Raw genomic sequence first — 144,179 nt, 5'->3', positions numbered from 1 at the left:
CGCATGCGGCGCACGTGTATGTCGCTTTACTTCCGCCCCTTCCTTCCCCCGTCGTAAAGTTTCACTTAACTCCATCATTAACGCTTTTATTTATGTCGCCCATTTAAATAATACCACTAGACTCCGACGCTTGGGTGACTTTAACGTGAACTTTACATTGCGAAGGAAGCGGATAATAAAAATAATTTAAATTCTTATTCATATGCGTTTCGGGAAGCTATTTGATAAAACTCTACAGGTTAACTATGTATCTTTAATAAAAATATATAACCATGTTGAATGTGATTATTAATTAAAAAGTTTATGTAGGTAACTGGATTTCTCATAAAATCACAAGAAGAATTAACAAACACCAGGAATCATCTGTGAAGCACAAACAAAAGAACTTAAAAAAATGTTGGTAACTATAACTACCTATAAGTATGAGTACATACTTACGGGTTTATAGTAATAAACCCGCTTATACCAACATACCTATCAACTTGCATTCGCCTGTGTTCGGAAGCCGATTGCAATTTGATTCCAAAAGGAGGAAAAAATCTTTACTTGCAAAGTTTATAAGCACTTATAACACTTTGTTAGGAGTTGTGTTATTGATACCGATAGTTCGTGTCATTCACGATGACGCGCAAATTTATCAAATCTAACCTTTAATAATATGACAATATAAGTCAAGGCACGCGTCTTCGTGAATGACACGATCTATAACACTCCTAACGAAGTGCTGTTATAGGTATAAAGTACATCCCTGCTGCTGACTAAGCTTAGGTATATTTAAATTATTTTTTATGAATGTGAAAATACATAACAATTGGCTTATATCTCTAAATACCTAAACGTTAGATAAGTATCCGATCTTAAGTTAACTCAAGAAATATTTTATTAGGAAAAATGGTGATTCAGGATACTTCTCTAGTACGTAAAATTATAGCGCAGGTTTTTCTTTATTCTCCGAAAAAGATTATCTATATAACTACTTTTACCATTTTATTTTGCGGGCCTAAACGACTTCACATTTTTACAATAAAATAAATTAACGAACCAGTACTGGAACATTTAAGTCGGTACAGTACCCCTAGTGTAAATTTTGTCGATAGCGAAACGTGACGTACGCGTTTGCGTTAAGTCTCATTTTGTATGGGTTTTTGAACAGCGCGCCAAGCGGGACGTTTTGGAAAGTCAAAAATCTCATACAAAATGACACTTAACGCAAACGCGTACGTCACGTTTCGCTGTCGAAAATATTTACACTAGGGGTACAGAAATGTATACTTAAGGAAGTAAAATACAGTTCACAAACTAACTTCAATAAAAGCAATCACTTACTATAAATAATAATATACTAGTTTAGCATATACGTATTTAAGGTGTTGGTAAACATTTGTATTTTATAGATAGGTATTTCTGCGACACGTAGGTACCTATAGCCATCGTAGGGCCGCATTGGGCGGGATCCTCCGTGCGCTCTGCGCCCACCGCCGCATGTCTATGAAAAAGCTATTTTATAAATAATTTTAACATTTTTTTTAATATTATCATGTTTTTGAAACACTAAATTAGTTTAATATGTCTGAAATGTTACCCACACTAGAGCAGAATTAACGGAAAATCGCCACCATAAGTTTTACTAATTGCGCGCTCTGTCAATGTATTTTAAATACACCTTGATATGTTTTCCCACGACAATTGGCAACTCGTGATAAATATTTGTGTATATGTTTGATGATTTGAATTATTCTAAAGATTATAGAATATTTTGGTGAACCTCAATTGGAAACTGCACCGCGATGACGTCGCTCAAGTTACAGTGAGGTCGGAAAAGTTTCAACAATTTTCCCTAGAACATGATGCGATTTAAATCTGTTTTTACTGGATAATATTGATTGTAGGGTCTGCGCCTGTGTCTTGGCAGAAAAAGATGTGGGGTGAGAATAGATATTTTTCTCACTAATATGTCCGCGTAGGGGCGCAGAGCGCCGGGCCGCCCGCGCCCGCGCGGCGCTGGGCGGGCCCCTGCGATTCTCGCTTACGAACAAAACTATAGAAACTATTCATAAGTTCAATGCATATTATTTATCCACATGTTATCCTCTAACTAAATAATAAATAAAAACTCATTGTTTTTATCTCTTCCCCGAATACAAGCCCTTAATAACAACATAGTTTTCATGCGTATCTGTAGCGCATACAGAAAGCCGCACATTCTTATGCTTTCATTAATAAGATAGCGCCATTCAATAGCTTTTTAAAGATGTATAAAATTCCAGCAAAACATTTAAAGAAAAAAAGAAAAAAATATTTGAAGTGACGAAGGCGTAGCAAAGAGTGTGTATTTTTGTGAAATTTTTTCATACATTTTCAAGTAGGTGGTGTGGATGTAGATCTTCGTAATGGGAAAAGGTGTCATGCGCGGGGTCACTCACACCCTAAACATGCAGAAAATGTGCATGTTTTTGGTGGGAAAAGTTGGTTTTTGGCTGTGGCTGGTGCGCGGTAGTGTGCGTGCGCGCCGCGCGGGGATTGGGTCGCGCGCGCGTGTGCGCGCCCCCGCTCGGCCTCTCGCCGTCGTACCTACTGCGCGAACACGAGCGCGCACCCACACATTGAGAATCGAGCCTGCGACATTTTTGTACAATTCTTTATCATTTGTATAATTTTAATTTATTTATAATACATTTATTTTCTTTATTCGTTGTAGAGGTGAGATATAAAAAAAGAAATATTTTTATTTTTATTAGGTATTATGAATATTATGATATCAATTTAAATCCCAATTATCCAACATATATTATTTTAATAATTTAATTAAAAAAAAAAATGGTTCTGATTAGGTAGCGCTTAAACAAAATTTTGCTTCCAGTTTTATTAAATTCAGTAAAATTTTATAAAACATGAAAATAAAAATAAAAATCTTAGGTATATAAAAACACATTTAGACATTAAATAACCAGGACATACACACTCACACACTCACTCTTACACTCACTTAAAAAAAAAAACAAGTGTTTTGCAGAAATAAATTGCTTTGTCGCATATTACCATTTTACTCGTATCTTGATTAGGTATCTATTATGAGTATTATGATATCAATTTAAATCCCAATTATCCAACATACATTATTTTAATAATTAAATTAAGAAAAATAAGTTCTGATTAGGTAGCGCTTAAACATAATTTTGCTTCCGGTTTTATAAAATCCAGGTGGATTTTATAAAACACAAAAATTATAAAATATACTCTTAGGTACATAACACACTTACTTACATTTAGGCGTTAAATAATCAAGACATGATTAGATTCACTTAAAAAAAACATTATTAAGTGTTTAACAGAAATAAATTGCTCTATCGCATATTACCAAGGTATCCATAGATAGGTTAGGTTAGAAACCAATTCGTAACTACCAAGATGACTTTAATTCATTGGATTTAACATTTTTGCAATAAGATACATAGTCCTAAATCTAAATTTATTGTTTGTAATAACGACTTTATGGTCTTTTTATTAAGGTTGGAAATCAAATAGTATAAATCATTTGATTCCCAGTTTAAAATAAATGCACCATAGTCAAGTTCATAAATATGTAAACAAATTGATCACCTTATCCAATTGGAATAAGAAAAATAAACAGGAACGCCACATGACAAAGCTAAGCTTTCCTCAAATGGTTGTAAAATCCGTCCAAGCACGAGATTGTTGATTTTAAACTCTATTTCAATAGTACTATGGTTCAAAAGTAATGATCATTATGGTACTTACCGCTGCCGTCCGTTGCATTAGGCGCCAGGCGCCTGATACCACTGCTGCTGTATAGAGGCGTATTCAGGGTTTTAAAATATCACATTGATTCGTTATTAATCTCTGTGCATCTCTCTTGCACCGTACACATGTACATGAGTGGGATTGATATAAACACTACAATATATTTTAAAAATTGAAAACGGCTTTTAAATAAAACAAAGCTACGAGTATGATTGATGTTTACCGGCTACTTTGTTTTTCTTAATATTTTGAAGCCGATTATTTTATTCTATGGATTACCTACCCGTGTAAGAACCTACACAAAATGAACCCGAAAGGAAATCCAATCAAAAATATATACTTACCTATTAGCCACAAATACTAACACACGTCTCTCAGTACTCGAGGTATTGATCTTACTAAGGAGATTTTACATTTGATCAAATGATCATAATCGAAGTTTAGACCCAAGATCGTCCATTGACCACATGCCGAAATTGTTTTTAATCGTATAAGAAATTGTACTTGTTCTAAATAGAGTTAGAGCCAGACCAAGCTAACTCTGCAAGGCATTTAAAAATGTCAGTGTGTATTGTCACCATTTATTTTAATTTAAAATCAAGTCTTATTACTATTGTTACTGCAACATAAAAAGAGACATAACTAAAAACGAAACACTGACTACATGCAGTCTCTGCCAATGATTGAGCATGGGGCCATTTTGGCGCTCCATAAACACGCTAAATAAATATAAATTGTTAAATTTTTATAAAAATATGACGTTGATAACGACTCTCCCTGACTTTGTACTGTTTAAGTCGGTGCAACTGCTAAGTTAGCTGAAAAGGACTCCGTCTGTGTTTTAATACTCTTGATTATTAATACAATACTAAGCTGTATTTTTAAGCCTATATAATTCTATAGGAAACAAAGGTTAAGAGCTATTGTCTAAACAATATTATACGAATTCTCTTTATTGCGCACCTCAATATAAGAAAATAATACAAACAGAAAACAGTAACACAAGTAGACGTAAACAACAGGCGGTCTAAGCAACGTGGACCTATGTTCTAATGTGTTGTTGACTTCTGACTCCAAAAACTTGAAATAGGAAACCACATTAGATCACCGTTGCAAAAATATAAATCTTTAGGAACATTTATTTTAGCAACATAAGGGGTGATTCGGAAAAAGTAGCAGCACATTATGGAGATTTTTATTTTGTTTTATGCTAATGTTTAAGCAGTGCATTATTTATAGTAATCTGTAGATACTCGTACTACTTATTCTATAAAATTAAATACATAAGTTTGATGAGATATTATTACCTTATTAAACTGTCCTTTGTTCAATAGTTTACTTTTTTGATTTTGTCCACCTTGAGGTAGTTACATGGAATATCCACTTTTGTGTATTTGCCATTTTTTTCAGAAATTTGTCTTCCATAGAAAAACTTCTGGCAGAGTTTAGATTGGAGAGAGTTCCTAACTTCCCAAGGTAAACTTTCAGATGACGTAAAATATAATATTAGTGCAGGTATTATTTACTTACTAAATTACTTAGTACTTTAAAGTTTATTACGAATAACACGCGCAGTTGGAAGATGTTGATGTCAACTTTAGCCATATTTTAATACTTAATTATATTATACGGGATTACGACTTACGTCCCGTTTTCCTGAACATTACTCCCATGTTTCATTTACCATAATCGGGGGGTGATACGTTGAATTATATAATCCAAAATGCTTGGAAAATGTATTTCAGTGAAAACTATTCTTGACTAAATAAACCATACACATAAATTATTATTTTTCCTTAAATAACATTATTAGTTGCAAAAAATTGGATCTGGCGCGCTGTGTAGTTACGGTCGACATAACACGCTCCTCCTCGCTTCACTCGACGCCGCACCTATCATTTGACACTGGAAGAATAAACAACATAAAAATAAATATTATAGGACATTAGACATTAAGGCTTGTGTTGTGGACCTATTTAGACAACAATTCACATAATATATAAATATGTATAAATACTGAAATACATAGAAGACTCACGTGATTCGGGAACAAATATCCAAAAATACAGAATATCAGTAAAAAAGTGTTTGTGTGTCTCAGCTCTGACGCACGTCTGTAGTTTACTGCGTCCGAACGATTATAAAATATTTAAGATCAAGTCCTTGAATAAATAAAGTGTTTCCATGCAGCCGTTGCTAGGAGATGCGCAAGATAAGTTGCGCACCAAACAACGTAAGTTTTTTACTCCCCATAAATTTTTATAATGATAAGTAATCCCCGGGCATATGAAAATCGATGCTTAAGGAGTTGTGCAATAAAGAGTATTTTATATTGTTATTGTATTGTTTTATCCGTGCTCATCATGCGAATAAATCCCCTTACCTGGGTTTGAACCCGGGACCATCGGCTTCATAGGCGAGGTCAGGACCCACTGGACCCGACAGTTCGTCAAGAATACCGAATACCGTGAGAATACGCATTTTCCTTAGTCAAAACTGGTACATAATAACTAAAATTAATTTTAAAGAATTAATAAATAACTAGTTTTCACCATGGGACTTTGCGAAAACTAGTTTGACTGAAACATCCCAGTTAAAACTAGTTTTCACGAAGGCATTTCGGAAAACCAGTTTTAACTAGGGAAAACGCGTTTTCACTTAAAATGTGTTAAAACGTACACTATACATCCATCTCTTTGGACCTCCATTAGGCTGTGTTTTTCGCAAAAGATTTGATGCATAGCAAGGGATGTGATTGTAAAGAATCAATAGAAAATTGCCGACTAGAGCTGCGCTGAGCGAGATTTTTTTATTTATTGGAAAAAAGTAAGTATTTGACCACAATCTCATCTGATGGTAAGTGCATGCATTCATGCATGCATTCTAGGATGGAACATGCTTACCTAAAAGATGTCTATTCAGTCTTGATTTTAAAAGATCCAAGTTATAGTGGACTGGGAATAGATCTGCAGGAAGTGAATTTCAGCACTCCATAGCCGTCCGCCTGATAAAGCTGGATGCATAGCGTTTAGTGCAAATCAATGGAAATACAAGTCCGCGACTAGTCCAACGGTGGCAGTACGGAGATGGGGGGGATTAGATTATGTGATCCCATCGCACACTCCCCGAAATGTATCCTGTAGAATACCGATAAACAGGTTACCTTTCTACGGTGTTCTAGGCTCTGCAGTGTAACCTCTAACAATCCCGCATCTCCAATAAACTTCCTAGCGCGTTTGTCTATATATTCTAAGCCGGCTAGCTGACACTTGGCGGATCCATACCAAAGGTGGATGCAGTACTCCATACACGAGCGGACTTGAGCTATATAAAGCGTGAGACGTGTTTAAATAAAATAAATTATTAACTCTGACATATATTTATATATTAGAAATTTGCTTATTAGTCAACGGTCATCGGCCATTTGGAACTCCAGAGTACGCCCTCCAGACTGCACGATCCTCACCCATCCAGACTACATGCTTGAGCCATCGAAGTCTAGAATTTTAGTTTTAGTTTATTATAATATTCTACGCCCGAAATGGGCAAACTGTTGGACTTTTTTGTATATTTTGACATGCGATCTCATTCTACACAGTTATGATAATAAATTAATCTTATCTCGACCTTAGAAAGGACGCCTAATCGTCTAACTGCAGATTTGGCCAAAGATTCAATATACGCCCCAAAGCTCAGACTAGACGAGATACTCGTGCCAAGTAGCTGAAGATGGTTTGATATCGGTACGAATACATCCCAGAAAGTCGAAGTCAGGTCGAAAGGACTCCATTTCGCAGAGACCAGGATCGCGTCGCCCCAATCAGAAACTGTCTTAAATGTCAAATTCAGACAGTCTACCATAGCTCGTCGACAAAATTGGACCTCCTCTTTTTTGGTCCGAGCGTTAGAGAGATATTTGTCCCTGTCAGCAGAAATAAGGTCGCGGACAGAACAGAGCCCTGAGGAACGCCGGTATTAATAGTCCATTGGTCAGATGTGTAGCCATCTAACACCACTCGGATGGAACGTTCACTTAGGAAATTTTCAATCCAGGTGCACAGGCCAACTGGTATCCCATATGCTAGAAGCTTGCTCACTAAACTTGCGTGTAGACGGTCGAATGGTTTAGAGACTTACCTCGCTCCAAAGTTTTTTTTTTTATTCCATTTATTTAGAAAGATGAGTATAACGCTTCAATTGTTGTTTACTCTGAGAGTACGTCTGAATGTCTGTCAAGATAGACCAGTTTGACAGCACTGGCTTCCCTCGAATGCGGCTGACCCACCAGAAGATATCCAGTCTAACGACCTCCGTAGAAGCCATACTGAGAGTCGCTAAGTAAATCGTTATCCTCTCAGTGTGATAATAGCCACTTGTTCAGTACACACTTCATAATCTTGCAGAGTATAGAGGTGACTGAAATTGATCGGTAATTGGCTGGGTCTGAACGACGTCCTTTTTTGGGCACGGGTTATACGTTTATAAGCTTCCAACACGAGAGTACTACGCCAGTTTTGAGCGATAGGCGCTACAGACGTGCTAAGACTGGGGACAAATTGGTTGCACAGTTTCACAAGACAATATCAGGGATTCCGTCGGCTTTATTCCCGTCTAACGGTCGCAATATTTTAAAGACTTTCTTTGAATGTATATGAACATCACTCATGGAGATACCTATTCATTTGAGGAAGCACGGGTGGAATTTTACTATCTAAGTCAAGACGTGAATTCTCAGCAAAAAGAGAAGCGAACAGCCAGCCTTCTCTTTGGCTGTATGAGCCAGAGTTCCGTCGGGTTTGACCAGGGGGGGCAGTGACTGACGGCAGAAATTTCCTTCGACCGCTTTCGCTAGGGACCAAAACGCTTACCTTCCCGGAGGATACGGGCTAGGCTAGTTTCGTCGCAGTACGACGGACATGGTCGACTTATAGTATTACTATATGTTTTTAGTTACATAACTCCAAGCTCCAAGTAAATTTTCATTCAAGCGGATGTTACGTAAGTATTTGCTAAAACAAGGGTTCGAATAATATTCATCGATATTATACTTATATATGTGTGTATGTATGTGTCTCTTATACATATTTATAGTGTGTATGTATGTTTGTATTTATGTGATATATGTGGCGGGCATTAAGTCCGCCATTTGTACATTGTTTTATATAGTTTGTGCAATAAAGTTTAAATAAATAAATAACAAGAGACTGACGACCCCTCAGACAAACTCATTGTTGAGTTTTGTAAATAAATAAATAAATATTATAGGACATTATTACACAAATTGACTAAGTCCCACAGTAAGCTCAATAAGGCTTGTGTTGAGGGTACTTAGACAACGATATACATAATATATATTTTTTTATTTATAGAAAACACCCATGACTCAGGAACAAATATCCATGCTCATCACACGAATAAATCCCTTACCAGGATTTGAACCCGGGACCATCGGCTTCATAGGCAGGGTCACCACCCACTAGGCCAGACCGGTCGTCAAAGCCTATTTTTAAGAGGGGCTAAGACTATTTTTAAGAGTACTTTAAATAAATAAATGATAAAAATAATAAATATATGGTAATCTTGGACATGGCGCGGATAGTCTGGCGGATCCTGTCTGCGGCCCTGACCATCGGCAGCTTGGTTCCTGCCCCGCTGCCGGCGGCACCCTAATTTAGGTTTTTTATAATATGTTTATATGTTTTGTATTCTTTTTGTACGTGTTTTTATATTTTACATTTATATACATATTGTAAAAAGCCTAACTTAAGAGGAATGATAAACAAATAAATAAATAAATAAATAAATAATATTTATAGGACATTTTTACACAAATTGACTAAGTCCCACAGTAAGCTCAATAAGGCTTGTGTTGAGGGTACTTAGACAACGATATATATAATATATAAATATTTATAAATACTTAAATACCCAGAAAACACCCATGACTCAGGAACAAATATCCATGCTCATCACACGAACAAATGCCCTTACCAGGATTTGAACCCGGGACCATCAGCTTCGTAGGCAGGCTCACTGCCCACTAGGCCAAACCGGTCGTAAAAAAAAAATATAAAAAAAATAAATAAAAAAAATCAGTAATAAATAGAACCTGGCCCTGCGAAACTGCTTCTTACAGGACTTGGCTGCTTTATTAAACGTGTCACTTCATGTCACGCGTGTTCGTAGCCCTGCGTGAACCTTCTCTGTAAGCCAACTGCTTAAGAAAGCGACTTTGACCTCTAATCTATATGGGCCATACGGCCCAATACGAAGAATGATTAAGACACGTTTAAGATCTTGGAAAGATCGATAACTAAACGACATGTCAAAATTGACGTTTATTTAGATTCCACTGTGATCCCAATAAGATTTATCTACGATATTTCTAACGTCAAAGTGATATTGGTTGCCCGAATCGAGCTGCTTCTGTCAATTATACGCCATACAAATGATATCTAAATGAGAACTTATCTAAACCAGAACTTATCGTTATCGTATCTCATTCTTTGAATCGGGCCGATAATCATATAGCTTTTTCGGAGAAAATACTTTTGGCTCATGCATGTAGGATGGTCGGGCAGGTTTGTAGTTAGTTCTATGTGGCAAAGACAGTCTATCAGGTTAAGACCGTCTACAACCCCTTTCGCAGCTTATAACTCTTGCGTTTGCAGTTGTACATATAGAAAGTCGGTAGAGCAGTAAGAGCGAAGCTCTTCCTTTCTCGTTGTGTCTGAGCGAAGTACGTATATAAATACGAGGGTTCTTGTTTTACAACAAAAAATTCTATATGCCAGTCTTTTCCACATTGACTTGTACCCGTATAGTTGAAGGTATTTTTTATCTCAATAAATGAAAATAAGCGTCATTAATACTTTAAGGCGCGTGGCTGCAGTTTGAGGGGCACGCGCCATCGGTATTCTCATGCGTTCGCGACAATGGATAAGTGAAACCAATATCATGCATATAGAATCTACTTTTGTTCAAGCACGCGTTGTCCGCAATGACAGAGTTATTGCGTTGTTCAAATTTATATATCCTGGGTTCATATTAGCCGAGTGCTTCTCCGGTCTACGTTGTATGAATTTTGATAACCTATTGAATAATGTGTTGTTCAACCGTTATTTACCTAACGGATATACTTAATCTTAAAAATCATATAAACTTGAAAAAAGTTTTATATGATCTTATGGTCAAAATATTAAATTAAATATAATATTAAATTTTACATTATACCTTTAAATATTTGTAAAAAACATACTATAATTGAGTACATGTTACTCATACATAGTCAAGAAAAAGATTAACAGATTGTCGTAAGTTAAAGGTGTTTAATTTCAAAGTATTAACAGATATAAGATATCAAGCAGTGAAGGCAGTGATCTTAAGGAAATTCTTACTCCATGGCACCAATTCGAGGCAGACTACCCTTTATAGGACAGACGGTTCAACAGCCACCGTGGCCCACTAACGAAAACAGTGCTCGTTATGTATGACCGGCTTACAGGTGTTAGTACTTGTATTTTGCAAATGAAAGCGGCGCGGGCAGCGGTGGCGCGAGAGTGCGGGACGCGCTCGCGTGGGTTTTCCTTTGATTTTCTCAAACAGTACGTCACGCCAGCTGCGCACACAGGCGCGCTGCGGCGCCTCTCGCCGCTTGCGCAGCTGTCACTACGTCATCACGTAATTCAATTATTGTAATCGATTAATGGCAAACTGTCTGCCTGGCGCCCCGCTTGTGGTTTCTGGAGCACCGAAAAACTGCCAGCAGACGGCGGATCTAGCACGAGACGATCCTTGACCACGTTTGCGTGAACCAGTTTGAACCACCTCATTTATTTATGCATGTCTGCATATCCAAGGTTTTGGTTACTTAGATGGCAAACTTTTGCGTCGTACCCAGTCTTGACGTAATAATTTCTGTAAATATGTCAAAGTAAAATAAATATAATTATTTTGTTTTTGTTTCAGTTGTGACTGTCGTCAAATTGAAGGACGGGTTTTTGTTCAGGGTGAGTTTATTTGACAACTAAACTAGCGCATGGTTGCAGCTCTACGTAGATGTTTCTTAGCTCACACCTTTAGCCCATTCCGTAGTCCTTTAACCCCTAGACCTATAACCTCTTTTATTTAGGGAATGGTTCCAAATATACAAAAAAAAACACTTAAAATATTTGTAGGATGTAAATGATCAGAAAGGATAATGCGATATCAATAATTATATTATTAAGCATGACACTCCTGTTTTTGGACAGTCGTCTAATAAATATAGTCAATAGTGTTTACAGTACATATGGTGCTTCTTTACCGCACTAGTGCGAAAATTAACATATTACGTTACTGTGTCGAACATTTAAAAGGCCATATGTACTGTAAAACGTTGTACGATACATGTGCGAATAGGTAATTCGCAACTCGTGTCGATTTAAAACACTCCCTTCGGTCGTGTTTTAATTTATCGCCACTCGATTCGAATTTCCTATTTTTCGCACTTGTATCGTAATGTACTATTATCGTGTGTGTTGGGCACATGTCCGGGCGGCGCGCGGACACAGCGCGGCGCGGGCGCCGGCGGGCGCGAGTGTTCGTTTCACTAATTATGCGCACCCGAAATAGGTCGCGATAAGAACGATGCGTATATGCGGCGGGATCCATTGTTGTCGGATCACCACCACGCCTCTGCCGATCCACCTAACCCACTGAATGGATACTGTCTGTTGATCACAGGTTGATATGTCTTAAGCTTCTCAAACAACGAGTACAGCCGCTAAATAGTATATAAAGTATTTTGGTTTTCGGCTTTCGCAGGGCTTAGAAAGCTTACCAATTTTGGCATTTTAATAGAGTTTTCACTATGAGTATTAGGTTGTGTTGAATTTTCGTTTTAGTGCTTGTCGGCCTTTGGCCTTGCACCATACCTTACAGCCAGCCCTACGTACTACGGGTCCCACCTCCCACCGAGGCCCAAGCGAGTCGTCACGGGACGAAATCCCTGTCCTGCCACCCGAGCTTTGGTACGCCAGTTTTGTATTATCTTAGATACGTAAAGCACAAATGGCACAAGGTGACGCTATGTTAAAGCAAACATAATCTGCAACATGCCACATATTTTGAAACTACGATTTATAGTGGAAGTTTATGTGTGACACTTATTTTGATATCGAGTGTTCTGTAAGATGTTATAGGCCTGAATCCATAGTAATATTCACAAAGCATTATATCTGGATTTGCATCTAGAGACCTTTGACCTCAAGAATAGTAAGAACTATTCCTAAGTTGAGGCCATAATAAACTGGTTTTCCTCCGGCCGAGTAGTATGCAAACGTTGTAAATGCGAGCCGTAGACCTCTACTTATGAAAATGAACCGTTAAGCAACAATATAATGACATTAAGTGACTACGTTTTTCCGAACCTTTAAGACATAGTTGTACGTTTATTATTATTAGGGTACTATAGCTAAAATGGCAACAAGGAACCTTTATCATTTCATCACGTCCGTGCGTATGTTACTCGGAAGCTATAACTAGGTATATATTAATGCAATTTGGGTAGATGTCGTTAAACTACTATTTACTTAGCTGCAGCGCATGGACAGTGATCGTTTGCCCAGACAGATCATGCTGAGCCAAATTGCACTAGGCAAGCGCAACGTGGGACGCCCATTACTCCGCTTTAAGGACTGCATAAAGCGCGACATGGTTGGGTTTAATATCAACTGCGACTCATGGGAAGACCTCGCAACAAACCGCGTTGAGTAGAGGAACAACCTTTTAAGAGGTCGCAAAACCCATGATAGGTCCAGGTTTTAAGACTTGGCCCGAAAACTTGGCGCGATGAGGGTCGCCTTGGTGCGGACCCTCAGTTTATTTATTTGCCATAAATGTGAGCGATTATGCCGTTCAATAATCGGTTTATATAGCCATGAGCGGCGCTGTCGCTAGATCATAGATGCTGGTTAAATGATCTGGTAAAATGTTCAAGGCCTGATGATGTTGACTTAGCCGCTACTTAATTTCGTAAACTCAACATTTTAGTTCATTTTTCACTAAAATACTTATACCACCGAAAACGGCGATGACACAGCAGACTCAGTAGTACATACGACATTTACCTTACAAGTTTTATTGGTTGTTTATTTATTTAATCTTTATTGCACTAAAATAATACAAACGTACAAAAGGCGGACTTAATGCTATAAGGCATTACCAGTCAACCTTCAGGCAAAGCAGATAACTTGCAAGCGGTGCAACATCATTACAAAACTAAGTAGGTACTTTTACACAACTCGTACAACTAACCAAATACAAAAAATATAAAGAATACATAATAAGTAAATAACATATATATAAATACATACAAATACATAAGAAATCAGCTGAAAGTAACAAAATAGAAACGGTAAGAATTTATCATTCTGCAAGAAAAGTATTTTTTACTTTCACTTAAGGATTTTTTTAAAGCAAATCTATTCGGAGAAATATATCAAAGCATGTCTAATTTTAAGAGCGAGAATGTTCCAGAGGCGACCTGAATGGAGAATGAATTTCACATGTAACCTGTTCGAGTAGAGCGAAGTTCACGGACAAGAGAAACACCTTAGTAGTTGATGAAAGCTTTCAAATATTCGGGGTTTATCGGAATTGAGGATCATTAATGTCAGAAAAAGGGTGCAAAGCGTGTTGCAACGAACTCGTTTAGGAAACCATCCAAGCTTAGAGCGGAAAGAGGAAACGGTCATATTTACGGAGACAGAAATAAACCGAATGCAATTATTTAGTAGACGAACTAACTTGTTCAAGAGCTCTTTATTTAAGCACACTTCACCGTCACCGTCGTAGTCAATTATCAGTAAAATTAATTGGTTTTAACGGGTAAAAAGTGTTTGAGTCTGTTTAGGGCATGAAGAGAACCAGTAACTTTACGCTTACTTCAGCCACCTGACCTGAGTCTTCCAACTCAGGGTTCTATGCAGATGCCCAAATCTTTTACACTCTGACTGTAGGAAGTCGGACTACCATTGATTACGGAGGGTGTAAAATCGATTTTCACAAGTTGACATTCGCCGCCTATGATAATGGCCTGAGACTTTGAAGGATTAACAAACACGCCGAACTTCTCAGACCAACGCTGGATATGCAAGAGATCCAGATTTAATTTGTCAACAGTTGATGGTACGAGCAGCGAAGGTCTGGAGTAATAAAATTGATAAAGATAGAAAATAACAATGATGAAGGATACCGCCTTGGGGCACGCCAGTGGGTAGGTCACACTATTCCGAAAAAGCACGATCAACCCGTACTTGCTGACGTCGGCAAAGATAGGCCGAGAACCAATTTAAAGCACCAGGCGACGTTTAAAAGCTCAAGAAGGGCAATGATAGGGTTTTTAACTAATTTCATTATTTTTTTTAAATGACGGTGAGTCAACTTCCAATAGACATAAAGTTAGATTGGGTAAGTGAAACACTGTAGGGAATTTTCAGTGTTCGTTTTGTCCGAAAAACTGAACTAGGTACTAAACTACTTATGTTTCTTTTACCCAATGACCTGACAAGTAAAACTAAAGTCACTAAATAGTATGTCTCGGTATGTATGGTCAAGGAATTTAATTTCAGTACCATTTCGTACCTTGTCGCAGTGAAAATAGTATGAGGGTACCTATTAGTGATAGTACTGAAATTAAATTATTTGACTGTACTTACCTATGAGCAGGTACCATGTTAATATAAATAATAATAAAATATTGACTTGTTTTCGTGTTCGATGAATGAGTTCACAAAGTTGGTATTGTACATTATATGTTATAGGCGTAACGATATACACGGTGCTACATGAGGAAACCGAAAGATTTCGACAGTGTATTACTGATCACATTTAGACACTAAAATGTCATATAAACTTTTCTGGATTTTGCCTAGTTTCAGAGTTAATACCAATGTAAAAAAAACATCTTCTTATCGTAACTTAGTGCAAAACGCCTTTTTGAATATACCATAATGGTATGGGGCGTAGTCTAAATATCCTTATTGATAGATGTCAAAAAGTGACAAGTAACCTTTGCAAGAACTAGTTTTTACAAAAAAAATCGCAAAAAAATATTTTCAGTGCCAGTTTTACCATAACATTAACTTTTTATGTACAAATACGTTCAAAATTTGAAAAAAAAAAAGCAAAACAAAAATTTTTTTTGGCGAAAGTTTACTGAAACTCATATAACATTTTTTCCTTCTTTTGGCCTCAGAAGTACGTGGTTAAAATCTTTCGGGTTCCTCGTGAGCACCGTGTTTATAATTAAGGAGTAAACAAGATTGTGAGAATAGTTACACTGTTGTATTAGGCTTAGTATCCTGTAAAAATAGTTGTTGTAATTGTGGTAAATAAAACAAATAAAAAATAAATAAATAAATAAGAATGGGAGTTATTTATTTAATATTTAGGTATACGGTTCTATTTTTAAGATATTAGCTACGGTGCGTTTTTTGCTTGATGTCTATCCTAGTGTAGTTGTGCACATATATACCTAAATATTAAATAAATAACTCCCATTGACATAAATTGATTTATTATCATCAATAATGTGACGAAATGACGCAAGTTTTGTCTTACTGTTTCTCAACATCGCACTGCCTTATCTGTCACATTAACATCAACTCGATGGAGATGTCCCAAACTAATTTACCGTCACCAAACACTAAGCGTTTGATAACTAACCAGCGCCACGCCAACTTGAACTGTAAGCAAGTGTAATAAGATCTGAAAACACATTTTCAGCATTCTTACATCAGCATATACAAGTTAGTTTCATGTGCTGTTTCTTTGATATGAAGTTATGAACTACGCAAGCCTCAATTACATTTTGGTTATCTCAATATTATTTCCGGTCATTAGAGCTCTAATAAAACTTACTGATAACATCGGTCACAAGGACTGGGCTTCTATTCCTGACCAACGACCTTACACGAACTTCGATCTACCAGTGCGATCATATATAGTTCGACACAATATTTCTAGGAGTCTAGCAAGCTTCTCTTATGTTTTTGAATTCAGTCAAAACCAACGGAGGGTTGAATCTGTAAGAAACTGCTCTATTTTTTTCTGATTTGCGTTTTATGTGACTGACCGAGTTAAGAATTCGAACAAATAAATATGCTAAACGAATGTGTCATGCAAGTATCATTCTAAAAAGAGACAAATATAATGACACAGATTCCTTTGTTTTTTGGGTTCCGTACCTCAATAGGAAAAAACGGAACCCTTATAGGATCACTCGTGCGTCCGTCTGTCTGTCCGTCTACATATATGTAAATCTGTGACCCAAAGACGGACATGTAATTTAAATAAATGAATCTTAATCATAGGGGCCACTTTAGGGGGGTAAACGAGAAAATTAAAAATAAAAGTTTTGCAAAATATATCGTGTTATATGTCAAATGAAAGGGCTTATTGTGAGGATTACAAGAATATTTTTTTTACAATTTTATAGTTATTCAAAAAAATAGGCAAAAAATTTCCCCCCCCCCCCCCCCCCTTTATTTCCAAAACTACAGTTCTTTATCTACAGATCACAGGAAATCTATCAGTCAATGATAAGTCGGACTTAAGAAAGAAAAGTTAAGTTATGAGTTACACTAATTGCCGCTGCGAAGGTGTTACCGACTCTCGTGAAATTTTGTGAGCAGGTTTGATAGTTACATAGAACTTCTCTGTTGTTTCGTTTTTTTTGAAATGGTTAAATATAGCGATGATTGGCTCAAAGGACTTAAGCGCCTTTAACCTTTTCCTTCCTTTTCCTAAGCTTGGATTAATAATACTACGGACGTAGTTTTGGTAATACACAACTAGGATTCCATCATCCACCAATTTCCTTATACTTACGCGCGACACACACACATGGACAGCTATCATCCACCAGTCTGCCATCAGTCGGATCGAGACGTCATTGGAGTGAATTGTTGGAAGAAAAAAATAAAATATACAGGCATGCGTGGTTAAATGTTGTAAAAATATTCGAACCGGAAGAAAAAAAGAGACGAAATAACTGTTCATAGGTAAGTTAATAGTTTATTACGTTACCGTGCGTAAAATCACGATATTTCATGTAAAACAGGAGTGTGACCAGTAAGTTCAATAGGGTAATTTCCCGAAAATTAGGGTAACTGATGCCCGTCTTATTAAATCATTATGTTTATAGAGACTTATTAGGTAAATGGCTAAATTATTGTTTGTGCATTTCAAAAAACGTGGATATGGTAATTTCCCGCGAATAAGGAGAAGAAAGACGCTTTGCTGACTAATGTTTCCTATATTGACTATGTTTGCATTTATACTTATAAACTTAATCTTTTGTGAATTGATGTACAACCTACTTAATAAGCATAAAAATGCTTATACGTTACTACGGTGATACTCCACAAAAATATTTTGCTATTGTATAAGTAACGGTTTATGAACGGTTGACCAGGCATTAAACTATTATTAGTTCAATGTAGTCCAGCGGTTGTCATTTCTATAAATCCTTAAGAAGTTACGACATTTCCCCTTTCTCTACTTTTAGAGGGAGAAGGATTACCAAAAGAAACTAACCTATTTCCACCCAAGAAGAAGGTTGTATGTGCTGATGTGGTTTTTATGTATGTTTACTGTACGGATGGTTTGTGTATTGTCAGCATTCCGCGCGCCTACGGAAACTCCAACATATGGCTCGCTCTTCAGTTGTCCCGTACGTGGGACCTATACTTTCTTATTTATTTATTTATTTTATTTATTTAAACTTATATCATAGTTATCGCATTTTTTCGAACATTGTTTATCACTTTTCTATTCTTTCTTTTGACTGATTCTGTGACACTATTTTTTGTTAAAAACCAGATATGTTTCAAGTTAAATGTATAAATTTAAAAATAAACCCGACCAAATATGATGTCATTGCTATGGTAAATATTATTATATTACAGTATATATGGTGCTACTTTCCCGCACTAATACGGGAATAAGCATTTTACGTGCCTATGTCAAAAATCTAAAGTACTATATGTACTGTAAAACGCTGTATAATACACGTGCGAATAGGTGATTCGCAACTCGTGACGATTTAAAACACTCCCTATGGTCATGTTTTAATTTATCACCCTCGTTGCTAATTTCCTATTTTCCGCATTTAACTATTAAATAATGTTTGCACAAAGTAATTATGCGACATCACGCATTATAAAATTAGGTGCATAATTATTGTCGGACACAAAACAGTGCTGTTTTACAAGCTTTTATTTACTTTCACCTGACCGTTGTCTGTTTGTAATCAAATCTTGCAAGTTAAATTTGACCCACTTCCCGGTTTCCGATGAAGCTGAAAATTTACATACATATATATGTAAGTCGGGTGACAATGCAATATTATGGTACCATCGAGATGATCTGATGATGGAGACAGGAGGTGGCCATAGGAACTCTGTGATAAAACAACGTAACCTAATTGTGTTTGGTGTTTTTAGAATTGTCTCGATGACTATTAGTTACTTGTGGAAAGAAAAGTACAGTTAGCGATAAAAGCTTGTACCAAAAATGAAATTTTTGCCAAAAACTTTTTTATTTAGAAATAATTATTTCACCATCGGGGAGATTTTGTGTTACATGTATCACTCGCCTACACGCACCCTTTCAACCGTCCGCCATTGCAGTGTCACAGTTTATCATAAGTCAAATTATCTCTGTCAATCTTGACTCTTTAATCCTAAGTATATAAGAAAATAAAGTCGGACCAAGATTACTCCGCATGGCAAATTTTTAAGAAAATATGATGTTTAGGTACAATGACACTCCCACTGTTTGTGCTATTAAAGGCGGTGTAAAACTATTATTTAAAATTATTAATTATTAGAAAAGGGTATAAGTAGCACATTTCAAATAACGTACAATGGTATTGTTAGCTCTTGTTTTGAGATTGCTTGCATGCACCTGATTGATCGACTAAAACAAGGATTTCGCAGGGAAAGTAGATTTTGAATCCGCAATCGTCGTAGTCGGGTTCCTGTATCATATCTACGCGCGTAATCCGATTATGGTAAAGCAAAATAAGTATTATGATTTTTGTTTACATTATACGTATAGATAACTATATAACTGTAAACACGTAGCATGTTTTAATATAAGCCTGATGTATGAGACGCGCTGTGCGCAGACCAGTGTCAGGCGCCTACGGCGTCCTCATACCTACTCAAAGAGGCGGGTGAAGGGTGACGTACATAAAGTCCTGGGCACCAAAGGCACCCTCATATTAACGGGGCAACTTACAGGACGCTCTTCTCGTGATCCGATGCTTTCGTCTCGTAGTAGGTACTTGATATAATCTGGCGACCCCTGATATAGGTACATACGTGGCGCGGTTTTTTTTTTTTGTAGTCGGTTTTTAGTTATATTAAGTCCAAGTTTGCAGAGATGCAGAGAGAGAAAAATCGTGTGATGTACGGAACCCTTGCAACACGAGTCCACCTCGCACTTGTCCGGTTTCTTTTGCTTATACATAAAGAAATCTCAGTGAAATATTCTGCCAATCACAGATTAAACGAAGTCAGTAATATGATTACAAAGGTAATTGCTTATGGATTATGTAGTCATTAGACAGGAGACGAATATAACGTCGTCGAACATGAATAAGCGAGAGCTCAAGGGGCCAGAATTTTTTTCTCGTTTATAGTGGTTTCTCTCTAATCAGACTTTCTCACTCGTAGAGGTAAGAGGTCGGAGATATCTCGCTTAAGAAGCAGTGATAAGTATGTTCTATTACTAAAATTATTTATTCTAGCAAATACTTATGGAAACCTAATTCATTGTGTATTTTGTTTTCGTTGTTGTTGTTTCGTTCTCGATTCGTTTCGTTTCGAGTATCTCGAAAATGTTTGCAATTTTTAAAGTTAACACTTACTTCTCGTTTAGACATTCCTAGAATGTTCAACCTTTCTTCTCATTAAATGCGTAGGAACTCAGCTAGTTTGATCGAAATGTTTGATTCATAACGCACATTTGATTTTCTGAAAAGGATCAAATACAATAACCTAAAAAGAGACTAACCCTTTTTTATAAACAAAAAAATGTTTGATGCACCACGTGCGCATTAGTCACACAAAAATTTGAAAGTATTAAAGATAACTAGTGCTGTTGGACTTTAGTAGTGCCTTCAATAATGTAGATTTAGATATTCTCCTAGGTATACTTAATACGCTCAACCTTTCTCAATCTGCTCTTTCTTGGTTTCGGAGCTACCTCTTTGGTAGACGCCAGCAAGTGAGGGTCGACGACAAGATCTCCGGGTGGTGTGACCTTACCGCTGGTGTCCCCCAGGGTGGTGTGCTCTCTTCCCTTCTTTTTTCCATCTTCATTGACGGTATTACTAAATCTTTAAGGTCTAATTATGCAGACGACATCTATATGCAGACGATTTACAGATTTACGCGGCGGCTAGCATGGACGAACTTCCTTCTCTTTTCAGTAAGATTAATTGTGACTTAAGAGCTATTTGCAACTGGGCTTTTAATTTCGGGTTACAAGTGAACGCTGAAAAATCGCAAGCCACTGTCATTGGCAGTCTTCATTTTGTCTCCAAACTAGCGGATATGGTGTTACCCAAAGTCATTCATGACGGGACTTTGATCCCTCTTTCCTCTACTGTAAAGAACTTGGGTATCGTCCTTGACCAGGCACTCTCATGGACGCCGCATATATCGGAGATCAGTAGGAAGCTGTTTGCTTCGCTACACTCTCTGAGGCGACTGCAAAACTTTCTTCCTCTTTATACTAAAACCTGTCTTGCTCACTCTCTCCTACTGCCACTCCTCGATTATGGGGACATTGCTTTTGTGGACCTCAGGGAGGAGCTGCTTGACAAGTTAGAGCGCTTGCAAAATGTCTGCATTAGATATATATTTGGGTTACGTAAGTATGATCACTTGTCTGCCTTCCGCTCACAGCTTGGCTGGCTTCCGATACGTCGTCGTAGGGATGTGCATGTGCTGTCATTACTCTTCAACGTGTTATTTAATCCTGCATCCCCTACGTATCTATCCGAAAGATTTACTTTTCTGGCTACTGTTAGCAGTCACCGTCTACGATCTAGTACAAATCTGACTGTAGCCATTCCGCCGAAAAAGTCGCGTGTGTACTCTAGATCTTTCAATGCCTACTCAGTTAAGCTGTGGATCGATCTACCAGTGGATGTAAGGAAATCGCAATTTGTTGCCTCACTCAAGGAGAAGTTGAAAAAGTTGTGGTTATTAGACTCCTGATATTAAAACTGAGTACTTTTTATTTACGTGTATATATATATATAATAATAATAATAATAATAAAATACTTTATTGTGCACTACAAAGAAACATACATGTTACAAACAAAAAAAAAGGACATAAGTAAGTAGGTAACAACAGGCGGACTTATCGCTAAAAAGCGATCTCTTCCAGACAACCTTCAGATAGCGATATATATATATATATATATGTTTATATATTATTTGTTTATGTACACATATATTTATTTATAATATGTATTTTATATATAGATATATGTATAGGTTTATGTATATGTTATAGCTTACTTTTTATTTTATTTTATTATTATATCGTCCTACTTTTATGTGTATCCAAAATTCTCATATTGCTACTCTTAATATTGATTTGTCTTTCACCTGTTAGTGTTTGATCCTTTCACATTTTCTCAAAGGTTAGCTGGAAGAGATCCCCTTTAAGGATAAGTTCGCCTTTGTACATAACATTTGTTTTCTTGTTTAATTTTGTTTATGTTAACCTGTTTATGTGCAATAAAGTGACATACACACATACATACCTAACTGTTAATAATTACATACAGGACTCTCGCTTAAAGAGGCCAAGGTAGAGTCACTCTCTGATACAGAGCTCGAACGGGAGAAACGACTCTCTCTCAAAGAGGTTTGGTTCTTTAGCTAATAGAGGTAATCTAGGGCAAAAATGACGGGACGTTATAATTATTCTCGCTAATAGAGGTTTCTCGTTTATCCTGTTCTACCTTATCCAGGTTTGACTGTTCGTCACTTCACCTGGCTCTAAGATTCATGTTTTAAGTTTGGTTAATACAAAGATTATTGGTCAAGATCCTAAACCCTTTTTATACCAATTTTTAAGTATGGGTGTAGAAGTCAAAGTAAACCTCGTTTCGCAATAAGATAAACGTAATTTCGCGCACCTACTTTTCTAGTTCCGTCTCGGACCATAAATTCCATTATACATTTCGCATCCGCAAATGATTACATAATCAATATTTTCTTAGCGCACTTTTAACACCAAATCCGGAAGCGTACCTTTATACATACCCAATGTAAGCGGTAGGCATGCGAAATGTGTCTTCAACGTTTCAGATAAGTGAATTGACTACAGTTATAATGTTAAGCAGTAACCTACATACATATATCGCGGTATTATGGGGGCGCCATCGCATCAAAGCCGTATCGACATCCGGTGGCGTGGGTTATCGGGGCGACCTCCGAAATTTCCCGAAAACTCCCGGCAATTAGCCTGCGTCCGCGCACCCTTTCCTCCCGCGGCTTCCGCCAGGCGCTATAGCGCTCCGCAAACAACCGCGATAAGCAGCCAAGGCTTCCTAGAATCACAGAACAGATACCACTTACGAACAGAACTACACAGATGCGTCGCTTTCTAACAGGCCTGATGTTTGGTAGAAATGGGTCTGGACTTCTGGAGCATGTCCTTTCATTAATGTAGCACAACCTGTGCTTCAAGCGCATTAGCAGCTGCTCCGACCATAGAGCGGAAGTACTATGAAAACAGTACTATAACAATATCCAGATATATGAAGTATTTCTCATCAGAACCGAATTAGTACCTATTATATATGGGCCATACGGCTTTATTCGAATACGCTCTCTGTGACCAAATATATTTATATTGCAGACCATGATGGGTTCTATTAAAAAAATAAAAGATATGGTTCTTTCAAGCAACCGTTTTGTTTCACTCGTAAATGTTATTTACTTTGATAGTGTGTCAACAGAGTGTTATCCTAAATTAGTCTCCTTGACACACATTTAATTTCGTAACTTGTCCCAGTTAGTAGAGTCATAAATCATATTTAAGTCAATTAGTTTATACTATTTAATTATGCAAAATCCATGCATTATTTCCTTATTTTTTAACAATGGAATTCCCAAACAACACAATACGGGACATGACTGATAATAGTTTACCTTATTTGTATATCGTCTTGCATTTATAAATTGTTAAACATACATCATTTGTTTTGTTGATCTCATTTGTAATTGAACCAAGCACACCGAACCTTAATGCAGCGTATACGCAGTGATTATATGTACGTTAAGTTTGCCATACATATCAGGTACTACGTAAGTTACGTAAACTTCACTTGGATAACTTATTTCGTGTCAACATTACATTTTTTACTTTCTTGACTGATTCCTCATCAATGCTAATGCCACTTAAACTAAAATCCTAATAAAAACCAAAATAGCACTAAATCTATCTATGAAAAACTTCTCCAGATAATCATTCAGTGACTTCTTTACCCTGTAAGACACACAGAAAAGTTAACTTCACCTGTTCCAAACCAAATACATTTAGACAATATTGGTAATACATCTCTTATTTCAGTAGCTATACTGTAAATAACCTAGTAAATTTCTAAAGGAAAATAATGATCGTAGTTGAAAGCCCACACAGTAGGTAGTGCAAGAGGCAGGAGCCGCACGACCGGGGCTATCTATAAAGCCCATTTAGGGCTCGGCATTATCTCCGCCAGAGCGCGGTAGGTACGATCGGCCACTAAATAAACACATACAACATGAATGAACGTTTGCTCGAAGTCGAGCGCGCACTTCCGTCGACTCATATTAAGGACACCGCGCGATACCGACGGTACAATTTCGAAACGGGAGAGTGTAAGGAGGTCACCGGATAAGATTACGGTTAACTGTGTAAACAAACCGTTTACATTGATAAATTGTTAGTTTCTGCGACGGCGCCTATGACGTCCAACAATGTGAAACCGATTGATAAACTCTACTTCGATATGTAACAATCGGTGTTCATTAATAATTTAATCCGACCGAGCCCTGCCAACTATCTATTCATTTAGATAAGCTCACTTCAATACGCTTAGAAACAACTTGATTAGCAAAGACGAGCGAAAAATACAATGCCTATAATTTTATCTTTCTAAACAAAATGTATCAGATAAATCTCCACTAAATTTAGCCAGAGAACTCCCATGTACCTTACCTAGCTGAAGACGAAGGCTAACAGCGTAGGCGTTTGTGCCATTGTTTCATGCATTATCAAACGGGAAAAGTAATGACATAGATATGTTCTGTTAGTATCTTGCTAAATTTACAGTACATTTGAACAGACATAACCATTAAACAACACGAAATTTTCAGCAAGACAAGCTCTGGCACCTCTTGAAATAGAATTGGCCTGTTGTGTGAGATAATTTTGATTGTATCTTAATTTGCTGGAGACAGTATCTGTATGTATTACCTAGTCCAAAGGACTCCTTCACCAGTTTAACACAATCTCTTTCGATAAGGTACCCCGCAATGCGTAGCAAATCAGTTCAAGCAATTACTGCGACGCACTTGTCGATCAAGGCACAGGCTAAAGTGCGAGGCAATAGGTCAGTCGTGAATATCGCAACCCTCTCATGCGTATGCTTCTATCACACAATGGAATAAATATCTACTTATTTGCCTTAATTGAAAACGTTTAAGTACTTAGACTACTTAGGTACCTAATGAACAGAGTTAATAAAATAAGATAGGGTCTAAGTAAATAAAAGTCACCTACAGCGATCGCCGTCTTGCGGAATGATCACTGAAGTAGGTATATACCTCGTGCACCAAGTATAACAACATTGACAACCCTATTAGGTGAGTTTCCCAATGTAACATGGGTGTTGTGCCTAGTAGGGAAGCTATCTACCGACTAAGTTTCTTCTTGTGTCGACGTAGTAGTAGGTAACCTATAAGTAGTTATCAGTAACCACGATTTTTTATTTATTTTATACGATTTACAAATTTTCCATGAAAAAAAAAGCATTCATAGCTACGAACCTGCAGCCATATAGGTAAGAGTCCACATGGGGGATATAAAATAGATTAGGTTAGTGCACGGACTTTTAAATCAGTATATGAATAGTTATTTCAAAACATCGCGTAACTGACGAATAATGACACATCGATTGAATAACGTCTTCCCAGAATAACGGATATTTTTAAAGCATTCGGATGATATACGTATTTGCAAAATGAGTCACTTCACTGTGATGTCAAAAGTCAACAGGGCTGAATCCTGAAGTATTAATTAACTTATTCACACATAACTAAACTTTATTCCGGAAATAATTTCCATTCATGTGTCATGATTTCGCGTAACTAGCAGAGCTGATGAATCAATGAGGCAATATCAATGGTCAAGATATGCAAGAATACTGGCGCCATACATAAATTGTCTCTGTATGACTCAGAAACAATCTCATGAAGCTGTGGAAAAATCAAAGAGGTACCTAAGGTATCTGTTATACGTGAAATACATAACTGTCCAAAGTAATGCCGATTCAGCATTACTGTGGTAATTCTTTTTAACTCAAGGTACTCAATAGCTTTCATATCTGTAGAATTAATAGACCAAAGGATTGTAGGCGAATAAGTTAAAATCAACGTCGTTTAACTCAATGAAACCTAAATGAGGGTTGATATCCGCGGCCGTATTAAGCAAATACTTGAAACACTTTCGACATACTAGTAACCGTACCATTTCTTATCACGTTTAAAGCTAACACGCAATAGCTAAATAGGTCTGATGACATCCAACGCTACTGACGACCATTGGTTGGAGATACACGTGTTCAAGTAAGTGAATGAAGTTCCAAGCCTTTGTGCACTTCATTCGATAGCTGTTTGGCACTGCGTCGTTTATCGAACGCCTGCAATCCGCGCTGACCCCGCGATATCCTCGATCTATATTACCCCTCGCCCCGACGCCCTCGTCAATCTAACAAGCAATTGTAAATTTTCTACAAGCAACTTAAAGACTAAATTGGGTTGAAGTAATGAGTGGGAGCGGGCGCATGAATGGGCTAGCTTGTGAATGAGCGGACTATGTCCCGGAGCGATAAGCGCTATCGTCGGGGCCAGCTGACGGTCCATGTTGACAAACCCTGTTCTACTTTCGCTCTGCGTCCTCTTTAGTTATTAAATTATTCTGACGTCCCTTAGATCCGTTTCAAATTTATGAAGGTACCTTTTTTCAGATTTTTGCTCGTATCTTGAATATTTTTACAAATAGCATTATAATTACTTCGGACAAAAGATTTAGCATGATATTCCCTACAAATTTGGTTATGTTTATTTTTACTCTACGATCAATACTTTAGGAGCTACAGGGTGTTTGAGTTAATAAAAAGACAAAAAATATATTTTTTTTGTCTCTTTGTTAACTCAAACAAACAAACCCCTTACACCCTCAGCACAACACTCACCCTCGAGGACTTTTGACCTATGCCAATTTTCAAAACTACACGAATTATTTCCCCAGATTGTCTATATTGGGGTTAATTTTCTTAAGTTATTTTTATTGCATAAAGTTATAGGTAATTAAATACTTACTATTCCAACTATTTTTTTTTTATAATCCTTATAAAAGGTTATGGATTCTCCCTATCTATTACTTTGGTTTTTTGTAACGATTTTTGGACGTTCAATTCCTAGAGACCTCGCTACAAACTAGTACAAACCTCCTGCCTAATGGAATTCACCCAAGTGGCACATGTTGGACGAAAAATGAGGTTTGTAGCCAGGTGCAGCTCAGGTGTGTCTTCCAATCGCTATAAAAAGACTTCTCCATTTCAATGGAATATAACCTTTTCACTTTAAAACGGCGCATTTATTTTGAACTGCTTAGGTTAGTCCATCATTTTCTGTCAATAGTTGTGGAAAGTTTTAATATGTAATGGCTGTTAAGAGGGCTATACATAGTGATAGGCAGTGAATACTTAAAGCAATTTGAAAAGCATATAATCGTGGTCCAAGCTACATCATCAACTACAGTTTGATCTTTGATACAATAGGACCCTAATGCTTTCGACTTAGCCCGCATGTTTTGAACCCAACGTCTGAATTAAAAGTTAACCGTAACACTTAACAAGTTGGCATCCAGCTTTTTGTCCACTCAAAGGTCGTCGTCTTTCAATTCGTGCTTTTCGTTGTATTAGTTGCCCTACTTAGCGGATTCAGCTCGATCTCACGTGATATAATCGTGCGCTCACAATTATCGCAACCATACAGGTGCTAGTGGTCTGAGAGTTTATAGATTTGCAAAAGCTTCCTCAAAAACGTTACCTGCTTTGAATCTAAGAACTCTACGACAAAATATTAGAACACTAACAGCGTCCCAAGACTCCTTGGAGCTTTAGTCCAAGCCATAATCATACTTACAACTGTCACAAACGTACAAAATTTCAAAGGAAACTTACTTAAATCTATCTATATACAGCTTGCCTCCTACGATGGGGCTTTAAACAAGTAGAGGATTAAATTCCATTCGCTAAACTAAGCTACATTTATAAGGGGACCAACTCCGAAATCGCGAAAAAAATATTGGCTTTTTTCATACATTATGGCTAATTAGATGTCAATGTTTTCTATGGAAAAGCCAAAAAAAATTCTATAGTAATAGTACGGCACGCTGTATACTTATAAATGCGTAATGCGACTACTGACTGACGCATCAACCCGTAGCCGTAACTACAAAAGCTCGAAAGATTAAATTTGAACATCAGGTTATATTTATAATGTGTACTAGAAATAAGAAGCTATTTTGAAAAATTCAACTCCTAAGGTGGTTAACAAGGGGATGAAAGTTTGTATGCGATACCATTTTTATTTTGAGCTAGGAACTTGAAGCTTCGTAAAAATAATGCATGTTATTAAAATACAGGAATAAATGTTTAATGCGGTTAAAATGTTTGGTTAACTTCTGATATGCTAAAGAGCAGATCTGCTCCATATATATTCAACCAAATTCAACATAAACATGAAGATGTCATGGTTGCAAAATTAATGGCAAATTTTTGACAGGCGCATACGAAAGGTTGAGGTTAATAGGGGTAAAAATGGCGTTGAGTTTTTTTTTAAGTTCATAAATAGACTATACTCATTGAAATACAATATGAAATATTTTTGGAAAATTCTTCTTATAAGGGGGTTGAGAGTGTTTATGTATTATTTATAATTGAGAACAATTTTTTTGAGGGAGTGATTTGAAATGTAAAACACAATGTGACAGAAAACTTTCACGTGTTTCTATCTTTTGCTGCACGATGTTCAATGTTCATGCAGAATACCACTAACCAATATAATTATAAATCCACGTGTACGAAGTCTAGGGCAACAGCTAGTGTAATAATAGGTAGATGTGACTATGGGCAGATACATTTTTACCGCGGTTTTGCCCGGTCAGCGCATTATTCCGATTTTAAAATTTGTAAAAGTTTACAACATACAAGAATACACACACACACACACACACACATACACAAACGTGCATAATTGCAAAAGCAAGGGTGAAAGTTTCGTTAACAAACCGGAGGTTAAAGACCCCATACGTAATCAGGTGAAAAAATAAATAACTTCGTTTATTCTGAGCTACTTTGAGACGTTTTATCAGTCCCTACATCATGATGATGACAGAATGGATGCTAAACACACAGAATAGCAACGTTTTTCTTCCCACTTAGTAACTGAGCTTACATGAAATAATCAATACAGAATTGCAAAGGCAGAGGTGAAAGCTAAACAAACCGGACGTTAGAGAGCCGAAGAAGCCCTAAGACATAATTGACCGGGTGGAGAATTCTCGCGCAACAGGCCGGCTGCGCGCGCACCTGCGCCGCACGCGCGCAAGCTGCACCACCCGAATGCATTTAACATCTTTTTTTTTTAATTGAATGCTAAACCGTATTAAACTGTTTGTTGGCCTGCAGGGACCTATTCCTGATTTGCGGTGGGTATTGCGTACCTAGTTTAAGTACCTAACTGTTTTGGAGACATTATAATAAGCACAGATATCAGGATATAGACTTATGCACTGCTTGCAGTGATTTTTGGGAAGTATTGATATTTATACTATTTAAGACGGTTGCTGAACAAGTTGCTCGGTGATTTTCTAGTAGAAAGTAGCTGACTTTTGGGATTAAAACTAGTTTATATACTTACTAGTTACATTTTTTTTTGTTACTGACCGACTGTTAATTCCCTGGTTTTTGACCCTAGAGCAATGATTAATATTATCAAAATCTGTGTCAGACTGTTTTACGTTTTTAGGGTTCCGTAGTCAACTAGGAACCCTTATAGTTTCGCCATGTCCGTCTGTCTGTCTGTCTGTCTGTCTGTCTGTCCGAGGCTTTGCTCCGTAGTCGTTAGTGCTAGAAAGCTGAAATTTGGCATGGATATATAAATCAATAAAGCCGACAAAGTCGTACAATAAAATCTAAAAAATTTTTTTTTTTTAGGGTAACTCCCCTACACGTAAAGTGGGGGTGAATTTTTTTTTCGCTTCAACCCTAGAGTGTGGGGTATCGTTGGAAAGGTCTTTCAAAACTAATAGGGGTTTTCAAGAAACATTTTTTGATAAAGTAAAAATATTCGGAGATAATCGCTCTGAAAGAAAAAAAAAATGTGTCCCCCCCTCTAACTTTTGAACCATAGGTCCAAAAAATATGAAAAAAATCGTGGAAGTAGAGCTTAACAAAGACATTAAATGAAAACTATACCGGACATGATCAGTTTAGCTGTTTTTGAGTTATCGCAAAAAGTTTTCCCTTCATAGTAAAAAGACTTACTTTAATTAGGTACTGATTATGCATGCCTATTTGTTTAACTCGGGTGATCCCTTGGTTAACAATTTACTATACTTTAAGCTCCAATTTAGCTTATTGTGACGGAAGAGTAACTACGGAACCCTACACTGAGCGTGGCCCGACATGCTCTTGGCCGGTTTTATTTGATATTTTTATATCGCTAAGCGCTATATTTTTATTTAAGCGTTAGAGCTATTGAAAGATCGCCTGAAACAGCACAATTGACTGGGCCGCAAAGAGAATCGTGATATTAAAAACTGACATGAATTAGCCAAAAAAGCAACACAGTCTAACATCGATAATTACATCATCATTTACATTTCAAAATTTCGTTACGATTAGTTAAGTTTTGGAAGAGGAAGCAGTCGCATACGAAACCTAATTTTTGAGATTTTTACGCAGGATTTTTCGCCTAAGCTGCAGTTGTCCTTATCCCACTAATTTAAGTAGCCACTCTCGTTAGCGCGACGGATACAAATACCTAAAATTCCCTAACCGGAAGAGAGGCTCAGCTCCCCTTTCCTCTTACTGATACTAATGCATGATACGAATCAGCCTCATGCAGCCAAGCCATAAACCAGTCCGTAGCTGATCGTAATAGATTCTTACCAATCGCCTCAGTTAAACAGCAGACCATTTTTTTTTAAATAAACAGCGGAAATATTTTGCACGCAGTCCACTAGCTGAAATAGAGGCTTATATTCTTCAGCATCATACATGCTCAAATATTTTATGTATATACAATACTATTCAGCTTCCATCAGATATTCGATGAAAAGCCAGTATTTCACGTTGAACTACCCATTACTCCTTGTCCAATTAGGATTATTGCTAATTCTCTAAGTTATTAAATATCACACCGGCCAGCTGCGATAATCTGCCTCACGTTTGACATTAGGTTAATGACAGTGATCGTTTTCAATGAAAGGTGCCACAGCCGCTATGAATCATTCAAATCAGAGGAACGATTATGCTACTTAATAGAGTATTTTACCAGTTACACATAAGTGGCAAAGATATTGATTGCGAGTCTCTCAGAAGCATCCGCATTCCACGGGCAAGGTGCTCTTAATATCTAGCACGGGAGGCTGTTCGAAGCATCGTTATGAGTCATTTGCGACAGTGCACCGGTGATTAACATTCCAGTAAACACCTCGTCAATCGATGCCGCGAGCTGTCCATACAAAAAATGTACTAGCCACTTCGCTACACTATGACCAGTGCAAGTCTGACCTTAGACCGCACACACTTGTTACTAATCTCAGTGTCAAGTTATTGTACCGAGTTCGCCGTCGTCGATACAAAATATCGATTGGAACGGCTGCGCCCGCGCTTCGTCGTTCGGGCTTCCACAAACTGGTTGATGTTTTCAAAATATTCCTACACTACCTGTTAATGTTGAATGATTTACATTTCATGATACGATGAATGGGCAATACATTCTTTTAATACATATTCGATGTCACTCCTTCCCTAAAATTAACTACCGACCATGAACCTATTATCTAACAATATGGTTTCAATATGAAGTTTCCTGTTGATATTAAATTACTAAAAGTAATCTCGAAAATTGTTGACATTAAAACATGATGTGTCCATAATACACGACACAATGATATTGATACTGTATAATACATGGAAATCATGCCAAAAAAGAGGTGTTGCCTTACATCAAATGAGGTAGTTTTGTTTTAAATATATATTGGTAGTGATGAAATAGTAATGACAAATCCATGTTTTCCACCTGGAAAGCCCTTCGGATCGTTGTGTGTATAATATACAGTATAGCGAGGGAAATTGTTATAACTCGTGTCTCTTGTATATCTTTGATGGACCAGGCTTGTGCTTTGGATCCACAGCATTCCTTTTGGGGCCAGCGTGTGAGGTAGCATTTCTTTGTCAACCTGATCGGGCCGGTGATCCGGTGATGGTGGATTATCAATGAATGGTTTTTCAATGTCGGCACACATCTCCGGTCCTGTATATTCTCACAGGATTGACCATTGCTGTAGTTGCAAACAGCTGAGCATTTGAGTCCTGCTTTCCTGCAACCACAAGTGCTGGTACAACCATTTTTGCAGTTACAGTTAGTTCAAAATTTTGCAAACCTTTGAAAAGCCGTATCTCAGAAACTAATTGGCTTAGTAAGACTAAATTATAGTCAATTAATTGCAAATATTATCTTCTTAAAAGTGTGCATAGTGACTTTTGGCTTAACTCCGGTTCTTAGTGGATTTTTTTTACAAAAACTAAAAAGAAGTCCAAAATTTTAATGGATTTTCATGTACTTTATAATGATCCTAAGGGCTTTCGAGGTCGAAAACTTGGATTTGTTATTACCATTTCATCACTACCAACATATTAAAAAAAACAGAACTACCTCATTTGATGTTAGGTAAAATGTACCAATTCCATTATTGCTGCTATTAGGAGTTATTATATTGTATTACATTTTCGTCTCTGAATAAGACCTCTAAGCATTGCGGAATGCAGTAGGTACAGTAAACACAATGAAATTGAACACGAAAGTATTCCGTGTCAATGAACTTATGTAAGTTAATAAACAAGGTTTCCACTGCATTTGGATATTAGTTGGTAAACATTTATAGCACGTAGTATATGCGTAGGTATGTATGTATTAAAGTTTACTTATAAACGCGACGTACATGTTTCGTTAATTACTTATATTAGTATTTAGTTATTTAAATGTAAATAAACACTTTATACATATAGTCATTTCGACTTTTAGAGCGGTTGCACACAGCTAATTTTTGCAGCGATATAACAAGGCCACTTGTTCACAAACGGTCTACTGCTTCGCGAGTTTCGCGACGTTTGTGTCATCTCACGGCTAGATAGAAATGCAGTCGCTCTAACGGATTAACACACGGTTGTAACGATTCAACATGCAGTTGGATTAAAACGATACATACCCATATCGCTGCAAAATCCCTATTACAAAAAAATATCATGTGTAACAAACTACCGCTGCACTGTATTCATCTATACATGTCCCTTTATTTTATAAACTAAGTTAACCTAGTTTAAAAATGATGTAGTAAATACACTAGTAGCTCTGTGGGCTGTAGACCTTGCGAGCATAGCTTAAAACTGGATAAATGTATGGCTCCGCTGTTTAGAAGAATTTAGAAAACTAAATTGACAAAAAAACTTAATTATCGAACCTATCCAAAAAAATTCACGGGAATCGGTTTAGAAATGCGACCTGTAGAGTATAACAGACGGACCTACGAAACAATGTTTTGCTAATAGGCCAATTCGAATGTACACTGATGTCATTACTCAACTTCTAAAACATGTCATTAAGTTATCGTGCATTTTGCTCGTACTCCGTACATGTATTGGCGCAAGCGAGACGCATGATTTGCTCGTACTCCGTACATGTATTGGCGCAAGTGAGACGCATGATAACTAAATAAAATGGTTCATATATCATCCGTGCATTCTGATGTCAGTGTACGTTCGGAATTGGCCTGTAAGCTGTAACCGAGATGCTTCGTGCGCGTCGGTTTGTTTGATTTGCCTGTCTCTTCAGTATTTTTTCCTCCTCGAGTCACAATGGAGTTTCATAGTCTTAATTTTAGCGAGTCGATCTAAATTAAAAGGCTCTAGGATAGTTTCATCCCCAGTTTCATCGAAATCGAAAAAACCGGGTTTACAGACAATTGCAAAAACTGGGTTTTAACTTTCATAAAACATTAATTTTTCGAGTTTTTTGATTTTACAGTTTTATATATATATATATATATATAGTTGAATTATTTTGTTAAGCAACAATCACTTCAGAGTTTACTATTATAATTAGAATTGTATAAATAAACAGCTTACTATTTTAACTAAATTTTCCTTAATTTCCCGCACTGCGTGGTAAACTACGAGTATACCATTGTAAATATGTAGTAACGCTCATTGATCGGTAGATAAAAATGTTTATTGGAGTAATTATAACAAAAGTCATTCTAGCGATATTTACCATGTCCTGTTGGCGACATTTATTCTTCTTTTTCGTATCATCATGACTGAGGGACGTGAAGACTGTGGACACATTCACCAGTGCTCTTGCTTGGGCCCGGGCCCGGTGTATACACTGGCCTGCAATCTGGTCTTAGTCTCAAACATATATTTACATTTCCTTCCGGGTCTTTAATTTTGCAGATAGGCTGCTAAAGTGCTCTTTGAAGTTGATCCAGGGTGATTCCAAAATATTTAGGAAGGAAGTGGTGGCAGAGAATATTGCCCCTGAATTTTACTCTCAACTCCTTGTTGCCCAGTTTGATATACAGGTGAAAGCAGGTCACCTCGGTCTTGAAAGTGCTGGGGCACAAACGCCGGCAGACAAAATCATCTAATAGATCCAGGTCCTTTTCCAGGTAGAGAAAACTGGGCGTATGTCGTAGTTTTATATTGTTTATAGTATAACATATGGCAGGAACGGGTAGAACATGATTAGGAAGATATATCAAATAGTGCCAACGGACCTATTTTCAGTAAACGACTTCAAAATTGCATCGTTGGGCCGTCTCAACATGCAACAAAAACTAATGAAAACTCTGGGCATTTTAAACCAGTCAGGACCTATATTGGTGCTCTAAATACCACACAGCAAAGTAGCAAGCTGTTCAACTGATGTGGGTTTATACAAATATGGAGCCCCTGACAGGTATTCTACCAGCTGGTGATTAACAGCTACAGAATGGGAGTGAAAGAGAAAATATTCCCCTTCCCGTTTCCAAAGTTTCACTCTGTAGTGTTCTATCTCTATAGGATTTGGATATTTGATCACATTTTTTACATCGAATACCTTTCCTTAAATGTCAACAGGAGATTTATAATAAATCGTCGGAACACTGCTTCTGTAATTTCGTGGCCTGCATTTTTGTAGACAAGATCTATAGCAGGCATCGCTGGATGTTAGTAATCTATCTACTTACACCAAAATTTTCGAAAATAATACCACGAGCCGTACCGTAACCTTCTGCCACGACTAGCATCCTGGAAATAACCAAAACCTAAACCAGCGTTCTAAACTATCTGAATTTTTCGCAAATCACTCTGTAAACATGTCTCACAAGGAAGAAACTCTTATGATATCGATACGGTTATTTGTTTACGCGCTACGTGCCATGGTTCCGCCATTTTGAAAAATTTCCAAAAAATGTAAACTAAGTAACCTATAAAAACTAATCAAACAACCCACCCCACATCGCACCCAACGCAAAGGTGCCCATCACGCTTGCTGCGTTTCCGCGTTGAACCGCGATGGACAACCTAATTAATCATAGAATATGGTCACAAAATTTCACGCGAATCGATTGAGAATAGCGACCTGTAGAGGAGAACATCCGGACATACGAAAGCAGATTGCCCGAGTCAAAACGTAGACCTGCGCTGCGCTTCGGTCAATTATGCCTTAGTATAGCTTAGATGACGCGTAGGTGACAGGAACAATAGCTAACTACGAATCTAAAGGTGACGTTCGGATGGAAACTGCAGCTGCATTACTATTGCGGCGTCGTTGTTGCTGTATCTGTCAGATTCCTTGATGCTATTATTGACGTTCTTCGTCGCATTACAGCCGAGATTATGACACTTCTTCCGTCACTAATTTTATCAAGGAAAATGACAGATACAGCGGCGGCAACATCAACGCCGCAACATTAATGCAGGTGCAGTTAATAACATCCACACGTCAGCTTTAAATAACTTACCTTAAACTAATATTTATGAGACGAACTTATTGCTTAATATCCTTAAAAAATCTTTCATGTAATGAAATCAGTTTGATCTAGTGCAGATGTATTCGTTTACCGAGGTGTGACTCGTTCTCCAGTCTTCGTTGGACAAACGAGATGTTAATTGTCCATTGCAATCTTCCAGTCTATCGGCCTTTGGTCTATTTGCCCGATGGATATATTGTAAAAGGAATTTGTAATGAGTATTTAATTTCATTTATTAATTAATTTCTCGATATAAGAATGTTTAAACAAAGTTTGCTAATTTGGTGTATTAGTTTCTCTTGTGAAAAATTACATTTTAAGTTTGCTATAAAACCGTTACTACATACTTATAAAACATTTTGATAAGCCTCATTTTAAAACCGTCATTTTTTGTAAATAAGCTACCAGATCCATTACAATATTTTCAAGTCTTCCTACTAATCTTAATAACCTATTCGCCGCATCTTAATCGTGAGATCACAGATTGTTAAAGGATACTAATCTCATTGTTAATCGCTTAACGTTTAGTTCCAAAGCGTGTTAGAATAAAACATTCTTGTACAAGTATAAGTAGGCCAGAATTTTCATAGTCAAAATGTTAACTTAACCCAAAATGCTGAACTAGCCACCTGTTAGAGTACTAGCGGTTGTTAGTAAAGCAGCGCGGCGCACGCGCTGGCATGTGCGCGCCCTGCCGCCCCCGCGGACCCCGCTGCCATTCATTGGAATGCAGCGCCGTACTTCGCCCGTACACCTCATTATCAATACCCGCTATTGACTTAGATACTTTAAACTTATGCCCATGTAGGGGTTTCTTGGATTCCAAGTCGTGGAATTTAAAGGTTTTACCGTGAAGTATAGAAGAAATTGGTATCTATAACTCTAATTCTCTAATCAACAGCTAATGATTACTATGAGCAGTTGTGCCTATTGCTCATTACTATGCAAGTTCTGAAACACTTTATGATTATAAGGTACGGTTCAATGAAAAATAAATGAATCAGAATAAATTTCAGTTAAATTGTATCTAATATTTTCGCTGCCTACTTCTAACATCAGCAGAAGGAATTGTGAGCAGCCAAAGAGTGACAATAATATAATTGTAACGAAGCTGAGTCTTGAACCTGCATCAGCTACTTACATTACAACTCTGCTACAAGTAGCGTAGCAACGCAGCTATACTAGACGTTGACAAATTTTCCGATAAGTATATAGGTACGATATGTACTGATATTACATGAAATTGAATGAAGATTACTCTACTTATTCCGTAACAGTAAACTTGCCGTAAAACTGACACGAAAACACAGTGGCACTAAGATAAGGACACTAAGCACGAAAAATGTTGTACATTGACACACTTCTATCCTATCGCAGGTGCATAATTATATTGCTATATTGCTCGCACACTACCATTGACCGCTGGCATCATCGGCGGGACAGCAATATGCCGCGTCCGATAGAGATAGGAACAGGCGGGTCAATGTACAAAATTCTTCGTGCTTAGCGTCCTCAATTTACCAAACATCTATTACTAATCTCAATATTAAGCGACCAATGTGAAGTATATAGGGTCTACGGCAAACAGTATTATTCAAACTACCCACTAAACAGTTTTGATGAATATGGATACCTAGCGACCAACAATATTATAAGGTAGACAATAATTTTATGAATAATATACCACATTAAAGCACTTACTTGTACTTTTTGGTAAAACATTTTTCTGCTGAGAGTGACAAGGAACAAGGTAGATTTAATAACCCTTTTTGATTAGACCGAGCACCCAGATCTTTGCATCCATTGCGTATTGGAACTAACGATGATAACACAAACGTAAAACTTAAATTGCCGTTGATGTCTTCGTTCGGTGTAGCAAAGCACCTCATTTACCTCAGTGGAAATTGAACGGAACATGTGTTGTTTTTGAAGAACATACCGATTGCCTTCACCTCGGAAGATCTTATAGACGCAAGAGTTTAGTGACACATGTTCCTTTTTAGAGTGGCACGGCAGTGATGGTGGGGTGGTGCAGTGAGCACGAAGGCGCGCTCGGAATGCACGGCCCTCGGCGCCGGTTTACAAATAGAAGGGCCGCAATCGTGGACTGCACGTGTCACGCATTGCCGCGATCAATCTGTTTGCGCTGGTGCCTCAGCTCGAACAACACAACCACGTGCCCATCTGTCCATATCCCTGCACGATTCATTATAAGTATTAAACAATTGATGGAAAACACCGTATGATGAGGACACACTTCCGTGATTATTTACCGATTTGCTCGCTTGCACACCTCGCTCCTAATTTGGGATAATTTGATGCCGATAAGCTTCCGGCGCGCGACGAAACGACAATGAGTTAGGTTGTTTAGAAGTCGAGATCCGGGTAGGGACGGGAGAGCACATGAATGACATCTCGGAGGGTCGGTGGCGGCACAAGGAAGCCGGCCCTGCGTTCGCTGACCCCGCCGGACGTCACGGCTGAGAGAAGATGAGTGCAGAGCTGTTGTTCACGACGGTTACTAGCCCGTCGCGCGCAAGCGGACCAGCGTAAGTGTAATCGTCGATTACGCATAGTTGTTACGGATTTGAAAATGGAGTTACATTAGAGACGAGCTCACAGCTGGGACGATGTTTGGTGAATTAAGCGGCTGCTCGCCCGCGCTCTTCGCCTCCTCGGCCCCTGTCACGCCACAGATCCCGCTCTGCAGCTGAGAAACCCAAATCACATTCAAATAAATCTTAATATAAATCGGGCAATAAGCAGATGGGACAATGACCGCCGTTCCACAATCGTGCTTTCTGTTTACATGAGGTAAAACATTCTCAGATAAGGACTTGCATCTTCAAGTTTCGTGTCATGTAACGTGAGCTTTTAGTAAAAGTTGACTGTTTATTTGCTTCACATAAGTAGCTTTGTAAACTTATGATTACTAATTTATTAATTTACGTGCGTTTTTCAGATGTTCTGACCTGCATTCATTCATGTAATAAGTATTAGATACCTATGTACTTAATTCAGTTATTTTTGGAAACATTCCCATATCTTTGACAAACAATTAATTAAGTACACAACGTAAAATGAAAAAAACGTCATAGTATTAGCATACTTAATTATTTTATTTTCACTTCTGCCCGGCCTATCTGTTATTAAGATACTTAAAGCGGATTATATTTAAGACATAAACTGAAAACTTTACTTCAACGTTCTTATTTTCAAAACAGTCATCAAACAAAACCAAGAAAAAAAACTCAATATTTTTGGAACGGGACGACTTGAACGCTTCTATCCAAAATGTCGAGTGGAGAAAACTAGGGGAGACATTTGCCTAGCAATGGGACATTAAAGTTGTCTAATTAACAAAAATCTTTCAGTCACATCTAAATACCTATAGAAATCCTGCCGGCCTTAGCACACACGATTACATGCATACGGTACCGTACTTATCACTTCAAAATTGAATGACCAGTAGCCGAGGCAGTAATGGCGCGCTAGCATAGGGTTGTCAATTGTCATCCTTTAAACACAAACTCGGCACAGAAAACTCATGAAATTTGACACTAGCAACTGAACCAAAATTAAACTCTAATTACATAAATTGAATTTGTGTTTTAAGCAAGAGCTTTCATATTCGCTTATTTTGTATCACATCTATTGCTCGTAAGTATCAATCAATATTCATTAGCGATCATAATAACAAGTGTCAAGCCGAAAAGGTCGTTTTCCTCTGCTGGAATACTTTGTAAATTGCAACTCCTCAGGAGTTTTTTTTTACATTTAATAGGCATATATGTCAATATGTGTATGCGTATCTGAGTCCTGGGTTCGAATCCCGGTAATGGCTTTTATTATATTTTTCTAAGAGTTATATGTTATATCGTCTGAGTACCCACAACACAAGCCTTCTTGAGCTTACTGTGGGGCTTAGTTAATGTATGTAAGGATGTCCTAAAATATATATATATATATATATTTATATCATTTTAATTGGCATAGTAAAGGAATCCTACAAGGTAGCGAGGAATGTACACTGTTGATTATATAATGACTAAAATGTCGACGACTAATACACTAGGTTTGGCTGGTGTGCCAAAACACGACTAATTGGTTGGTGATTTTGATTTTTAAGTAACTTCACACTACATTCCTTAATTCAGAAAAATATCGATTATAAGATTGAAAAAACCATTCAAACAAAACGAAAAAAAAATGTTGTCTCAAGTTATTGCTTTTTTTTGTATCTTCAGGCCTGAGGAATACGTAATTTAAAATCTTTAGGGCTCCTCCTCCCTTGTAGTCCTATATTATTCATATTATGACTAGTGACCTGCTGCGGTTTCGCACGGGTTATACAAGACCTTAGCAAATTATACATTAAAGCCTTCCTCAAGAATCACTCTATTGATAGATGAGAACCGCATGAAAATCCGTTTGGTCGTTTTTGAGTTTATTGAACATACACATACATACAAACAGACGCGGGGGACTTAGTTTTATAAGGTGTAGTGATAGCGATAGCTACCTGTGTATTTTCAGCAAAACTTAATAAACAATATACGATATAAATAATGTTTCATGCCGGGATTTGGACACTGTAGAATTTTCTGAAAACTTGTTTCAAGAAGAGTATGTTTTATCAAGGAGTTTGGTGGAAGAGTAAGATTAGATAGGCACAGCCCTACGAGTTGATAAGCGCCGGATTCCACACACAAGCGGTGACACACGCCCCACTGTCTTTTACTAATAACTTACTTAAGTTATTCCGTCGACTACCGAAACCAGAAATAGAGATTCTGAAAAGACTCGTAGAAAAAGTCAAACGGGTAACATAGGTACTTTGGTTTCTTTTAACAACATTTATTTAGATACCACTGCAAAAATAGTGAAAACCAGTGGCAGCAATCTATTATACTAGATATAAGGGCCTGATATTATTGATCAAGTCCATGGTTTCTTGTTTTTTGTCTCAGCAGTTTAAATGAGGGGATCTGTCGAAGAATGGATAAGATGAGACCTATCAAATCGAAGTATATCCAATACTCTGCCACAGAGAAGACTGGCGGTGAAAATGCCAGCTCTGATTGCAGACGAAGAACAAACAAAAAGGTACATTTAAGACTCAAGATCCTCCAAGGGAATTGTAGCAAATGAAATCGTGTAATAAGTATTTTGTATATTTTTCAAAAGGCATGTAAAACATGGGTATAGAAACATTTTTGCGATCACAAATATCAGAATAGGCTAATCTCGATTGATCAAGTCATGTCGAGGAATCCAAAGACTATCAAAATTCTAATATTCTTGTGGACAGATCTTAAAGTTATAGTTTTGGGCTTCTTTTATTTTCATTTCATTATTTGCTGAATCAAAAATATTGCTGTTTTAAACCATGCCAATATTATGTAAGAAATTTGTAATTTTGTAAATTAAGGTCTCATGTTTTTTTTTATCTTAAACAGAAGTTTTACAAATAGCAAATAGAGCTAAATAAATCAATTTCGGTTCAATTTCAATTAAAAATACATATTAACGCACAGTCTAATTAAATTTATGGATCATTTTTCCATTGCGGTTTTTGATAAAAATATTAAGAATGGTATTTATGGTATTAGGTGTTTTTTTATGCGGGATAAATAGGTTCATTTTCAATTGAAATTTTATACCTTAACAAAATGTACTTACTTAACCATACTTTAACAATAATCAACTATTGCATAGTTACAAAAGGATAATTTTATTCGGGATAAATAGGTTCATTTTCAATTGAAATTTTATACCTTAACAAAATGTACTTACTTAACCATACTTTAACAATAATCAACTATTGCATAGTTACAAAAGGATAATTAGATTGCTTAAAGAAAATAGATATACCTAATGCGGCATTTTTTTATCTATATAAAATACGTCCAAATTTATTTATTATTTCACGATATTTATGATTAAAAATTGAATGAAAAATTATATGTTTAAGCTTAGGTAAATATATGTATAGGTACCTATATTCATTTTATTTATATGGTAACATTTCAGTAGTACATATAGGAATAAAATACATTTATTTAAACTTTTTATAATTTTATTGGTTTCGCTGCAATATTTGTTTCATTGGGGATATCGTTGGTTTATTTTTTATGAGAAAAAATAATTTAAAAAATATTTAAAAATTATGTATCTCTTAATGATTAATTAATTACTTAATCTTAAATGTTAATATTCAGTGATGTTTATAAAATCAGATAGATATATTTTTTGCATAAGGTGTTGTACGAGCGGCCGCGCCGGGCGCTCCGCGCGGGCTCGCGGGCGCACACCCCCCGGCGCTCCCGGGCCCCGCAGTACGCAACTCCGCCACACTTTTTACGCACCTACCGCCCCTACAACTCTGCGCCTACCCGTAATCACCAAAAAAAATTACAATTTTAAATATTTCAATGTTTTGTCAACCTTTTCTGAGAGCACTAAGAAAGTGCACGAATATGGTGTATTTTTTTCTGTTTTAAGTGTATTTTTAATGATATTTATGACTTTTTTAATTGAATTATTTATCAGGAAGTACGGTTATTTTATTACCAGTATATAACATAGAAAAAAAATAAAGACGAGTTTTTTTTTAATGTTAACATGCATCCTTCCTGCATTTGGGAAAGGCTAGCCTAGCTTATTGTGTAAGTTTTTTCCCAAATTTAAAAGGTAATACGTCTTTTTACATTTCTTTTAAAGAAAAAGAAAAAATACTTCAAAATATTTACATACTTATCAAAAAAATTGGTTATTGATGTTTCCGTAACTTAGGTAGGTACTATAAAGGTTACAAACATGCGCAATTTTGAAAATATGAAGATTATTTTCTATTTGAATATTTTAAAATAGTTATTCATATAATAGACATATAATAAAAACACCAAAAAAAACAATTTGTTGCATTTGTACCTAACATAAAACTATAATTATCCATTTTCAGGATACCTACACTATTGAACCATATGAAGGTCTGTACTAAATTAATGGAATCAGAATCAGAATGCTTTATTTGTAAAACATAGGTATAAATAGGTCTTAGGTATATTACATTTGAATTATTTGATTTATTTCGCCGGTCGGCATACAAATCAAAGAGAACGAAAATCTAATTAAATATTGCACAATGTTGTAAAATAAATTGTAAGACAAAATAAATCAATTAAAAGTAGTATTACAATACAATAAATATTAAAATACAGTTTAAAATTCAAATACTATTAATATTACAATTAAAATATATCATTAATTATGGTTTTGAACCATGAATTAGAAAAGTTATTTTTTGAATATATGTATGTCCTGTAGTTTCCGTATGCTTTCGGGTAAATTATTATAAATTCGGGGTCCATTCCGAAATAAAGCTTTAGGTATTGCATCTTTCATATTTATATTATTTATTGTGATATTTAAAGGCCTCAAATATTTACCATAGCATTCAGTAAGTACCCATGTATAAATACCTACCTGTTATATTTTTTTAGCTTTTCTTACAATGCTGTTAGAGTGCACGGAATTATAAGTCTGGCAATCCCAATTGGTCAGTAAATAAGAAGAAAAATACTCATCCCTTTTTTTTGGGTGCTAGTACTAGCGTAAGACAAAGACAGCATGATACTGTCTATGAATCAATTAATCAATTTGTGTAATACTGTTCTATAATATTTATTTATTTATCTGTTTGAAATGAGACAGTTCCTGGCCAAACTATATAATCATTTTGCATATAGCATGCAAACAAAAACAAAGTACATTTTCTTTGGATGAACATGAATATTTTTCATGTTTAGGAAGGCTACCTATACCTAAATTAGTTCATTAACTAATTAGACATATGAAAATTACAATTTTCATGACATTTATTATATACCTAATGTGCATGCATTACCTATAAAGATTTTTTTTAAACACAATTTAATCAAATGTTTTGAAAACTGCTTTACCCTAGGAAAAAAATACCAACGTGTACCGACCATAAATAAAATTAACAAACTTACTTGATACAAGCAAAAACATGCTTGAAAATTAGTATTTTGTACTAAACAGTAAACACATACCTACCTAAACATTATGTTAATCAGATAAAACAATAGATCATTTCATTACTATTAATTTTATTTTATTTTTGAAAGTAACACATTTATTGGTAGCGAAAATAACTACTAGAAGTTTCTAATACTTCAAGATTGTTTAAAAACAAAATAATTGTAAAACATATCATTTCTATCATGAAATTCATGAACTTGTCTCACGTGGCAGAAAAAATAACATGCAGAGTTCAGTAAAGTTAAATTTAATAAGTATTTAAGGATCGTAGATAATATACGTAAAAGAAAAAAATTGTTGGAATTTAAATAATATGAGCCTGCTTTGTCACAAATCCACGATAGACTACCAGGTCAATAACATGAACATTTAGAATACTTAAGAAATATTTTATATAGGTATTAAGAAAATATTAATTATGCTGCTTAAATGAACTGCACACATTATAGGTATTTTTATTGTTTAGATTGTTCGTTTTTAGTTTAAAAAATAATAATGATGGACAATGACCATTATATATCTGCAAACTCTTTTTGCATCTAATAAATCTACTTTAGTTGATACTTGGAAATAATTACCATAGCCTTTTCACGGTGTTTTTGTTTTGTAAAATTTAATTAACGCTTATTACGTACTCCGAGAAAAAAATATTTCTAATAAATTAATTGAAATGAGTTTAAAGTTAGTACAAAACCTTTTATAACTTTGCTAAAACATTGCACACACACAAACATGCAAACACAACACAAACAGTTCAGCTACATTCAATGCAAAACTTGATAAAATGTTAACTTCACAACCGTAATACAACGGCTTAGTAATATTATATTGTGAAAACAGTCTATAAACGAAGGGTTTTTTCAACTTAACGGTAAAAAAAAGCAAGGTGACAAGTTCTGAGTGTTGCCAACATATAAACTAATTACCAATAGATAAATGAACGCCCTTACAAAATATAAAACTAAAGGCAGTTAAAATAATAATATTTATGTACTTATATTGGTAGCTAGATTTTTTTTTTGTACTAGGTAATCCTTTTATTTTAACGACCTACAGAAATTATCTTATTTTTAAGCCTGAATTTACAAAATTAAATAAGTATAGAAAAAAATTTGGTTAAAATGTGAGCAAATATTAAAATACTATTGAAAGTGTGTTAATTTTACTTATTTCTTCTTAAATGTAATTAAATTCGATAAATGTAACCACCTTCTATTTGAGCGTCATTATACTTTTGATTTTTCAATATATGTGGGTAGGTAGATTTTAAATTTTCTACAACGTTTCACTTCAAATAAAAGTATCGTGAATAGACGTGCTTCGAGTTTAGATTGAGTTAAGTGAAGTTCAAGTATAAAGAGGGTGTTCTTTGGAGCATGTTAATTTATTGAGGTATCAATTTTATTTTTTTATCTACTTATAAGCCAACAATTAAAATTTAAAACTTGCTCGTATTGAACTTTATCAAGTAGATCATTATTAAAGCAATTATATGTGTAAACCAGTTTAACCTACAAATGGAAATATCTACGGAATAAATCTGGGTAGGTAATTAAGTCACAAATAGTTCATTGGAATCTTTTGTCATTCTTTTTGTCGGGTGTTGGTGGTTTAATATTTATCAATCGTTTAATTCGTGAAGTGTGTTATTATCGGATGGTCTGTTACTGTGTAGATAGTGTTATAGCATGCTCGCATTGTGGTTTGGTCGTGAGTTGACGGCAAGGGAGCTGCCACGTGGCCCGCGGGCGCGCCGCGCTCACGGCGACGCTGCATGTCAGTTTTCTGGAAAAATTGTCAAAAGTAGCACATCGGGGCGGCGTGGCGGCGGCGGCGGCGGCCGAGCAATTTGCGCAGCTCCTTGCGCATGTGTGGGTTCTTGTCGCGACCGTTTCTTGCCACGGTGTGCGCGTACACGTACACGTAAAGTGAAGGTCGAATATTTTGTCCCTACTCCGCGGTTTATTGGCGTTCACGAGTCGGCGCTGTGATAATGAGGCGTCGTCGTCCCGTTCGCTCCGCTGGCGATTAGAGCCCGCGGAAAGGGACGGGTGGCGGTGTGCGCGTGCGTCGGAGCCTCCGCGGGCGCCGGCGCGGCCTGCCCTCATCAGTCTCCCCGCAGCGGGGAAGTGGTTCGCGTGTGTGACTCCGCATCGCTCGAGCTGCGCGCGCCCTGCGCCGCAAACGAATATTTTTAGATAACAGCCCGAATAATTTATTCGCGAGTCAGTGATCGCGCGCATTTTTGCGGATATTGGTATCTGCGATTGCGGGCGCGCATGAGCTGCGCGGCGACGGTGGTCGGGCGCGCGCCGCCGTCGCCGGCGACGAAGACATCCCGATAGTAGGTAAGCTGCGCACTTCCTGCGCGCTCGCCGCCATGATCGGTCGGAACGTCACTTCCGCCGAGTACCGGAACCTGCGCTGGCGGCGACGACGACGGCTGCGCCCGCGCTGCTGCCCGCGGCACCGCGCTGCGTCGGTGCCTCGCTCAGGTCAATGAGCGACGGCTCTCGATTCATAAAATGTCGATTCCATTCACGCCGCGGCGCGATGCTACGCCGGCCGTTCACTCGCGACCCTCGCGTCTTCGAATATTCATGTCTTCATCGATAACATCGTAACCCCTGACTTCTTTTTGTATTATCGCGTTTTTAGTGAGCGCCGCCAGTCGGGGCCGGATTTCGTGCGATGTGCTGGAAACAAAGTGTCGTTCAATCATTCATGACTCTCGTTAACTGTGAAAACCTAGTGCATAGTGAATTTAATGGTGATTCTCCGTCCCTTACAATGGAATGTTGCGCCCGGTATCGTAAGATTAGATAGAATTATTTTATAACCATTTTTTATTTCCACCCTTTATTTTTTACACTGTTTACTTTTGAAATGTTTAAATATTTTATACAATATAAAAATTATATTTATGTTTTTAAAAACAGTAATTTAAATTTTTACCTGTAACGTTTCCGCCATTGTGGTTGCAACTGTCAAAAATACCGACATTATCGAGTATTCAAACATTTCTTCAAATACCTATTTCTGATCAGTTTTAAATCGTAGTTGTGTAGTTGAAGGTATCCGCTGCCGGCGGTTGGCTGGCAACCCGAGCAGCCGAGCGTAGCGCGACGTCCCGCTCCCGCGATCTAACCCCTGTTCATTGCCCCCTCGACATACCCTCATTATGCTTATCTGGATCATTTACCCCATTTTTCTTTTTTAACCGTAATTAATTTGATGTCAGTTTGTCTCAGATATTTTTATAATTAGGAAACTAGATCGTATCTTCAAAATTAATCGTAAAGCATTATTAGAACATATAATTTAATTTGTTAATTCTAAAATTGATTGAAGTTTTCAAATTTTTCAATTTTCTTTATTGTTCGTGGTCTATTAAAAATATTGGTTGGTAATAAAGTTTCAATGAGGGTAGGTTTTAAATGTAAACCTTTTATTTTATAAACGACAGCGGAAGTCTTTTCTAAAAAAAAGGAGATAAAGGGAGACTTCCGCGTACAGTCTACCGGCGTTTATAGAATGGTACCCACGTTGCCATTAACTATTTGACGAGCTCAGAAATCCCAATGAAATATTAGGCAAATTGTTTATCTTGTGACGTAGACGGAAGCAGAGCGCGATTATTTTAGTTTTGATTACGTATTGCCCTAGATGTGTAAGATCGAGCGTGTGATGACGGGATGAGTCAGGTGCGCTACGTCACGCCATGTGCCCTGACGTGGTCGCCCTTTGGCCTGTCACTCTGCCACTCATGCTCCCCGCCTACTGCGAGCAGCGGTAAGTAGGCACGGAGTGCGTGGTCCGTTTCCGCTGAACCGGCGTGGGCGCACGTTTCATAACCACTTCCTCTCGCTTCTTCCGAACGTGGGGTCATTCCCTATTTAATTGTAGTACTACTTTATCTTCTGCGTCATAATAACTCTATTACACCTTTTTTATATATGACCGTGGCGGTTTAAATGTGTCGTCGTTAGCACCCCATTTCCGGCTCAAAAGTCGTGCTGGGTAACCGAACGGCAGATAGCGGACGGGTCCGCGTCGCTTCACACATTGTGTGCCATTCTGACATTCCCAGCCCCACGATAAGCCATTAAGAGTCTCTTCAAAAAAAGCGATCATTACAAAAGGATGTAAAGACTACACCGGCGCCGAACCTTCCCAGAAACGGGGCCATTCTTATTCGCGCTCCCGCCTTATTCAAGGGTTTTTTGGTTGTTTTTTTTTTTCACGGGAGCGGTCCGCTTGAGAAATTCAAGGAAATGGCTTATTGGGTTTCGCTTAGGAGCGAGCTTATCTCGGGGCGTCGATCGGCAGAGCCTGGGAACGCTTGCAGCCATATCTAGCCCTGAGTAGGCCCCACACTTTGTCCCTAAGTTTCGTAGTTATTACCACCACCGTTTTACTACTTCCCACACACATGTAACCCAAATTATTCGCTTCACCACTTTCACTCAGTTGCAGACTCGTTTATTAACACTATTGCTCAAGTTTGGCACTTTTTGACAATTATTTTCCTTTTTGTTAGTTCTAGTTACTACTTCAAAATTAAAGTTGTGAAATTATGAAGTAGGAGAATGTAATTTTAATAATTCTTGTAAGATATAAGGTACTTTTTGTAAAATATGTTAATAAGAAAAGCGGAAAAATAATTTTAAATATGTTTTATAACTCAAGTACTTTAAAATAATTGTCAGATTATTTAATGAAAATGAAACTTACGTTGTTTTCCTGATATTGAACTTCACTTCCCTAGTTCTAAACTTTCCCTGAAAATAATTTCTAAAATACATTTTTTATAAATTAACAAAAGCTTAAATCTAATCCTAAAAAAAATATATGTGACTGGTCTATATCTTCGTTTCGTTGGGTTTTTTCAGGGCGCTGAGGTCGCGGTAATCCAGCCAACTGCAGAGAAGAAACAGAACAGAAGAGAACAGGGGCATAATGCGCAAATGCAGCAGAGGTTGCAAGTTAAATGGGTACGTTTAATGAATGAAACCTTTTAATTAATATTGTGACACATTAATGTTGTTGTGGAACGATTTACTCCGAGACAGATAACCTATTGAACGTGAGGTCCGGGTTCGATTCCCGATTGTAACCTCGCTAAAGTATCCACTCTGGTAGTTTTTGTTGCAAACAACAGCGAGTTCAGTAAGTTCGATGTGAAAATTCGTTATTGAACTTTGGGATGTACCTATAAATAAATTTTGGCGAATTGTTAATTTGATTTCGGATTGATTGTGGCTCTATAAAATCTGGTGGACCATATACCGTGAACCTCAAAACCAGCTTTTGAGGTCTAGAATTCGACAACGAAAATTCAGTTTTAGGTTTAGTTATTATCAGTAGATTCAAAAATCTATACCACGTTCAGGAAGATTCTGAAACAACAAAAGCATAAAATAGACGTTAAACCTGTGATTACGTGATGCCCGGTCTGAGGTCCTGAGTGCCCTGGTCGCAATTATGCAACAATCAGTTGCACGTTGCACTTGCAGGTCAGAGGCCCTTATTCAGGGCAAAGGGAAGTAATAAATCTGTCGGCGCGAACAATGGTGCGATAAGGTGCACCTTGCGCTCGCGCCGAAAGCGATAGCGCCCCCCTCCGCAACCCGTCGACCCCTCAACGAGCCTTGCCATCAAAAGTGCCATTGCTGAAACACTAAGCCCTAGAATTTAACAGTACCCCGCCTTACAGACGTATATGAAGCCGGCTCACTGCTGTGTTTGGCCACATAACAATTTCAATAACGACAGACATGATCCGCTTTAGCCCGTCACAGACGAAACTACAAAATACCAAAAGATATATATCTTAGGCATCTTACAATATATTTTACGTACCATTTGACAGAGTCGACACACGGAGCTATAATATATATTTTGGTATCTTACGATATCTTATGGCAAGGTATCTTAACTCGGTATATTACGATGTATTTTGGTATACCTATTTCGTCTCTCACTCAATGGAGGTGCTAGACAGACAGCGATATATGTTTTGGGCGTGTGTGGTGCTTAGCTATACTGTCTGTGGTGCTTAGATATCTGTCGGTATCTTACGGTATATTATCGCGCCGTCTGTGACGGGCTTTATTTTCTTTAAAGCTCGCATTCGTTTCGTGCATATGGTGCGCCAGTGAATTGACGAAAAATTAGGCAAACCGACCATATATTTATGACGTTATGTCATAGTTGCTAGACAGACAGACACAGTAATAGATAGATTTTCCATTGATTTGATTGGCTAATGCTATAGCCGTCCATGTTGCAGATCCTTTCACTACTACAAATCGTTAAAAAATGGTAGCACCCTGCTACGAACTTGCTACGCCGTAGCTCTTGATATATAATTACGGGGACCCACATATCACAGGGCCTCCTACCGCGAAAATCGAAATTTCGTTATCTCCTCTTTATCACACTTGCATTTTCGAGCGGTAGAGAGGGCAGATAACGAAATTACTATTTTGGATTTTGCGGTAGGTAGGTAGACATTTGATTTATCTTATTTTGACATACTGCCCGATTCGAACTTTAAGATCGTCAAACATTTGCTAAAGTTACGATATCGATTATATATGTCAGTGTTATATATGTTAGTGTAGTTGACGTTTCTTCACAAAAAAGGTCACTTTTGAGACTGACATGTCCAATCCATATCATATCTTTAGGGAACTTTGAACGTATCTAAAAGTTCGAATCGGGCCGTCAATTATTAGTTGATACTCATTTGCACCCTTTTCTCCTTTTTTGCCTTTGCAACTCTCAATTATATTTAAGTTTCCATTGGGTCTTTCCTCCCCCAACTCTTTTTTCGTCTGTCGCCCCAAAATATCGCAGTACTATGTGCTAGTTCATTGAGCTAACATAATTTGTTATGTCCATAAAGACAAAACTAAAACACGGGCTATAATGGGTTAGCATGATCATATAATTAAAAAATTAGACCCTACGAGTAGTACAAAGTACATCAAATACGACAGACGTGTTAAATGTGATAATTAAATATGTTTTGAAATACCTATTTGCCTGGCTAAGTTTATTGGTGCGCAAATAATATGTATACAAGTACCTTAAAAAATATATATTTAAATATATTTAAAAAACTCAAATCGCAGCTCATAAGACATATTTCCACCAGCCGACCAAAGCTAAGATGTAATTATGATAGAGTGTAATTAACTAATTATTCGTTAATTAATGAGGAATGTGAGCGCTTAGCGACAACTGATAGGTATTTTGGCAATACGTTGGTGATAGGCACGATGCCTACCGCGAGGTGGGAAGGAGCTTGGCGTGGCGTAAACCTTATCGGTCAATGACCTTCACACCTAAATGGAGCCTCACATCTCGCCCGGCTGCGTTTGCTCACTCGCACAACTTTGCACGCCGTCAATCTATATTTCCAAACTTTAAATTATCTACTTTAACCCAACATTTATTAAATTAAACGGGCGTGCTTTTTTTATATAACTTTTATTTCTTAGATTTCCGTTCCGTAAAAAACTTCACAAAATTTTTGGTGATTTTAAAATAGTCAACGCAAAGACAATACTTAGTTACTTAGGCTTGCTTTAAGTAGGTATGACAATTCCCAAAAGTTAACAATTTCTGAGAAAAAAAACTACATACTTAATGAAAATTCTGCGAAGCGAGTACGTTGTACGAATCGTTTGTCCATGCAATAAGGGTCCAGGTTTTCGTTGTCCTTGTATTTTTTGTAAAACTATTAAAATGTTTCTGTACAAATTTTCGAAACCTCAATATATACTTACGTACAAAAGCTTGGTCAAATACATACACACCTAAATAAATAATTCATCGGATCTCCGCAACGCGCAAGTAGGTTATTGGTAGTTCGACGTATTATTTTGTAACTAAGGTTAAAGCAGGCAAATAGGCCAATGTTAGTTTGACGATAGAAGGCCTTCGTAACACGAGAGGACGTTGTGATTGTTCGATTATGCTTGTGCGTTGACAAATTAAATCATATTTACTGTATTTATTTATTTAATAAATGTGAGCTTAAGTAGATAAAAACATACGAAACAAATTAAGAAGTCAGTTAAATTTGGCCGAACTGAACTAGGGCGAATTATACCCAGCCTAGACATTGAAATATTTTCTAGGTCCCTGGCGTGTCTAGGTAAACACTGTAGATATGAACATCCCTATTAGTGGTGGTCTAATTCGATACCTATATAAAGTGCGTAAGCCGGCATAAAGGTGAGGTAGGCGCCAGAGGCCTTGACCCCTTTACCGGCGCGCTGTCGCGACAATGGACTATTCCGCGACACCCGACCCGACACACGAGAACCGCCCCCCATTTCGCGATCGCCTCACACTCACAGTCTTACATATACTTACTATATGCTTTATGAACCTAGTAGAAATAGTTCCAGACAAAATCCTATTAGAATGGATATCTTTGAGACCGTTTCGTATGTCATTCAGTGGACATTAAAGTGTGACAGCCGTTTACCTCCCCAGATACATAAATTGGTCCTCCCATTGTGAACGGACGAGCAGTGTTGACTTAAACGATAATCGAAATAATCGTGACACAGTAATGTCGGTCATGTTAGTATGTAATTAGAGGCGAGGAGGGGGAGACGAGGCTAACAGAATTCGGCGCGGGTCGTGGCCCGCGCAGCGCCCGCGCGTTGAATAATACATGCCGCGCCGCGCCCTGGCGCCGCCGCCGCAGAAACAATACACGGAATCTAGGTTCTAGACACACGGTGACCTCTCGCAAGATGTCGCCCTGAAAATGAAATGTAGGTACACAGTATCGCCTTGAAACAACAACGCGCCAGCGCAAAGCGGCGCGCCGCGCTCCGTGCCCGCTTCATAGATTAAACAATAATTACTGGTTTTATGTCACATTCAAAATAAATAAAAATCGTACAACTGAATACGAGTCGTGTGATGCATTAGAACCGGCGTCTTTGAAAACGATAGCGGTCGCCTCGCGCAGTCATATGATCTGCCGCTGGAATTTGTCTTCTTAGTAAATAATTCAATAAGCAGGTACGCAATCGATAGGAATGCGAAGCGTCGGCAACATTTGTCTTGTGAAAGCATTAGACGTGTTTACCAATTGTTACACGAATGCTATTGTGTAGAGAAAATGAAAACTAGTCACAGTTTGCACTTACGTTATTTTATAGCTGTTTGAATAGACAGCAATCATAGGTAGGTTGTTGACTAGTTCCATTGATAGTCCAACTTCATGACTCTATGTCAAGTACATAGAGCTTATCTTAATTGGTCAGCAATTATGCCAAGTATTTACAGACAATACTTCAGAACGTCTAGACTACTAAGTTCATTTCTGTACTTATCTAAGGAGACGTAAAGAAATTTCACAAGTTTTGGTAACTTGCCTTGCGATTGAAACAAGGAGCACTGAGTATTTGTAATGATACATACCGGCCTGCATCGCACCTTACCTGTTAAAGTATTGTATTGTTGTGTAAGTAATTATAATAGCATCTAGCATACCGCTATGCACCTAAGTCTAGGAGGCATTCGCGATCTTCTGTAACTCGTAGACAAGCGTAGCCCGGCGTAGCGGCGCGCCGTAGCAATCTAGCGGTGAAAGTCGGCCCCCTCACTTAGTCCATATTTATTCTAGTCCCAACCTGTAATTGTATACATTTTATTCTTCTGTTATTTTCTTAGACTATCATTTTAAAATTCTACATACCTTTCAATGTCCGCCTGTGCATAACAATATCGTAAAATTAGCTGATTAAATGATAACCTAGGATGCCTTAATGATCAGTTTAACCGGACGACCGTGACAAGGGGGCGCGTCTATAGAAGACCGTATGCTTGAAAAGCGTGCCCTATTAGAAGTCATGTCATATTTACGTAGTCGTGATTAGCTGTGTGAAGTGGTTAAATGTCGGTTAATTACGTGGAGTTAATATGCGGGAGGCGCGCCGCACGTAGCGGCCATTAGGGACCGTCGCCGGACATTGGGACAAGTGCAAGCGCCGTAGAACACCTTTTTTAGGGTTCCGTAGTCAACTAGGAACCCTTATAGTTTCGCCATGTCCGTCTGTCTGTCTGTCTGTGGTCGTTAGTGCTAGAAAGCTGACAAAGTCGTACAATAAAATCTAAAAATTTAATTTTTTTTAGGGTAGCTCCCCTACACGTAAAGTGGGGGCGAAATTTTTTTTTCGCTTCAACCCTAGAGTGTGGGGTATCGTTGGAAAGGTCTTTCAAAACTAATAGGGGTTTTCAAGAAACATTTTTTGATAAAGTGAATATATTCGGAGATAATCGCTCCGAAAGAAAAAAAAATGTGTCCCCCCCCCCTCTAACTTTTGAACCATAGGTCCAAAATATATGAAAAAAATCGTGGAAGTAGAGCTTAAGAAAGACATTAAATGAAAACTATAGCGGACATGATCAGTTTAGCTGTTTTTGAGTTATCGCAAAAAGTTTTTCCTTCATAGTAAAAAGACTTAATTTAATTAGGTACTGATTATGCAAATTTGCCTATTTGTTTAACTCGGGTGAAAGGTACCGTTTCATCCCTTGGTTAACAATTTACTATACTTTAAGCTCCAGTTTAGCTTATTGTGACGGAAGAGTAACTACGGAACCCTACACTGAGCGTGGCCCGACATGCTCTTGGCCGGTTATTTTGAGTATGGTTGCACCATCGAATACTTAGTGCCACGAATTCTCTCCTAACTGCTACAATATATTAATTCCGTTATTTCGGGTGATTACCTAATTACCGATTACCTAATTTAAAACTTTATGAACCACCTGGCACTACCCAATCATTGTTGAAGTAATGTATCAACACTCCTCAGGTATTTGGTCGTAAATTCCATAGCAGTTTGGTACGACTTGGGGTAAAACCCTCATTAATTGACATCTGAAATACCAGTAGTATAATGGGAATACCAGTCATTGGTGGATCTTGGAGATTTTTTAAATTTCCTTTAGATAGGATTGATACTGACTTAACCAAATAGTATACAAACGTCGACTTAGTAATAATTCTATATACTATAGGGAACAGCTTTCATCTACATAGTTTTGAGCAACCTGACGTAGGTATGTAATTACATGTACCTATGTTATGTAGATAGATACATTCCTCTAATAACCCCAGAAATCCGTTACACTAGCCCAGCGTACGCTGAGGTAATTGCTGTAAGATGTTATCTGCACTTATTAATAAGATTTGGGAGTGTTGGCGAGCATTTATTGACCTTATCTCCGGTTTGCGCTTGCGCTTTCTTTGGCGGCCGTTAATGAGGCGCGGGTGCGCACCGGAACGGCCCTAGGGCTGTCTGTGTGTATAGTCGTGTGTATGGCCCTTACGGCTAACTCTATGTCTGTTGTAAGTAAAACCGCACGTGCTACTACCTGCAAAAAAAGGTTCGGTCATTGGCGTATAATTCTAGTTGGCACCTGAGCGCAGGCTAGTTCAACGCTCATAAAACCAGTGTTAGTGCGCTCTCCGATAACGCGCCATTGTTACGCATCTCGATGACACATTTTAGACTGGTTCCAGCGTTCGACTCGCCTGCACTCTGTAACCCTAGAGGGACCATACAGCCTCGCGAGATATTTTTCCAAAAGCTTATTTTTAATCTTATTGCAATTTCCATAGGAGGTGTAATTCAGTAACCGGTTAAAGCGACCGAACCTTTTTTTATACAGGTAAGTAGCATGTACTTTAGTTACAATAGACAATGACTTAGCCGTTAGGGCCGGCTTGAAAACTCTGATTGCCTAGTCTAGTCGATCCTAGGAATGACCAACGTAGAGAGTAAACCCCCATTAAATCTGAAGCTCTGGCATTCCTATTGCTTTGCCTAGTCATAGTCAATCCTAGAAGTTACCACTGTAGGCAGTAAAACCTTATCAGGAATATACAAGATAACTAACGAACCTAACTCCTAGCTTCATAAGATTTCCTAGTTTATATAATGAAGAAGCCATATATTCGTTTCTTGTGTCCCTGGGCGAGAATAGAGAAGGACCCCGCGAACCTTATCATTTTGATTTTGTTGTTTAGAAATTTTCTCAAATGTAGTCATACCACAAACTTACTGGTCAAATCAAAATTTGAACGTTATGCATTTCATAATGTGTCTATAACTAAATCAATTAATGTCACCAAGCTTAATTATCTTATTGCCTATTGGCACAGTAGCTATGATGAATAGTGATCGAAGGCTTTTTGAAAATCATCATGGATATTATTTTGCTTCTCCAGTTTCCTTACTGTCTTTGGTTTCCGTTAATGAGGTGCGTGTGCGCACCGGAACGGACGCGGAAGCGGCCCAGCGGCTATTGGGCTGTCGCTATCGCTACCTTAATTAACTTCGCTGACTGTTAGTAAGTACTTTTTCTCTTTCATCTTAGCGTCTACCCTGGCATTCGTAATAGCTCCTTGCGAGCTTTGCTTCTACCCTTTCACACCACGACTTTCCACGTTCATCGTCTTTTTGTTAGACCATTGACACGCAACTTCTCAAATGCTGAGTATTAGCTCAGATTCTTATAGCAAAGAATTCTTTGTAGCGAAGCGAAGAGGATTAAGTTTTCACAAATATTGTTTAAGTAATGTTAGTTTTCTCCTACTTGGTCTAATACCCTTGACAGTGTAAGTTGTGGTCGCTCCTCTCTTGGTGGAAGCTCTTCGTACTCATTGTCTCACGTCACCTCTCATTGCCAACACATTTCACACGCAGATGTTTCTTACGGACGATTGAGGGCTAGATTTGGTCATTTGGTCGATACAATGTTAAGATTTATTGACCTCTTGCAAGTAGAGATTCAATCATACTTAAAATAAAACATATGATGGCTGGAATGTTGGCTTTAGCTTTTGGTTCAATCTAAGACTAGACTTGCGAAGGAAAACTGCCCTGTTGTGATATGGACTTACAAATTAAAAAAGAGCTTCTTGAACGTTTATTAAGGGATGGAGAAAAGTAATTGATACGAGTACAGATAATAAAGCCCATCACAAATGGAGCAATAATATACCTACCAAAAGATATATTATATCAAGGCACATTACTATATATTTTTGACATGGGTAAGTACCTATTGATTGCATTCATGAGAATTTAAACGTTTTTATGATAGGTTCAACATCTCAGTTAACAAATACTATTACCAAAACAATCAATGGTAATCCTAGCGAGTGGCGGGGTGATTGAGTCATTACCTGCCTACGTAACTACTCGAAATATCGGATTCGGCACGTTAATCATAAATCCAACTTTTCTATTTATTTAAGAAACTTCGATTAAGCTGGATGACTTTTCTTTTAAAATCTATTACCAAGGGGCGACTACATTTTACAGGAAGACAGAAATTAATATCCTCATAACTTCTTCGAATGCCTTTACCGACAGACATCCTTCTAGTGACTGAATAATATAGTTCTAATAAGGCTAACTGTTGCATCTTGTTTCTTAAAAGTTAAAAAAAGACAGGAACGGAAGAGGAGTGCTGTAGACAATCTTGATTAAGTATATTAATATGCGGGACGAGACAAAACCGATCACGAGTCCGTGATCCGACTGTCAGTAACATTACTTTCAGCGCTACGAATAGAAAGAAGAGTCACAGTTTAAAAATAAAACTTCTCAATAATGTAAGTACATTGTTCTGATCTCGAAATAGGACCGGCTGAACGCCAGTGCCAAAATTTGAAACACCTCGACTCGAACAGCGCTTTTCGGTTACAAATACGTACTGTTCGAATGCAGCGACGGTAAAACCGACACGATTCGGTCAAGGGACTAAAGCTCGTCTCGGTGTCTAGATTCGGAAATAAATGTATTACATCAGGGGCGGGTGGCGCGCGGCCGGTGCATCGCGCCCTGTCCGCTATAAATAGCTCGGCGGTCCCTTAAGGCGCGGGCGCATGTTTCCGGGCTGGAAGTGTGTCGTTTCCGCTGCGAGCGGTCGTTGACGCTGTCAGCCGCCGCGAATAGCCGCGTGCATTGTCGCCGCGCATTCCCCGCCGCTGGCGGCGACAACGACGTTTTTAAATAGAGGAACGATTACGAGCGTCTGGCTTCGGCGGCGGCGCCGGGCTCGTGACCGCGCGAAAGTGCAGCGCCCGACGCGTCACGGGCTATTTGCGTTGCGACGTCGCAACTGCCCACCGCCGCCGACAGTCGCAGCTGGCACGAGCGCACTAGCCGCCCGCACACGCGCCCGACCCGAATCCGATAGCCGCATTTACAATATTCACTAATCTGTTCGAAAGTGGATCAAGGCTAAGCACGAGACTTCCTGTCTGCCAAAGTTACCGCTTCATTAAAGCGTTGAAATCTTTTACTAGGGAATTTAACAAAGTTCTTCCCAGAAGTTGACATTAAGTTTTATAAGAGGAATCGTAGATATATTATGGACATGTCAATATGACTTAAAGCACCTTAGTCATGAGGTACTTGTTCAGATTATGCATCTACGTCGAGTAATGTAAACATTGCAAGTTTATCGAGCAGAGGTGTCATTCGAGCGAGAGCCTCGCTACGAGGCTGAGTGTGCCGCAATTGCATTCGCAGCTCTAGCGCCTCCACAGTCGCGGTGAATAAATTCGGAGGGAGGCGCGTTGGAATGCGGGAGGCAAGCGGCGCGGGCGGGGGGCGCCGTGCGACTGGCGCGCGCGGCGCTGTCCCACGGTCGCGGGCCCCCACTCCGCACCCCCCTCGCCCCCTGCCCCGACCACTTTCTTTCGCGCCATAAAGGTCGTTTCAAATATTTCGGAATGCTGTTTGGTGACATTTCACCGGCGCGGGCGGCGAGGGAATGCAGCCTGCAGTCGACACGAGGCACTAGAGTGCGCTGCGCGAACGGTCGCAGACTGATTCTGTCAACGGTGCCGCGGCTGCACTTCACTCGACCCATCATAATCAGATGCAACACGTCCTGCTAAACACTTCGCGCGATCACATCGCACACGATAACTTTTATTTCCAGAATAGAGCCGTTTGCGCTTGCATCGTACTAGAATGCATGCCTATGGACACTGCAGTAGTTGAGAATAGTAATGACGTCAGCTCATCAACGTATCGGAGCCATTGAGCGTGTAAATATAACACTCGCGGACAGACTGACGTCGCAACCCCTTTTGATGAAATTTCGCACAATAAAGCAATAATATCCTATGTAAAATATCCCATCGAAGCAATATTAAATTTGCTTACTTACGTGTTATTCCAATTTTGTCGTAAACAAGATGTTATGACACGGCTGAGTCTGAAAGCAGATAGGGATAGATATATCGGAGCCTAGCCTGGTATAGCAAGTAAATCTCATCAGTCTACTTTCCACACCGATGTGTGAACTAAGTTACTTCAATTAATAGATTCGTTCCATTAGCAAACATCGAGTCGGAGAAAGCAGTGACGGCGTGGGTCAACGTCCGACGGAATTCACACCGACCGACCGCCGTGACGATTACGAAGAAATGTGGCGTAACGCTCTAAAATGTCAAAAACCGCGCTCGTTTTCCCATTCCGGGAAGGCGAGCAGCGCGCGGCCGCGGCGAGACGTCGCGGTGCTCGCGCGAGGTACAAAGCCCTCCTTTTATTGATTCGCGCTTCGGCCGCTCCGCTATGAATGGAATGCGGCGGCGGAGGTTGCGCAAGCGCCTAGCACTGCGGCGCTCGACGGAATGCGCGCAGGGGCACTGGCGGGGCCCGGGGGGCTCCTGCAGGCTCCGCGGTGCACGCGGCCATTCACGCGCCCGCGCCGCCGCTGCCGCTGTGTGGTCGGCGAAATAACTCACCGTTAGAGCTGCGGAATGCTCGCTCTATCTCTATACTTACCTGCGCCCGCGTCCCGCTCCCACTCCACCCCCCTTATCCCGCACCGGTGATACCGGAAAGCGAGATACCTTGATAACGAACGAGATCTCAATCCGAGACTACTTAACTATCTCTTACCTATGTGTTTATTGGTGATGATAACAATTTAAGGAATGCGGGTCTTTAAATAAGATACCATAGGTCTTCATTATTGCATTAAAAGTTTAACATTTGAGAGGAATTCTTAAGTTAAACAAAAAGTGTTGAAATTGCCTTTCTCATAAATACGACATAGAAAGTTGACAATAGCGCTTTGTAGGTCCATGCAAAATACTCGAAGCGTTCCCAATAAGCAACAACCATTTTGCTAACAAAGTTGCAGCCAATGAGTTGCTTAACTGTTTAACATACGTAACGCGAATATGTTGTGTGTGCCACATTAATTATACTTGTAAGTTAAGACTTAAGAGCCTTAGCTCGCTACAATGGCAGTGTTTAAGCCGGTTAACAATAACACATTAACGGTGCAGCGGACGATGTGCATAATAAATGATACTTATACGAATTCGCATTTGAAGGCACCTTGCATTCTGGAGCACTCGATTGTTAGGCGAATAATGACTGTGCTAGCGGTTGCCGGTCACTGCCCGCTATAGCCGCTGTATAGGGCTCTCGGTACCGAACATTTATCCTTATGAGTCTTATGACATTTTCTTTAAGCTGTTTATTGGTACCGAATCCAGCCGAATATGTCGTCATTCTATGCACTATTCTAAATCCGAATTGATTCCAAATCTCACATTTACCTAGCCAATTGAGTTCAGACAACCCTAGATAAGAAAATGTCCATTATTGCTAATGGACAGCCACAGCAAGACGATTTGCGTCTCCCCATGATTTAACATTTTCTTCGTATGTAGGTGCATCTAAAACATTGTTCTTAAGCACCCTCTCGCATTCAAATCCGATTTGGTATGATATCAAAGTCGATTAGTAATCGTCTTACACCCATATAAGACCTGTTCTATTTACATCATTATATCGGATAGGCCGAACAAATATGGACAAATGACTCATTTCGAATAGTACATATGCTGCGTTGTCAATTCACCGGCCTTATAACGGCAACATTGCAGGCGTTGAATTATGCAAGCGTGGGATAGTGGGATAATGCATAAGGTCTTGACAGTGAGCCCTAGCGGTCGGTCGCACACTATCAATAGTCGCAGCGTCACCTGTCCTACATTCTGCTCGGCGTCGCTGCAACCGGGACTTTCGTCACTTCTTGTCCTAAATTCTCGCTCCCGGCTATTGTTCTCGGCGCTCCTCGCACCTGCCGGGAGGGTCGCGTCGGCGTCGCCACTCTTTGCCGAGACAATCTCACGATCATCCAATACTTGTGCGTGGTTATCAGCGCTCTGTCTGGTTCGCACGCCTCTGCATCAGTTCCTCGACACATATTTGTTATTCACACGATCCAATTCTGTCAAGAAGTTAGGAAGTATCACCGAGTTCATGCTTAATGCGGTAACATTAAATCTAAATTTTTATACGAAGCATCGATTGGCGTATTATGATAAAGAAATAAGCGGGTAGTTTAAAACTGAACCTTTAGTTATTATCAAAAGTGTAAACAGACTGAGCGATAAACAGGAACATTCGTGCTGTTTCCCATAGTTGTCAGTAATTAGAGCAATGTTGGTGGGTGCGGGTACGTGGGGGCCGAGGGGGGAGGGTGACACGTGTGGCCCACATAGTGCGCCCATTGAGCCAGCGCCGGCGCCGGATGTGACGTCAGCACTTCGCACCTGCACCCCGCCAGCGACTACTTCCCTAGAGCAAAGCTAAATAATTTACGTAGATAAGGTGCGTGTTTTCGTCAATTGGGCAATCGTTCAATGCCACTTCCGAGTGGTAAAGCGGATAGTGCTGGCGCCGGTACTCCCGCGCGCCGCCCAACATGGCTCGCGCCATTTGCGGCCACTCTTCGTCGCGCCTAATTAATGCCGACACACGGTGTGGGTGAGCCCGCATTGCTTTACCAATCATACCACCACCGCACCACCGCCTTCGTTTATTACTATTTTAGTCGCTCAATACAGTTAAGTAAATGCAATACCTATGTCTAAATGAGTTGTAATATATGGGTAAGCGTTCGACCTTAGTCTAACTTCCAACGTCCACTCCCACTCTAAGACAATCAATGGAGTATAACAAATAAACACTGATCAGACACTAATTTCTGTTGGCCCCTTACTGTCAGTAAGCATAAGTACCGAATTCCTGATAGGTATTCCTAAAACCGAAGCAGAGCACATGCGTATCCCTATATAACATTAAAATACGATTCTAACGGAAATTTAACTTAGTTTATGACACTCGTCAGATTTCCAGTTTCCTAGGCATTGAAATTGGCAATCTGACATGTTTTCAAGTACTTGGTGCCTACCGCGAACATCGATAATTGTAAATTTATTTATTCTATCTTCTTCTCTATCGCTCAAATATACAAAACGCAAGACAAGCATATAGGCGAATTTCAAATTTTGATTCTCACGATGACTTGAGCGTATCAACCCGTTGGCCGAACATGGTCAAAAATTTAAACAAACCGTTATTTGTGTTACAGATAACAACGGACAATTAGCAGAAGGAAAGAAGCATTGTTGGTGGTGAGTCAGCATGATGTCATTCTCGAGCACGCTGCGCTAATGGGAGCGTCCCGCGTCACTTCCCATTCCCGACGCATACTTCACCCAATCGAGCGATGACAAGCCCATTCATGGAGCGAACTGTTGTTTAACATCACATTCCTGGAATGCCAACCTAATTGAACTAGTGGATCTACTTTAGTCCACTCATAGCATAGAAGAAATTTGCTAAGGGAAAGGTTTCTAAGGGAAACCCAGTATTCTCCATCAAATCCTGCATTGAGACATCTATTCATGTAGCTAACTGGTATTTATCGTCACTTTTCTAAAATGCTTATCGTCTATTGATTTATTTCGGTCTCCTAGCAGAAGAAGGAACCTAAGAAAGGGTAAAAGAGACGACACTTAGTTTGCGAGATTTGGCTAAGTTACGCAAATATTCTAATTTGATATACGTAACTAGATTGCTATTCCATTATTACATAATAGGATTTCCTTTTTTAATACCCAATTCATCAAACTGTTCTTTTATGCTCTATTTTGTTGTACTAGCAGAAGAAGTTACGAAGAAAATGAAAAGGACGACGAAAAAAACATAAAGGGGCGGAAGAGCGAAGCTAAGAAGAAAAGGAAAGACGAAACTGGTTTTCATAATGATTTGACAGATTGTTCTATATTCTGAGATCATTGTGAAAGCTAATTTTGTTCCTATGACAACGGATATGTTATCCGCTCCAGCTCCAGTCGAATTCTGCGTCCGAAAAATGAAGACCAACGAAGATTGAAACTCTCCATGCATCTATTATTTGATGAATTTACTGTTTTATCTCTGTGCATTGTGTCTTTGCCTTAATCTACCTTTACAGTACATATGGTACTACTATACCGCACTAGTGCGAAAATTAGCATATTAAGTTACTGTGTCGAACATTTAAAAGGCCATATGTACTGTAAAACGTTGTACGATACATGTGCGAATAGGTAATTCGGAACTCGTGTCGATTTAAAACACTCCCTTCGGTCGTGTTTTAATTTATCATCACTGGTTTCAAATTTCCTATTTTTCGCACTTGTATCGTAATGTACTATTTTTTTCAGAAAACTTGGAGATTGTTATGTTCCTCCTAGTCCTCCTTAACATTGTCTTGTCTTTAGTATAAGGTCCCTTGGGTAATTCCACCGTAACTGACGTTACATTTGAAGAGTTGTAAATTTCGATTTAGGATTTGATGTGCTTAATAAACTTTCAAGAATGGAATAAGAACATTATATTAAATGAACTAATACTTTGTGGCCTTAATGTAAGACACCCAAAATATTTCATTTCATTCATTTATATTAGAGAAGCCTTTTGCGTGTGAAGGATTCAGGATAATATTATTTTCTCTGAATCTAAGTATGTTTAAAAAAATCTTATATTGTGAGCGTTTTGGGGTCACCGGCAAGCCCGCAAGAGTTCTGCACAGATGAAATAACATAAAAAGAAAATCTTTTTTTTTGTATGATAGCATATAACAAAACACACAGTATAAGCCGGCAACGCACTTACAACCCCTCTGGTGTTGCAGCCGCAGGAGCGTATTTGCCATAGGGCTAAGGGAGCCATGGCCCGGGGCGAAGGGTTGGCGAAGACGCCGAAAATAAATGCATTTGTGCTTATAATATGGGGCGGCCCAGGCCCAACCGGCCCCGGGCGCCAAATATTTAAATACACCTCTGGTTGCAGGTGTCCACTGTCCATGGGCTGCAGTAATCGCTTAGCATCAGGTGATCCGTCTGCTCGTTTGCCTCCTATATCAAAACAATAGAAATTCGACAAAATATACCGTAACTGACGGTAGTAGAAATTCGTAACCATCAAAATTACCAGTAACACTACATACATAGGTATATATTTTATTTATTTCATCAGTGAGTTGTTTATGTTCCTTAACAGTGAAATATTATCTTCATCTTCACTGATGTCGTTGGTATCTGTGGTTATTTTTTCTGGTGCTAAGACCTTTGTCCAGATTATATCTCATCGATAAAATCGTATATCAATGATTGCTTTCAAGTTGCCAGTGTTGCCATTTAGCCCGAACAGTATATGACATTTCGATATAGCTAGCGAGTAAAAATAGAGCATTCAAGAAAAGCGATTCTAAGTTCAGTTCCGTCGCAAATGTTCCAAGTGGGTTTGAAATATAGATACTCCTCTATCTCCAAAGGAAATTACGAAAACCAAAAATGTTGTTTTCTCGAAAGTTGATATTTTCCATTATGTCTCTATTTCGGTGGAATTACCCCCTTATATCTAATTCCTCATCTATACTTATTCCAAAACATGGAGCAGGTTTCTTCTGATCCGACTTGTTTGCTTGTTTTATAAGCACTGTTCTAAGTTAGTAATTTCCTTATACCCAATACCTATATAACCACATGACAACAAATGAATGGATCGTATTCTTCGATTTAACGGAAATGCGTCAATGAAACCGCAATTTATCTTTGAATCATTGACGTAAGTTGACTCTTGTTTACGGTGAACAACATGCGTAAGTATTTATAATAATAATTCATTTTAAGCAGAATACCCATTGCATATGCAGTACTTATACCTAGTTCTTAAGTTTTATACATTGTTTTACCTACATGCCTACATATATGTATTTAAGCCGCTGAGGTTACTGACCCCTCCCCCTGCAAACAAATTTCCATGCGGGGGTGGGGTCACGTAACTCTGCAGCTTACTGTAACTATGCCGAACAAACTTATATTAAGAACGAAGTAGGTACTAATATTTGTGTATGCCACGATACAAAATGCAATATAGGTATAGAAAAAGCGACCCGAGCGTGCACCTTCTACTTCATGTTTCCTTTCTCAGATGTAGATACTATTATAGGTGTTATGTACCTATACTATCTATAGGCAAGGTAGTTGTAGTGCAATAGTGGACTGTCGGCTGTTATGATTATACCGAGATACCTACAATTACGCTGTTATTAGGATTAGGAAACATCTAAATTTTGTAACTACTTAAAAATATCAGCCACAGCCCCGCTTAGATATTATATTATTCAACTTGCTCATCATAATTATGATTACACACTTATAACATGCATACATTAGTTACATTACTAAGTAGGTATGTAGATATCTTCTTACCATCGTTCCATTTTCCCAATTTAACTGATCCTTTTTTTATTATTGGTCTACAATGGGTGTTCTAAAGTACTTACTTCCGATGGTATGGTAACCTTCCTCCAGTTGGTATACTTCCTCATCTTCCTAAGATCTTCTTTCACACAGTCTAGCCACGTTTTCTTAGGCTTACCACTAGACCTTTTCTGTTGTGGCGTCCACCTAGTCATAATTTTTGGAGTTCTCATATCGGGCATCCTTTCCAGGTGACCTGCACATCTCAGCCGCTGGGATTTGCAAAACTTAACAATGGTCTCCTGTTTGATCAGACCTTCAAGTTCATGGTTCATACGCGGGGTATCTGAAGTAGAAGGATCAAAAAGTAACCGGATGTCAGAAAACACATAGCTAAACTGGCTATTCGGGAAAGTAACAAATAACAATCATCAATTCATCATTCGGACATCACAGGTATCTTATACCATTAAACGAGCAATTCTTGTATAAAATGGCGCCAGCAACATCAAGACCAAATTCAATTGGACCGGATGGCTTCTTATTATGGTAAAAATGATTTTCGCAATGCTTGAAAGAGTACAAACATTAAACTTCAAGCCGGGGCTCTCTGTGAGTATTGAGAATAAGACCAATCCGGTAAAGGTGGCTATTTGGCTAACTTGTTTAATAATCGTTTTTCTGTCATGTCTGCCCTTAGTATGAACCCCAGCAGGGAGGTGGTATGGTCATCTGGGTCTGATTGTACTACTAAAATTACAGCAATTAAAATAATTAAAGTAATTCAGAATATGAAGGGGGGCAAGTCCCCTGGGCACGATGGGCTGAGCATTGACCATCTGCAACATCCCAGGCCGCACCTGCCCAGGTTTCTTGCCATGTTTTTCTCACTTTGTATCTGCCAAACTTACCTACCACCTGATATGATTCGCACTGTAGTTGTTCCTATACTGTAATAAAAAATAACTAAAATAAGACAGGTGATATAGAGGCTGGCCAATTATAGGCCTATTTCTCTAGCTGCTGCTGTCGCTAACGTGTTTGAACTACGAAATAGATTTCCGCTAATAAACGAATTCAAACGTATGTGAGCTGTAATGAGTGCACGTAATGCATGGTGCACAACCCCGCATAGCCAACATGCCAGTCGTTAACACTCAGTAGCGAACGAGACGCAACTGTCGCACTAATATGGATGGGTGATAGAGAGAGATGACTACGCTACACTACGGAGCGTTAACGATTGGCATGTTGGCTACGCAGGCTGAGCACTTTGCCACTTAGCGCCCTGCCGAACGCTGCGCTGCGCCACTTTAGCCGTATATCTACGCTTAGGCCCTTCGCCGACTTGGTGCACGACCGCGGATACCATCGTGGGATTCGTGGGTAAAATCCAACGCACGCGTCTGAGCCTGTTAGCGTTATAGCGTTGTTCGCTCATACCTACTATTTTTCGTTACCTTTAACTCACGCTAGACCGGGCCGGAGCGTCCGATACGGCATTTTCTACGGTGGCTGATAGGTGATCACGTGGTGTCACCAATTCACCATAAAAAACGAAGCGCCAGAAGCTCCGGCCCGGCCCCGGCCCAGTCTAGCATGATTCATCCGTAACCCGGTCACCCGATCAAGTTGACGAAGGGCCTTACACTTCACCTGCAGCCGGGTGTGTGGTAGGTACGGAAGGAATACGGCGACATACAAAAAATATTAAAATTAATCGCGGGTGAGCTGTCTGATTTATCCAGTCTTGAGTTGTACCGAATGTGTGTTTAAATAACGAATGTATTTTAATGTGTGTGGTAAAATGAAAAAGAAGCTGAGTATTTATTTACTTACGCCTCTATCTACAGATTGTTTCTAAAGGTTCAAAGTGTAATTAAAATTACAGAAGTCTCACGGGGAGCTCATTCATGAGGGCGCTGGAGAGACCTGAAGTGGAATTATATAGGTATGTCATGTGCAATAAAATAGTGCATGTATATTGTGATAAATTAATAATATAAATATATAGATGTTTTAATGTACTTTGTTCTGCTTGTTACTATTTTTTATTTTTTTCTGTGCCATAGCAAAGTGTGTACTTACATAGGTACACACTTTGCTATGGCACAGAAAAAATAAAAAATATACCTACGTATAAATCTTTTGCCACGCATTTGCATGGTTTGCAACGAATAAATGATTATGATTATGGAATGACGTTGAAGAAACAGATGCTATAGGGAAGACCTGGAGCGAACTTAAACGTTAAACTCAAGACCGATCGGGATGGCGCAATGTGATGATTGCCACTGCCAGAGGCGGCCTTTGGGGGTGGCGAACGGGGCAACCGCACGGGGTCTCGCGCAACAGGCTGAGTTACTTTTTTTACGTGAAACATGAGTAGAGTCAAAGTCGATGCAGAAGTTATCTAAGACTGACTCTTAGACGTCTGTAAAAAGACCTAGAGGGGTTAAAAGAGGGGTTAATTGCAAAAAAACAGTTGTAAAAAAGTGTCAACATTTGTTTCGCTGCGCCGCCGTATGCACTTTGGTATATCTGATATAAAATTGGCATGCAGGGAGATTCTAGCCCTCGAGAGCTCATCACCATGGTGCGAGGCAGAGCTACAGGAGGTTGAATTGGGAAATGACAATGGTTAATTGTTTAGTAATGAACCGAAAGGACGAAGGGCGATATGCAAGACAGCATAGCTCGAACACAAACAATAGATGACGTGTTTGGTGGATGGCAAGAATGAGCTTCAAGGCCCCAGGTGACCGAAGAACGCGCTCCATATCAGGGCTAAAGCCCAAAATGTGCAGCCCGAGGCCAAATGCCGATTTACTACACAGCCGTGATCGTATGACTCAAATATGAAATTTAAAAAAATCTGCATACGGCTGAAGGCTCAAAACATCCAAGCAAGTCGCGCTTTCAAGCGATGCCAAAGGTTGAATAGCAAGAGAATCGAGATCATATTGACTAATGTCCTTGTCCAGGCTATGCTCTCCTGCAGCTTGGCCTTGCATGGAAACGCTCCTCGTTCGGACGGTTGGGCCTTCGACCGATTGTCCGATTCGAAGCTCTGATCTCTCGTAACTGGACCTTTGGCCTCACACTGAATTCCTTCGGTCCTTCGTGGAGCTCGGCCTTAGGCCTTGCATTTTAAAACACTTGGCCATTCGGCCACGTATAATAAAGTTATAGGTCTTACTGAAACACTAAGCCAAGCTCGGCTTTCGGTCTCTCTTACCCTTGGCCATTGGTTCAATTCCAAGTTATGATCTTCTGCAGCTCGGCTTCAGACTCGCAGGAAACTACACATTCACGACTACCGGCCCTATCTATGCAGATCTTAACCGTCGTCGATTCCAAGCTCTGCTTTCCTTCAGCTCGGTCTTCGGCTTCGCACGGGAAGCCATCGAGATTTGATGCCCCCGATCTTCTGTCCTAGGTAAAGTTCGGCTTTCTGCCTCGCTTCTCGCTTTATAACACATAGGTACTTTGTTCACGACCGAGTTCCATTCTCTTGAAGTTCGGCCTTTGTCTACAAGGCGTTTCCCTGATACGGCCTACCAATTTTTTTATTTGGCACTAAAAACAGGGGCCTCGCAAAGATTTTCCGCCCGGAGCTTCGCAGAGGCTAAGGCCGCCCCTGGATTCTACCACATGTGGCAGATATTTGCAAGTTTGACCTAACGTTCGGCATTTTTTTTACCTAGAATATTATTTCAAAGCTGTCTATGGATACATTGGATACACGTGTTGTCTACGGATGGCCCTAATAAAATGTCTGAGTAAAATATGAAATTACTCCAGCCCGCGTAGAACATGCCAACATGCCAATCGTTAGCACTCACTGTCGCACTAATATGGTAGAGTGCAAGAGAGAGATGTCTAGGTACGCTACGCTACGGAGCGTTAAAGATTGGCATGTTGCCGCGGGCTGAACTCTTGTGTGGAAAAGTAACCAGATAGAGGTGCAGCTCTTGCTAACCTGCCTGCAGATATATGAACTGGAATCGTACTGTGGAACATGCAGATTTCCTTTCTACGAATTTCCAAAACTAAAAATGGCTGTCTCTGCTGCAGAGACTCTGCATCAATCAATCGGCTTTCATTTCAAACAATCCTCATCCTTTCTAACGTAGCGTAGCGTAGTTGTTAACCGGTAGTCCGCAGACCACCCTTTCCCTGTTAGGAGAGTTCCCTAGAACCTCCTAAGGTGGTCCGCGAATTTATAAACAGTGAAGATTTGTTGACAGTCCCTTATCTTACTTAAAGGTTAATAACTATTAAATTTAAAAAAAAATCCCTACGCATTATGCCAAAAAAATCCATTTTTACCAAAAAATGCCTTACATCATTTTGGAAAAGAGCTGATACTCTTCAAACTGCTGGATCGATTTTTAATAAATATAGCAAATAACACATCAAAATCGGTCCATCCGTTTGAGAGCTACGAATGCTACGATGCAACAAACAGACGCACAGACAGACATTTGTGTCAAAAATATGACACCCCTCTTTTTGTGTCTGGGGTTAAAAACTATATACTGTCCTAGCGCCTATCAAAAAAGAGACATGCGAAAAAAAAAAAAACAAATAAAACACCGATTGACATTGAACTATAATTACTACGTAGAGAACCGGCACAGAGCACCAGTACTTTGACATGAGTTGTTTGCCATAGAAACGGGGCGTTAATCTCGCGACCTAAACGCGTAAGCGCCGTGAATTCTGCGGCGCTCACGACCTGCTCACGACATTTTGACCTCATGGTACAGGTTGGCTTCTCTATAGCAATAATAACTAAATTAGCAAGAAATAATACAATTAATTTATGAACTATTTCGGTTTGTTAATAACTGATAAATATTAAATTAATTTTAGACTCAAAATAAACAAGAAATTAAATCTACTCACTACTAATCTGCTCAAACATCGAGGTGACTGTTAATCTTACAATAAAATCGCTTTTAAATATTAGAAATATTGTGTATACCTTATAACCCTAGACCCTACTCATTGTGTTGTTTTCCTGCCGGTGAGTAAGGTTGCCAGAGCTCAACGAGGGGGGGGGGCGGGGTTAGGGTCGGCAACGCGCATGTAACTCCTCTGGAGTTGCAGGCGTACATAGGCTGCGGAGACTGCTTACCATCAGGCGGGCCGTATGCTTGTTTGCCTCTGACGTAGTATAAAAAAATACCTTTCTTCTATCAAAGGTCATGGAGCGTATAATTAACGCAAAGCTCCTGAGATACCTAGAGGAACACGACCTGATCAGCGACCGCCAGTATGGTTTCCGCCACGGTCGTTCGTGCGATAGGCAGACACTCATATTGGCACGTCAGTGCATATTGAGTGATCAGCACATTTAATGTAGATCTTGCGCCTCCACTCGATAAGGGATTTCCTCTTCTGTCACGTACAATAAATATATATAATGATAGAATAGCAAGTATTTAGGGATTCAAGTGTACAAGCTGGGAGACAATACATCTGTTAACCTGTATACTGTGTTAAGTGATTCAACCCCTCCACCCCGGCGCTCTGCCTATTACATGGCGACCGTAGACACGAATTCTGTGTGAGGATACTGCGGATATAAAATCATCATGGACGACGACAATGAAGAGGACTTTGAGGACGAGTTGGCGGCGTCGAGCTTACCCAGTGATTTATTGTTTTGTTAATTTGGGTAATCAACGTACCAAGATGGGTGGTCTGAAATGGAGAATGAGATCATAATAATAAAGGAAGGACAATGTTATGGTAACCGCTGCCAGTATCAGTATTGCTTCATTGGCTTCGGCGGGTTTGGATTTGTTGGAGGTTCGGGATGTCGTCGGCTACGCGTCTGGTTACGCATTGCGGCCGGGTGCTGGATTGTCAAGCGGTACGGCGAGCGATTCTTCGTGAAAATGTTTAGGTGATATGTTTATGATTAGTTTTTTTTTTAATATTCAAGTGTTATATATGTGTTTATTTTGTTTAATGAGTAGTCTAGATAAGTTATTAGGGGAGCCAAGTGTTAAAAGTTGGAGTCCTTAGTAGAGCAATATTGTAAGGAAAAGAAGTTGCAGCTGTGGATTTTGATGTTGAGGTGAGCGGATATTCTCGGCGATTAGCAAATCGGGGATTTTTAATTTATTAAGGTCGGATACGGTACGAGTATCGAAAATTACCGGTGTTTATTTAGAGATGCCTCTTTCTTTGCATTCTAAAAATAATTGTATCGAATTTATTTCCGCACACTCAAACTATAATCGCGGTGCGATTAGTGCGAGTCAGCAAGGTCGAGGACGGGTGGTTTCGCGAGTAGGCAGAAATCATGTAGTTTCTGTACGTTAGACGGGTAGTGTGATGTCAATGTTAGTCAGCACGTGATTTAGGTGGATGACATGTGTATGTAATGAATTGTGTTTTTCGTGTCTAACGAAGATTATGTAAATATTTCGTATTATAATACTAGTTATCACATAGATGTAACTTGTTTAGAAAGGGAATTATCAAGTTTTGTTTTTTACGGATTATAAATAGATAACGATTACTGGTTGAGGATTCTAACGGATTATACTTAAACAAATAAACTGGACACGACACTATGATACTACGTCTTTGGAGCTTACCCAGCCTAGAGTAGTAGATATCATGAAAGGGACGCAGGAAGATAAAGAATTAATAATTTGGTCGAGTAAATAATGATAAGATTGATAGAATATTCGGAACGACCCGGTAAAAATTACACTGATGATGTTGTTTACGTAAATTCTGCAATTTGCATAAATCAAGATTCTCTATTAACGAAGGCACGCTTAGACGTATCGTTACGAGACTTGGTTATACAGTGCAGAAGTTTAAAATATGATACTGATAATGCTGTTGTGTGAACTCTACAATTTATATGAATCAAGATTCTCCATGAACGAAGGCACGCATAGACGTATCGTTACGAGACTAGATCATGGTATGGAAAGGTCCCAAAGTAGACATTAGGATTATTTATGGCTCTTTGTGGAAAAGTTTAAATATAGTAGAGTTGTTCTATATTAAAATGAGCACAAGTAAAAAGGATGTTACAATGTTGATTGATTTGTCTTTCGCGCGGGACATGATGAATTACCTAGGTTATGTAGGAACTATTTAGTTTTTACTTATAAACGAACTTACCGATCGGGAAATGATTTAAAGGATTATTACTGTTACTAAATAGTGGATATGCTGGTAGAACTAGAATGATTAACGGTATCCAGAAGAGGTACGAGTGTTATTGGGAAAACTGAATTATGTAAAACGATGTAAAGATTGTCAGGAGCAGAAGTTTAGCAAACGGAAGGTAATAATTATAGTTATAATTTATAACTACCTATCACAGCTACAGCATCTGTTGAGGAGTAACTTTTAGATAGGTTGGACTCGGATAAAACATGATATAAGTATGGTGTAACTTTTAAATGTGAAATATTACTTGTGAAATGCAATGGTTGTGTTAAAAATAATTTAATTTTAAAAGGAAATTGTAATTCAGGCATTGTTAATTTTAAGGTGATTTAGTATTAATTAAGAATGAATGTTACAATAAATTAAATGACCTATATTTAGGACCATGTAAAATAAAATACATAATAGGGTCTTATTTAGTACATAAGAATAGAGTAAAGTTGTATTACCAATAGTGTTCTTTTCAGGGGAGGGAACCCCTACCTTTTCAGGGGAGGTGCGATAGGCAGACACTCATATTGGCACGTCAGTGCATATTGAGTGATCAGCACATTTAATGTAGATCTTGCGCCTCCACTCGATAAGGGATTTCCTCTTCTGTCACGTACAATAAATATATATAATGATAGAATAGCAAGTATTTAGGGATTCAAGTGTACAAGCTGGGAGACAATACATCTGTTAACCTGTATACTGTGTTAAGTGATTCAACCCCTCCACCCCGGCGCTCTGCCTATTACATTCGACTGGTGATCTTCTAGTGTATCTCACACACCGCTGGGCTTCGGCCATTGATAGTCAAGGTGAGGCATTAGCAGTTAGCCTAGATATAGCGAAGGCGTTCGATCGGGTCTGGCATAGGGGCCTCCTATCGAAGTTACCATCTTATGGACTGCCGGAGGGACTATGCAAATGGATCGCTAGCGTTTTGTCTGGCAGACGCATACGAGCCTTAGTGGACGGAAGCTGCTCCAATAGCATGAACATTAACGCTGGCGTTCCGCAAGGTTCTGTGCTATCCCCAACGCTGTTTTAGCTGCACATCAATGACATGTTGACTAACGACGACATTCATTGCTATGCAGACGACAGTACTGGGGATGCCTATTACACACATTACAGCCGTGCCAACATCCCTCGTTCTGTGGTGCTGGAGAGTGGTGAAAAGCTTGTGTCGGACATTGAGAGCACTCTATCCAGAGTTTCGGTGTGGTTTCGGGACAATCTAGTCCGATTCAACCCCACCAATACACTAGTTTGCGCGTATACCGCTAAGAAAACCCCATTTACTGTGGTCCCACAGTTCCAAGGCTCAGTCCTTACCATGTCAGGGAGTATTGGGATCCTCGGTGTCGATATTTCCAGTGACGTCCAATTCCGTAGCCACCCGGAAGGAAAGGCTGCGCTGGCATCCAAAAAACTCGGTGTGCTCAATAAAGCGAAGCGATACTTTACTCCGGGGCAAAGACTGCTGCTTTATAAATCGCAAGTCAGACCCCATATGGAGTATTGCTGTCACCTTTGGGCAGGAGCACCTGCATGCCAATTCGGACCTTTCGACTCAGTCCAAAGGCGCGCTGTACAAATCGTCGACGATCCCAAACTCACAAGCGGTATTGAACCTTTAAGTCTAAAGGAGAGACTTTGCCTCCTTGTGTGTGTTCTACCGCTTGTACAATGGACTGTGCTCTGAAGAATTGTTCGACATGATGCCAACGGCCGCATTCTATCACCGCACCGCTCGCCGTCGGCAGGGTGTTCATCCTCACACCCTAGAACCTAAATGGTCGTCTACTGTGCGGTTTAAGAGGAATTTCCTCCCGCGAACGTTTCGGCTGTGGAATGAGCTTCCTGCCGAGGTTTTCCCGAGGGGCTACAGTATAGGGTTCTTCAAAAAAGTAGTGTACAGGTTTTTAAAGGGTCGGCAACGCGCATGTTATACCTCTGGTGTCGCAGGCGTCCATAGGCTACGGTAACTGCTTACCATCAGGCGGGCCGTATGCTTGTTTGCCACCGGCGTGGTATTAAAAATAAAAGTATATAAACCGGGATTCACAATATCTAAATACCTCAAAATGGTTTACCTATATAAGTACCTCCCAATAGTTTATTTTCGGTTAGTACCAGTTGTAGCACATCACTATTTACAGAACAGAAACTCCTTAGGCAGAATTGTTGCAAAAGTGTCCAGCTGTCAGCTCATGTCAGCTATAAATAATAGTTCCAAATCTCTCCAGAGTAGCGCTAGAGTAGCTAAGAACCTAGGCGTTATGGACGGAGTGAAGTGCGCTGTTTATGATTAGATTTTTTTCTCAAGTATGCTAGGTATTGTAACCCCACCTATTTATGGTTTTATGTCGGACACATTTTGGTATATGGAGATTTTGTTCCTTGCTTCTACCTTCCATAGTACGGAATAAAAAAAGGTAAGTACTAATAGGTAATGCAATCTCACACCAGGATTGGCGATTCGAGATGACTCACGAAAAATCTGAATCGAGATTGGGTGTTTCGAGATCTCGACCGTCAGACATTCGAGATTGAGATTTGACAAAGTAGTAAAATTACTCAAAACAACCTTTCAATCTCATTCGAGATCTCGAAAATATTAATCGAGATATCGGCCGAGATTGCAAAAACGGAATTTACTGTCAACGAGATTGAATCTCAAAAATTCGTGCGAGACCTCGCGATATCTCAAAATTGCATTCCCTAGTACTACTATTATAATACTGCTACTACTATTATTATAGGTACTCGTATTATAGGTGAGTACTGGGTAGGCAAGGCAATGTACTCGTACCTACCTACGAGATTGCGATCAGAAATATATTATGTGAATGGATTATCAACAAAATACCTATCACCTAAAGACGAATTGAATGTGCGAATATTAATGGCTACCTACTACTGATGGACTGATAAGCAATAGATATGTTACGACCCACCTACTTACTGATAAGATTGATTAAGATGACTTGTCAATTGTTGTTGATGCATTTATTAACTGCTTACCATATTTTCAGCAATAAATTTCATTTTTGTACCTAAGTAAATAGAGTATTTTTAGGAAATCAACATTAAGTTTCATACCATTATATAAGTAGTATTATAATTGTCTCTTAATACAGGTATTTTGAATACTTAAAAAGAGGCACCAGCATGGATATTGTGATGTCACTATAAGTTACTGTTTTTTTAATAAAATAAATAATATATTATAATTACCTACCTATTGCCAATCGTGCACTATTGTGTTAGTTATAAGCCCTTCCACAATCATCATCATCATAAGGCCTTTAACATCTTGACACATGATTTTATGCAGCGTTTGTACTTACAAACGAGAGACGTTGTCCCTCACTTGAGGGACAACGTCTCTCGTGGCTGTATAAGCCAATGCAGGACCGGCATTTGCGACCACATTTGTGACAGCTAAAGGAGGCAGCCATGTCGGCAACAACTTCAGGTGGGTTGTGCTTCTTCGCGCGTTTTCGGACAAGGTCTTGGAACCACGCGTTGTCGTGACGATCGCGACCTTTCGCGATGGCACCCCTCCATCCATCGCGATCTGACGCGAGATCCTCCCAAGTGTCCCTATCGATGTCAAAAGAGACCATGTCGCGTTTCACGCAGTCTTTAAAACGCAGCAAGGGCCGTCCAATGCGACGCTTTTGAAATGTTATCTGGCTTAACATAATCTACCTAGGCAAGCGAGTGCTGTCCATACATTGCACATGCCCTAGCCACCGCAAGCGCCTCTGTTTCAGCAGGGCAGTGATGCTAGGAAGCTGCGCAATTTCCAGGACCGTCTCGTTAGTGACCCTGTCCTTCCATGTGATGTTGAGAATACTCCGAAGACAGCGCATGTGAAAGGTGTTTAGTCGACGTTCCTGATTAGCATACGACGTCCAGGTTTCGGCTCCATACAAGAGCGTGCTCAAAACGCAAGTTTGGTAAGCAATCATCTTGGTCCTGATAATAAGATGTTTGTTATTCCACTCTCTTGTACGCAGCCTGCCGAACGTCGTGGCCGCCTTGCCGATGCGAAGGTCGACCGCACCGTCAATGGAGAGGTTGCTCGACACGGTGGACCCCAAGTAACAGAACTTGTCGACCAGGGAACACTCTCCAGGAGAATGGATGGCTGGTAAGTGTACCCTTGCGCTAGTATTACGGTCTTCTTCGTATTGATAGACATGGAGAACAGGGAATACGCGTAGGCAAATTTGTCTATCAGATTTTGGAGCTCATGTGGTGTTTTAGCTACGAAGGCTGCGTCGTCGGTGAAGAGCAGACTGTCGATAAATAGGTCAAGGCTATATCTATTAAGCATTTTTTTATACTACGTCGGTGGTAAACAAGCATACGGCCCGCCTGATGGTAAGCAGCCTCCGTAGCCTATGTACGCCTGGAACTCCAGAGGAGTTACATGCGCGTTGCCGACCCTAAACCCGCCCCCCCTCATTGAGCTCTGGCAACCTTACTCACCGGCAGGAACACAACACTATGAGTAGGGTCTAGTGTTATTTGGCTTCTGTAAGGTGGAGGTACTTCTCCAGTTGGCATCTAGCATGTTTGTAGAACGTGTAAAAACATATTTTCTTGTAATAAAATGCGCTATCTAGGTTTCCTGGCGCACACAGACTGAACCTAATAATTAGCAAGGAGAAAAAATTATTCCATCCACTCGCACAATATAAACGCAAACAAGACGTCACATTTGATAAGATAATCGAATATCGCTTTTGGCCAATACGAACTGAAACATAATTTTGTTGAGCTAGAAAACTTTAAATTTTTATAACTAGCCCTATGGAGGTCTCAACGCAGCAATTATGCCAAATATATACTCACTATATCTGCGCTTATCGATGTGAAGCTAATGTGTTGAGATATATAACTATTTCATTTCAGATTTAACTAGGAATTTGCACATAGCTTAGCCCGAGCTTTTGTCCTGCCTTGCCCGAAGAGACCTAACTGTAATACCATATTTAACTACGGTTACCGGTTACCAACTTATACATCTAGCGCTGGCGTGTAAGGGTTCATCTCTTCGTATCAAATTACAGAGAATTCAAAATAGTGTTTGTCTAAAAGGTGTTTTCGAAAGTTGTTGCACTGTTCTTGCGTGGTAGTGCTGCATCGTTAAGATATACGAATTTATGATACAACTAAACTAAGTTCTTATATAAAAATAAAAGGGTTTCCATAAGTGGTGGAAAAATAGCTTTAACGCGGGTAGTCTCGAACAAACTGTGCGTGTGTTAGCAGCCTATTTGAGGTTGAAGGCGTTACACAAACTAAGTATAAATACTTATGCATGAAACTCAGCAAAGAAATCAGTAGGGCGAACTGGAGATGAAAATATATCCCATGCTTACCTATCCTTATTGGCAAGTTGGCTACGCACCCTAGGAATTAGTCGCCTTGAAAATTATTGTATTGGGAACAGCACATCACTATGTTCAGAGCGTGAGGATGTGAAGGGTGTTTACCCTTCACATCCTCAATCAGTTTTGCTTGTTTAAGCAAAACTGTGTTTTGGAAATTTGCGTTTTGGTAATCGCGGACGTAGGTATATACTTAAGATCTGTCACACCTGCTAGCTAGCCCTCCTCCCGCTCCCCCTCTACAGCTCAAATTTTACATACAATGTACGCCCTTGGATTATAGGTACCCGACTGGTGCTGCCCTCATTTTGTGGGTTTTTCTACGCTAAATCTTATGGAATAAAATTAGTTCCAACGGCTACCGCTAGCATTATGTAGGTACCTAATGTGCAACATTCCATAAGATTACCTTCGTGTGTTTTCTCTCTTCACCTTCAGCAACTTCACTCCTTGCCAAATATGTTATATACATTTTTAAAGTGTTAAAGGTAAAATTTTATCGACATACCTAAACAAGCTGAGAAATCCGAAGTTTGAAACAATTAGGTTCACTAGTCTCATAAGCTTTTTACTTAACACTAAGTTCACAGTATACTGATTGTGATTACAATAAATACACTAAACTACTATAAATACTTAAAATATTACCGTAAAATGGGCTGAGTAGGGATTACGAGGGCAGTTGGGTTATGAATGGGGTCAGAATGGATGACAGAGGGGTGAGTTGGTTTTTACAGGCTACTGCAACGTAAATTATATATTCTAATAACAAATCAAGCTATTATATTGTTCAATAATCCGAAAGTGTCGATCCAACAATTTTCAAAACACACCTTCTTAGTAGGAAATCCCTTCCCACCCCTGGGACACCCCTTCCTACGGGGTGTGCTGGGATTTTCTACTATATCGTTAGCTATTATATTGTTCAATAATCCGAAAGTGTCGATCCAACAATTTTCAAAACACACCTTCTTAGTAGGAAATCCCTTCCCACCCCTGGGACACCCCTTCCTACGGGGTGTGCTGGGATTTTCTACTATATCGTATTTATCTTTAAAGTTATGAAATGGAACTACACAAAATCATAAAAAATAAACTAAAATTCAAACGACCGGAACATTTATTATGTACATATAAAAATCAGTTTGGCACATGTACAAATAAAGTTTTATAGGGGGTTGTATGTCAATCTTATCCCTACTCACCCCATTTTAAGGTACAAGAATATCGACATCAAAATGCACCACAACAAAATAAATCCCCGATTTTTAAAATATAGTGATGTGACTGATGTCTATTAGTCAATATTGTAATTCAATACCAACGCGATGATTTTTGTTTTTCCTTCCAGGAACCCAAACCACTATCAACGCTTTTATACTCTGTCAAGCCATTTCCGTCGGTAGAAACGAGTCGCGAATTTAAAAAATGTAGGCGCGAAGGGCCATAAAAAAATTGAATTTCGGGCCTTCTTCTACTGACACATTTGTTTGACCGACTATAGTTATCCTATTACTTTTCATATTCTTGAGCCTAATGTGGTACGAATAATATGTTAAATACAAAATTAATTTAAATTATCACCAAAATATTATTCGATGATCACTCGCTGAATATTAATCACCGCGAAAATTTAAATTTCTTTATTAGAGGGACTACCGCGAAAATCTAAATTAACAAAATGCAGACATCATTCTTTTACTTATAATGACTTAAGTCGTAATTAGAGTGACAGGGAACGATGTCCGCAATTTGCGAACTATTCGCTGTAGGCCCTCTGCCTCTCGATCGCTCTTGGTTGTTCGAGGTAGGTGCCTTTGTGCACAACACAACTCGCTGCCATAATGCCCCGATTTTGGCATTTCGGTAGGACAAGTGACGACGACAGTAGGTGCCACCAAAAAAGCGGGCTATTTTAAATTGCATGAAAAAGCCATCTCGCGTCGAGTATTTTTTTTCTGTGCATCCTGACTTGACCAACTGTATTATGAGACCGTAATCACTTAAACAGAAAGTCCACATACGTTTAAAAAATCCGAAATATGTCCTCCCACTATTCTCATCGACAATAGTCGCCACCCGTACAGAGGAGTAGGGAATGACTTTGCTAGTGTCGACTGCGTTCAACACCAGTAGGTAAACGGATATACTTAGGAAAAAGGAAAAACTTCTGAGAAAATGCATACGTAATAAATGCATACATACATACGTACATGCATACGTAAATGCATACGTATACATGCATAGAGTATAGATGCAGATAACGATTTTCCGATGTTGGCGGTCACCGGTAAGCCCTCAATCCCCAGGGACTCCCTCCTGCGAACAGCTTCATTAGTTCGTTCGTCTTTTGCCTCACAAGTAATCCCATCACAATCATCATCATCACGTAATTTTTTGCACAATCTAATAATTAAATTGGCTTGCCGGTACCGCTTGATGACCGATCAAATCGGGATGCTAAAATGCAAAACGCCACACTTCCGTTCGCGCCGTGATTCGCGCATGAGCCTTTAGATCCTTGAAAGATTTAACAACTGGAGACGCCTTGCCTGTAATTTTCTGTACAAAACAGTTTGCCGATTATTGCGGGGGAGGGACACGTCAAATGTATGGAACAAATAACAAAGATTAATATACATTCTCTTTGATAATAATGACCATTGGGAGAGGTTTTCGACAGAGGGGTAAGCTCTTAAAGGCGACTCCGGTTTTTAAATCCTCCCAAGTTTAGACCAGTGGTTCCCAAAGTTGACTGGGCTCCAAACCCCCCTAACAAAAACTGCCAAATTTGGGACCCACATCTGGGCCATCTTAAAAAGAGGACATAAAATATTATTTGTAACACTCAGATTCCGTAGTAGTTTCAGGGCCCACTTAATATTCGCTCGGACCCATTGGTAGTTCGCGACCCATAGTTTAGGAAATGCTGCTTTAGACCAAGCCAGGACGCTTGATGAGATTGACGCCAATTTAATTTATGATTAATGTCAATTTGATTGTCCCGTCTGGACTTGCCTTAAAGTTTATGAGTAAAAGCCATTACTATACATACTATGCATTATTTTATGGTTATTTTTCTATCTATGTATATTTGTATCAATGTGTATTCAAAACGTGCATTTCATTAACTTCAGTGATTGTACACTATTTGTTTGTGTTTGTCATTCATTCACCGTTACTTCTGTTTTACTCATTTCCTCAAAGGTTAACTGGAAGAGATCCCATACAGGGATAAGTTCGCCTTTGTTGTATTTAATTTACTCTGTAACTGTGTTTTTCGTGTTTTTATTTCTATGTACAATAAAGTATATACATACATACATACTATACTACTCAACTACGAAAATAAGCAGCGTTTTGCTCACGTGCATGTCGTGGGGATTGTCAGTCTAATATTATTAGTCTATGGTCAAGCTAAGTTGGCTTGACAGCGATCTTGATAGCCCAGACTATTCAAGTGTTATTTTAATCGTCAAACTTCTATGATTAAGGGGCACCCTAACGCCAATTACCTTCGATCTGAATCCCTTAGTTTTTTGTAGTTTATCATATTAACAGCAACGGCTTTAAGCAATATAGTATCCCATATTTACTTCAAAGTTCACTGTCTTCAAGATATTTGGCATCAAAGTTGAACAATTTTAGGCCAAAAAACTGATTTTCTGACCATAACTTTTGTGTTAATTACTTAGTTTAGAATAAAAATCTCAGACTAATTTTTAGAGACGTTAAAGACGAACCTAAATATGTAGATTTCGTGCATGTAAAATCCTTCCCGGCAATCGAGTAACGAAATATGTGTTTTTTTAGACAACGTTTAAAAAAATAAGTGTTAATTTCTTTCAAAATCCGGTTCAAATTACAAGTTTCAAAGACCAGAATGGAAATAAAAGATTGAAGAATCGATAGCCGTTTATCTTATAATGCTATCTATAGTGCAAAGCCTAGTGATTATATGCTCTTTGAGTGCAAATGTATAGTAACGACTCAAAACTTGTCAAAAATCGATTAAAACCGCGAGGAGACCCTTAAGTCAAAGAGTAAAAAGTAAGTATGATTAAGTTTAAATAAAACTTGGCAAATTTGCACAGTCTGGTCTGGGCTATTAAAATCGCTGCCAACTTGAGGGGCAATTACATCCAAATGCAAACGGGCCCGATGTGGGGCCGAATAAAAGTTTTTTTCCGTTTCACCAAATATCAGTCACCAAATGTCTCTAAGTGTCAAAAATGTTCAATGTTTGATATTTTTGCATATGAACTATTTTTTACATTTCAAATATTGTTAACTATGTGCTGATATTCCGTGAAACGGAAAAGGCCCAACTTCGGGGCTGATTTCTATGTAATTGGCCCATTAACTTAGTCTAAATTTACAAACGGGCGTACCGTACCCCTATCGTGGTCCGGTCCAACTGGTCCAAGGTCTGTGCGATCGTATGTTAGGTTGTCCGTTAAGGACGCAGCTATAAGTAAGTGCGAGAAAAAGATATTTTAACCGGACTAAGTTATTGGCCTGTAAGCCCGTCTGTTATGGACAAGTTCGATTTGGACCGGCTTTGCTTTGATGCACTTGATGTCATCTTAGGCAGTATGGCTTAGAGCTTTAGCCTGTCCAAATGGACGAAGAAAAAAAAAAAGATGTCATCTTCATGCTGAGTGACGTGACAGTGACAGCAGTATGAAAGTTTTGTAGGTTATGTTGAAGGGAAATATCTGAAAACTTTTTAAGTTAATCTTTATATAATATTATATTTATAACATAATAAGGATACTATAGGTGTAACAGAATTGTTTCTGTTTATCAATGTGTATAAGATAATTTTAGGTAAGGTCACGACCTATAATGGCTGCGCCAGAATTCGATGCGGCCTTGGGCGGCACAGAGGAGCTACCCTTTTCAGCAAATAGTTTGAAATTTGCTACATCTAGAAGCATAGAAATAGCTGCTATGACTGAAAGCATTCTTCGTCCAAGCAAAACTAAGCTTATCTTTCAAACACTGCCTGTTCACATGCGCCGCCGAGTAATGAGCCACAACTGTAAGAGATTACCGAGAAAATTACGTGAAGGACATTTAGAGCAGTTAAAAAAGAGTGGTCTACCCCCTAAACAAAAGAGGCCGTCTAGAAAATATCGCAGACGGCCGGGAAATCTGTTAGATGAATATAATCGACGGCAGAAGCGAAATGTCTGGTTAGAGACTCATATATGGCATGCTAAAAGGTTCCACATGGTTGAGCGCTGGGGGCACCGGCTGGCCCTCGCGCCCTGTGACAAAGCATTCAGAATGTGTTACAGGGCCACCTCTGCTCACTGTTTACTACAAGACATCTCATACCTCACTCCAATACAAATTACAGGACCAGTAGCATTAATAAAAGAAATGTTTTCATCATTGACTAATTGTGTCTGTGGACTTGGCATCTGTGCTCAAGCTTATGTAACTGGCAAGAGAGAAGGTACTATACATCTATATGAAGTAAACTCTTATCCATTTGGTTATATTGGAAAGATGAACTTTATTTGGCTACCCACTGATAATCAAAATAAGGTCTTGTGGCTATTTGTCCATCCATCTCAGACAAAACAAGCAGAATCCGCTTTAACAAACATGTTAAATGGTACAAGTACAGATGAGCATGATGTAACAATAAAAAAAAGAAAAACCACTAATCAATTTACAGAAAAAATTAAATTCAAAGTATTACCAGGCATATTTAACAGATTCCAATTGACAGGACCCAACAGCCATGCAATCTTGACTCGCACTCTCAAATGTGTAAATGAGCATGACACCTCAGAATGGCAAGCACTCCTTAAAGGAAAAGAAGATTTCTATTTAAAAGAAAAGTGTGACTATTGGCAAGAGATCAGTAAGGCTAGCTCACCATCTCAATTGCCACCAAAAACAGTTGTGGGCTTGGTTGTCAAAGATCCACGCCTAAGTCGACCTTCACACCGTACAAAGGCAAAATATGAAAACACAGAACCAATACCTGCACAATCCTTGATTGACATACCAAATGAAGCAGCAAAATCACCCTTATGGGATACAAATATATATGATGTTATCAAGAAAAATAGGTTGACCAATGGGCAGTTCATAGCTCACATTACCAAGACTCAGTTGGTCCCGGGAGAGGTGAATGAGAATGATCCTGCCCTGCAAAGTGTTCCTGTTGTACTAGTGCAGAGGCCTGGCTCGCAAGAGCCTAGTATTAAGAAACTTGGTAATTATATTGACTTTCATCATACTATAAACAAATTGTGTATACAATTTTTTTGAGGTTTACTACACAATCGCAGTTGAAATATGTAACTCACTTTTGCATTTATATCATTAGTATGGATTTATCTTACCTGTATCTCTTAGCTAGGGTTGCCATCCGTCCGGGTTTCCCCGGATTTGTCCTAGTTTAGAGGGTGTTAGGGGAGCGTCCGGGGGGGCTTCCTTTGTAGTCCAGGTTTAAAATTTAAAGTCTTAGGCCACCCGCGACACACGCACAACCTGTTTTTAAAAAAACCTGTTGACATGTCCGGGTTCTGAACTCTAAAATCCGGAGTGTTCACGCATCTTGTCCTGGTTTCCAAATTTTAGAGAAGCAATTTAGAAATTTTATGAAACAACACCGATTTGGAATAAAACTTGCAATAACTAGTTATTTAGCTGTACTGCTAATACAAAAAAATCCAAACTTTTTTGTCTACTAGTGCCTCTGTTCACTCCCTCCTCCCCCGTGTCACAACATGTCACATTTTCTGTACCCCCTCCCTCCCCCTAAACATGTGACGTAATTAATGGATGACCCCCAAGAGTCATATTTGATGCAAATTTTGAATTGTTTCCTTATGTTGGCTGATGGAATTTACTTTTTAATGATGATTTTGAATCATAAATATTTAATAGTGTTTACACAGATTTGATTTGATTCCTTGCATTGGTGTGATGAGAAAAAGTGTTTCACTCAGTAGCAAAGTTTGTTTAATCCTCCTGCCTTGAAACCCACTCAAGATTCTACTCTTTTTAGGAACTTATGCTTGCTTGCTCGGGTATCATTATTAGCACAACAACTTTGCCCCCTAATAAAACAAATATACATTTAACATTTCAGGTTATGGTAGTGGATGGGATATAATTATACCCTCTGGATACAGCCTGCAATTCTGGCAAACATTCATCATGTTTGGAGCAAGGTCTGGAGGTCTCCGAGAAACCGAGAGCTTAGCCTTTGAAATGGGTGAACACCACATACCTCCAGATTCTGAAGCAGGCAAAGCTGAGGAGAAAAGAATAGAAATGGAGTTAAAAGAAAGATATTTCAAATTGCCTCCTAGTAAAAGAGTTAATTACGCTAAATTAGGCGTTAACAGCCCTTTCATTTGCCCCTGGAAGATGTTGTTGAAAGATTGGACGTCAAGTTCAGTCGATGACTTCTTTATTTTGCGGGATAGGAAACTTTTGGATCAAATACAGGTAATTTATTATTATTATTCTTTATTAATCAGGCAGGCAGTTGAAACAACTGATAGTGGCATGTATCTGAGTGATCTTCACTTAAAATGTAATCTTTGCGCTGGTTAAGTATTTGTCTAGCCTGTTCTTAAACTGATTTACATTCAGTGCTGAGAAAATGTCTGTGGGGGTTGTTTTTAGACAGTTCAGATATTAACTTATATTGGTGGCCTCGCAGACGGGTGTTACTATTGCGCTTGTACAGGTCTTGAAACTGGTCTATATAGTAGTGTCCCGTCAGAATTTTAAACGTTTCGACCAGATCTATAATATTATTATTTTTTCCGAAAAAAATACGCCGATTTTCGATTCGATTCGCAGACGGGTTCGCTGGCCGAGTAACGATTGGAAGAATGTCATTACGCATAATAGTCGTTTCTACGAGAGTCGATACGTAGAACATTGATACGCATATTTACTTTTCGTAGAATAATCATTTAGTAACTGTCACAATTACCCGAGAAACCATTGGTCGAAACACAATAGGTCGAATAATCATTTGGCATTCATATTGATTATCAAAACTTCCCTCTTATTTATGGCTCGACTAGGACATGACTAACAACAACAACAACTTTTAGTTTGAGTCGGATAAACATGGTTTTGATACAAATGACCATAAAATATTATGCCTTGAAACGAGCAATTCTTGTTTATATATTTATACATTTCGGGGATCTCGGATCGGCTCTGATGAAATTTGCTATATGATGGTTTTCGGGGGGCGAAAAATCGATCTTGCTAGGTCGTATCTCTGGGAAAACACGCATTTTTGAGTTTTATACATTTTCCGAGCAAGGCTCGGTCTCCTAGATATTAAAAACCTATATTGCATAGGTACGATGGCCCAAACTGTTAACTGTCCATCGGTGGACCTTATTATAAAAGGTATAAGGTCCACCAGTGGACAGTTAAGAGTGTTGCTGTTTGTACAATACCTATGCTTTTGTTCATATTTAAGTTAAAGATTGATTCAAACCTAAACTGTGCTTAACGCATGTACTTAAAAAAAGCGGCCAAGTGCGAGTCGGACTCGCGCATGAAGGGTTCCGTACAATTTAAGACGTATTAAAAAAAAATCTTCTTATTAGATCTTGTTCAACATTTTACCACTTTGGTTGGACACACATTTTACCACTTTGGAAGTGTCTCTCGCGCAAACTATTCAGTTTAGAAAAAAATGATATTAGGAACCTAAATATCATTTTTGAAGACCTATCCATAGATACCCCACACGTATATGTTTGATGAAAAAAAATTTTTTAAAATTTTATGACGTATTAAAAAAAAACTACTCACTAGATCTCGTTCAAACCAATTTTCGGTGGAAGTTTGCATGGTAATATATATCATATATTTTTTTAGATTTTTCATTCTGTTATTTTAGAAGTTACAGGGGGGGGGGGGGACACATTTTTTCACTTTGGATTTTAGATTTTTTTTGAAGACCTATCCATAGATACCCCACACGTATGGGTTTGATGAAAAAAGATTTTTTGAGTTTCAGTTCTAAGTATGGGGAACCCCCAAAATTCATTGTTTTTTTTTTCTATTTTGTGTTAAAATCTTAATGCGGTTCATAGAATACATCCACTTACTAAGTTTGAACAGTACAGCTCTTATAGTTTCGGAAAAAAGTGGCTGTGACAGAATCGGACAGACAGACGGACATGACGAATCTATAAGGGTTCCGTTTTTTGCCATTTGGCTACGGAACCCTAAAAAAGATAATATTTTATGCTATTTATAATATTTTTGAAGTTGGTCTTCTTTTTTTGTAAACATTTTTTTTCGAAAATATCGATGTATAAAATGTGAAACGTTATTCGATTAAACATTCCTTAAACAAAAAGATTACTCTGCCAAATGAAAATCATCCAATAATTGTTCTGCTAATTTACGCAGAAGCGAACTGAACTGTATGTGAACCAAGAGTATGCGTAACGTTAGTCGACCAATAGTTACATCTACAAAAGAATCACTCTGCGAGACGATATTCGGCGAATCGTTGTCTGCGAATCGATAATATGCGAATTATCGATTCGCAGACAACGATTATTGATAATAGAAAGATAATATACCACATAATGTAATTCTTTTTTATTATTGTAGACTGTACACATACAGTCAATAAATCTTTGGTTTTATGTCATAGATACTGAGCTATATAGCTATACGCGTGCGCCCGTCAGGGACAGAACATACGCAATGCGACAAAATTAAAAACACGTATTAATATTCCTGACAACATACGAAAAAGTCCATAAACAACCTAGGTAATTTAGATAAATTTACGGTGGAGAATAAAAAAGAACTCTGTTACTCCTACTGAAAGTTCTATAAGCCCAACCGCATGTCATCTACCTACCGCGAAAACCGAAATTCACAAATTGCGGGGATCTTTCTCTTTTACTCTCAATAAGAGGTAATAAGAGTGACAGAAAAATGCCTTGATGAATTTCTTTTTTCGTGGTTATAGCCCTGTTTCACCACCGATTTCATCTCTATATACCTCTATGTTGTATGTTAATATAAAGATATCTCATTTGCCTTGTCTTATTTAATATAAAATATTGTCATATATTTTGTTTCATTTACAGAATTGTGTGATGAATAAAAAAGCTCTCCCTCAAATGGTCAAATCCGAATCCTGCTTGGTGGCTGTGTACATTAAAATAAAGGGCAAAGGTACTCTGAAACGGCACGCCCATTTATGTCTACCACAGCCTGGAGATGACAAAACAATCAAAACGTTGTTCGAACCCCACCATGAAGACCCTAACGAAAAACTGAGAAAACAGAAACGGATAACACACATAACTGACATGAAACGCCTGAGGAGAAGGAAGATCAAACTAAAGAAGCATAAAACATCAGCCACAGTAAGTGTTTTGACAGAATACTAGAGTTATAAGCTTTTATAGATCGTACCATTCACGAAGTTGTATTATCTTTTCCAGACGTTTTGTTGTTTGATATGAGTACATCATGCATTTGTATATTATAATAAAAATATACCCCCATATGCGCATACAACTTTACAAGCCTCAATTAGTTAATTTATGTTGTATTCCTTTCTTACAAAATTATACGTGAAACTGTTTAAATTATACGACAAAGTACAAAATATAGATCGTGTCATTCACGAAGACGCGTGCATTGACTTGTAATGTCATGATATTGAAGGCTAATTTGACAAATCTGCGCGTCATCGTGAATGGCACGAACTATAGTAGACATTACGACTAATCAAAGACCCAGACAGACCGAATAGAAATTTCTCATTTGTTATTAAATGTATATGTAGAGAATTCAACATTTAATAAGTTTTTTTTTTCAGAATGGCATTGTTGCACGAAAAAAGAGCGCCCTAAAGGAGCCATCGGAATATGTAAAACTTATGAGAGATCTATGGGTACCATCCAGCATAAATACCGTTCGACATTTAACAGTAAGGGAAATCATAGGATTTATAACTCAAGGAGGATTCAGTTTTTCAGAAGCCCAGAGTTGCGGTGTTGGATTCGTCGCGTATAACGCTCTAAGTGCGCTTCTCAAGACTGGTCAAAATAAAATTCTAGTCCGAAACCTAACATCCAGGAAATATAGATTGGGTTCATTACAAATTACAGTGCCATGAATCAACTGAATATTTTTTCTTTTTTAGTAGGGAATATTACGCGAAACTCTTCGTAGGGGGCGCCACTACCATAATCCACCACAATTCGAAGGTCTACCCAAAGAGCATATAATCGTGAAACAAGAAAATCGAAATTTGGTTATCTAACCTATCACTCACATTCGAGTAGGCTTGAGTCGGTCAGGACCGAAGAACTAAAAGGAATGAAATCCCACCACAGACCGAAAGGAACTAGTTCATCTTAAGCGCTCTTAATCGGTCTCTGTCCTTTAGTTCAGTAGTCGGTATGTCAGCGGGCCTACCGCGAACTACGTTCGACGGGTTGCCTCCCTGTCACACTTACGTACGAATTTACAAGTGCGACAGAGAGGCAACACGTCGAACGTGGTTCGCGGTAGGCCCTCAGTACCAAGTAACAAATCGGTCGGGAGCGAATGATCGGAATGAGTCAAGGTCAAGAAATTCGCTCTCTCACGCTCTCGCTCTGTTTATATGCGAGCGAGAGCAAGATATAACCTAGTCATCCTCATTCAGATCTCGAGATTTGCTCCTGAACTAAAGGACCTAAAAGAGCGAACTAGTTCGTTTGACCGATTGACCGAGATCGGAGCGCTCTTTTTAAAGACCGAGCGGGCACAACTCTACATTCGAGCAACTTTTGTAAACAAACCGCCTTGATGCATCGATTTCATATTTTATTATCTGTAAAAACTTGTCAAAAACAGTTTAAGGCACAGTATGTATAAGTTACTCTATGGTTTATGAAAGTTGCTAGTGCTGCACTCTGGCGGCAGAACATTGCCGTAATACTCCCTATTGTTGAACACATTCCCTATTGTCAATATTATTGGAAATGTTCTGTTAGCTAAACTGCCGCTCGCTAGTAAAGGTTGAGCAAGGAAAGTTTGTGTTCTGACTGAGAAGTAAATAAAACTATTGCTATATAAAATAATGAATTTATTCTTTAGCTCGTAATGTCCTTACGTAATCAGCATTAAACCTACTAAACTAGGTTCCTCTCAATTTTCACATTGTGACGAACAAACAACACCAAAATACAATTTCCACTTTTCAATATTGATAATGTTCTACATAGTCCGATTGGAGACCTTATACCGTTTCGTATACATATTAAAATAATCTGTTTACTACAACACTATAAGACCTATAATTGATATATCATTTTGGTTAAGTCAATGAACATCACAAATTCTTAAATGCTTAATAAATATTCTAACACGACATAATTCGTTCGCTTGTTCTGATTTAAACGACTCTTGCGTTTGGCTGGATGGAGACTGAGAGTTTGAGTATAGAACGTGGGTCGTGTTTAGTACTGCTAGCCATGCTTGCTAGCTGACCGGGCGGAAATCATCGGGTCCCATTTCTATCTTAAATCTTCGATCTCTTTCTGGCTATAGCGTCCTCAACCGCTTTTAATTGCTTGAGGAGCTCTTCTCTCCTAGAGACTGGTTTCTTTGCCGGTCCCGAGTTGGGCGGTGAGCCAGCTGGCCGCTTTTTGCCACCGGATTCTAAAAGAAATATAAGTTAGTGAATCAGATCCTGAACTCTAGTGTTTTTTTTGTGATACGATATTCATTAATCATTAGTAACAAATGCTAACTAGTGATTGTTTACCTTAATTTGAGAAACCTTTTTTCACACAAGTAATCATTTGACTGCCCTAGATAAGCCATGTATTTTGGTTCATTAAATATTCTCACCTTTATCACTAGTGGATTCCTTTTTACTTGCTACTGTTGTTGATACTGCAGCTGCTAAACCGGCACTGGATTTAACATTTAACCTGAAAGAATATTGGCGATATAAATACATAGGTAAGTATATAATTTTATGCTAAAATACACCATTACGCATGTTCAAAATTCGTAAATAAATAATTGTTACTTGGTTCTGTCTAAAGGGTTCTGTTCTATCTAAAGGGCATAAAGTCGTTTTGAACCTACTAAGGGCTGTAGGAGTCGCGTCTAGCGCGCTTGCCATTCTCTCGTTTTAAGCTTGACGAATTATCGTCCGACTCACTGAGGCGATTAAAATGTGTAGTCGTCATTCCTTACCTAGGCCTCGTGACCGTGTTGAGATGAGAAGTCGCGCACGACGTGACGCTCTTGGACTCGCTGGTCGACTAAGCCGAATCTGAGTCTTATTAACATGGGCATAAAGTTGTTATTGGTTACCTAGGCCGCGCGGCCGCATTGAGAAGTCGCGCCTGGCGCGCCCGCCGCGCCCCGGAGCTTCCCGATGAAGACGACGAGTGAGACTCGCTCTCTGACTCACTGGAGGATGATGATGATTCTGAAAGATTACAATAATTTGAATTCAAGAAAACATAACATTAGTATAGTTGATTTAAAATATATGTTTACACTTTTGCAATTTATTTTTTTGTAATAAGGCGGAAAAGTATACATTGCACTTAAACAAATAAAACGTTTTGATGGTGACATACCTGAACCAGATGAAGATGATCTGGAGTATCGTTTTCGGTCTCTGTTTCGACTAGATGCTTTGCTGCGACCATATGGATCAATTTCATCCTGAAATCGAGTCGAAATTAAAGTAAATATCAAATATAAGACTTAAAAATGAACAAACAATTTACTGTTTATTTTACATTGTCAAATGTCAATATAGAATTTATTGTTACAAAGAGATCTGCCTAGTTTTTCTTAGTGAAAACTGCTAATGCATGGATCCGGTTATCTTTGTCTCGAGCCAAAAACAAGAAGCAAGAGTGAACTGAATTAATCTAGAACCTTATTGATTATTTAACCAGTAACCAGCCTCACCTCCAGGTGACCCTTCCGACTTTTTTACACGGTATCGTTTAGAAGTCGGTTGGCAGGTTTTTCGCGCGCTGTATGTCGAATATGCGGGAGGCGGAAGGCCGCGGTCGGAACGCGAGCGGGCAGCGGGGCGACGAGCGGGCGTTAAATCAATCAATGATTGAACGAGTGCTCGTCGCATATCTGCCTATGTCCGCTGGCGTCCAGTCTTTGGCACGTTCGACAGTACCATATGGCTCGCGGCGGCGCGGCGCGGGCGGGTTCATGGCCGTGGCGCGCGCGCTCGCCATGCGGGTCGCGCACGATGGATGACAGGGCCCGGGGGACATACCTTGTGGCGCGGCGGGGCGGGCGGGTTGGCGGCCAGCTGGCGCGCGGCGGCGGGCGAGGGCGCGCGGCGGCGCGGCGCGGGCGGGTTCATGGCCGTGGCGCGCGCGCTCGCCATGCGGGTCGCGCACGATGGAGGACAGGGCCCGGGGGACATACCTTGTGGCGCGGCGGGGCGGGCGGGTTGGCGGCCAGCTGGCGCGCGGCGGCGGGCGAGGGCGCGCGGCGGCGCGGCGCGGGCGGGTTCATGGCCGTGGCGCGCGCGCTCGCCATGCGGGTCGCGCACGATGGATGACAGGGCCCGGGGGACATACCTTGTGGCGCGGCGGGGCGGGCGGGTTGGCGGCCAGCTGGCGCGCGGCGGCGGGCGAGGGCGCGCGGCGGCGCGGCGCGGGCGGGTTCATGGCCGTGGCGCGCGCGCTCGCCATGCGGGTCGCGCACGATGGATGACAGGGCCCGGGGGACATACCTTGTGGCGCGGCGGGGCGGGCGGGTTGGCGGCCAGCTGGCGCGCGGCGGCGGGCGAGGGCGCGCGGCGGCGCGGCGCGGGCGGGTTCATGGCCGTGGCGCGCGCGCTCGCCATGCGGGTCGCGCACGATGGATGACAGGGCCCGGGGGACATACCTTGTGGCGCGGCGGGGCGGGCGGGTTGGCGGCCAGCTGGCGCGCGGCGGCGGGCGAGGGCGCGCGGCGGCGCGGCGCGGGCGGGTTCATGGCCGTGGCGCGCGCGCTCGCCATGCGGGTCGCGCACGATGGATGACAGGGCCCGGGGGACATACCTTGTGGCGCGGCGGGGCGGGCGGGTTGGCGGCCAGCTGGCGCGCGGCGGCGGGCGAGGGCGCGCGGCGGCGCGGCGCGGGCGGGTTCATGGCCGTGGCGCGCGCGCTCGCCATGCGGGTCGCGCACGATGGATGACAGGGCCCGGGGGACATACCTTGTGGCGCGGCGGGGCGGGCGGGTTGGCGGCCAGCTGGCGCGCGGCGGCGGGCGAGGGCGCGCGGCGGCGCGGCGCGGGCGGGTTCATGGCCGTGGCGCGCGCGCTCGCCATGCGGGTCGCGCACGATGGATGACAGGGCCCGGGGGACATACCTTGTGGCGCGGCGGGGCGGGCGGGTTGGCGGCCAGCTGGCGCGCGGCGGCGGGCGAGGGCGCGCGGCGGCGCGGCGCGGGCGGGTTCATGGCCGTGGCGCGCGCGCTCGCCATGCGCCGCTCGCGCACGATCACCGACGGCGACAGCCTGCACACCAGAAAGGATTAGCGACAGGAACGAACGAACATGTCCAAACCAATCGAGCTACCGACCACGGCTACGCTTATCTCCATTGCTATGACTCTTGCTCACGACACAGTACATATTTGAAAATGTCCAGTCGGAACTACAATTTTAATAACATATCTTTGGCATCCGCGTCCTGAAAAATGTGGTATCTTTGGGAGCGATGTCAAACACTAAGTTGTATTACGAGTATTTTTCGTAAACGTTAGTGGACGCCAATCCTTAGAGCGTGAGATAAATAAAACCTCGTACGGTTAGGACGTTACACGCCTCGAAAAACATTCCGCGTACCCGCCAGAGTGTAGGACTATTGCAAAAAAAAGGAACAAAAAGAACTGGGCTATTGCGTTGAGATGCTAAGAGACTGGTAACCGGGACTATGGAAGAGACTATAGCACCTGCCTTGATCATCTATAAAAAAAAAACCGGACAAGTGCGAGTCGGGCTCGCCCACCGAGGGTTCCGTACTTTTTAGTATTTATGTTATAGCGGCAACAGAAATACATCATCTGTGAAAATTTCAAGTGTCTAAGTATCATGGTTCATGAGATACAGCCTGGTGACAGGCGGACAGCGCAGTCTTAATAATAGGGTCCCGTTTTACCTCTGGGTACGGAACCCTAAAAACACGGTAAGTTGGGCAGGTGCTGACTGCCAACTCACAATATGGGTCCCCGAAAACGGACACGGGGACAACATTACGTGAGCGGCTCAGGGTGTGGAGAGGTGTGCGCCGCTTTCTACCCAGTGGCTGTAAACAGCCTGTGCCAACTCGCGTCTTATGCATATTTCACTTCCTCCCTCGCATTCCATGCTTGCACATATAGTTCTGACACCCCACTCTCGATGGCCGGTAAACGCAAGCCAAAGGTGAGTCTCGGGGGTATGAGACCCATGGGACGTCACTTCCCATTCAGCTCGCCACAAGCTGCCCTGAGTTGGACCCAAATAAAAATAAAAATTTTAGATTAAATACTTTTTTACGTCATCATAGGTAAATATTTATTTACCTTGAACCCTTGAAATCTCTTTATTTCTAAAATTACAAAATGAAAATATAAAAAATTATATACATTGTTCCAAATAGGGGCGCTAAATGATACAAAAAGATTATAACCATAAATAATTATATGTTATTACCTTAAAAACTACACACTTCAATATTTTGTACTATAAATAAAGAACACTGGTGTAAAAACATTGTCAACTTACAGATATTGTTGGAAAAAAACTTACACTGTGTGTGATAACTCAAACTACAATAAATATGCAGCTAAAAATAAACAATGAATGTACTTGTGTTTTAAGCATGCTGTTAGTAGTTAAGTGTTTGTGTTAGTAATACTTAGTATGCACCAATTTTAATTGTCTACATTTTGTTTAATTTTTAGCTGCAAACAGTAGAGCCACAAATTATAAGTTACAACGGCAGTGACTGTCAAAGTAAAAAAGTGACTCTGAATTTAATAGGGGATCGGACCGCTTATAAAATATATTAATGAACATTATATTAACCAAAGAAAAACCACTCGAAAATATAAGCACAAAATAAAACAAACTTTTACCTATATTTGGTATTAGACATATCCCAAAACTGGGAAATGGATTCGGTATAGCACACGTAAAATAGGTATTCTAACATTTCTAACATCTCTCAAATTTTCACACGGAAATCGCGGAATCCCGATCTAATATATCCCGAAAAATTAGAATTAGAATCTAGTAAATCTTGGGTGCTTTGAATTCTCAAAAAAAATGTCTTTTCAGTCTGACCCCCTATTACCTAATACAGACCAAAACTACCTATATCATAAAGATTATTATGATTATGTGTGTCCTGTGACTTCTAACATAATATTTTTGAGCATGCTCCATACGCCGTTGTATGTTATAGTCTGTAACAGTACCGTAACTCTCAATACTAACCGTTGTCTCGAAGACGACGAGGCCCTTCTCTTGCGTCGCGCGCCCGGCGACCGCGAGCTGCGAGAACTGGAATGTGAAGAGCTGCGGAGTCAACGGGACGGGGCAGGGACTCTCACGCGCACGCACACACACGCACACACACATCCACGACAAAGCGAGATCGATGGTGCATGCAACCGTTACATGTTAATGGGGGTGGATTTTGAACAATATTGAAAATCAGACAGGTGAGTCAGACCAAAACACCGTCAGAGAGTTATGAAAATGAAACCCATTAGCCAGGGGAAGAGGAGGAAGCGGAGAGAAATTTCTAATTAATATTTATGACAAAAATATCAATAATATATTCGAATATGGATCTTCAAAAAATATAATTAGACAAATAAATACGAACTCGTGACAAATTCAGTGCTCGTCGGAAGGGGGCCGACCGAAAATGTGGTACCATTTCAAAATTCACATACACATTTGAACATTTGACTGCTACACTACGTAGGTGCATCTAAACTGGGCGATCGCCGGTTCCTATTAATACAAATTTGATTAAGCTATGCTGCAATATCGTTTTGTTTAAGTTTGATTTAAGTGAATGCAATTAATACAATGATTTTATGTAATTTTATACAGGATAAGTTTTATGTAAATTCCCCTGTATAGAAATTAGTTTAATAAGTGTTTCTATCAGAACTGTTTTGTGCTGCGAGATTCTTAATTTCTTCTCATAGTAGATACATAAGTTTATGAAAAATATTTTCACGTTAAGATCTGATACTGTAACATGTTCAATCGATACAACATTTGAGCGCGCAGAACAAACCGATTCTATTAAATCGCCGGCGATTACCGTTAGAGCACCGGCAAAACTATAAAAAATAGGTACCTCGTTGCGCAGTCATACTCATCCGCTCGCTAACCTATCATCTGCAGATTCAGTTGACCAATACATACCTGGAGGAGGAGTAGGAGTCGTCGGAGGAGGGCGGGCGGCGGCGGCGCGCGGCGGGTTCGGCGCGCATCCACGGGTCGGCCCAGTCGTCGCCGCGCCCGTCCCGCGGGTCCCGCGGGTCCCGCATGTCCCGTCCGTCCCGCATGTCCCGGCCGTCCCGCATGTCCCGCCCGTCCCGGGGCCGGCCTTCGCGCAGCTCGCGCCCGTCCCGCCGCCCTTCGCGCGCCTCGCGCCGCTCCACTTCGGCGCGTTGGACGATCACTTCGCGCGAGGATCGGACTCGGCGCTGCGGTAACAATTATTGATGAGTCAAAAAATACAGGTTTTATTTTAATGTTACACTGAGGGCAGCTACCCCCCGTGACGCTACGAATGGCTACGCTGTTTTTTTTAATTAACGACAATTGCCATAAAATCTTGTAAAAGTGAACTTTCAGCGACATAATCTAAAATTTATTTGACAACAATCCATTTCATTTCTGTCCAGAATCAAAAGCTTCTTAAAAACCAAGCTAGAGAGGGTAGGGTACTAGAAAAGCCACAAATGAAAGAAAATATTTTCGATACTAAAAACATAACTCGATTGATGAGTAAGTATATATCGTAAATTTAATTGCAATCGGATACATTTTATGGTGCTGTTCATAATATACCTTATGGTACGCCGGTTCCTCAGGCATGACGGAGCGCTCGTCATAGTGCCCCCGGTCGTAGACCCGCTCCCGCTCATAAACACGCTCCCGCTCGAAGAAACGCTCCCGCTCGTCCATTACTGGCCGCGGGAAACGACCGCGGTACATTGGCCCGTAGGGACCGTGAACGTCATGTCTGTTCAAATGAACATTAATGTTTTAGAAAACCTTTTAGCATGCTTCTATATCTATACTTAACGTTGACACGCGTCTGGTATTGATATCGCACCAGAACAAGCACACAAAACAAGTCATGTAAATGTAACCAAACATGGAATTGTCATTGAACATCAATTTGAATTTAAACCTAATCCTTAAAGCATCCCACCAGAGATGAGCAAGGTGTTAAAACGGTACGAAGATGTGATCACATTGGTGCGCGTGTTTCTATTGGTGTTTTACTTACAGTGGAACTAAGCTGTCTTGACGTGACAAAGTGTGGACGCACCATAAGACCATAACAAACATATTTTCATAGAAATTTGACGTTTATGCTGACACTGTGACACAATTTTTCAATGGACTCTGTACAGTAAGTACATCATCATCATCGCAATCGGACCGTAATAAAAGTTGTTTAAAATGGTCACCTTGACAACATCTCGAATGAGGCTTAGAAATACATTGGTATTTGGCTTAAAGTGAATTTTGGTATAGTCGCCATCAGATATATCGGAGCGGCCGCGGTGCTCATAAATATCTGAACACGACTCTAACGCCTTGACAATAGAGACGTGTTGACTGTACTATTAAGTGGAGACGTACCCCGGCCGGAAAACATCAGGATCGCGCATAGGTTCGTGTCGCGGCGGCGAGGCCCCGACGGCGGCGGCCGCGTACGCCAGCTCCGCGTCGGGGTCGTGCACAACTCCACCTACGGAGAGGTGGAGCTTCTTTTCCTCGAAATCCATGTCTTGCTCCTTACGTTTGTTTGCTATCCTTAGCATCTGTAATGGGTTGATACCGTTAGTTGGCTCGATGGCGACCTTACCTACGATAGTGGATATGGCTTTTTAAATAAACAGCCAGCCTAATATTTCTTTATATTAGTTTACATGTCAGTTTTTCTGTGTCGCCATTGTTTCGTAGTTTTTAAGTCAAGCACGAATTGCCGCGGCATTATGCTGAGGGGATCCTATTTCAGTGTACTTTTTGTCTGCAGCTGACCAATACTAGTATCTCTTGCGTGCAGTGCGTATACCTCCTTGGCAGTCCTCAGGCCTCGTTCCCAGGCGGACTCGGGCGGGGCGGCGTCGCGCGGCGGCGCCGTGTAGCCCGCCGCGGGGACTCCTCGCACCACGTCGAACATGTTGTAGTTGCCCTTATCCGTTACGCCCGGGTGTAGGAACCTACAACAGATAATACTTTATCTAGTATCTTATTCGGCGCAGTCTACTTCAGTCACGTCCACCGCTGGATATCTTTTATAGATTTCCAATATTCCATATCATTCTAGACACAGATTTCTGCGCAAGGTCGGCCCTGCCGAATGTATTGTTGTCCGACCATCTGACTCTAATGTCTCAAGTGCCATGAAAGTCAAATAAAATAGATACGTCAAATTTGTGACTAAAATATTTGTCAATGGCCTCATGGATCATCCAACATTCGCCTTCGTCCAACGACGAGCTGACGCCCCAAGTGTAAGCGCTACGCGAGAAGAACCGGCACACGGGCCGCGCCTTCTCTCTTCAGGCCGACGTTCGGCCTCGTCTGACACTTCGCCATCTTGTATGAGCCTCTCACCTGCAACTGACGCCCCAAGTGCAAGCGCCACGCGAGAAGAACTGGCACACGGGCCGCGGCTCGCTCTCTTCAGGCCTACGTTCGGCCTCGTCTGACACTTCGCAATCTTGTATGAGCCTCTCACCTGCAACTGACGCCCCAAGTGCAAGCGCCACGCGAGAAGAACTGGCACACGGGCCGCGGCTCGCTCTCTTCAGGCCTACGTTCGGCCTCGTCTGACACTTCGCCATCTTGTATGAGCCTCTCACCTGCAGCTGACGCCCCAAGTGCAGGCGCCACGCGAGAAAAACCGGCACACGGGCCGCGGCTCGCTCTCTTCAGGCCGACGTTCAGCCTCATCTGACACTTCTCCCTCTTCCAATGATGAGCCTCGAGATACTCGGCGCGGCTTCACTTCTTCTGCTAAAAATTATAGTAGGTATGTGCATACAATATATTGAAAATAACTTTTTTTAAAGTTGCTAAATTTATCCTAAACTGAATTAGACAGAGAAGCCAACTGTTCAGGCATGTATTCAATAAGTGTCCTCACCTCGCCTCACAAGGGCTAATGATCAATCGCTCGCGCGGCCACAATATCTCGGGCGAGGCAAATCTTCATAGACGTCAGCTGCAGAGATAACTGCCTGTATAGAAATTTCTTCGCAGGGGGGGTCAACTATTTCTGCAGCTGACATATTCATATTTATATTCTATGAGTATTTACTTATGAAGAACAATTCAAAATGTTTTGTAGTAAAAATGCACCATACCTTTCTCAGCAATTTCTCCATCTCCATTAGCTTGTTCAGCAGTTTTAGGCTCCACACATTCACCTTCCTCAGCCTCAAAGTCTAGTTGCTCCTCGCCATCCTCTGTGTTACTGGTCTTTTCTAAGGGAACCTGGTTCAATAGTTAAAATTTCATAACAAACAAATATTATTAAGATTTATTGTGCACTCATGTTCTCTGGGTTAAAGTGATTTTATGTATACTTTCAGGGCGTCTGTTGTAGCAGATTGAAAGCAAGGGTGCAAATTTAATTGAAGCTTTACAGTTAGTCTATGTCTGTTCATCTGCTTTGGCTCTTAGTTTGGATGGCCTCAAAAAGGAGTTACACATAATAATATAATTTCTGGTAATGTAGATTGCCAATGAAATTTACATCATTTATGAAATAATTTTCACAATTCTTATTTAGTTAAATCTATCGGTGATTGAATAATTAAAACACTTACTTTGTCCAGTTTGGGTGTTTCAACTTTTCCACTGTCTGACTTAGGCGATTTAGGTGATGATTGCGAGCTGATCCCATTATTTCCATTAACCTCAGGTTTTTCTGGAGATACTGGTGTAGATTTGGCCTGAAAATTTTGGAATATACAGAAAATTTTATAGAACAATAAAAAAATAAGATGATTAGCTCATGTTTAACGCATACAATTCCAGCGCACGCCTGACAAATGTCTGACAAAAAACCATAAATAGGTGGCGCTACAATACCTAGAATACTTGAAAAAAATATCGAATCATAGACAGCGCACTTCACTCCGTCAATAACGCCTAGGTTCATAGCTACTCTAGCGCTACTCTGTAGAGATTTGGACCTATTATTTATAGCTGACAGCTGGACACTTTTGCCTATGGAGATTCTATTCCTTGCCTCTACCTTCCATATACTACACCCTGCCCGTTTGAAGCTGATTAAAGGGTTCCGTTTTTTAGTGAAATGAGCCTATGAACAGAGAACCTGCCTAGTGGGTCGCTGGCATTGAACTTTAAAACAATCTACCCATCAAGTTTAACACCATGTACTTAATATATTTTTTGTATACCTTTGATCCTTTACCACTGTCATCTGGTCCTATAGAGTCTAGATCTGATACATCTGATAGGTCTTCATGGCTGATATTCAAATCTTTTGCATCAGGTTTATCGCTACTTTGTGATTTACTCCTAGATTTTTTATCTTCCTCCTGATCCGATTCCATTTCACCTAAAAATAAATATATTTAGTGTAAAATAAATAAATTGATAGACCCAATTCATGGGCTCCTTATGTATATCAAATTTGATCTAATATGTGCGTTTCTATCAATTGAATGTTATTAAACGGGTCCACACAGAGCGAGCGAGCGAGCACATATGTGCGAGGCAATATCCTCACGCACAAACTGGCCGAGGCACATCTACACTGGCCGGCTTGTGCGTGAGGAAATTGCCTCGCGCGTATGCTCGCTCTGTGTGGACCCAGGTATTAATCTCTAAATTCCGTCTGTTTAACACTTTAGTATAATTGATAACTCTTTGTCTATTAGTTAAGGATAGACTCAATCACAACATTTACAATATTATGTTGATTTAACCCTTTTCTAAGCATACTAGGATTTATCGATGATACCGAATTCTATTGGTGTGTCTGGGACACCAATGGAATTTCAACCTTATTAATCCAATTATAATTGCACTTTTAGTGAAAACCTTAAATTGGTGCAGCCTGGAAAAGGGTTAAATCTCTAACTCTACTAACACAATTCCCCGTCATGTTCGAAATAAATTCGAGGCCTAGTGTGTAGTGACCCTGCCTATGAAGCCAAAGGTCCTTGATGAACACAGATATTTGTTCCTGTTTCATGGGTGTTTGTTATGTATATAAGTATGTATTTATCTATATTAAGTAAGTATATCATCACCAAGTACCCATAGTACCTTGTAGCCTTACTTAGTTTGGGGCTAGATCAATCTGTCTAAGATTGTCCCCAAAAATATTTAAAATATATATATTTAAATAAAGTAAGTTACAATATTTGCCAGAGACAGGAACGAATGGAGAAGGCTGGAGGAGGCCTATGCCGACTGGCAAGCGGTCACCCAAAACGGGCATATGGGTGCCATGACAAAAAGGCTATAATAAATAAAAAAGTTACAATATTTACCTTCAGATATCTCTTCAGTAGCAGGATCCTTAGCACTTGTTCTCTTATTATAAGAAGAGCTCCTACTGGACTGACTAGATTCCGATCTGCTTCTTTCTCGTGAGTGTGATACCATTTTCTGTTCAGCTTTAGTATGCCTCCTCCAGTTTTCTTTAGGGCTCCATTCACGTTTTTTTGGTGACATTACTATTGATGACCTAGACGAATTCCTATCTGGAGAGAGACTTGATCGACGGGAACTTCGGTCAGGATTTCTTGAGGGGGATGTTGCCTGTGATGCAGAGTCAGGCGAAGCAGGCCGAGACCTTGTGTCAGGTGATCCGGCACCTGACCGGACTGAACTGCTCGGACTTTGAGGAGTCTTTGGACCTTCACCACCTGAATGTCGCCCTGAGTATTGCTCATGGTTATCAGGAGAACCAGGCTCACTGGGTGACTTCGGAGCATCTGGGGATTTTGGGCCAGCAGGTGAAGTTGGCATAGAATTTTCAGGTGAATTTATATCAGAATGAGCTCCACTCAAGTTACTGGGGGAGCGAGCTTTACTAGAAGATTGGAACCGCAGTGAAGCTCGTGAGTGGCTCTCTGGTGATGGAGACCTTGGGCCATCAGAACTTTGTGAGGGAGGTGATCTAGGTGGTGACCGTGGAGGTGATTGCGGAGGAGACTGTGGTGGTGACCGAGGAGGAGAATGTGGAGCTGACTTTGCATCTTTTTTAGATGACACACTTGATGATGAGCTCCGTCGACTTCTGGAGCTGGAACTGCTACTACTTGAGGATGACTGTGCATCTCCCTGACCATCACGGGAATCTTCTGAATCCATCCCTGAGAACAGAGTGTGACTTAATATGAAGATTGTTAATGTAGCTCAAGGTACCCAACCCAAAAGCATTCCTCGAGTTTATAGTTACTAGTTAAATTTGCATTTCAGACCAAAATTTAAAACTTGACAGTTAGTACACACTTCCTTATACTATATGCAAGCAAGTGATATGGAAACAAACAGTTCATGTATGAAAAGAAAATATATTTTGCTTATAGACTGTAGATAAGAACAAACTCAGATTTAAATATTAGGTACTTCATTTTCGATAAATTGAATATCGATTCTTTACACAAAACTGTTGTTTGCACTTGTGTACAAACCAACCTAAGAAATAACATGAAATTACGTTTGTTCAATATTGTATAACTGCTATGTACGTGATTATTTGTTGGCTGATGTCACAACCGTTATAATGCTACGTTCTGATGTATATTGAAGACACATCCAGCCTTACCTTAAAGATGACGCCTCGACGCCAGATTCGGTGGCACTTTATAACACTTTTCATATTGATAGACTTTTAACTTTATACTTTCACAACACAAACTCAACTTGGGTCTTTCACATATACTTGTGAACAACTTTAACTTTTTTAGACGATAAACTGATGAAAACTTAGTAAAATCAACACTACTTCAACATGGCTGTGATATAGGAGGAAATATATGAACATAATATAAATAATCACTTTTCAGTACTTCCGTAGGGTCAACTTACCCCCTTACCTTAACTGAGATGGGATAGACGGTAAATTTCTTGATGTAATTATAAATTTATAATTAAAATCCTCTAAAATGCGCCGCAACAAGCTCTCTCAACGAAGTCAAATCAAAGACTAAAAGTTGTTACTTTTAATAATGTTGCCACACACTGAAAGGAAATTAATCGATTTTTCATAAGTCAGCATCAAAGAGTATAGGTTAGCATCTCCTAGTGAGAATTGTATTCTTTGGTCAGCATTTAGTTTAGTAATAAGAAAATTATTAAATTATAATAATTAACATGATTTTTAAATAAAGTATGTAAGACATTTCTTAAATTTATTTCAAGAACGTATATGTACATCTATGTTTATAACGTATTTCGAAGTTGTTTAAAGACGTTTTTTTTAGTATACTTAAAGTTGACTTAAAGTATCTACCGAGATTACCGCACCGGACCGCGACGTCGGAGGCTTTGGTGCGATGCGACTGAGACGCATGTATGCATCTATAGTATGTAAGGTGGTCGATGGTGGTCGCCGTACATGCGTTAAGGACGGAATAAGTTAGAGCGAGAAAGGGGTATTTCGACAGCACCAAGGTCGCTGTCCAGTGCGGTAGTCTGTTAAGGCTTTAAGTTTGCCGGGGAAAAATATTATTACTGGCAACACTGAAGATAATAGGAATAGACAAATTACTTCATTTTTTATTTAAATCTCATATAGACGCAATGCCAACAAATATATATATACAAACCGATTTTATAAAAAATATCATAGATATATATATCAAAACATTTTTTTTTTTTTAATAATTTTGAGTAATACAATTTTTGTTGCCGTCATAAACATTTTTACGGAAATATCCATTTTGCATTAAAAAAAAAAAATTGGCGCCAAAGTTTTCTAATCGTATTGTATCGGAAAGTTAATTATCATTATCAATCATTTAAAACTACAGTTTACAATTTTAACAATGCTAGAACAAGCTCTCGATGAAAATGTATCAGACACAGAAGAAGAAACATTTTTTCAAGATGTTGATATATTACAAAAGCATGGCATAAATGTAGCCGATATTAAAAAACTGAAAACAGCTGGCATCTGTACCATCAAAGGTATTCAAATGTCCACGAAGAAAAAACTATGTAATATAAAAGGATTTTCGGATGCAAAAGTAGACAAAATTAAAGAAGCATGCCAAAAAGTTGTCACACTTGGCTTCATGACTGCTTTAGAAGTAAGCGATAAACGAAAGCAAGTGTTTAAAATTAGTACGGGAAGTAGCGAATTAGAGTAAGTATAAGCAATTTCAGTCTATTAACCATAGAATAGAGCAAAATGTTAATGTTAGGTATTTTGATCGTAGTAAACTGTTGGCTGGTGGAATAGAGTCAATGGCAATAACAGAAGTGTTCGGAGAGTTTCGTACCGGGAAGACCCAGCTGTCTCACACTCTCTGCGTGACCACGCAGATACCTACGCCCAGCGGCTACCATGGAGGGAAAGTTATGTTCCTAGACACTGAACATACGTTGTATCCTTTAAATATAGGTATAAAGCGTTTAGATTCCTAAATTTACAGCGATTGCAGGGAAGATAGGGCAATAACTCTAGTATTTATTTATTTAAGTACTTAAGAGTTATGTCGTGCAGAGAGAGTCAGAAAGGAAGAGCTTCACTCCTTTGCTCTACCGACCTTTTTTTAAGTGGAGTACGTTTACAAACGTATGACTTAAAAGCGACTAAAGAGCTTGTAGCTGGTCCTCTCTTATAGACGGTATTACCCACATTGAACTATACTTAAACAATCGAGGAAAGTACCTAATCACTACAAAACCTAAACCTGACAGGATTAGGCCGTTCGTTCGTATGCTGCACAAACTATTCCTATGACAAACCAAATACATACGTAAATCCATCTCATCCTATAAGCATAAGTGAGTCCTGTTTTCTGTTTATTGTATTACTCGTAAGTAATGGAACATTAAGGTCTTCGATGTAGAAAATATTACCAATAATTGTTTTAATTTCCATAAATAGTTACCCCACAACCACATGTTCATGCTCATACAATCATCGTATATTTAAATGGATGGACCTGCGTTATTGCGGTCGCCCCTCGCTAACATTTATTTATCGGTCGATCGACACAATTATGCAGTTATTTTTATTTTACTATCGACCGTAGTGAAATATCGTGGATGATATTGTCCACGATAATATAAAAGTGACAACATACAATTTCATACATATAGTTAGGTTCCCTGGCCACGATGACAATCATTTGCGCTATGACAACGTGTGTAATAATGTCCTATAATATTTATTTATTTATGACAACGAAACGCCATCTGTCTCTACTCTCTATCGCACTTATATGGGAGAGTGAAAGAGAGACAGAAAGCGTTTCGTTGTCGTAGCGCAAACGATCTTGGCTACGCCCCCTGATTTAGGTATCATGACAATAGATCGTGTAGTGGTCATGGCCGTTGATGACCACGGTCAAGTATAAAAGCATGCGATATTATGCTGATAGCTTGCAAAAAGTATGTCTACTTATGCATATTCTCTTTGCAAAACATTAAGGTCCTTTTTAGGTCGAACTGTACCCAATGGAATAAATTAGACGCTCAAGTATGGAAACACGCCATGATATAAATGTAAACAATGTTTTTTTTATACTGTTGATTTTCTTCTTTGCTTCAATAAAGATAATGATTATATTACAATAATCGTACTACTGGGTGGCGTGTTTAAATACCACCTTTATATATATGTATAGTACTAGAGTCGAAAACTACGCAAAATATGAAAGAACGCAGTTCATGGTCCTTCGCACCGGACCGGATCAGGAAGTCGTTTAATAAAGTCACTCATGTATTAAAATCGGCCTTGACCTCTATATCCAAGATTCCTCCGACTGAACATTCTCGTTTGGTGTGCCTCGGTAGAATGTTCTACATTTTACAAATGTTTATTTTCCTATAAAACATTTTTTTTTGTTATAGATCGAATCACAATCGTAATTAGATTTTTTTACTGCTTTTACTACTATTTAGGTACTTTATTCACGGATTTAACCAACCGAAACCATACATTACAAGAATGAGATTAAGAACACGTGTTTTACCTACCTCTTTAAATGCGCAACAATAATAATAGCCCATAAATTGGTAGTTATTAATGCTGTTAGTTTATCGCGCATATTAATCAACATGTTGTTATAATAAAATTCCTCTTGCGCATAAGGTATACCGTAAAATGGGGTGAGTAGAGATTGCGGGGGGAGTAGGGATGCGAATCCATAATTTATTTTATAAGTAGCTACTTTCATTTTTGGCCTCAGGTAGCTCTTAAAGTCATTTGATTATATTTTTAGACATATTTTTTCTTCTTTTGGCAACAGTAAGTTGCCAAATCATAATTCAAAATTCAAAATTCAAAAATTTTCAAAATTCAAAATTCAAAAGGTTCTCCAAATGTCAAAGAATAAAAAAAACAAAAAATTTCTACAGAATACATAACTACTATGTATTTAATATGTCAATGTCATCATCAAAATAACTAAAACATAACAAACATTAATACATAAGGTTGAACAGCTAGAAACAACAGCGCCATATGCCTCTCCGGGACACTGCACGCAAAACTATTACAGCTTTTGAGACTGGATACTTGGCCATGATTCCGTGTCTCCCAAGTAGTCATCTATTTTATAGTATCCCTTTTTGAGAAGTGCATTTTTGACGTATTGCTTGAATGAAGTATAGGGCAGGTTCCATGCCTCTAAGGGTACTTTGTTATAAAAATACAATTTTAGAACACAAATTCACTGTCAAAGTTGATGCTCGAGAGCGGCGGATTTTTGTTTGAATTTAACTTCGTTTTTATGTGAAATTTGCCAAAGTTAGAGTTTTATTGGGTGAGTAGGCTGTATATTGAGGAGTGAGTTGGGACGACAACGGGGACAGTTGGGTCAAGAGTGGGGATGATACAATAGAGGAGGGAGTTGGTGTTTGTAGTTCAAGGTTGTTAATTAAGGCGCTACGCGCCGTTTTTGTCGAAAATCTGTTACTTTCTAGAGGCTATTTCTTCTAAATGGGCCGACAAAAAATTATGGAAAAATATATGTGAATGTTCATTTTATGTACAACAATCGCAACATTTAACTTTTTTCCTAAAATTTATAGTTTCACCGTAAAAAAAAAGACCGACACCGACAGAATATAAATAAAATATTCTATTGACAAGTCAAGCTATTGTCATAATCCGAAAGTGTCAACCCTAGCAATTTTCCCATCTCACCCCATTGCTATCTCTTCTAACCCCAACTACGGGGTGAGCTGGGATTGCCTACTATTATGTGTTTATCGTTGAAACTATGAAATGAAATAATCGGAGAACCGCGAGACGAGACGAAAAAGGAGCAGTTATGCACACACACGTTGTCGGGGTGTCTCGACGAGAGTGTACCCCGCATTATAGTTTCGCCATGTCCGTGGCCGTTGCCAATTTTTTATTAAACGAATCATATGAGAGTACTCTCGAAGTGTCTACAATAGGCACACCGAAGGGTTCCCTTGTCCATTTTCAGGCTCAATCATCAGATCAGCTCAATGGTGAAATTATCATCTAGAAGTCATCTAAGTGCGTATATTATGTAAGCATAAGTGCAGAGACGGCGTTAGGCGTGGGCGACGTGGGTCACCCAGGGCCGGATTTAGGGGAGGGCAACTGGGGCTACAGCCCCCGGGCCTCCACAAAAGGGGGGCCCCCACAATAGAGACTTCGGAAAATTTACCATTTTATTTGGAAAATAATTTGGGGCTAGGGGGCTTTCACTACTTTATTGCCCGAGGCCTCCAGACCTTTAAATCCGGCATTGGGGCCACCGCCCGCGGCCTCGCGGTTCGAGGGGCCTCGCGCCCCAAATAAGTATATCTCGGACACAACGTAAAAATGTTCGTCATTTCTTGCGCCACCAAAGGGCCTCGCTAAATGTACCTTGCCCACATAAAATTTTGGTCTTGCCCCGCCACTGCATAAGTATACCTACATGTACAAAGTTTCAGATCAATAAATACGGCTATTAGAAGTAGGTTAAAATAGAGTAACATGTTTTTAGTTATAAATAATGACAAAATAAAATTAGTGTGTTCCGTAAAACAATACCGAATAGTTTCCTTAATTAGCGGTCCAGTCGCCCAGATAGACTTCGGCCTATTGCTGACAGATTCAACTTGGACCAGAATGCTGTCCTAGATAATGTTCTCTACGCTAGAGCTTACACATCAGAGCATCAGGTACAGTACATATAAACCATAATAGTCTTTAAATTGTACATACAGATGTAAACCTATTATGGTTTAATATTTTTCCCATCCACCATGAAACCATCAGCACCACCCACCACCTCGTACCACCATCACCTTTAATTACCAAAGGGAAGATTGCTACCTACTTGTTACCAGTGTTGGCCGTAGTAGGTACGTTAATTAGAATTGACCATTAACCATTACAAATTGAACCGTAAACCGTAACGGACGGTTACAGTTTACGGTTCAATTTGTAATGGTTAATGATCAATTCTAACTAATGTTCGGCCAACACTGCTTGCTACTTCATTAAAACAAAGAATTAAGATCCTCAAACGACTTTAAAAAGATGGAGTTTGAGTATCCCACCGGTCTCATTTACGCTACTCCTAAAAATAAACATAAACATAATTTATTTAAAAACACCTATTCCATGGTTACATTCATATAATAGTACAGTACCTGGGCGACCGAGCTTTGCTCGGTTATAACTATTTATTGTAATATGGTGGTATACAGGTGATAATCTACATAAGCTTAAAAAGTAAAATGTGGACTGACAATTATTATTATTTACAATCGATTTTAACCTTACAGCACTTGTCACGGAGTAACGCCATCTATTGTCAATTTCTCTTATTACATAGGTATTTTTTTTTACTAAATTAAACTTGTCTAAAAAAATAAAAATTGAAAAATTATATATAAACTTGAACATATAAAAAAAAAAAAAAAGTTAATCACCGGGCAAGATTCGAACCCGTAACACTCGTTTAGCAGTCCGCGTCTTAACCCGCTGGACCAGACGGACAGTGGCCGGCAATACGAAATTAGCGACCATATTCTGCGTCGAAAGAAAAACGCATGAAAACTCGAAAACACGCGTTTTCCCAAACATAAGACTAATCTAGATAGATTGTATACCCCCAAAAACCCCCATATACCAAATTTCAGCGAAATCGTTAGAGCCGTTTCCGATATCACAGAAATATATATGTCATGGACCAAGTGATTAATGTGGGCATTATATATAATGCCCGGGCATTATGAATAATGGCAAGCTATATCGGGCCAAGTGATAAATTATTACCTGAACTTCATTAGTTATCACATTGTCTGGTCATTATGAATATTGCTACGTGGTCGTTGGGCAATTTGATAATAAAGATACATTGGATGAGGTGCGAGGAGAAAAACAAACGCGTGACACGCGTTGACCAACCAGAGCCGGTGATAGCAACGTGCGGACGTCAAGTGATTCACTGTTTACTGTAAAACGCTCACTGTTTTTATTTAGTTTTGGACTGAATTAAAACCGAATACGGATGGACACGGACGGATCTTATTTTTGTAATTAAGTTTCGAATTATAGTAAAAACCTACTTAATTTTTTTACTTCCCTTTCTGGGGGGTTTGAGGTGGCCATTTCTGGCCCTTTTTGGCGGCGCTCTAACAATCGCTTGGAGACTCAGCGTCTCCTAGCAGGAGAGTCCTGGCAAGTAAGTCTTATAGATCCCCAGCTTTGTGCGTATGGGGGATGGCTGCTGTGGAGCAGTAGACAAAGCAGGGTACGCGCAGTTATAGCCCGTCTCACTAACTCCTCCGTGTGTTGCTCCGTTGTGATGCCCCTGTGTGACCTCTAGGAATTGTGCCATGTACTTCCAATATATCTCCTCGCCTAGTAATTGCTCGCATGGGCTGCTCTCGTGAGGAGCGGCTGCGTCTTGGTGACGTTCAACTAGAACCTCCGTTTGGTCAGCCACTCAGGTAGGACATCAATCTAGCGATTTATCTTCAGTGAGGCGTGGGTTGGTGTGATGGACGACGCATAGTACGCTGCGTCGTCTGCGAATAGACCCAGCTTGACGCGGCCAACCACCGAAATATCATCGGTGTACTAAGCATAACAAGATGGCGATAGATAGCTTTCTTGTGGGACTCCCGCGAGGTCAACTGCCACTTGAAAGCGTCGGTTGGTGAGGAAGGCGTTGACAAAGTGTATGACTCGACGTGGGGCCGATGACGTTGACAGCTTTGGCTTGCAGGCCCTCATGCCAGACCTTGTCGAACGCCTACTCTGGTTCGAGGAATACTGCGACGACATGCTTCTTCAGGTTCATCCTCTCAACCATGTAGAAGGAGAGGACTCTGGTTAGCTACATAAATAAAACAGAAAAAACACTGGGTAGCTTCCCTAACGCACGGCTCAAATCTCGTAGACCTATCTAGTCAGACTCCCAAATCCAGGGCCCAGTATGCTTCGACGTTAACATGGAATGGAAGGAAAACTGGAACTCGTACTGCACACAAACTCAGTTTTCCAACAGTATTTTTTTTATACCACGACAGTGGCAAACAAGCATACGGCCCGCCTGATGGTAAGCAGTCACCGTAGCCTATGGACGCCTGAAACACCAGAGGTATTACATGCGCGTATCAGTATCGAGATCAACAAAATAACCACCCAGTCTAGACGAGCCACGAAAGATCTGAATTACAGTGAACAGAATAAGGTCCGACGTCAGCTGCTGTAAACACAACCTCTACAAATGGGGTTACAAACCCTCACCAAACTGTAATGTGGCGCGCCAGACCAAACAACTACGCACATTGTGGAAGAATGCCCCAAGAGACGTTTTTCGGGAGGCATGAAAATCTGCACGCAATAACTACGGATGCCAGGGATTGGCCGTCAAGCTTATATAGAGCTATAGATGTACATATAAGATTAAACGCTGAAAAATTTATTTCAAAGCAATAAACTTTATTATTATTATTATTATAAATTACAGCCAGATCCTTGTCACTTGCTGCTGGGTTAGAGCTGCGGCTTCAGGAGCTGTGGACTTCGTCTTCTTTGTAGCCTTTTTGGTGGTGTTGGTGGCCGCTGGTTGGTCTCTTTCGCCGCCTTGAGTAGGGGCATTCGCCAGCGCCATCAGGGATGCGGGCGCCGACTACTCCACCGTGGGTTTTGCAAAGCTAGCCTTCGTCACCGGGCCTGCCTTCTTACAGACCGTGTGTGCGTTCATGCCCGCCTTCCAATTATGGGCCTCTCTCAGATACACGGGGCATCTCCTGTAACTGGCTAGATGAGAGCCCGTGTAGTTGGCGCATGTACAGGGCTCTTCTTTTGGCCTGCGGCATTTTGTTGCTGGATGAGGTCTGCACAATGGACGCACTTTTGCGGACTATGACCGACCTTCGAATGGTGTCTGAAGCCCTGACAGCTGTGACACTGCGGTGGTCCAGATTTCCACCTCTATACTTCTATTATAAATGAGTTCAGGAAGAGAAATTCATTCATTCTCGCGAGGAGGAGGGGGAGGGAGGGCGGCGAGCTGCAAGAAGTAAACGCAGCCCGGCTTGCCCTCTCTGGCGTTTATCTGTTTGATGTGCTCTACAGTGAATCCGAGGTCCACGCAAGCGTTCTTGATTTCGTCTAGTGGCGTATCTGCTGGTAAAGCTTGGAGCGCCACCTTCATCTTCTTCTTCGAGTCTAACTCATAGGTGTTCCACTCTACGGCATTGTCCAATTTTTAGAGATATTTGAACACCGTACGGTACTCCTCTTCTGATTTGAGCTAGAACCGAAAGCCTGTCCTCACCGGATTGGCGTCGACGGTTCGGCCCAACTCCGCGGTGATTTCCTTGACCACCGCTACCCAGTTAAGCAGCACCGGCGCCACGATGCTGGAGTATCGGATCTTCTAGCGTTGTTGTTTTGTAGCAGTATCTTTAGGCTTCTTCTGGGTTATATTTCTAGTTGTATAACCATAGGTATGAAACAAAAAGAATGCCCCTAAAAACCAAAGGGAAACTCTACAAAACCACGATCCGCCCCGCTATTTTGTATGGAACCTACCAAGAAACATCTCACAAAGCTGCACACCACTGAGATGCACATGTTACGCTGGCCAGCGGGCGTCACCAGGCTCGACAAAATCAGGAACGAATATATCAGAGGTAGCTTCAAAATCGCCCCCATAGTTGAAAAAGTCCAAGAAAAACGTTTGCGCTGGTATGGACACATCCTCAGGCGCTCTGAAGACCACATGGTGCGAGTAGCCCTAGACATACCATCAACGAAGCATGGGCGCGGAAAGCCCTCCGCCACTTGGCTAACGACGGTCCAAAAAGACCTGAAACAAGCAAATATGAACCCAGATATCGCCAAAATTTCCCAGAATGGAGAAAACGGACAAGGAGAGCCGACCCCAGATGATGGGAAATGGCGCAGGCAGATGATGTATAATCATAGCTATATGCATCTTAGGAAACGAAGGAAGTTTACGTTCACTTTAATGTCAAAATTAACAATAATAGTATTGAAAAATGATTTCTTATTACTTTGCCCAATAGGTGAGCGGCAGTATGTATAATGCCCGGGCAATTTAATTATTTGCATATTTATTATCACATGGCCATCTCAAATTGGGCATTTTTCATAATGCCCGGGCATTATGAAAAATGCCCAATTTATCACTTGGTCCATAACATATATATACATACAAGAATTGCTCGTTTAAAGGTATAAGATTACAAGTGATGGTTTACATGTGCCTGAACTAGGATTCCCTGTGTTTCAGGCGAGAAATATGGCAAACATTGTTCATGAAAATTAATTTTCACTTACACAATACAATTTATCAACTTAATACTATAAATGTTAGGTAATACGAGATGTGAATAGGTGAGGCTTGCAAATAGCCATTTATGATGATAAGTATGCCATAGCTTTAAAATGTAACAGTGTCAAACCTAAACTCGTCCTATCATTCTCAGATATAGTACATTACGATACAAGTACGAAAAGTAGGAAATTCGTAAAGAGTGGCGATAAATTAAAACACGACCGAAGGGAGTGTTTAAATCGATACAAGTTGCGAATTACCTATTCGCACGTGTATCGTTCAACGTTATACAGTATATACATATAGCCCTTTAGAGAAGCACTGGTGGCCTAGCGGCAAGAGCGTGCGACTTTTCAATCCGGAGGTCGTGGGTTCTAGTTCTAACCCGGCTCGTACAAATGAGTTTCTCAGAACTTATGTACTAAATATCATTTGATATTTAGTCGCTTTTCCGTGAAGGAAAACATCGTGAGGAAACCGGACTAATCTCAAAATGCCAGCAGAGGGCAAGTGGTATTTTAAATGCCAAACTTCTATGAAATAAATTATGACTAAGCATCGGGAGTTTTTATCGCATGGTAAGAATAGCGAGCTATGGAGTCGACATTAGCAATTTCAACTCATATTCATACTCATACTCATTCACTCAACGAGGGGGGGAGGGGTGTTAGGGTCGGCAACGCGCATGTAACTCCTATGGAGTTGCAGGCGTACATAGGCTACGGAGACTGCTTACCATCAGGCGGGTCGTATGCTTGTTTGCCACCGGCGTAGTATAAAAAAAAACGAATAGGCAATTCACAATTCGTGGCGAATTATGTGTTTTTAAGATTAATTTTAGATATTAGGGTACCACTTGAACTATACATGTAAGTATATTGTATATTATTAGATAAACGGCGTCATCGCTAATAGATTTTGCGTGTCGAATGTCGATTATACTGCAATTGTATTATATCAGATGATATTTTACCGCCAATTATTGAAACATAAACAAAGCAAAAGTACTTAATGCCCAATATTTTAGCCGCAGTTTTGACAACTAAGGTAGATTACGAGTACTTACACATTCCAATTACAGTGCAATCTACTCACAATCTATCAGCCTTCAAAACTCGGAAAAGAAAAGCGTCAAATTCTATAGAAACTCCGTTATTTCATTCATCTGGAGAACAAGAGACCAAAAGGGCTTGTTATTTATCTTCCTATAAGGCCCAGCCATATAAATGAAAAATCCAAAATTTGCCACTGAAATTTTAACCTACCATGTAGGAAATAGAGTTGATTTTGCATTGTTCGAAAATTGAACCAAACAATGCAAAAACGACTCTGTTCCAACTAAATATGATTTAAATTTAATCGAACTGAAAAAGGCACTATAGGCAGGAAGAAGTACTAAAAAAGTTTCTGCTATGGGATATAACAATAATATATACCTACCTTTATTTCTCAGTAGAAAGTGTTCTGCAACGCAAAAAGGTAGATGTAATACCTAACCCTCTTAGTACTTCCTTGTATATGGACAGGATCAAGCACTTTTTACTTTCACATATTTTCAAGGCGGAGCTCCTAGACTACGTGGCAGCGAAGTTTCACGAAGAGGGCGGGGTGTTCAAACTGCTGATCATCGACTCCATCATGGCTTTGTTTAGAGTGGACTTCTCCGGGCGTGGGGAGCTCGCAGACCGCCAACAGAAGCTAGCGCAGGTCCTGTCACGACTCCAGAAGGTAGGAGAATATTACCATTAGGGTTTCAACTGTTCATACCTAATGCTCTCTATCATAGCGTTGTTTAGAGTGAACTTCTCCAGCGCGGGGGCTGCAAAAGGTGTGTTAATGATGCCTTTAGGAATGTTCAAACTGTTGGTCATAGTTTATCATGGAGTTGCTTGGAGTGGGCTTCTCCGGTCATGGCGAATTTGCTGTTCGCCAACAGCAGTTAGCGAAAGTCCTGGAAATCTAATTCCATAGGCGCATGCAGTCACTAAAAAAGCGGCCAAGTGCGAGTCGGACTCGCCCATGAAGGGTTCCGTACCATTTATGACGTATTAAAAAAACTACTTACTAGATATGGTTCAAACCAATTTTCGTTGGAAGTTTGCATGGTAATGTATATCATATATTTTTTTTAGATTTTTCATTCCGTTATTTTAGAAGTTACAGGACACACTTTTTTTCATTTTGGAAGTGTCTCTCGCGCAAACTATTCAGTTTAGAAAAAAATGATATTATAAACCTAAATATCATTTTTGAAGACCTATCCTTAGATACCCCACACGTATGGGTTGGCCAAAAAAAAAAATTTTTTTGAATTTTTATGACGTTTTAAAAAAAAACTACTTACTAGATCTCGTTCGAACCAATTTTCGGTGGAAGTTTGCATGGCAATGTATATCATATATTTTTTTTAGATTTTTCATTCTGTTATTTTAGAAGTTACGGGGGGGGGGGGGGCACACTTTTTACCACTTTGGAAGTGTCTGTCGCGCAAACTATTCAGTTTAGAAAAAAATGATATTAGAAACCTCAATATCATTTTTAAAGACCTATCCATAGATACCCCACACGTATGGGTTTGATGAAAAAACATTTTTTGAGTTTCAGTTCTAAGTATGGGGAACCCCCAAAATTTTTTGTTTTTTTTCTATTTTTGTGTAAACATCATAATGCGGTTCATAGAATACATCTACTTGCCAAGTTTGAACAGTATAGCTTTTATAGTTTCGGAAAAAAGTGGCTGTGACAGAATCGGACAGACAGACGGACATGACGAATCTATAAGGGTTCCGTTTTTTGCCATTTGGCTACGGAACCCTAAAAAGGAAGAGCCATTACCACTTGACCTACCGACCCAGAGAGGAAACGTTTTAAAGGTAGGCCAAAGTCCTCGCGATATTTTCCTCTGCTGAAGAGCAAATGGTAGGTTATTGGTACTTGTTGGTATTTAGTATCCGCCGGATTCTGAACCCAGCAGCACCGCTCTACTTGTATATTTGCTCTATTCTTATATTTTTTCTATATTATTACTGAATAAGGTAAAAAACTATGCATACAGAAGTTGGTATGTGACTACGCACAATGGAAATTCAAAGATACCGTTCCACCTGACATAGTGCAATTGTAATTCACCTTAAATAACTCCAACCCAATTATTTAATGACCTATTAATACATGAGGGTCAAGTGTGCTATCGCGCGATATGCGCAATTCCCACGAATCGATATTGATGTAGTCAATATTACCAGAGGGCCTACCACTAATGTAGAAAAATCTAAAATCGTTTTCTGTCTCTTTATCTGACGACCGGTCTGGCCTAGTGGATAGTGACCCTGCCTATGAAGTCGATGGTCCCGGGTTCAAATCCTGGTAAGGGCATTCATTTGTGTGATGAGCACGGATATTTGTGCCTGAGTCATGGGTGTTTTCAATGTATTTAAGTATTTATATATTATATACATCGTTGTCAAAGTACCTACAACACAAGCCTTATTGAGATTACCGTGGGACTTAGTCTATTTGTGTAATAATGTCCTGTAATATTTATTTATTATTTATTTATCAGTCATCCATTCGAGCAATAGAGAGGCAGATAACGATTTTCTATTTTTCGAAGTTGGCGGTAGGCACTCAGTCGATAAATCTGTTTACCCTTATCAATGCTACAATCTCGCTAATGAGATTATCGGATCGGATTGATGTGTAACATTACTAAATACGTACCTATCCATTGATTCAGAGTAGGCCGGTTGGTATTTTTTGATAAGAAAACAATAGGATGATTCGATATGCTCAAACATGCTGTTCGCATGTAAGCAGAATGTTGTTACTTTGCGAGATGATTGAATGAGTTGAATGATGCTTGATAATTTTTTTTTTTTTTAGACCTAGCTTATCCAAAACACAAATGGGAACCTATTTTTTTTATGGGATACAAAAAGTGTTAAATGTGTGCCATGTTCAACTATCGATAGTCAAACCAATTTATGTTTTTTACGTTTACACGTCATATACAGTCATCTAATTATGTTCAAAATGTCATGCCTAAGTCACTACTATACTATCAAATGTTTACACTCCTTCAAACTATACAGTCATACTCCCCAAAATCATTCCGCAATGAGTTAAAGATCAATAAGGTGACCAGATAATAGGTACTGCATCCGGCTTCGACCGAGGTCTTTGACTTTATTGATACTATTGAGACTAAGTTATGTAGATAAATGTAGCACATGGCACCCGTTTAAAACGATATAAACATAACTCTGATAAGACATCTCTCTTTAAACGATAACACCAGGGACACCATCACCGTCACGTTAGTAAATACAAAAATATATCACGTTGCAGATATCTGAGGAGTACAATGTAGCTGTATTCATTACAAACCAGATGACCGCCGATCCAGGAGCCACGCTGTCTTTTCAAGTAGACCCAAAGAAGCCAATTGGGGGAAATATCCTCGCACACGCATCAACCACCAGAATTTCTTTAAGAAAGGGAAGAGGAGAAAATCGTATCGCGAAGATCTATGACTCTCCTGACTTGCCTGAAAGCGAGGCTATCTTTGCTATTACCAGTGGAGGAGTATCGGATGCAAAAGACTGAATGAAAATATGAATAAATAAGCATATGATATTATTAAAGATCTGTTTGTACTTAGTCGTGTATAAGTTGTTCACCCACAAAACGCAAGGATTGGAAGATAACTTCAGTAACCCCTACCAATGTAGAGACATCAAAGTCCAAGCAAGACGACCTCTCGCATTCGTTGTTTGCGGTGGCGTGATTCGACTGAACCAATCGCTACTAGGATGGCGGAATTTGATACGATTAGATAATTTCGCTTTTTGTAATTAAATTAAGCACTAAATAGTGTACAATGCCTGTGTCGGCTACTAGTCGCGTAGTGACGAGTTCACTAAATGAATAAAGATGTTTCCGGCACTTTATGGAAGTTGTCTACACTAGATATTCTTTATTCATATTTTTTACAAATGTAGAAAAAGACTGTTTAGGTAATTCACCGTAAACTGGCCACTGAACCCCTTTAGTTCATTGTTTTTTAATAAGTAACGGGCGAGAAATCTGATAACTGACCGAGTGAACGCTAAGCGCAAGCGCATCGTTTTCATATATATCGGCGTTCGAAAAAATATCGTATGTCTGTGCGGCTGTTCTTCCTCTAGGTTCACGTCGCATGCCACTAGATTGTACAACAGTGTTGGCCGAACGTTAATTAGAATTGGCCATTAACAAATGAAACCGTAAACTGTAACCGTCCGTTACGGTTTACGGTTCAATTTGTAATGGTTAGTGGTCAATTCTAATTAACGTTCGGCCAACACTGTTGTACAATAAGAACATGAAACAAGCATTTTTATTCATGGCATTTGGCGCGGCTCGTTGTATGGCAGATTTTGGACTCTATTGAAAAAAAAGCCTCTAAATAGATGATTTTACTTTATCCACTAATATAATAAAAAGCCATTTATACTCACATAGCGCAAAAACAAACTTTAGGTATGTTATGAGAATAAGAATCTCTCATTGAGAAGTGAAAAGGAAATTACTAAAAGAACATAAATAATACTTCAGTTCAGGGGGCCTACCGCGAAAACCGAAATTCGCAAATTGCGGGGATCTTTCCCTTTTACTCTTAGTAAGACGTAATCAGAGTGACAGAGAAAAATGCCCGCAATTGACGTATTTCGATTTTCCCGGTAGCCGCCCTGTAGTACTTTTTGTCTCGTCTATAGGAAAATACCAGCAATTCCATGTTGACCAATATAAGCACACCAACTTTACTAGCCAGCACTTCTTATAAAATCATATAGTAAAACAATTCGTCATGCTTTGACGTCACAGTCTCATTTGACAGTACAAAAAAAAGACTGTCGGTGTGCAAAGCTGTGAATGGAGAGGCGTGAGACTTGAAATCGAATAAATGTTTCGATTATATTAATTTAATTATTAGTGCAATATACTTATTTATCAATTAATTGAGAGGTTTAACAAGAGATTTGTTGTTTTCAATAAATAAAATGAGTGCCCCTAATGGAGAAAAGAAACAAATTCGTGTATGGTGCGATGGGTGGTAAGTTAAATGATAATAAATTTATATTTTGCTTGCAATGTTTTTAAATTACCATTGTCGTTCGATAATAATCTATATAAAAGTAATAAAAGTTATTTAAAGTAGACACATACGTATTACTACACTCTTATTGCGACTGTTCGATATAGCGCTCGATATTTCGCCTTATTTTTTCAGGTTACTACAAATAGTTACAAAACATTACATCCGTTGCCAATCAAGGCAAGAACTATTTATAAATCCTTTTCGGCCTTATAATTCCGTTACAAAAGCAAAATGTTTCAGTAGATCTTTAGTTTGTAATGTTTTCAGTTATGACATGGTGCATTTTGGTCATGCAAACTCCTTGCGGCAAGCGAAGGCACTGGGCGATGTGTTAATAGTCGGAGTGCACACAGATGAAGAAATAGCAAAACACAAAGGACCCCCTGTTTTTACACAGGAGGAGCGGTATAAGATGGTGAAGGCTATAAAATGGGTTGACCAGGTTGTTGAGGGAGCACCCTACGTCACAACCCTTGAGACACTGGATAAATATCAGTGTGACTTCTGTGTACACGGAGGTAAGTCATGATTTAAGATTTTAGATAGTCAAAGGTCACAAGGTCATGGTCAGGCCACAAAAAATATTTGAGCATTAAAAGACAAAAAAATCACAGGTTAAAGGAAAAATGAGATAATCAATACATAGGACAACAGCATTGTTAATTTTTTTTGTCACATATATTTTTTTAAATTTGCTAACATATTTTTTTTACAACATATCACCTTAACATGTTGTGTGTCTAGGAAATTATTGTGCTTTTTGCCTTAGCAATGATAGTGACAAAATATGACTTAATTGAATTATATCCTCTTCTAACCTTGACTTTGAAATTGATCAATCAGCCCTCTTCGTCACAAGGTAATATAAATTAAGCAAGACGACATTGGCACAAAAGGTAGGCTATGTAACAAGACAAATATTATTCTAAACTAAAATCTTGAAATAAAATTAAATAGCCTTTATTCACAAACTTATTAAGGAGGCTTAATAGATATTATATTCAAATCTATTGATAAATTATAAATAGTTTTCTTAATCTTAAGTATTTTATTTTGGGATCTCCTTGTGAGTATGAGTCTCTTCCAGTTTCTCATCTAAATTCTAAAATCTTATGAAACTAATATTATTGTATTCTAATTGGTGGCATTCCTTGATAGCACTCTTAACCCTTCAGGGCGGCATACATCATTTTAGTCAATTTAGACTTCAATTTTGAAGCTCTGATGTGTGATGAGCCTACACAGTAACATGCCTGTTTATCATTAAAAAAATCTTGTACACTGTGGTCACTACTACTGTATGCTTTCTTTACTTGACTGCACACAGCATAGACTGGATTATGTTTTTGATGCATATCCATCTGAGATTATAAGGCACTGAAAAATTGATGAATGAAATAGCCTTTATTTCAGACAAGTATTTTGTAAGTACATTTTGTTGTTAACATATATATATATATATATATGTTAACAACAAAATGTTAACATATATATATATATATATATATATATATATATATGTTAACATTTATGTCCTCCTGCTGCACTCTTAATCTCATCTTCCCATCTTCTTGTTGTTGTTGTTGTTCTTTCAAAAATTGATACACACCTAATTTTAATTATTGTAAAATCATGAAGAACCAGAAAATTAAAATAATACGACTTAATAGATTTTAATTATTGAGGTGTTTATCAATTTTGCCTGTTAATGGTTATTTTATTTATTTATTTATTTATTAGAGCTTCTTCAGTCTACAGAGAATTTTATATATTTTAAATGTTATTTTATTTTTCTGCTGTAGACCCCTTCTGGGTAAAAGCCTCCTCCAGCTGTCTCCATCTGTTTTGCTATGCTTTGCCATTCTTTGCCCGCAGTAGCAGCAGTTTCGTGCTGCGTTAATGGGTATAGGTTATCTATTACTTTATAGGCTTGGTTCTCAAGAAACACTTGCGTTGTTAAATTGACATTTATTTTAACTTATTTGTAATTTAATGTTTATATTACCTACACCTAATTCAATATATTTAATCACCTGTAATTTGACATAATTACACTTAATATTTATCTGATTGTTATTTGACGTAATTTAATTTTTTTTATTTTTTATACTACGTCGGTGGCAATCAAGCATACGGCCCGCCTGATGGTAAGCAGTGTCCGTAGCCTATGTACGCCTGCAACTCCAGAGGAGTTCCATGCGCGTTGCCGACCCTAAACCCGCCCCCCCGCGTTACTTTGTATAATTGTGTTATTTAATTTATTTACATTGACATTGTTTGTTTTGTATTATCTTGTGAGCGATTTGGGGTCACCTGTAAGCCCGCAAGAGTTTCTCATTAAGAGGCTGTCAATACCTAAAGCGCGCACACTGTCTATTTGTATCGGAGTAAATTAGATAGCACTGTCGCATGTTACTGGGCCTGGGCAAGGGAATAATAAGAAAAATATTTAAATAAAAAAAAGTGGATTATTAGTGTAATATTTAACTCGACCAAGGTTTAGATATAAATGTTTTGAAATTGTGATTTTAATTGCAGACCCATAAGTCAAAACAATAAAGACATAAAACCGTTTAATTGTGATTTTAAGACCAATCTTTGCAAAAATTTTCTAGCGAGCCGATTTCGTTCAATCGTGTATCGAGTACGACCACGGTCTTTGCAATATAATTAATATGAACATATATTTTTCTTACTTGACTTAAACAAATAGTCTTTCTTAAAAAACCACGCAGCAAAGCCCGGAGGAAAATTTGAACTAACTGCGGATAGCGTCTTTAACATTTCGTACAATTATATGGCTCGAAATGAAACTTTGATTTACGATTACTTCTGAAATATTCATTTAAATTGTATGGTGTAAGGGACCATCTGTAATCTGTATGAAATGCTTAATATAACTAACGTATTTATTTTGATAATTGTTAATAATGTATCCATGTAAATAGCTTTGCAAATGCCACATATTACGTGATCTTTTTCTAAAAGTTAAGAATGGATATAGTAAGTTATCCTTAAAAGATAGACATTTAACATCGCGGACTTTTTTGTAGACCTATGAATGAGAAACAACCCCACCATACATTGTGTTGTTATAGCTCAAACGGATTAGGCAGCGTTTTCGATTAAAGCTCCTAGCCAGCGTGATTTTTTCCGACAACATCGTTATATTTCAAACAATTTACACAAAACCTTAACAAGTTATATACTTAAGCCTTCCTCAAGAATCACTCTATTGATAGATGAAAGTCGTATGAAAATCCGTTCAGTAGTTTTTAGTTTTGGAGTAGTTTTATAAGATGTAGTGAATTGACGTTTTCCCCTAGACTTGCGGACACTAGGTTGCGTGACAGTCGTGCACGCTCCCAATTAGCTGGTCATTCACACATTTTGTATGTAACAAACTTTATCTCAAAAATGTTGTTCTGTTGAAATTATCTTAATTCTTACATACAATAATGATAGGGATTGCAAACCGGATTGATTTTCAATCCGGCCGGATCCGGCCGGATTTTGGCCATAATCCGGCCGGATCCGGCCGGACCGGATCCGGATTGGTATAGGGATATCAAAGTTAATTAAATGACATATTTTTCTAGTTTTTTGCGTAATACGTATTCCTAAATCTATAATTTGAATTTAATAAATAACTTCTTAACAATAAAATAACCCTTAGTAGTAAAAAGTGTGACATTGTCAATATCACTTAAAAACCAAAATATGAAATCGGTCATTTATTATATATAACCATTGACAAGTGCTCAAATTTTCGTTTACAATTATAAATTTGATTAGTTTCCAAAGCCCGTTAATGGGATGTGGGGTGGGAATTGGAACTCCTTGAAAAGACAAGTTTTCATAACTGTTCCTTGATTGAATTCTTTGTAACGTTGACATCCATTCTAGTAAGAAAATAAGATATTTTACTATTAACCAAAATGATATTAAATTTTCCCTAATTTTTTGCCCAAGAAAGTAGTTAGACTGTATGATTAAAAAAAAAAACTTTTTTTTTTAATTTATAGAAAATTATATTGGTCAAATTATAGGGAAAGGAACACGACACGACGATCTCATACGAAAAATAATAGAGTGTAGGATTGAAATCCATCGCGGAAAGGGACTCCCTAAGAAAAGTTACATGGATCAAATAAAGAATTGGCTAGACGTAAAGTAGCATGTACCAAGAAGGAAATTGCATAAGATTGGATGAAATAGTAAATACAAAAGATTCTCTCAAATTTGAATAGAAAATAAACAATATTTTATCATATATATATAAAAATCGAAGTAAACTAAAGATTATCAATGTTATCATTTCATTTCATACATTAATTTTTAGTACAAACTTACAATCATATATTCATTCACACATAGAACACATATTGATTAGCCCAACTAGTCGGTTGAGTACCGCCGACTTAATCCTGCTCATTTGTTTACTTGTAATCTCCAATCACAACATTATGACACTCTTTTCTTCTCTTTAGCATAAATTACAAATGCCTTCCATGGCATCTCCATCGTTTAATTTTTCCTTCTATTACAGTATTTATGTAATCGTCGTATCGTGCCACCAACATGAAAGGCAACTTCTGTTCCCAGTCATCGTCATAATAAATATATTTTTATTTAACTAAATTTACACTTTTCCATTCGTTTTATGCTCTGTTCAACTTCATACCTCTCATCCGTCGCCTTTTCCTCATCTAAACCGCACAGTGCGTGCTGTATTTAGGCGTTTCTTTTATTTGACCGGATCCGGTGATTTTTACCGGATCCGGCAGCTCCTGAAAAGTGCCGGATCCGGCCGGATTACCGGATCCGCCGGACCGGATTGCAATCCCTAAATAATGACTGAATACTATTTTATCAGATATTTAGAAACTTATAATCTCATCGGAATATCTATGTTCTTGTGAATGGATGATTCATGCAATTTCCTCCAAGTTATTTACGCACACGTGAAGTATTACAGTCACATGTAAGATAACTATCAAAAACGATTTTATGATACATTAGGAATTCTCCACACTTGATGTGTGCTGTTGCATCCTTTAGACTTAAATTTATCAGTTTGAGGTAATGCAATGCATACATAACTGACATCACTGTGTATAATTTGCCTTAACTTTCTGTGTAGTTCAATCTGTTCGGTTTTACCTGATGGAAATAGGATGGAATTCTAACAATATACAATATAAATAAAATATTAAAATTAAAATACAGTGTCAGTGGCATAAACATTGTCTCATAATTCATAATAGACTGACTTGTAATTTTTTTGGTTAGTACCTAAGTTCATCTTAATTCTAGTCCTTTGGATTTATATACAGTATGTTTTTTTAAGGTACAAGAACTATAAGTAGGTGGGTTCTTGGCTGGGTTATCCAGAAATTTTAAAGACACTTTTTTGTAATCTTGCCAAAATATTTACAAACAACAGAAAAAGAGTGCCCTCCCTTATTCGTTAGTTGGTTAAAATTATGGACATTCCTTCGTAAAACATCACTGACTTTGACCTTTCACTTATGACCTTTCGATATTAGAATAGGACTCAAGGCAACACTTATGTACGTATGAATTGGTAAAACTTAAAGAATTTTATTTTTATTAGGCCTGGTTTTACGAAGATCGTTAGAGCTACGTCAGAATAAGTATTAAACATTAAGTTTTTTATTTATTACATCAACCAACAGACGGTAAAGTCAAGAGACCGTACTCGATCCAGTGGTTTGGTCCTCACTCCAGTAAATGCTCAGCCACAGCAGACTTGTCCACCTGACGTTTTTGACAGCTGTGATATGTTCCTTAACTCTTTCTGCTATGATGCGCTTTGTTTCCCCGATATAGGAACTACCACACCTGCAATAAATTTTATAAACGCCAGGTGACTGAAAAGGAATAACGAACTTTGGCGACCTAAGGCTCCCTGCGACTTTGGATAAAGGGGTGCTGATGTTAGTAACTTCCTTTTTACAGATGACATCACAGTAACTGCAGATGGAATTGATACATATCATTTGGTCAAAAATGCAGGCAGATATAGGTATGTATGATGGGTACTGATATAACTCACGTTAAAAGTAAAAAAGTGTCATGAAAATAGTTGCTTTTTATTCTTCTGCTCATTGATAAAAAAAACCTATAAAACAACCAATGGAGAAGGGTAATTGTGACATGTAGTAAGATTTTTTTTGCTGACACTACATTTTTAGAATAAGTGACACTAAAAGAAGATTAGATTTCTTAATTTGTCGTTTTACTGCTCGTAAGTTCTCGAAATCCTGGGACTTATTTTCTTGACCAAAGAAGTCAGGTCAATACGGTTTTACTGCTCGTAATTTCTCGAAATCCTGGGATTTATTTTCTTGACCAAAGAAGTCAGGTCAATACGGGTAAGTGTGGCATAGGGATAAGTGTGGCTGGCCTTCACATTGGGGCCTGTTTTCACATAGATGAGTGTTTATTGCGAATTCATACATAGGCTACTTGTTACATAAAAAAGTTACGAGTTTGTCGTGTCGCCTCGTTTTGAGAGCACTCTCCTGACTGCCAGTATCGGAATCCTTGGCGTAGACATCTCAGTGAAGTCCACTCCGTTTAGTTAGAGGGTAAGGCAGGTGTTGCAGGCGTCCATAGGCTACGGTGACTGCTTATCATCAGGCGGGCCGTATGCTTGTTTGCCACCGACGTGGTATTTTAAAAAAAAGCAAAATTAACCTCCAAAAAGCTCGGTGTGCTCAACAGATCGAGGCAGTATATCACACCGGCCCACCGCATCCAACGAACAGCAACTCGAATTGTCGACTGCCAGCGTATTTCAGATCGACTTAACTCTTGGCGCTGCGTAAATGTAGCCTCGGTCTGCATTTTCTATCACATGTATCATCGGATTAATCCCTGCCGATAAATGCCAACTGTGCGTTTCTCCTGAAACTTCTTGCCTCGCACAGCTAAACTGTGAAATGAACTGTTGCCTGCTGTATTTCCGGACCGATACGACCTTCAAACCTTAAAGACTAGAACGTCTTAAATGCCGGCAACGCACTTACAACCCTACTGGTGTTGTTAGTGTCTATGGGCGACGGCAATCGCTTACCATCAGACGATTCGTCTGCTCGTTTATCATAATATCATTAAAAAAAACCTTGCGCTTAGTGGCACTTGCGCGTAGTATGAGCACGCAATAAACACAAATTATGTGTAAACAGGCCCAATGTAACGCCAAACACACTTATCCCTATTTGTAAAAGTGTTCAAGAATATTTGTATTGTATTTTATATGATTTATTATTTTCAGAGAGGTGCAAAGAACTGCCGGAGTATCAACGACCGATCTCGTGGGGCGGATGTTGCTTCTCACCAGAGAACATTTCAAGTAATATTTTTTGTTTTCTCTCTGAAACTAGCTTCTACCGGCGAGTTTAACTGCGTATAATCATTATTTCCTCGATTGAAACTCCTATCCCCGGGATTCGAATTGTATCTCTATACCAAATTTCATGCTTAAAATGCGAAAATAATGAAAATTTATACAAAGATGAAGTGTACTGTATAATTAATTCTACACGCCTACTCCTTAACTCAAAAAATCTTTTTAATTTAAGATTAGTAGTTAAGTTAGAAAAATGCATGTTTTTTTGATATGAAATAAACAGATTAAATAAAAAAAAAATTTTTTTTTTTATGTAAATCTGTTCAGCAGTTTAACATACTCACTGTCAGTAACCCGCTGGGCGGGTTCTCTGTTCGTAGGCGCTCTTCGCTGTATACATTTCCTGTGTTATCGGCTATGCTCGTAGCTCGCGCTAGCACTGAATGTGTTAAGAAGCGAGAAGAGCTAACAGACAGAAAGACAACGTTACTTTCGCTTCTTACCTTACCTTACATAGAGACAATTCTAAAAACCCCAAACACTATTAGGTTGCTTTATTCCATCACAGAGTTCCTATGGCAGGTGGCTCCATCCTCAGATCAACTCGATGGCAGCATAATAATGCATTGTTACCCAGTGTAATAATGTATTGTACGCAAATTTTCCTCTCAATTGGGAATCGGGAAGTGGGAAATTTACCTTCCAAGATTTGATACTATAAAAATAACATACATAGATAGGTACATACTACCAATAACAGGGCAAGTTAAATAAAAGCTTGTAAAAAACGCTAATTTCTGTAGCGTGCGCCTTTACGACATTACGTATTACGAATAACAGAAAAAAATCAACCAAACGATGTGTGTACCTACAATTATAATTCACTAGTTATAGACGTAGTTTTACAACTACGGTAAATACGGTACGGTATGGTAATGATTTACATCATTACCATTCATTCTATTTAATTATTTGGCTGAGCCTTATTGTGAAGGTTTGTCCAGATCTAGCGAATGCGCCGTGAGTTGTGTGTTGTCGAATATGAGTGAACACACGCATATTTGCTGTAGGTAGATTGCGCGCTTTGCATGAGTTAAGTACGCTTATTAGGAGCGTAATCTGAACGAAGCAGGATGTAGGTAAATACTCAAATTCACTAGAATTTTCACTTCGTGGTTTTGGCATATGCCTCTCTACGAAATGAATTATCGCTATAATGCTGTATAAGGAAGGTGTCTTATCGGTGTACACTGGCTAGAAGGCGAATATCACTTTTAAATTGAAAGCTGGCCTTTAAAACGGTATACAAGAGCAACTAAACCACTCTAGTGAGTTTGCTATACTATTGTTATTGTTATTATTTGATCCAGAAGTCTGACAGCTGTTCATCGGTGTAGGTCTGAGTGGTAGGCCAGCAAAGAGGTTATAAACTTACTAAAGATAAACAATTTCGCAAGTTTTTGGCTTTGTGTGGTAATATGACATTTGCTGTAGGTGTAGGTATATGTATAATTGGAAATTAGAATTGCCAGAGGTTTTAATTGAAAGCCTGCGGTTTTTTAAGGCTAGAGTTTAAAGCAAGAAAAAACCGAGATTATTATTCCTTTTATTTTATCAGTTTTCATTTAGTTATTAGATATTTGGCACCAATTTTGAACTGATATCAGCAATTTCATTTGTTTCCTAGTTATTAGCACTTATTGTCAGGACGCGACTAAATATGGTCAGACCTAGTCCTAGTTAAACACACAATCAAATTTATTTATTTTATTATTTTATTTATTATCATATTATTCTCATTAGTATGTAAAATGTTGCACTTAAGGCTAGTCTGCATTCCAGGAGAGGTGACAAAGAGTACTCCGTGGCATTGGAGCACTCGTCAAATCTCGGCACAGATCGTACGGCGCGGTCACCTTACACAGGGTGCTCGCAGTTCCTGCCTACTACACAGAAGATCATACAATTCAGTAGTGGTCTCTCACCGAAGCCTACAGATAAGGTAAGTTGAAAGCCATCGACGTATACTATAGAGCTACTCCAAGTTAGAGCACTCGGCTATGACCGCACGACGCGCTCACCTTACACTGGCTTCTCCCTACTAGGCTACTACGCAAACATCATACAGTTCATTAGTTGTCTTTCACCGAAGCCTGCAGATAAGTGAGCTGGATTGGATAGCCATGGCCAATACAACGATTGGCAGAAGTGACAATACTCCAAGTTAGAGCACTCGTCAAATCTCGGCGCTAATCACACGGCGCGATAATTCTTGCTTAACATCTAAATAAAGTGTTTAGCAGAAGTATTCCAATGAAAAAAAGAGTTATTTTAGATCGGATTGTCCTAAAAATAATTTCTACAAAATAATTTCCAGTAGATTCAAGTTCATACAATTGCTACTAAATGCAAGTAGCACATTTATGAACTCTCACTTAACACTAATCAATGTGTACAGGCACGTCTGAAAATAACGTTACAAAAAAGTGCCAAAAATATGTATACACTACCTTAATATATGGGTAATAAAGTCGTGTATACACATTTTGGCACTTTTTTCGTATCGATATTTTCAGACGTGACCGTACATCGGGCCTGTAGAAACATAAAGCCTGACCAGTAGTATATGATCACAGATCATATTTCGGAATTTCATTGGAACTAATTTTTTCATACTAAACTGAACTGACCTATACATGAAAATAACATTGCCCTCTTGAAATTAATCATATATTTCTGGCGAAGCTTTACAAATTGCGAAAGTAAATGTAGCGCCGGTAGGGCGCGCACCGCGTGTAACAACGCCCCATACAAAAAGCGCGCTCGCTCTGACGTCACTTCGCTCCGCCAATATTTTATTTATTGGTAAATGCTTACATAAAAGAAGGCCAACGACAGGCATCCATTAAATTGCATTACGTAACAAATTAAAATAACAAAAAAATTAAAAACAACGAAAATGTGCAAAATTCTACACACAAATGCTCGAAACCTTAACCCCCTTATTCATAAACGTGTACTAAAGTTACGATGCCGCTAATCATCGTTTGTCCCTTTCCGACGTATTAGTATGATGGAAAGGGACAAACGATGATTAGCGGCATCGTAACTTTAGTACACGTTTATGAATAAGGGGGTAAAAGTACATACCGGTCGTAAAATATGTACTTAATTAATAATCTAGTTTAATGTACTTTTGGTACAAGACTATAAATTTGAATTAGTAGCCGGGTCCATACAGAGCGAGCGAGCGAGCACGTATGAGCGAGGCAATGTTCTAGCGCACAAACCGGCCAGTGTAGACGTGCCTCGGCCGAGGCGTCGCGCGCGTTTTCTTCGCCCGAGCGCACCGCCTCGGCCGAGGCATGTCTACACTGGCCGGTTTGTGCGTGAGAAAATTGCCTCGCGCGTATGCTCGCTCTGTGTGGACCCGGCTAGTTACATATGAATCATAATTTACGCTGTCACTATTGCTGTATATAGTTGCCGTAATTTTTTTTCTCGTTATTACCTTAGGAAATGTGGTGGTGGCCGAGTGGATATGACATCAGACTTTCAATCCGGAGGTCGCGGGTTCAAACCCAGGCTCGTACCAATGAGTTTTTCGGAACTTATGTACGAAATATCATTTGATATTTACCACTAGCTTTTCGGTGAAGGAAAACATCGTGAGGAAACCTGCATACATCTGCGAAGAAATTCAAAGGTGTATGTGAAGTCTCCAATCCGCATTGGGCTAGCGTGGGGACTATAGCCCGAGCCCTCTCGCACATGAGAGGAGGCCTGTGCCCAGCAGTGGGACGTATATAGGCTGAATTATTATACCTTAGGAACCTGTTAAAAGTGTTTAATATATATACATACCTCAGGGCAATACAAAAAATACGTTAAAATGTTGTGTTTTTCAACTCGAGTATCTTTACAAAAATGTAGTGTTTCATTCAGTATCGTATTGTTCAATTCAAGATAACTCTGCAGCGATGTTTATAGCATAGAATGTGCAAGTGTTATTTTAAACGTTAAACTTGTGTGAAATGATAACGTACTCCGTTGAGTGTTGGGGCACTTGGGGCGCTCCCCAAACTAGACTCTCGCTCGGCTCGCTAATCTCACGTCATATATATCGAGAAACTTGATGAAATAAATATGTCGTGGTGAAATAAATTACATATAAATGGAGTAATAAGAGGATAGGATTACATTTTCATTTGCATATGTATATTATCGGATTTCCCGGTGCAACACGGGGTGAATGACCTCAAACATTATACTAATATGGATATACCCCGGGATTCAACAACTTATATTGTTGAATAAATTACCGGCTTTACATTTAGTAAATTTAAGTAACATTTTGTCGCGTTAAATAAATCATTTCGGAAAATAAGTGTATGTGCACATACACTTATTTTCCGAAATTATTTGTGCATATAATAAGCGTTAGTATTTTCTTTATTCATCTTAACTCTTAGGTATAGATTTTTTTATAATATGCATATAATAATAAAATACCAAAACATTAAAAAAAATGCAAACAAACACATTATAAAATAGGTACCTAACCTAGGATGCCGCCAGGGCGTTTATTATTATGCAATTTCGATATATGTACTTGCAACAATTACAAAAGATAGGTTGTAAAACTCTGTTTAAAACTGACCCAGGTATCAAATAGCCTTTGGGTATTAAATACAAAATTTGGGTACATACATAAAAAATCATAGTTCATCATTAAATTCATTAAAAATAGAAGTTTTGTTTTTATGGATATCTACTAAAAATACTGTACAGGTTTACATTAAATTAAAGTAAAGAATATTCAATGCGTTGATAAAGATTTAGTTTACGAGTATATTCGTAATTTGAGCTGCCTATCTAAGTATACCTATCATATTGATATATTTTTTTTCAAACGAAATCCGGGAATGTTGGTCATATCCATATTACGTTTTCTACTTGGTATCCCACGGTGTTGCACCGGAAAATCCGATCACTGTATATTATACTGATTACACCATATACCACACTCCATAAAATTATTAGTCCTGCTCCCATTTGGCGTTATCCACGTGATATGATGCATACCTACTTTTTAACGTCGCGCGATTGAAAGAGACAGGCATGTCATTATCACGCTGTCGCGTAGACAAGACAGATCATCATAAGCGTGCTGACACATATTTTGTTAGTAAGATTTAACAACAAAAAATTTCCAGGTGGTGTACGTAGCGGGCGCCTTCGATTTGTTTCACGTGGGGCACCTGGATTTCCTCGCAGCGGCTCACGAGCAGGGAGATTTCATAATCGTGGGGCTGCACACCGACCTCGAGGTTAACCGCTATAAGGGCTCCAACTACCCCATCATGAACCTGCACGAGCGGGTTTTATCCGTGCTTGCTTGCAAGGTAAGAATAATAAATATAGAAACTCCATTATTATTTAGGTGCTGTCCGTGCTGAACTGCAAGGTGTTTCACGTGGACCTCTATTTCATCATCGTGGGGTCCACACCCACCTCGAGGTCAACCGCTACAAGGGCTTCAACTACCCCATCATGAACTTGCACGAGCGGATGCTGTCCGTGCTGCCTGCCAAGTAAGAGCATAATTTAGGTTTACTGCCCCATTGAAAATATAGTGAAATAAATATAATATAGGTATACAAGCCTTATTGATTATTACATTACATTATTACACAAATTAACAAATGCCTACAGTAAACAGGACTTTGTTAATTTGTGTAATAATATGTATTAGGTATTTATTTATTATTACATATTATAAGTGGTGTGTTGGTGGTTTTAATGCCCTTCCTTTTTTAGGCAACAATAATTACAAGGACAATTATACAAAAAACACCATTTATATTTAATAAATAAATTTTTCCAAACTAGGGCTCGTGCACAAATCACGCGAGGTTTTTGGCTACTTTTTCCCCGTACAATCGGTAACTATTGCGCTTCAACAATATTGGCTTATTACATCCTTGTTCCTAAAAACCGTGTATATAGACTTCCAAGAATGCAACAATTCGACCCCTTAATTCGACAACATTCAAAATGCTACACATAATCTTTGATCCCTTATTTTTATTTTTTTTCTTAACCAGTATACTCAGCGTCGACGAGCTTGAACTCACGTTCTTCCGTGTTTTGCGTCGAATAAAGGGTTAAATTTCGAGTCATGTATTTAGTTACGATATTCTCAAGTATAATTTCCGTATTTGCCCAGTACGTCCACGAAGTGGTGATCGGTGCGCCGTACTCCGTGACGGCGGAGCTGATGGAGCACTTCAAGGTGCAGGTGGTGTGCCACGGGGACACCGCCATCGCGCGCGGCGCGGACGGCGCCGACCCCTACGCCGAGCCCAAGCGGCGCGGCTGCTTCAAGGTGACCACTGTATTAACGTTTTTTTATAGAAAAAGAAATAACAAAAACACCGTTCGAAAAATTTATCAATAAAATATTAAACACACTAAATAATTTAATAATACATAAACAGAACGTACTTATACATATATTCAACAAATATTTTATATACTTATACTACACGATAACAGTAATCAATATTCATTAAAATGCTAATTATAAAGAAAGTAATAAGAGGTGTAGACCTCCCGTACTGTAAGCGAGGACCTATATGACTTTAAAAGTAGACTAATAAAAAAAAGATTGTTCAAAAATGATGAGAAAGTTGCATTTTATCCCCATGTGAGGCAAAGTAATCTGATTTAAGTAAATTTTGAGTTGTTTCCTTATAAAAACATTTGAATGATAAATATTTAATAACGTTTATTTGGATTTGATTTAGTTTGATATTTAACAGTTAGTGTTTTCCTCGTGTTGGTGTGGTGAAAATTGTGTTAATTTCACTCGGTGGCAGTTTAACCCTCGTGCCTTAAAACCCTCGCAACGCTCAAAATTCCATTTTTCGAACTACTCTCTATCGTAATTGTAACCGTCCGTTACGGTTTACGATTTAATTTGTAATAGTTAATGGTCAATTATAATGAACGTTCGGGCAACACTGCTCGCTATGCTCGTGGTTCAATTTTAGAATCTTTCGTCTGGTTCAGCGGCGGCATCATGGTTCCACTTTTATCACTTGCCACTATATCCGTCACTTTCGCGCTTACTTATACTTGTTAGAACGTGACAGGCATGGTGACAAATGATAAAGAGCCAACCATCTTAGCCCAGTTGGTATCAATTATCAATATTGCCACGAGTGGTTACAATACAACTTTACCCCTCTTGTAACAAATAACTATTATATGTACCTAGTTGGTTACTAAAATTCTGTTACTGCAATAATCTTTATATACATAATACAAATATACGAACGAAAGTTGATAAACTATATATTAAAATGAAGTACACAAAATCAGGAATTATATATGACAATATCATTCAAAATGGCCTCCTCTGGCCTTGACACAGGCCCTCAAACGACGAGGCCAGTCAACAATAGCGGCACGCACGATTGTCATGTCTAATTCCGTCACTGTATTAACTATGGACCCCTTGAGGGAGTCAAGTATTGTGTGGGGTTTAGCACAGGCTTTCTCAATAACCTGCCATATGGCATAATCCAGGGGGTTAAGGTCCGGGCTGGAGGACGGCCAGTCTTCGTGGGCAATAAAGTCAATTTTGTTCCTTCCACTCTCGGAACAGCCGCAGTCGTCTCTTGACTGTTTTTTGCATACACTCTGTCATTCTGGCGGTTACAACATTCTTCAATGGTAAATTTTTTTTCATCTGTAAATAGTATATTTTTCGGTGGCCATTTTGTGCGTACCGCTTCAATAGCACGCGACTTCTCTCTAGCCTCATAGTCTTTAATCGTCCATTAAACAAAAGACCTTTTTGTCTGCGATAAGCGTGTAGTCCAAGTTCTTCATTGATACCTTTTTTTAGGGAGCTTCTCTTCACAGACATCTGTATTGCCAACAACTTTTGCTTCCGGACGGGGTTTCTTGCAATTCTCGCCTTCACTGCCTTTATTAGAGCTGGGGTCCGAACGGTGCGTGGTCTTCCAGACCTCTTGCGGTATTACATACTATTATCTAACATAGATATAGGTAGCTAAATATTAATGTTTGTACTAACACTTTATGAGACTTGTGCCTGAATTAAATGATTTCAATTACAGGCAATAGTAAACTTTATTAGAAAATATTAAGGTTCATTTTATTTTGTAACCTTATTGGGCTACGAACAACTATGGCGGTCAAAGACTAAAACAAAAATACAGAAATATTATCTCCAATAAGTCTCTCGCAATATGACAAACATGTTACGTGTGTTTTTGTCAATTCCCATACTATTCCGTTATTTTGTTCACGTTTTTTGCTTTAAAATCATATTTACGATAAAATCATAGATACGAATAGGTCACGATAGCTGATAAATGGTAAACTGCAATAATACTGGACGAAACAGTAATAGTAAACTTTATATATTTCCAACATCGAGCTAGAAATTAGGCTTTTATATCATATACTATTATTCCAGGCCTACCAACGTAACGGCTAAATATTTTATCTAGTCTTATGTCAACGCAGATTTTGCTTGGATGTTAATAAAATAGTATGGCTAATACAGTGTACCAACATTAGGTAATTGTAATATTAGTTATAATGACAGTTACTGAAAGCCTGTCAGAAACATACTTTTGGCACGAAGAGTTGTCTGTCGTCTGTCACAACAAACGTTGTGATAAGCGAAAGAACATATGTTTTAACATAAAATGAGTTGATTAAAACCTGTGAAGAAGGGCAAAACTTTTATACTTGAAAGCATCATACGTATCCCCAGTAGGATGATCATGAAGTGGGCCATCAAAACATAATGAAACATACTTTTTTTTCTTTGAATTTGTAACGAAACAACGACGAAGAAAATTAACCGAATAATATAGAATACACAGATAATTCTGACTATTTTCAGTAAAGCAAAAGTCAAGTGTGTATAACATTGAAAACGAAAAGATTCCGCACATTGGTAACTGTATTATAGTAAACATTTTTAAGGAATAATCTTTATTTTGTTGAGCTCATTATTTGACAGCTCCCCAGTAGTTGCGAACGCTAAGCGGCGCTGCCATCGTTCACGCCCCCAATAGCAACACAATGTATGGATCTAATGTTGTCACTTTCATTAGTCCACAAAAAAGATCGCGATAATGTAGTTTATCTTACCCTATTACACTGTTCTTTATATCCTGCTAACCTAAGGTTGTCTGGAAGAGATCGCTTACAGCGATAAGACCGCCTGTTGCTACCTTTCTTTACATTGTAAATCTGTTTTTTTAAATTTGTCTTCTTTGTGGTGCAATAAAGAATATTTACTTACTTACTGTACCCTAATTCTTGTCTTCTATAAAAAGATCACATGATATGTAGGCCAGGCAGAGGCAACGAATGCTCAAAAAAGTTATAGAAGGAAATGTTTGGAACACAATTTCTGAACCCGTAACTTTATTTGGAGTGTTTGGACATGATAGGAGGTGAACATATCAAAACTTCCCGGCCGTAGCCCTTGAACTGGGTGATGAGAAGGGTTTAAAGGTCCCATTTTTCAGTTTTTCCCACACATATGTCCCATGACAAAAATACTGTCTTAAAAGTCACTTTGAAAATTCCAAAATATTAATTTTCGAATCTCCCTGTCAGCTGTTTCGAAGGTAATGGTCTTCTGTCGATCATTTAATTAGATTACGTAAATGTAACCTACTGAGTTGGGACCCGGCAACTGGGAAAAACTGTTCGCGTAATTAAGGAAAAATATATTAATTTTAATTTAACCACCACAACCACGGAAAACGACACTGTTGACTCGATAACCATATACGTCGATATTAAACCTGCCACACAATACCGTATACGGCAAATATTGTTAGCATGATATAATATTGGGAAAAGAGTAAAACCTACTTGACCCTTTCTTCCATACTCTTGATAAGCGTTTCATGTCATGTGCCGAGGTAATGAGTTTGAAGATATTATTTTTCGAAATAAAGGCATGTGAATGATCAACATTTATCTCCTAATTTGGGCTCCTAAGAAACCAGGCTACAAGTGGACATATTAATTTTATTATTTATTTATTTAATCTTTATTGCACAATACATGAAGGTACAAATGGCGGACTTACCAGTCTACCAATGGGTTAAACTAGAAAGATGAAGTAGGTGCAGTAGTCTTTTGAAATTAATTTGTAACCAAGACATATTGTAAAAATTGAGTGTCAGGTTTAAGTATGGGGAACCCCCCAATTTTTTTTTTTCTATTTTTGTGTGAAAATCTTAATAGGGTTCACAGAATACATCAACTTACCAAGTTTCAACAGTATAGTCCTTATACTTTCGGAAAAAAGTGGCTGTGATATGCGGACGGACAGACAGACAGACATGACGAATCCATAAGGGTTCCGTTTTTTGCCATTTGGCTACGGAACCCTAAAAATGAACAATAACTTTTACGAGCAGCACATTTAGTTAAAAAATACATTTATTATCAAATCGCTTACGCAGTACGATTCGGCACTTTCACTCGGTGATTATGACGTTACCGCGTCATCGGTGTTTCCACTATCCTCTTCGTTGGCCGTTACAGCTCCTCTTCCCTCCTGAGACACTTTTCGTGTCTTCTAGCCTCCGCTTCAGCTTTTCGCTTTTGGGCCTCCGTTTGCCCTACCATCTCCATAACTCGCACGGTCAATACCTTCTTCGCCTGTTTCGCTGCTTAGCACGTAATTGAGTCATCGCGTTGCATCTCATAATTGAATATCAGTCACGTACGAATGTATAACAAAGAAATGCACAGCGGAACGTTATGTATCGAAGGTAGATAAAAGCGTGAATGTTTCAGTTAAGTTATCACTCTTAAACCTCAAACTATCTCTGTACCAAAAAATCCAAAAAAAGTTACGAAGTCAAAAAGCATTTCCCTCTTTAACTTTTTTGAGCATTCGTTGCCTCTGCCTGGCCTACATATACCGAGTGTGGCCTGTAACAAGAGCAAAAAATTAAACTGTAGGCTGTACTTCTCAAACTGACCAACATTTGTTCAGCAACTTTTAAAAATTACTTTTATTTTGATTTTTAGAACACTTTAAAGTTTATTCTAAGACGCAATGTAAATGTATTGCGAATTTTGTTATGTTTAAAGCGTCACAATCAACGTCAATTACACTAATGACAGCGTACTTTGAAGGTAATATTTAATTTGCATGAAAAATAAGAAGTCAAAAAAAATCATAATTTTCAAAAATCGCTGCACAAATGTTGGTAAGTGTGAGGAGTACAGCCTACAGTTAAATTTATTGCTCGTGTTACAGGCCACACCCGGTATACTATGTGATCTTTTTATAGAAGATACGAATGGGTATAGTAAGATATCCTTAAAAGATAGACATACACCATCGCGAACTTTTTTGTAGAACAATGAAAGTGACAACTCCACCATAAATTGTGTTGTTATAGCTCAAACGGATTAGGCAGCTTTTTTGATTAAAGCTCCAAGACAGCGTGATTTTTTTCCGAAATCATTAGCAAACATCGTCATACTTCAACCAATTTACACATGACTTTAACAAGTAATACACCGAAACCTTCCTAATATTATAATATTCCTCTATTGATAGGTGAAAACCGTGTGAAAACCCTTTAGTAGTTTTTGAGTTTAGAAGACTAGGAACTTTGTTTTATAAAATGTAGTGATTTGACGTTTTGGAGGGTGGCAGACCCTCTTGTGGCCTGAATCGGAAACATAAACTGTACATTGACACTTCACGCCAAAGAATTCAAAGAAAGTGCCATTTCAAGTTCACGTATGTTTTCTTGTGCATTGTAGGTTCTGCCATCTTGTGAGCTTACACTGGAAGTTAACGCTTTAACTGTCCCTCGCTTTCACTGCTGACATGAATCGATACGTCCGTGCATTACAGGTGTTTTTCTAGCTTATATATTATAGCCAAATTTTTATAGGTATGTATTTCTGACGTCACCAAGGTGTGACAGAGCTAGTTTGACAGTGTATAACATGTAATGCACGGACAGTAAAAGTACTTACATTTCGCTCCAATAAAAAGGGGGGGGGGGCCTGTGCTGCCCCTACAGATCATGCACGTTCCCGCCACCACAGTCATGCACTTTTATTGACACTAATTATAGCTAATAAAACGCTACTTAGATACTAGGCTAGCTAAAAATACTGTAAAATGGGGTTAACCCTTTTCCAGGCCACACCAATCTACAAGGTTTTCCCAAAAAATTCAAATATATTCCAATAAATCCAGCTTTGATGATTCATTTGAAGACAAATCACGTATCCCGTAAGTAAAATCTAATTTGAAACTTAAATCGAAATGTTAAAGTTGGAATTCTATTGGCACCTATGTGGTCGATAAATCGTACTATGGCTGGAAAAAGGTTATAAACGCACATAGGTTGCAACTGTCTTGTATTTTATGAACCAATATCGCTGTATTGCCTATCAATTCATAGATCTCAATCGATTTGGTGAACAGGGCGAAGTGGAGGAAGTTAAGTAGGAAAGCTCCCTCCCTTTCTCCCCACCACCATGTGGGATACATAGCTAGAAAAAGAGAGAGAGAGAGAGATACTTATTATTATAAAAATTAATTGCAGATTATCAAATCCGGCAACTCCATGACAACAGAAGACATCGTGCAACGAATAATAAGCCACCGCCTCGAGTTCGAGATGAGAAATACGCGCAAAGAGCACAAGGAGATCGCTGTCATGAAGGCCATACAGAGCGACCATCTCAAGCAGAACGGCACGTGTTTACAACAGGAGAGTTAAAGTCATCAATACTGAGCATGAACCTCTGAACTGTATTAGACAACAAATTTGATCTTTAACTTGAAGCCAGAGAAGGGCCCCGTTAAAAAAGACCAATGATTCGGTAAAGATTGCAAGAAACCGTATGTCTAGTATAACACCATATGGGTTATTAGGTTATTACATCTACCTTTTTGCAAAACACTTTCTGCTAAGAGGGACATTCAAATATACTTTTGGAGCCTATTAAATCGAACTTTTCGTCGGAGGTCTACCTCTCTGTCACTGTTGAAGAAAGTGTGGAAAGAGGTAGATGTAATAAGTAATAACTAGCTCACAGTGGACACCTTAAACAATTAAGTTAAAATTCACTAGGCATGCGATTCTGCAGCGCACCATGGTTGTAGACGGTACGCAACATGCAAAAGGTCTTCTGGAATATACCGAATTAGCTCCCCAGTGACCTGTTTATCCGTTTTAGCTAATTAGTATAATATGTGAAATGGTAGTTTTACTTGATGGTCTAGTAAAAAAAAAGTATAGATCACAATATTGACGAATAATATTGGCTTTAAATTTTGATTGCCTTATTCTTACTTGGTAGAGGTTCTCTACTTTTACTAGAGAAACATTCGAAATCGCTCGTACGTTATTGTAATTATCATGAATTGAATCACGGGAGTACCATCCGCTACTATAGTAGGCTGGCAAATCAGGTTTTAGGTTACTTTCCGTTCATGTCATCTTGGATATGGGTAAACATGGTATCAATACATTCCATTTGATGTCATGTAGTGGCAGTCATTTGTCACCATGCCTGTCTCGTTCTAAAAAGTATGTGAGCGCGAAAGTGACAGGCATAGTGACAAGTGATAAAAATGGAACCATGCCATGCTTCCACCGCTGCTGAACACAAATATATGAGATGACAAGCGCGAAAATGGTGGGGGTAGTTACTGTGACGTCAAAGTCGACAGTACACAGTTTTTTACTTCTTACTAGCTTTTATTGAACTTGCCCTGTTAGTATGTATGGGACAAATCTTGCAAGTTAAATTTGACCTACTTCCCGGTTTCCGATGAAGCTGAAAATTTTCATACATATGTAAGTCAGGTGACAATGCAATATTATGGTACCATCAAGCTGATTTGATGATGGTGACAGGAGGTATAGCCATAGGACCTCTGTGATAAAACAATGCAACCTAATTGTGTTTGGGGTTTTTAGAATTATCTCGATGAGTATTAGTTGCCTGTGGAAAAAAAGTACAGTCAGCGATAAAAGCTTGTACCAAAAATGAAATTTTTGCCAAATACTTATTTCTTTATACTACTCACAAAGCCCTTTCATTTGGAGCCCCACATGGTATATTTAAAAGAAAACACTTTCGTGCTTGTTAACTCGTATATTTGTGTTCAGGTCATCATTCATTGATACCATATTAACCCATATTAGAGATGACATGAGCGAAAATCGATTTCTAGAAGACTTCTAGACAAAATACGATTACGTGTAACTTAAATTTGATTGTCTGTTATAGTTCAGTTGTTAATGACACATCTAGTTACCAAAAATATTAATGAATTATATGTAGACAAATAAAAAAATTGTTTATTTCAATACAAATCCGATAAAACTAAACGCAATTGTAAAACCAAAGTTGTCGGATCTGTTTTAAAACGCTTTTGAAAAGTTTATTTGCTATATAGGTAAATCATGTAGATAAATTTAACTGTTTATTTATTTCGTTTGAATGCTTAAAGGAATTTATTGCTTGTTCAGCAATATCTAGAACCTAGTTTTATGTGAAGCAACTAGGTCTGACAGAGTAAACCGAGAGGGAAAGATCCAAACCTTGGACCTTATACCTTAGAATACACGGTAATAAAACAAACTTGTTTTCTAAATGAACGTACATCATGGTTTAAAATTTACTAAGGTCCCTGTTGGTATAGGAATTCTTAAATATCATATCTTGTTCTCTTAGTAAAGTTGAACGCGCTCAAACGCAAGACTTCTTTCGTCTGGTTGAGTGATATGTCATATACTAATATGAATGTATATATTGCTGCAATTTAATGTCAAATTACAATATTAAATTGCATTTAACTTCAAATAGCATTGAAAAATACTAAATGAGATTCTTTAGTTAGTGCAACTAATCTCTGTCAAGCCCTCGAGCCCCGTGAACGCGATATCGCACACGCGACCATACAATATGTATGAGTAGTCAAAAACCCGTGGCATTCGGAAGATTCTGACATTCTCTTCTAAGGCTGGGGACCCGACCGGTTAAATTATAAATATTCAATATTTATTGAAACATGATATTACTCAATCTAATTCCAGTGTTTGCCCGCCTAAGTATTTATTTATAATAAGATTTGTAATTATTGCCAAGTTTTTGCCTAATTTATGTGTAATTTCGATTCACTATTTTCAGTAGCAAAAACTTATTTTACTGTTGTTATGTGGTTGTATAGCATCAATCAACATTTTTTGTTGAATGTGTTTTAGGTAAGGAAGGGCTCTTAATTATGTCTTTCTTGTTTATATTGTATCTTGTACTTTATATTAAATATTAGGTCTTTTACTATGTTTAAGGTGCAGTAGGTTCAGAAAACGGATTTTAAAGTCGTGGCGATTTTTCGGATCACAATACGGCTGCCATAAATTTAACTAGCAACATTGAGGCCTTTCTCGAGAGACTATCGATTCAAATCCTGAGTTTTTGACTTTCGCACGATAGAAAAAAACACTAACATCATCGAAGGTCTAAAATGCACTTAAATTTTTTGTAACAAATTATGTACAAAAGCTAAAAATATGAAAATTGCTTTTAGAAATCGGCAATATTGTGTTTGAGGGAACGTATCAATTACTTTGTATGTTTATTTCGACGTACACACAATAAACAATGGTATCCGCGCTCCCGGGTATGCACTTCCATCTCGCTCACGGTTACGCTCAGTGAGAGATGAACATGAACTTAGTGCACCTTAACATATAATTATCTGCATTTTCCAGTCGAATTATTTAAGGTGTTTGTTTGTTATATACTAATAGTTTTTTGACGCTAGACGCCTTCAATGTATTTTACCTTTTATCTAATTTATATAATAAATAATGTTATGAACTGAAAGTAATGTGCATATTATAATAAAACACTATATATTAATATAGTTTTCTTTGTGTTTACGTTATTACGCCAATCCTGCAATCCAATCTGCGGCACAGAAAAGTACCTATGATTGATACCTATTTTTGCAGGAAACGTTGAAAAAATATAAAACGTCATTTTTAAAATGTTTGTATACAAGGGGCCGTATTCATGACCCTTAAGGGATCATTTTAAGTCTATCCTTTTTCAAGATATTTTCTGCTGAGGGACAGAATCTTAAAATGTTAAGGCTATCAGTTAAACGGTGGGTGGTATTAGGTTCATATACACCGTTAGGCTCTAATAACCAGTGATCGGAATTGGTAGTGCCATTTCGCGGGACTTCAGTGCTTGGACGAGTAAAGCTTCAGTGCGTAAGCTTAGAATGGATATAGTTTTTAACCCCGAGATTTGATATGAAAATTATAAAGTTTATGCTTGGTTTTAAAGAACCGCGGACCTTAGGTTTAAGATTCTTTATTTCTCACTAAGAATTTGACAATTCACTTACATGAGAACTTAAAGCTATACAAATACATTTATTTTGCATGAAATTAGCGAAAGAACTAAAAATATAGAGGGTATTTAAACATACAGTAAAATAAAATCTGCCGATACACTTAAACAAAACAAGGTGATTAGTGGTGCATGGATGGTAAATGGTAAACACTCCGTCTGTTCAGATATACACAAAACATTTTGTAATTATTAGTAAGCTAAG

The 144,179-nt window shown here is 39.0% G+C and overlaps 4 protein-coding genes and 1 long non-coding RNA gene across 13 annotated transcripts; 4 read left to right on the top strand and 1 right to left on the bottom strand.

Annotated features, from left to right (window-relative positions):
• The first annotated feature begins 47,432 nt into the window (after positions 1–47,432).
• On the top strand, positions 47,433–63,502 carry LOC133523485 (uncharacterized). Its single transcript, XR_009800231.1, has 3 exons — positions 47,433–48,269; positions 49,370–49,471; positions 62,937–63,502. It is a non-coding gene; the product is annotated as an uncharacterized LOC133523485 (long non-coding RNA).
• A 19,792-nt stretch (positions 63,503–83,294) lies between these two features.
• LOC133523473 (ribonucleases P/MRP protein subunit POP1) lies at positions 83,295–90,814 on the top strand. Of its 2 annotated transcripts, XR_009800229.1 has the most exons (5): positions 83,295–84,939; positions 85,822–86,183; positions 88,823–89,104; positions 89,563–90,150; positions 90,261–90,814. XR_009800229.1 is itself a non-coding variant. In XM_061859079.1 (4 exons), the coding sequence occupies exons 1-4, from the start codon at positions 83,553–83,555 to the stop codon at positions 89,860–89,862; spliced, it is 2,331 nt and encodes a 776-aa protein (XP_061715063.1). In that variant the 5' UTR covers positions 83,295–83,552; the 3' UTR covers positions 89,863–90,814. The 2 variants fall into 2 exon arrangements, 1 of the variants encoding a protein (XP_061715063.1); XM_061859079.1 differs by having other exon boundaries at positions 89,563–90,814.
• Positions 90,805–104,186, bottom strand: LOC133523472 (zinc finger CCCH domain-containing protein 18-like). Of its 7 annotated transcripts, XM_061859077.1 has the most exons (16): positions 104,052–104,186; positions 102,498–103,325; positions 101,397–101,557; positions 100,800–100,925; positions 100,335–100,464; positions 99,831–99,981; positions 99,038–99,185; positions 98,602–98,783; positions 97,798–97,972; positions 97,147–97,430; positions 96,199–96,279; positions 94,086–94,233; positions 92,333–92,420; positions 92,061–92,178; positions 91,587–91,669; positions 90,805–91,394 (listed from the first exon to the last, which is right to left on the bottom strand). In XM_061859077.1, the coding sequence occupies exons 2-16, from the start codon at positions 103,321–103,323 to the stop codon at positions 91,255–91,257; spliced, it is 2,841 nt and encodes a 946-aa protein (XP_061715061.1). In that variant the 5' UTR covers positions 103,324–103,325; positions 104,052–104,186; the 3' UTR covers positions 90,805–91,254. The 7 variants fall into 7 exon arrangements, with proteins under 7 accessions (XP_061715061.1, XP_061715055.1, XP_061715059.1 ...); XM_061859071.1 differs by lacking the exons at positions 90,805–91,394; positions 91,587–91,669; positions 92,061–92,178; positions 92,333–92,420 and having other exon boundaries at positions 93,167–94,233; positions 99,831–99,984; XM_061859075.1 differs by lacking the exons at positions 90,805–91,394; positions 91,587–91,669; positions 92,061–92,178; positions 92,333–92,420 and having other exon boundaries at positions 93,167–94,233; positions 96,199–96,264; positions 99,831–99,984.
• A 105-nt stretch (positions 104,187–104,291) lies between these two features.
• LOC133523475 (meiotic recombination protein DMC1/LIM15 homolog) lies at positions 104,292–118,634 on the top strand. Its single transcript, XM_061859082.1, has 5 exons — positions 104,292–105,322; positions 105,396–105,563; positions 109,230–109,332; positions 115,536–115,703; positions 118,323–118,634. Exons 1-5 carry the CDS (start codon positions 105,003–105,005, stop codon positions 118,578–118,580), a joined length of 1,017 nt encoding a protein of 338 aa, XP_061715066.1. The 5' UTR covers positions 104,292–105,002; the 3' UTR covers positions 118,581–118,634.
• Positions 118,635–119,856: 1,222 nt separating this feature from the next.
• Positions 119,857–143,483, top strand: LOC133523474 (ethanolamine-phosphate cytidylyltransferase). 2 transcript variants are annotated; one of them, XM_061859081.1, is made up of 8 exons: positions 119,857–120,069; positions 120,382–120,632; positions 126,097–126,163; positions 127,418–127,495; positions 129,338–129,494; positions 132,709–132,897; positions 133,722–133,880; positions 140,143–143,483. In XM_061859081.1, exons 1-8 carry the CDS (start codon positions 120,017–120,019, stop codon positions 140,317–140,319), a joined length of 1,131 nt encoding a protein of 376 aa, XP_061715065.1. In that variant the 5' UTR covers positions 119,857–120,016; the 3' UTR covers positions 140,320–143,483. The 2 variants fall into 2 exon arrangements, with proteins under 2 accessions (XP_061715065.1, XP_061715064.1); XM_061859080.1 differs by having other exon boundaries at positions 129,335–129,494.
• The last annotated feature ends 696 nt before the right edge of the window (positions 143,484–144,179 follow it).

Source organism: Cydia pomonella, chromosome 12 (assembly GCF_033807575.1).
Source record: "Cydia pomonella isolate Wapato2018A chromosome 12, ilCydPomo1, whole genome shotgun sequence".
Taxonomy (NCBI): domain Eukaryota; kingdom Metazoa; phylum Arthropoda; class Insecta; order Lepidoptera; family Tortricidae; genus Cydia; species Cydia pomonella.
This window is presented reverse-complemented; position numbering and strand designations above follow the sequence as displayed.

Excerpts from the sequence above, each read along its gene's own strand:
- LOC133523473 (XM_061859079.1), top strand. The coding sequence starts at position 83,553 with ATGGCTGCGCCAGAATTCGATGCGGCCTTGGGCGGCACAGAGGAGCTA. Across the intron at positions 84,940-85,821 it reads GCCTAGTATTAAGAAACTTG|GTTATGGTAGTGGATGGGAT; the intron begins GTAATTATATTG and ends TTAACATTTCAG. Across the intron at positions 89,105-89,562 it reads AGCATAAAACATCAGCCACA|AATGGCATTGTTGCACGAAA; the intron begins GTAAGTGTTTTG and ends TTTTTTTTTCAG.
- LOC133523472 (XM_061859077.1), bottom strand. The coding sequence starts at position 103,323 with ATGGATTCAGAAGATTCCCGTGATGGTCAGGGAGATGCACAGTCATCC. Across the intron at positions 100,465-100,799 it reads AAACACCCAAACTGGACAAA|GTTCCCTTAGAAAAGACCAG; the intron begins GTAAGTGTTTTA and ends CTATTGAACCAG. Across the intron at positions 91,670-92,060 it reads AATGCGGCCGCGCGGCCTAG|GTTAAATGTTAAATCCAGTG; the intron begins GTAACCAATAAC and ends ATATTCTTTCAG.
- LOC133523475 (XM_061859082.1), top strand. The coding sequence starts at position 105,003 with ATGCTAGAACAAGCTCTCGATGAAAATGTATCAGACACAGAAGAAGAA. Across the intron at positions 105,323-105,395 it reads ACGGGAAGTAGCGAATTAGA|TAAACTGTTGGCTGGTGGAA; the intron begins GTAAGTATAAGC and ends TTTTGATCGTAG. Across the intron at positions 105,564-109,229 it reads CTAGACACTGAACATACGTT|TCGCCCAGATAGACTTCGGC; the intron begins GTATCCTTTAAA and ends TTAGCGGTCCAG.
- LOC133523474 (XM_061859080.1), top strand. The coding sequence starts at position 120,017 with ATGAGTGCCCCTAATGGAGAAAAGAAACAAATTCGTGTATGGTGCGAT. Across the intron at positions 120,070-120,381 it reads CGTGTATGGTGCGATGGGTG|TTATGACATGGTGCATTTTG; the intron begins GTAAGTTAAATG and ends TAATGTTTTCAG. Across the intron at positions 133,881-140,142 it reads AGCGGCGCGGCTGCTTCAAG|ATTATCAAATCCGGCAACTC; the intron begins GTGACCACTGTA and ends AATTAATTGCAG.